Raw genomic sequence first — 144,179 nt, forward strand, 5'->3', positions numbered from 1 at the left:
TAATAATATTTAATTTGAGTTTGGCTGACCTTGAATTTGACGATTAGAACTTCAAATTAGATTTGTCACATGATAATTTTTCAATAATTTCAATTGAAAACGTCAAGTAAAAACAAGTTCAATACAACCTCTAACGTAGGTAGGCTACAAAGTTATCTTTTAAATTCCACCTCTCTTGATTAACTTAGTGGAAATATACATGAAATTGTAAGATGAAATTCACCGTGTATTGAACAAAACTGGAGCAAAACTGGTTCGATTAAATGAGAGCTTGGAATTTTCCAATCATTTTTCCTTCCCAACACATTCCCCTTTGCTGTTACTTTTCAGAAGAAGCTGTCGTCCGAAATTGTGGTGCAGTATTACCCGGGTGGGGCTTTTCATCAACTACTGCATTTTCAAAAAAAAAAAAAACAAACTGAATAAGTCACAGTTGTTGGAGGGAAAGTCTTTAGGAAAAAAGAGAATAAGACGACATGAAAAAATACCGAAAGCGATAAACATCTCCCCCTTCCCCAACTGTCACCGTTGATTCAGCTGCATGAACGGTGGGTGTGTGCCATTTTTTTTCTTTTTCTGTGGTTCTGAGTCGAAGGGGATTCTACGGTTGAATGGGTGCACAAGTCAACATGGGGAAAATCATAATCTAAAGAATTTTGCGAGAAATGAAGGAGAAATACATCACGTTTGGTATGAATCTGTCATGCAGCAGAGTGTTTGCGCCTTTGCGGTAGACGATTGTGTTACTCTCGGAAGGAAAATCAAAAAGTCACCGGATGACGAAACTAGGGGCAGAAAATTTTGGACGCTTTCAACCAGTAAACCAACATGTAACTTTAGGCACGCACAAACTTCTGGTGTGTTGTGTAGTATATTCTTTTTTTTTTTGGAAAATTGAACATTTGTGGCGAACCTCAAGTCGTACGAGACGACAACGGTGGAAATTACTTTCGGTGCATTTGCTCTTGACTTGAATCGGTATCGCATGGAAACCGTAATGAGATTTTTTTCTCCTACATCACGGCTTGCTTGCATCATTCATCTTAGCAGGAAGGAAACTCGGGCTGCAATAAATGGAAATTGGTTCGCATGACCTCAGAAAAAAATGTGTTGTAGTGATGCGATAAAAGCAAACTTGGCACATCTCATGTTCATCAGTCTAATACTGTAAAGTGAAAAAAAAACAATATATTTTTTTTTTTAATGAACATGAAATTTTCCACCATACGTGTAAATTTTTTTTCAGGAAATTTTTAGCCATCAAAGAAATGAATTTCATATCTTGCGTATCATCTGTCACCGGTAGATGAGATACCATCACAGTGTTTGTACATTTTCTTTCGGTCGTATTTACTACACACGAAAAAAAAGTCAAACTGGGTTGAAGCAATCTGCACTGAATATGGATCCCCTACTGCAACGATTGAAAAAAAAACTTGTTTTGATATATGAAAAGATAGGCAAGAAGCAGAGATGTTGATGAAGAAAATTTCTAGTCGACATTTTTTGTCCTTATGATTTGCGCCAGGAGGATTCCATCAGGTTGGCTGGCATCGAGAAACGACACCAAGATAAATGAAGAATGATTTATTCCTGTAAGGGTGGATAGGGTGGAAAAATGAGATAGAAGGCAAGCAGAAATGCGTGAAGCAGGTGATGAAGTTTTCCGTCCCAACTTGATATATCTCAATTTTCAAGGAGTTTTCTCCGTTGTTCGAAAATAGCAAGAAATATTGAAGCAGGAGATCAAACTTATTGAGGTTGAAATTTAGATATTTTGTTGTGTGTCGGTGCTTGAATAAAAAATTTAATTAAATTTTGCCAAGGCACATTTTTTCCTTCGACTCGTTGGATTTATGCTATGGTTATCGAGGGAAGAGCAAGCAAGCAGAAAATTTTTAAATGAAATTGGGTGGAATGAATAATTTAATAAAATTTGAAGAAAGGAAAATTTATTCAATTTTTGAAGGATGGATAAATTATGCAGAACTATACTTCATCGTGCCGCTGAGGCCCGGGTGTGTGTGCACATTGCGTATTTTTTTCTTTCAACTCGGACGAAATGTGTTTGTTTCTTTATTTTGTAGATCTTTTCATCATCGTTACGGATGATGAAATTTGCGATAGGCTCAGATGCCAGTTGTGTGCAACGAGAGTGAAAGCTGTCGCATGAAGTCGTTCTGCAAAATTGGATTGCACCGATTTTACTTTGGGAAATTGCGATTTGCACTTCTCTTTGTGATCAATGCAGGTTTGCTCCATCCGCAAGCTGGTTGTGCGGTACTTGTGTATGACAAGAAGAAAATATGACACATATTTGGACAAGAGTGGATCAGTTTAGATTATATTCATTATTTTGGCTGATGTAAGAGCTGGATTGTTTGTTACTTGAAACTATAATGGATATATTAAAAGCTGCAATGTTGAAACTGTGTAGTTCAGTTACAAAAAAAACCCAAAAGATAAGACAAGAAAAGTCCTAATAAATAAAACGAAGCATTTCTGTGCACATTAATGCGATCGTTCACCAGTTTCGAATAGATGCTCAACTTTGAATGCATGTTGTTATTGGTTTATGCAGTCTGAATGTAACACGACGAAGTAAACAGGTCGAGCGTAAAGATCACCGAAAGGGTCATTACACCGAAAGAGTTCTACAGTTGAAAAAAAATAACGTACAGAACGTTGATATCACTTAGCTTTTAAATATGATAAAACAACCGTAAATACAAAGCTATGTATTTTTGTGTTCTACTCTCGCGGTTTGCCTGGTACATACGCAAAAGCAAATGATTTGATGCTTAGTAAGCAATAAAGTCAACTTACTGAAAATTCCATTCCCGGGAAACATCAATCAATCTGCATTTCAGTCAAGAGATTAAACTTTCGAACACCAAAAAACAGAGGGGAATGATGTCATCAGTCATCTGTCGTTTTACTTTGCTTGGATTAACTTTCAATGCGATATTACATTATTTAACGAAATGACTCTTTCGGCAAAATGACCCTATCGGTAAAATGGCATTCGATGAAATGACCCATTCGGCGAAACAGCATTCGATGAACTTACGTTCGGTGAAATGACCTTCACCCTCATGATACGATGATAAATCCCGTGGGTTATGACAGGAAAGGTCCCGAAAAGCACACATCTTTGTGAGAAAAACATCATTTTAATTACATAGTAAAATGATCTGAAGGGAAACTAATATAGTTTCGAATTTCAATTCAACGACACCGAAGAAAATTACTTTTGCGTTTTGCAACAATGGCTGTTTTCCTAAGATTGTAAGTAGAACCTTAAATAACACGAATCGGTTTTAATTTTCAAATCATGACAACTCATTTTTATGGTGAAAATTAGTCGGGATTTCAATAATTCATACTGTTTGAAAGTGTTGTATTGCATATTGGTGGGCCAATTTCTCCAAAATACGTGTTTAATATGGAGTCCTTGCGAATTCGTTCGAAATTTACAATAAGAACGTATACAGATCCGATTCACTGTCACAACCCATGAAATTGCCCCTAATGGTAATCGTTAATCAAAAGTTTCTTCGACACCAATCACCAAAAATATTTAGAAAATCCTTAAGTTCAGATACCACTAAACAGAAGAACAAAACCTGTTTTAATCCACCTGATGTGATGCCTTTCTCATATCAATCATACTATCGTATATAATACTTTGGTATTCTTCAAAATAATTTTCTTCGATTCCTTAAAGAATAACCGAAATCGGTTTGTTTGACCGTCTGCTGATAAAAACTATCAATTGGAAAAAAATTGAGGTCGATTTAGAAAATTTTTTAAGGTTTTTCCCCATTTTCAGTGACGGTATACAATTTTCAACACACTTTACCCTATATTTTCGGATCCGGAAGTCGGATCCGCATGAAATTCAGGAATTACGCATGGGACCACAGGACCTTTCATTTGAACATAAGTTTGTGAAAATCGGTCGCGCCATCTATGAGAAAAGTTAGAGCACATATTTTCTTTTTTTGCACATTTTACCCCATAACTCCCGAACCGGAAGTCGAATCCAAAAAATATTCAGGAATTTTTTATGGGACCTCAAGACCTTTCATTTGAATCTAAGTTTGTGAAAATCGGTTCAGCCATCTCTGAGAAAAGTTAGTGCACTTATTTTCACAATTTTTTGCACATTTTATTCCATAATTCCGGAACCGGAAGTCGGATCCAAATAATATTCAGGAATTTTTTATGGGACCACAAGACCTTACATTTGAATCTAAGTTTGTGAAAATCGGTTCAGCCATCTCCGAGAAAAGTTAGTGCAAAAAAACGTTACATACACACATACGCACATACACACACAGACATTTTGCGTACTCAACGAACTGAGTCGAATGGTATATGACACTCGGCCTTCCGGGCCTCGGTTCAAAAGTCGGTTTTCACAGTGATTGCATAATCTTTCTATATGAGAAAGGCAAAAAGCCGCTAATAATGACCAATTGCAAGGTGAGCTGCTCAAATATGAAGCAGAGGCACCAGCTAGAGCGCTGGACTGCAGATTTCTAAGATTTGGGTGGAAGATTTTTTACCGTAGGAATAGATGGAAGGAGTTCAATGTCTCATCTATGAAAAGGATGATGAGCTGAGCTGTTACAACTACGGTGCAATCACATTGCTGAATGCTGCTTTTTCTCTCAAATATTTTACAATTGTCTATCACCTATAGCTAAGAAGTACCAAAAGAGATTCACGAATCACATATTCGCGATCCAAAAGTACTGCAGAAGTAATCATCGACATTAAAGCAGCAACGTGAAGACGGCGTATGAATCATGAATTGCAACAGCTAGCTGTCACACGCACTGCAAAAGTGGGAAAACAGCGATGGGCTGGGCATGTCTTGAGGAAGCTGTTCAGTTAGAATAGTTATTGAATCTGTTCCGGTAGGCAAAAGGAAAGGTAGAAATACAGCGAGCCAGGTGGATCGATCAAATGAAGAAGGGTGCCTTGAGTGGCAAGCGAAGAGCGGCCATGGACTGAGCTGTATGAAGGTATTTGCTAGAAAACAGCAACATTACAGGGCTAGGCCGATGGGTAAGGTAAGATAAGTAAGCTTATGAAAGAAAAATTACAACGAACAAACCGATTTTCTTAATACACTTTTTCTCGTGCATTCCATTCAAATTACTTCCGCACCATTGTCCGTGTAATTAGACTGACCCGGCTTCGGTGATCCAGTCAAGTTCGATTTGATTCGAGATTTCATTCAGATTCAGACTTCTGGAGTGATAATGAATCAATTGGATGTTCACAAAAAATCTTACTGTTTGTATTCCGAAGGTATTGAGTGATCATATTAAATCGTTTCATATACAAAAAATGACTTATCGTGAAAATGATAACCAGACGACCCCGTTGCACATGTTTTACTACACTTTTTTGTTTCCTGCATATCAGGTATCATGTCCATCCGATCCATGAATCAGCTTTTATTTCTATTATTAACATATGAAAGTGACTAAAATCATAAATAACAAATAGGAAAGATTACAGTTGAATAAAAAAAATGGTTAAGACTGTGTGAAAGATAGATTTGCTTACATCTGTAATGGAGTCTGCCGAAACCAAAGTTTCAGACGCAGACTCTTTTGATTTTACGCTCATTTGGTTTAAAAGGTACTTTGTATTATTATGTCTTCTCTTACGCTTACTAGGATTCATCTTCCTTTTATAACTAATCAATGGATTTATAATTATTACTATTCTCTAAATCTGATTTACTGATTAAATTACATTTACTTTTTTTTATTCTTTTCAGTTAATTTAAACACGGGGTTATCTTAGTACTGGTAGCCTTTGCATAGATTTATGAATAGTTTTCTCATTCATATTGTTCTTATTTCTTTTCGTTTGATGCAATATGTTCTGTATGTTCTCAATTGGTAATAGAATTAAATATTTCATTTAAAATGCATTCATATATAGATATTTTGTTCTATTTGTTACTGGTTTGATGTAGTTCTGAACGCCTGAATTTTCACTAAACAAGTACCTTTTGTTAATTTTGTACAATCGTTTGCTGTAGTACTTTTCGCCTATCTCATACGCCCTTGAGAAGGTATTTTTTCTGTTTTGTGTTGTGATGTCGATGTAATCATCTGCTCCTGTTTTATCTTTCCTTTGATGTTACTCAACCAATCCCTCCTCCAGTAGTCAGCAATTGTTATAGATTTCTGTGGCACACTTGAATTGGATTACGACTTTTACAGATTATGCATAAATGATTAATTTCCACCCAAATATCAAATATTGCACTGTTACTGATCGGGATTTGATTCGTTCTATGTGTTCTTATCTATCCCAGCTGGAGTACATGTCATGCACAATGATTCACAAAAGTTCGACCGATTTTCGCCTTCTCATCACTCTTAGAAGCATATAAAATTACGTATATGATCTAATTTCCGCGTTATGCAATTGGGTCATCCACGTAGAATTTTGCAGCCGGTGAACATTTTGATATCTATTCCGAAAAGTTACCAGCCAGTTTCATATGTTTCACTTTCGATTATTCATCCCTAGACGATATCTCGCACATGCTGTCCCTTCTTTAGTGACCATTCATTATTATGAGGGTGATGCAAATTAGGGATACTTTTTCAAATTTGAATTTTGTTCGCTCATGTGTGCAAAGACGACCGTGCCGAGAAAAAAAAACGGACCCTAGTTCGAATTTGACACTTATTGATTTTTGCTTAAAAATGGACCCAGATCGAATAAATTTGTTCTCCCTTCGCGATGTTGCATGCAAATTTTATTTCCGATCGAGTCGAGGGGTGATTTGGTCGCTCCGTTAGCAGGACGTTGGTCGGTAATGGGCCACGCTTGCACTGTGAAATTATGAGCCTTTCCAGAGAAATAATTATAATTTATACCTCTCAATGGGAGACCATTGAAATTCAGTCTGCGAATTCGAGCATGACAGGAGAAATATTTTTTTGTGGTTACGAAAAACGAACTTGAAGGACATACGATACGATGCATTCTCATGAAGTAATAGGTTTTTGCATACCAAAAATAAAATGCCTTTTTTTCGGATTTTTCAGCGAATATGAATTAAATAGCAAGTTACTAGAAATTTTAAAAACGGCATTCAATCATTCAACCAAGGTGTTCTTTGAACCAATTAAGCCAATTTACATTTTAAAAAGGCATGAAATGAAACTATGTTACTAGCAAAACGTGAAAATCAACTTTTCGTTCACGTTGACTCAAAATCAAACGTACGTGTTCATAGATGATTAATTATCGGCGACTGCAATAAATCATTCAAACGTTAAATTCGGCTCTAATTTGAACCCCAAAACCTCGTCACATATGTCGTTCCATTATCTCTATCGATTTTCCACATTCAAGCAGACTTTGCTATCTTGAGCTCATTATCGCTAAAGTTTTTATTTCATCATCGATTTTCGGAGCCCCTAATTCCCGAGGTGGCCACACACGAACGAACGATTTTTTTATTGGAAAATCTGTCACCCCTTTCCTGGGGAGTAACCGCATGAGGAGGTCATTAGCGCTATGGGGAAGAACGAGGAGAGGCCACCACATAAAACGACGTCCGCGGCTCATGCAGTAATTTGAAAGCTCCGAGTGTTTGCGCTTCCATTTTGAACTAGGGAACCCTTAGAAGGCCGAGCGATATAAATTTGATTAAATTTATGTATGCGCTCACCTAATGGCCACCCACATATTTTATTTGATTTTTTTCTGTCGGTTCTAGCGATGGGCGAAGAATGGCGGATCTCGGGAACGGGTTTCCATACACCCAATTTAATTTACCAACACCATTAGTCCATAGGCTACAGTACATCGTTTGTGTGTGCAGCACACGTCTGCGACAATTTCAAACAGTAGTCTGTCGAAAGAGACGATCTGATTCTAAAATTGACGTTATTCGGATTTTTAAGAAAGACGCCATAACTGTTAGACGACCTTCTTCCCTCGAAAGCGACCACCGCTCCCGAAACGTCAGGAAAATGTCCGAATAAATGAGGGTTCATTACAATCATTATCGTTTTCATTTTATGGATTTCCTATTCACAATGAAAATATTCAAGAAAAAGCCTAAACCGTACATGGAACGGAATAGCACAGCAGTAAATTGAATATTGATTTCAATTTATTGTTACATATTTTAATGTATTTTTTCGGGTTCCTCTTTTATGTTGATTTTTTTTTCTCATACACAAACGAAGCTCGAAAATTCAAACGGTAGCCCTGGGAAACACCTAAGTCATTGTGTTTGCCAGTTTTTGCCTTTCGGTGAGCATACAAAGCGAAGTAAAGTCCCCTTGTTTTGCATCCGTTGTGGCTGGTCGGAACCAACCCTCCTGAAATGAATGCAGATTGGAGTGGTTCCCAAATTGCACATGCTGCTATCCGTTAAAGTCTTAAATTTAATGGATTTATTTTGCAAGTCGAGTAGGAACTTAGCCAAACTTTTTTGTTTTAGCAACCGCAGCAGATGTAACTCAAAATGTGATAGCTCAAGGAAATTTTGCAAGCAGGATGACTTAGTGTAACGGTAACCAGCTGATTGTTTATGAGCTTTAACACTTTAAATTCAACAAATGTTGTGGAAAAACAGAAAGCTGTTCAAACAAACATACCATGAAGCAACTAAAGAAAATATCAACAAAAGCATGTATAAATGTACTAAATATACAGACGAAATTGAAATTTTTCGTAAAATATGGATGTTTTCAACTTTATTTTCTGTGTTATCATGTATATTTTACAATTGGTCGAGGTGGTCAGATATGATCGAAACTAAAATGGATTACACAGGTAACCTATGACAACCTGCCTGTTGAAATCTGCCTGCTGCAAAAGGTTCACGTAGACATCTCCGAAAAGCACGATGACATGGAACAGACGAACGAGAATTTCGCGTAGTTAGTGATACGCAACAGCCACGGATCATCAGCTGGAGGCAGATTGACGCACACGCGCCAACTTACGAAAAGCTCGATGATATGAAAAGTTAAGTCTATGAGCGTCTGGATAAGGCAAACGGTGAGTATCCAAAACATGATGTGAACATTATAATCGGAGTTGTGAACGCCCAAGTCGGATGGCAAGGATTATCCCGCTCAGTGTTTGGAATGGAGAACCTTAGGTAAAACGAACATTCATCAGCTTTCATGGTAGGCTATATGTTTACAGGGTGCTCAAAAAATTCAAATGCAACTTTTCATTGCTTTCTAGGTGCGCACCTTATGCATTCTGTGTGTTGGTATTGGTATCACCTTTAGTTTCATATACAGGTTAACCAACGCGCATGATGTCACTTGCTGGCGTTTGTTGTTTGATTACGGCGCATAATGCAGCAGCATAGTGACCGATGACATATGTCGGTGGTTGAATACCCCACCCCATTGTACGTCGATACCGAAAGACGAATTCTGCCAAGAATCGTGCAAGATCCGGGCGGCCGTGTTCGGCAAGTGTGTCTGTGGTCATCCATAGAAAATTGAACCACTCGATCCGGAAGACTGACCTAGATCAGTCGATCGCAACTGCCTATTCCATTACGACGACAGACCGTTGATACGAGCCATACATGATACGCGAGTTTCCCGGGTACCGGAGGGTACAACGAAGATGAGGCTGGACAGAACCTCGTGTTTGTTGAAGAGAAACTTTTTGTCGTGAGACTGCCACACAATGTCCAAAATGATCGGCTGTGGTCACCAACGAGAGCCAGCATCTTCCTGTCCCACATAAACATCCAATTGTTATGAAGTACTACGTCAGTGAAGGTTTGGGGGCCGTATGCAGACGTGGAAACCTTCCACTGGTATTTATCGAGAAAAACGTGAAAATCACCGCCGCGTACTATAAGATCACGGTTCTGGAGAAGGTTGTGGCCCGGGCACTTTGGAACCTTTACGGGATCATTACGTATTTCAGAAGGAGCGTTGTGGTAGGAGAGTTTGACTGACTTTCTCGATAAGATTTTGTGAACTCACAGCTGCCCGGACCGTCACCCTTTGGACTTTTTTGTACGTCGTAACAGATCGACTGAAAAGTTCGTATCGTTTCTATGAGAGGGCTCCACTAGAATTAAATCCATACCATTTTCAGTTAGTACCAACCTTGAAAAGATACGTGTATAAATTTGACAGCTGTCTAATTATTAGTTTGTGAGATATTGCATTTTGAGTGAAGCTACTTTTGTTATTGTGAAAAACATGGAATAAAAGGAATTTCGTGTGTTGATGAAACACTACTTTTTGATGAAAAAAGTGCCGCCGATACCAAAAATTGGCTTGATGAGTGTTATCCAGACTCTGCACCGGGCGAAGCAACAATTCGTTAGTGGTTTGCAAAATTTCGTACTGGTCATATGAGTACCGAAGACGATGAACGCAGTGCACGTCCAAAAGAGGCTGTTACCGATGAAAACGTGAAAAAAATCCACAAAATGATTTTCAATGACCGTAAAGTGAAGTTGATCGAGATAGCTGACACCCTAAAGATATCAAAGAAACGTGTTGGACATATTATTCACGAATATTTGGATATGAGAAAGCTTTGTCGATCAAAAACAACAACGAAAAACCATGCTGAAATTGAACGAATTGCTCCCTCATCCACCGTATTCTCTAGATTTGGCCCCCAGTGACTTTTTCCTGTTCTCAGACCTCAAGAGAATGCTCGCTGGTAAAAAATTTAGAAGCAATGAAGAGGTAGTCGCTGAAACTGAGGCCTATTTTGAGGCAAAGGACAAATCGTACTACAAAAATGGTATCGAAAAGTTGGAAGATCGCTATAATCGCTGTATCGCCTCTGATGGCAATTATGTTGAATAATAAAAACGAATTTTGGCAAAAAATGTGTGTTTCTATTAAACGATACGAATTTTTCAGCCGAACTGTTACATGCAGACCAAGCCGAGCAAAAATCAAGTAGGGACTTTGGACCAGTTTAACAAGCTGACTAGATGCGTGTCGCGTGAGTAGCGTCTTAAGCTCGTCATACAGCACGAAGCATATTTTTAAAGTGTATTCGAACTTATTGAACACCCTATAGAGAATACATCCAAAAACTTGAACAGCTTATCGAGCAACGACCCAACGAAGTTGACTTGAACTTGTACAAGAAACGATACAAGATGTTGAGAGTTGCACAGAAGAAATGTAATTGCAGTGTTGACAGACACAAATGTTAAATATTTATGCCTTTATAACGCAGTTTAGCGGAACATCTAGCAATATAATAACGCCATTCCGTTTCAAAATATGTTAAAATGTTTCAGCTAATTAGAATGAGGAATTGCGTCAGTGGAATAATTCTGTCATTATAATTTAAGATTTTTCTCTATCAGTGGGTAACATGCAGCTTAGTGCAAGATTTATTGCACTTTTGCCAGAAAAGGACAATACCTGAATTCACTCTGGTTCGAATATTTGATCTACAATTTGGGCAAATTTTGCTATAAAAAGGTTTTGCAGCGCCTTCCTGCTTAGCATTCGATTTGATTGTATCAATATTTAATCCAGATTGACGCTCCACATACTGACAGCAGGAATTGTCTTACGATATTCTAGATTGTAATGGTTAACTGTAAAAACTTCCTGTTTCAACAGACTACGCATCCGATTCGTAGCGTACAGAATCATCGCATGGCTAGTACTATGATCTTACGGATACTAAGAATCCTTTCGTGTCGGGGCTCGAACATACGACAACTGGCTTGTAAAACTAGCGCCCTATGTATAGAACCATCAATCCGGGCCAGGTACCTAACTCTAATTTTGAACGAAATTTCGAAAGCTTTCTTTGACAACCAATGTTAAGAACCGTTTGTTAATCTTTTAAAGTTCATTTAACATCCAGAAATTTCTCGCTGACTTCTAAAGCTAGCATGAGATATCATTTATTCAAACTATTATTAAGTCAGGTTCGATGATGCTCACTTGCGATATATGGGTAAGTTTAGATAACATAGTTCCATAGACAATCAAAATTTACATAAAGACATAAATCTCTATTTCCAAACTAATTAAATTGGCAGAACAGTTTCACAAATTAGATGAATTTAGCAAATTTGAATTCTACACTTGGGGTAAACAAGGTTTCATTTCTGTACTTTAGTGCATCTTATCTGTCATTCGAGGTGTATTAATGATTAGTCAAACAAAGTTCAATTAATGCTTTTTCATTCTATCAAATTAAACAGTTGATTATTTAAATTAGATTGGCTGGAGTTTGGAGTAAAATGACGTTTTAAATTTTAAATATAAGATGCCCTTTCCCGACTCAGCATTATGATAGCGGCTATCAATTTTGCTTAGTACACATTAATTAGTACATTTTTCTTCATTTACGTTCGCCTACGAATCATTAGGACATTAGCAGTGTATGTTGCGGAACGTAAAAACAATGAAATAGTCATGTGCACTAAACGCAAACCGGTAACGCACATGGCATCAAAAACCCCATAAATAACTACAATTTTTCGAAGGCCAGAAAATTACTTTGGTTAAGTACGCCAGTAAAGATGTTGCATTTCAGTACAAATGAAGTGTTTGGCCAACAGCATCAACTTTAATGCATTGATGAACCGAAGGCGAAACGTCATTGTCTTAGTTTTAATGTGAATCACAACGAAAATATGATATGAAAAATTAATTGCTTCACAGAACAAAGTTAAATCAATGTTCTTTGAATTGTATCGATCAAATCCGCTTCTTCGCAGCTCAAGGCGTTCTACATCATAAACTCTCATGGTGTTGTGCATTTTCGTTCCCATCGATGAAAGTTACTACTACTTTAGCCGACGCAACGTGATCTTGACTATCATTAGATATGTGCCACGCCACTCAATTCTGGAGAAGCACAGTCAATTCGCTAACACTATACAACTGTTCGAGGCGGGAAAGCGAAATCTCGACCAGCATAAGATTTTGGATGCGAGAACACCCAAACGGTATAAAACGTCGAACATACTGCACGAGGACGACTACGACTACAACCGACAGCTACGGTGATGACAATGGCGGTGTTAAATGGTTTGCCACTTCGTTCTACCAACAACATACAGAATCTTCTGGTTGGACGCAAACCAGCTGCGAACAACAATCCTTCGAACGAAGACGACGATGACGGCGGGGACGACAGCAGAGATGATAATGACGACGACGACGATAGTGCTATCGAATGATTGTTTGAATGACAAAGGAAGGAAAACAACACGAGACACAATAATCGCGCGGGAGAATCTGCTTTGCATACTTGATTTAATTAAATCATTTGTAGTAGCATAAGATAATGACTCTATTCGATGCGGTATTCACACAACGTTTGGATGAACTTCCCCCACCTCAGTTGTTCCGCTTCTTTGATGGTTGGAACAATTTGCATACGAATAAAGTGTCAATTGACACTGAGGCAACCTCCTCTTCCATAAGCACATGATGAAATCATCGTTATCTCTTCCCGACAAACTTACGAGGTGCAAGTGGAATCTATGCTTTGAATCTACTAAAACAAGACATTTTCCTAGTAATCAATGAAAATGGCAAATCAGCGAGAAAATTGGCACGATTTTTCAATAAGTGGGTGGTACCGGTAATGCGTGCGGCTCCACACCCCTTAGCAAATATTTTCAGTCTAAGCAACTAACACAACGCGGACTGCCGGCAACTGCTTTCGTCATTGTATGTATTACGTCCCTTTTCCTTTCTGAGCGACATGCCGTCGGTGCGAACCTGAAAAGTATCCTTTCACCATAATACGCGCGATGTTGAAATCACGCAATCTTCTCGTCTGGCCCATGCCAGGGTTATACTTCGGCCCATGCATGGGTTATACTCCGCCCAAAACCGAGCTTAAGTTCTACCCTAAACCCTCGATATTAGGTGACATAATTTTCCTCGCGCCTATAAATTATACACCCGATGATAGAGACTGGTAATGGAGAGGAGGACAAAATGTGAACCGTACAGCAAACCCGGTTGGATGGCGGTCGACACAATTGCTTAACGCGGTTATAATTGTTTATTATAAAAGGAACGCTTCTGATACGGGATGTCATCGACGATGTTTCTTCAGCTAGTTCTTTCGTTGTGACACAGTCAAGTTCTTGGTGGGTCCGCATGGTGGACTCCGTTGTTCAGTTCAATCAATCAAGCGCCAGAGATTGAGTTGTAGGTGTAATGTTAGTCCGGTTTAGTTTCTCAGGTTTCGTTTTGGTCTATCGTGACGATCGTTTATGTTTGCTTCTGTTTTCACCTGGTTCATAGATGTAATTCTAAATGAAACATTTTTATGTATGCATTTTCCTCGGTCTGTGTTTATTAACAGCTTTCCTAAGTTACCTGTTTCTTCAATATTTAATTATAACACTTCATATATCACCCGAATTCAATATTACAAATATATGAAATATCAATAATTAAAATTTACCAAATAACGAGGTTTCGGTTCGTTTACGGCTCAGTTGTTTTCTCTATCAGCGAGTATTTTAGAGTATTCACTCTCAAAATGTTAGTAGTTTTTGTTCATTTTTTCTATCTTGTCAGCAATTGCTAAAAGGCACACAGCGTTTTACAGTTTTATATTGTTCAATAGCAATCGCCGATTAGTCCTCGCTTACTTTTGGTTGTCCTTCTATAAAGTCGCATTTTTATGTTGTCTTTCTTTTTTTTTGTTTTTGTTTTGGAAATCTCCGATTTGGTGATCGCTTTGCGAAACCACTAGGGTTGTCCCATATCCGAAACAGAACAAAAACTCCAATGGTTGGAATGGTTTTCTCCAGTATTCTACCAATAACGTCTGAAGCAATAAAATGTAACAAAAATTATTTGATTTTATAGAGGGTAAAACTGTTGCTTAACTGACGCCTGCTTCTGACTAGTAATATTATAATGACTAGAAATGAACTACATTGGAATGTATAAAATAAAGTTTTTCCCCCGTTATTATATACATATACGTAAATCTAAAGTCCCCTTAGAAATGCATTTCCCGGCAACCAATAACTTATTATCTTGTCAAAGCGACGAGCTTCTATACGAATCTATAACTATTTGACGACACAACACTGTCTCGCGACTAGTTGGGTTCTTCTATTATCTGTGTAGTTTTATTACGTACTGAAGGATTTCTCTTTGTCTTAATCTGATTTTTTTTCTTGTAAATTAAATTCAATAGGTGCAGTAGTAGTAATGTGAGGTATTTGAATAGCTCTTTGTTAGTCGATTATTCAAATCGGGCTCTATCTGCTCGAAACATTCGTTTTTGTCTAAAATTGTACTTTAGGCATGCATTTTCAATTAAATTTATTTGGTAACATTCGTTTCATCGTGGTAAAATGAGGTATTAGATATTTCCAAATTTGACTAGTTCCGTGGGAGAATTAGCTCTCTCGCTATGTCTATAGTTTAAAACTGCTTGTACTTTGTATTACCCTGAGTTATGTTTTGGTTCCATTGATACTAGTTTACTGGTGTCGTTGTCGAAACCGAACATGCCGAATGTTTTACGAGTGAAATTTTGAGCAAAACCAACTATTTGGTGTAAGCAGATAACTGAACTAAAGTAATGTAAACCGTAAGCATCCGATGTTTATTTTTAACTTTCGCAAGCACTACGACACATCGATCATATTGTGTGATTTAATAATTTATCCTTACAAAATCTATCATGCCTGAAGAGATGTAATTTATTTTTGTTTTCTGTTAGCTTTATTTATAATAGGAACTTTGTTAGAACATCACCAAGATTTTCTTCCGCTGCCAATGTTTCTTATTCACTTACCTATTATATTATATTTAGCAGTTGCTAAATTTTCTACGCTTTTTTCTCTGCCCAGTCTGAATCTATTTAAACCATACCGAAACAATACGATTATAAATCATGAGAAAATCTTCCTCTAAAGTCGATTATATTTTCATCTCTGAAACGCAGAAGATTGACATAGAACAGCATTCGTAACGAAAATTTGTCGCTAATTTCTTCTTTCTACGGCACGGCATTTTGCTGAAACTCGCCCCGGTATGTTCTATGTTTCTTTGCTTACTTCGCGTCAATTTTGCAACTGCTGCACCGTCAAGGTTTTACCTGCTCTCGACATATTTGCACTATCTGTCTCTCTCTCTTACTTATTTTGCAATAGACACTACACAACGATACATCTATGTTGATCAAATATTTATACATTTTGATTTTCTCTCTTTGCTTCTTCCAAATAGAATAAATGTGATTTACTTTTTGCTCCGGGTATTCACTACCATCTCGGATTAATGGGTACGTATTTGCGGATTCTTCATTTTATTCATTTTACTTTGCTACGGATTTATTTTAGAACCGAGAGCTTGCTCCTGCAGATGCATCTCGGTTCCCTTCGGCGACAGATGAATAGAATCCGAAGGAACAAAAACCATTCATGCCGCAGTCCTGGTTTGTAAACCCTTTCACTAGGCAGGACTCAGCGTGAACGATATTGTCATCGGAGAGAGGATACGCTCTTTAACAGGTAGGAAAACAACAGCTGGTACAAACCTGTTTGCAGGTGGCTGGTCATCTGGATTCTTCGGGATCGCTGCAGCCGACTCCTCGAGCAAAAAAGACTGCATCAGTAAAGGTCCACTTTGTTGCGGCAAAGCATATATGGCTGGTCGTTGAGTAAAGTTCGCCATCTCCGAGAGCAAACCGTTTTGTTGTTCAGGTCGGGGTGTTGTAGACTTCGGGGAATCCTGTGGTGGAGCAGTTACAGTATCACGCTCGAAAGGTTGCTGTGCTAACGATGCTTGTGGTTGAAGTAACGGCTGCAAATTCATCGGTTCTTGCGATGATGACGGTACAGGTGTAGAAGCTGGTGTCAACGAAGGAGTTTCGCTCGACGGGATTGACGTTGGAATGGAGTGACTACTGGCTTCCTTTGCCAATGATACTGCCGACTCTGATTTGATGACTAGTGACTGCCCTGCAGATTCGTCAATCTGTTCTTTTTCTTCCTCCTGCAGTAGCTGCTGTTGTACAATACTTAAACTTGTATGGGTTCTTTCATGGATGAAGAGCAATGGAAGTAACGGAGTTGCAAATGGGCAATACGAGCACTGGTAACCTTTTGGACCGACGTTGGAATTTGTAGGATCCACTCCAAACAAACCGGTGAATGGATTTTTCACGAGAAATTTTGCATCCGGGGATTGGAATCCAAAATTAGATTTCGGATTGAATTTTTGCTCATTGCCTACTTGTAGCACTCCATTGGGTATCTTCAAGGATGGGCTAGTGGACTTACTTCCACTACCCAATTTATGCTCGATTTCTCGAAGTTTATCCACACCCACCGCACCATGATCACTTAAGAGATGAGCACGAAGCCATTTAGCGCTTCTAAATCTTCTACTACACAACGGGCATACCTCGGTAAAGTGTGAATAATACCGGTTACTAGCATTGGAGATTTCTCCTGGTTTCAACAAACTATCTGAAGGAAATGGACCTTCAGATTTTACACTTGTCGGTTCACCATTGCTTCGGGGTTGGGGCAAAGGAGATCCTTCTTCAATGATGCCATGCGTATTGTGCTTGTGCACACGAAGGAAGTACTTACTGCATAACTCTTTATTGCAAATGTTGCATACGACACCACCAATCTGCGCCCCATTCTCGATTTCGATTCCATGCATTCTTTGCATGTGAGTTTTCATGAAATATTTGTTACATAACTCTTTGTTACATATCTCACAATAACTGCTCGTAGGAGTCATTGAGAAAGCTGGCTTCCTATCAATATAACTCGGCCCCGGTGGCATATTCAATGTAGGAGTGGTGGTCGGACGATCCGGTGTGATAAAACCTTCCCGCTTCAGACTCCCATTTTCGATTCCGTGAACCTCCATCAAGTGCTGCTTCAGCATGTATGCATTCGAAAACTCTTTGTCACATTGCTTACACATTTCATACTCATTAGGCGACGTTGGTATGAGGGCGATTTCCGGAGGTGATTTTCCTCCATTATTGTTCTCATTCATATTATTGTGCTCCTGAATCATGTGGGCATGTAATAAGTACTGATTTTCAACCTCCTTACCACAAACACCGCACGTCATTTTTCGTTGATTGTTCAAATCATTCAATTGCATTATCATCGACTGCAGCTTCTGCAGGTCTACGCTGATAGCTTCTGCATCTTGTTCTGCGCTCGAGTCCCTCTGCTTTTCATCCGGCTCATCTCGATGATTCTGATCTTCGTCTGTAGCTTCATTCTGACCGCCGTCTTTCAGTATTTCTAATTTGTCCAGACTATTCTCAACATTCCCGGTTAGTTTTTTCAATGGAGGCGGAAGCCCAGGAGCATCATTACTACCAACTATCAGATTAAGTGGACTGGTCTGAACGAAACTCCACGGATTGCGCTCCTCTTTGATGTCATCCAACGGTGGAAAGATTCCATGACGTTTCAATTTATGAGTTCGCAGAAAATACTTATTACAATATTCTTTGCAACATATTTCACAAAATGCATCCGGATTGATCACACCAAGACGTTTTAGTTTATCTACAGAAAAGTTGGCCTCACGAGCAGCCTGAATCGAAAGGGGAGATAGTTTACGTGGTTGCGGCGTGAAAGATGCATCTTCCTGTTCAATGGTGTAATCTTCACGGAATCCGTCGGGGAGTCGCAACGGTGCTAAACTTGGCGTCGTTTGCTCGTGATTAGATGTTGGTTCCGTTTCCGATTTTGGATCGGCAATCGGTTGAGTCGGTTGATGCTGCAATTGTGACGGCTGTTGTTGATGCTGTTGATTCGATGACATATCATGAGCTTTGCTTCTGTGTTTACGCATTGCACTGAGGCTGCTAAACTTTTTGAAGCAAATGTCACAAAACACTGTTGGTTGAATCTGGTTCATTGGCAGTTTTGGGGTATTTGATTGGTGCAATTGCGACGGCTGTTGTGTGTTGGACTCCGCATTTTGGTTATGATTTTGATGACTTGATTTATCCTGCTGCTCCTGAAGAGCTGCTTGTTGTTGCTGTAGTTGGAATACTTGTGAAAACTGATGAAGCGGATTAAATGAACCAATGTTGGGAATGTTTTCATTGGTACCGCTCTGCGGTTCGTAGATTCCATGCTTGTTGGCCTTGTGCGTTTTCAGGAAGTACTTGTTGCAGAATTCCTTATTACAAAGACCACAGTACGCCTCAGGATTGAAAATTCTTAACGGTGGTACATTGGTACGATTTGCATTTTCGCTCGATCCGAAAGATGACACGGACGACATGCCTAGTAGGGGCATCTGTGGAAGATATCCGGAAGCAGAGAGAGATGCTGCTGCCTCCGGTGAAAACGGAAACGGCAATCCAGGAATTGGCAGCCAATCATCCGATTTGAAGTCATTCGGCATCAGCGAACTGCGAATTTCACCGTCCCATTCCGTGTTTTGTAGTATTTCCTTTTTGAATGTAAATCCACGATTTGATTGTTCTTCCAATTGGCAATCATTTGATAATTCCATTCGCACTTCCTCGGTATGATTCAAGGAATCAACATTACCGTTATTCGTTCGTTCCACTATTTCGTTCTCATTGCGGTCAAAACTGGTTTCTCCACTGCCGTTCACTTTTACTTGTAAATCATCACCACTTTTTGAATTTTTAGATTCCATTTTCATACTTTCGTGGTCTCCCAATGCAGTAGATGTACTGAGCAAACTTTCCCTGGTTTTTAAAGAAATTATAGGGTTTGTGCCCTTTAGAAGTTGCTCTTCACTTGCAACATCATCCGGCTCATTCAAATGTTGCTGGAGAAGGTGCTGCTTCTGTAATTGACTAAGGTTGGAAAGAAATATCTTCTGGAAGTTGTTTTGCTGCTCTGCAAACGCGTTGGCAATCGTTTCGATCGCATAAGTCTCTGATTTTTCTGTTTCATTCTTTTCGCTCTCGTGATCACCGTGATCACCGGCGTCCACAGTAATACTGCTTTCTTGTCCATTGGCTGATATCCGACTGGGCATCGATTGTTTCCGCCGTTTCTTCGACAAATCCGGTAAACTGTCCGAGCTCAGCTGCGTGATAGTGTTGATGGCGTGTGGTGAATTCAGGAAAGCAGAGGACAGTGACCGTTTCGAAGCTTTCATTGCTGAATTGTTGGAACTATTCGTTTGCGACGAGTTGGAGATGTCACTGAGCGTAGCTTCTTCGCCACTGAAATCGGGAGGTGGAGTTGCATAAACTGACGTGGCCATTTTGATAGTTTCTGAAACAAAAAGAAAAAAAACTAATTAAGACCACTGCAGCAGAAGCATTCCAAATCGATTATCTGAATGTTTGCTTCCAAATTTTTCACAATTTTTCGAATGATATAAACTTCTCATATAAAGCGTAAATGGATGAATATCAGATTACAATATATATAGCATTTTTCCATAGAAATAATAAAGGTATTAAAGGCATATGTAGGAAAGCAATAAACTTTCGAATATCATGTTTCATCGAACTAGCAGTCCTTCTCGAAAATTTCAAAACAAACATGCGAGTCGTGTCCAATTTCTAACCTCAAGGTAAAGCATTCTATCAACGACCAATTTGTAGCGCGACCATCGATTATTTGTCTTGCCAAACTATAAAATACTTAATTTAATTAAAAACGTGGAGAACGACTTGGTGAAAATATTTCCTTTTCGGGACTTTTTCCTTTTTCCGAGGCTTATATTTTTTTATGGCCACTCCTATTTCATTTGACCAAGAGCACCTATAAAATTGTCAAAAGGAAAAGTCAACGCAGAGATAGCAGTAAAATAAACATTTTTTTCGATTTCCATTTAAGTTTCGTTTCGGTGCAGATAAAAATACTACCACTAAAGCAGCGTAAACTGGCAATCCAATTGCTACATGCCGATTGTTCCATATTACTATTTGAGGGGGCGATTAGACGACTGTCCTGAGCTTCTTCGAAATGCTCGTTCGATCGCAGGTGACATGTTTCGTTGAGCATGATTGCCCACCTCTCTGTTTAATTATAGTCATAAATATTTGAAACACGCTGAAGGTACACAACCAAAAATCATACGCGTAATCGTTGCAACCCTACTGCCATCGGTAATTGTAATTACCGACTGTTTGAACTTTGTAGCCCGAAAAAATATCTCACCCCTTTTTTGGTTTTCTTCATCAGGAAACAGTGGGGATAGCGACACTATCGGTACATATATTAGATTAGTGAAACCTGTTGGAGCCCGGAAAGCATGCTAAGCATGTAGGTTATAATTGAAATAACCATGGTGTGTCGTAGCAAACTATATGTTGAAAAATACCAGTAACTTCATTTGAACAATTTATGTAACATAACTTTTTTTTAGCAAATAGATAACGAGCATTAAATATTACTTTATTTTGTTTTTGCTAGAGGCATAGAATTATGCAATCTTTTTTAAAAAAAACCGAAATTCGAAAGTATAACAAGAATTCCCATTCCAACTAGTCCCTGGAATGCAAATGCGTCAACTCTGAAATTTCATAGCATAACCGATTGATTTTTACCTTTCAAAGACAACACCAATCTTTCATCATTCTAGCACTGTTTGTAGTCAAAACTGAAAATTTACCCACCTAGATGTTTGTTTGAATAATACGCAGAGGATCGATTACAACGGTTATCCGAACCAAAAGCGCCAATAGGCAAATAACTCACAACACCAACATCCAAAATTTTTGCCTATAGAGTCTCACTCAACACTCATACGATCACTGATAACAAACACACTGTAATCGCAATGAGCTCTTATCTAGTACTCCTTAACTTACATTATGTTTATAAAGCACTAGTTATCAGTCGACTTGTTGACTTTTGAAAATTTCGCACCCGATCAAATTGTAATTTCAATTTCAATCGACACATCCTTCTCGAACTGTTTTGACAACGATCTAAACTGGTACTGAGAGAATTTTGAAAAATCTAATCTATAAAAATCTGAACACCATAGTTGCATTTTTGCTGTCCTCTTTTCTCACCCAAAATTTTTGGAAAAATCCCTTCCCCTCCCGTTTTCGATATAACTTTTTTTTTTCAAAAATCCTATTATAAACCTTTATGCCTGCTGCCGTTCGTTGCTTGTGTTGATGCTTGCTAGGGTCGCGTGCCTTACTTCGTCGAAGCGTAATGAGTCTCGCACACATTCGCGCACCCAGCCGATATAAAAATCGAAAATTTTGGAACACAAAAAATCACCCCTACGAAAGAGGACGGAACGGAGGAGAAAACTTTTTGGACATTATGGTAATTTATTTTTTCCAATCTTGTAGTGAATGGGTGATCAGTAAGAATTGCTGTGACTGTGGGTCTGCATTAGGTACAATTTTATTCGGATCCTCCCTCTCCTATACATGTGAGTTCTACAGTTGAAGAACTATAATAATTGATACAGAAAACTATTCAGGCTATATCGTCATTCTGAGTTGAATGTTCCCCTATTATACAGGCCGTCTTTATAGTTCGTATGTAAATCGGAAACGTACACTTCTGGCCTGATCTAGTAGCCAAATCAAACTGATATAAAAAAAATCTAAAGATGTCTTTTTAATTTTTGGTTGTGAATTCAATTCAGTACAATTTTCACTGTCATAAAATTTATGTGCAGCTGAATAAAAAATATTTGACCGATTGCCGAACTGTTTTGTTGTTGTTGTTTTTTTTGTAACATTTGAAGCTACTTTCCACAACTGAGAATACACTCAATGTGACAACACCTAGCAAATTATGGTCACTAGGGTGGTATTAAATTATTATTTCATTTCCACCAAACTTTTCGAGCTGTTTTTGGGTCCTATATGGACTATGCTAAATTTCAGCGAGATCGGTGAAACTATGTTTTCGCATCCGAGTGTTAAAGTTTCGCATAGGATTATGTATGGCAACACTGACTTATTACAAAAACTAATCGTCTACAGAAATAGAAATCGGCGAATATGTTATTTTCGTAGGAAATTTAACAAGAAAGAAAACTATAGAAGACTGCAAAACGATCCGGCGTTTGTGAGAAAAGTGATTAAAGGAAAACCGATATAAGGTTCTAACCATGGCTCATTCCTTTGTATATCTAGCACCACTGCTGCCAGGGTTGGCGGTTCAATATATAGGACGCTGGTCTTACAAAACAGTTGTCGTTTGTTCGAGCCCCGACCTGGAAGGATTCATAGTGAAAGTAGAATTGTTGCACCAGCCATGAAATGTCAAAGGGAGTGAAATACCGAGACTTTGTTTTTACCTCTACTACCAGTGGTCATAATATGATTTGAAATTCATTTATTGTGCTATAACGGTTGATCTGAGTTGTTTGATGTCTTCACGATAGTTACTCAGCATACTACGCTAAAATTCTTGTAAAATGACAAACCATGTTTCGAAACTCACTGTAAAACCTGTATTAATCCACCTAGTGCTGTAATGATACCTTTCTCATATCTCTCATATATATGTGTAGTATTCTTCAATCGAAGCTGGCTCGATAAAAGTAAGTTCCATTTTTGAATATATGGCTACAATCTCCGGTCGTTAATCGAAAACCGGGAAAACATATTATAACAATCTTTACTCTGTAATTCCGGAACCGGATATTATTTACAAACTCTACTCCATAATTTCAGAACCGGAAGACGGATCCAGATGAAATTCAGGAATTCCGTATGGCTCCTCAAGACCTTTCATCTCAACTTAAGGCCATCGTCCAGGTACCATGCGCGCGGGTGGTTTTAGGAAATCTTCGATGGAAATTTTAAAAAATTTGCCAAAACCAAAAACATACAGACCTTTGAAATACTTTTATCTATCTGCAGGGCAAAAATGGCTGAAAAATTCGGAGGATTTTCCGAGTCTTATCAAAAATAGCACTGAAAAATTGAGCTTTTTTGTGATCTTTCACAATTATTTGAAAAAATAATTCGATGGTATGAAAATTTTTTTTCAAAAAAACCTTATGCTGACAACAAGGATCACATTCGGACACATTTTTGGAAAACATTTTCATGCTTTTCATGAAAAATCAACGAATTTACATTCCTTTTGTGGAGTTTGATCTTATGTTTGAACAGACTTCACAGCCGATTTATAGCGTACAGAACCAATTGCATGGCTGGTGCTACGATCCTACTGACAGTGTACGCCCTACGCATTGAACCGCCAACCCAGGTATCAGGTGTACAACTTTGCTTTTTTTCGGTGGCTGTGCCTTTAAAGTGAGTGTGTACAGTGTCTAACGAATTGTCATCGCCATTTCAGTGACAGTTGTTCTTGTTTTCGTATTATTCACGCTCGAAAATGTCTGTTTATGTGCCTAATTCTCACCATTTGCGGGAAGTTTTACTTTTCTGTTACAATTCGATAAAAATGCGGTTGAAGCGCTCTGAGTAAAAGAACGTGTCGGGAGTGGTTTCAACGTTTTAAAAATGGTGATTTCGATGTCGAAGACAAACATGGTGGTGGGAGAGAAAAAAAAGCCTTCAAAGATGAATAACTAGAAGCATTGCTTGATGAAGATTCGTGCCAAACCCAAGAAGAGCTTGCCGAATCGTTGGGAGTTAGTCAGCAAGCCATTTCAAAACGTCTCAAGGCCCTGGGCATGATTCAGAAAGAAGGAAACTGGGTGCCGTACAAGTTGAAGCCGAGAGACATCGTGCGCCGTATGTGAGCATCTGCTTCAAAGAAAAAATCGTAAGGGGTTTTTACATCAAATCGTAACCGGTGATAAAAAGTAGGTTTGATACGATAATCCTAAATGCAGAAAATCACGGGGAATGCCCGGGCATGCTACTTCGTCGAAGACAAAACCGAATATTCTCCTGTGATGGTTTCACCCGGTTTCAAGAACTCGTAGTAAATCACACCGGGTTGATCCCACCAAATACAAATCATAACCTTGGATTTGTATTTGGTGGGATCAACCCGGTGTGATTTACTACGAGTTCTTGAAACCGGGTGAAACCATCACAGGAGATCGCTACCGAACGCAACTGATGCGTCATAGTCGCACACTAAAAGTAAAGCGGCCACAATATCAAGAGCGACAAGACAAAGTCATCCTCCAACACGACAATGCTCGGCCTCACGTCGCAAAAGTGGTCAAAAAGTACCTAGAAACGCTGAAATGGGAAGTCTTACCCCACCCGCCGTATTCCCCAGATGTCGCCCCTTCTGACTTCCACCTATTCCGTTCGATGGCACATGGTCTGGCAGATCAACATTTTCAATCCTTCCAAGAGTTGGAAAAATTGATTGCTTCATGGATAGCGTCAAAAGAGGACTCCTTTTTTCGAGCCGGGATCCGAAAATTGACGGAAAGATGGGAGAAAATTGTCGCTAGCGACGGACTATACTTTGAATAATGTAAGTACTTTTTCGCAATAAAGCTTTTAATTTTGAAAAAAAAACGGCAGAACCAAAGTTGTACACCTCATAAATTTTTGCTAACCGATTTTTCATTTTATTTGAAAAAAGGCAAACATGTTCCATTCCGAATCTTGATTATAGAGACAATGATTTTGTTTTAATTCGAGCTGGTTGATTTGCATCTTATACACTATTTCGATTAAACAAAGCAAACGAACGAAAAGCTCATGGTATTTTTGTATATGCAATTATTTAGGGTAATGGATTTGAATCAGCAATATAAAATATGTATTGTGATTGGATTTTTATTTTTACTATTACCATTTTAATTGTACCGGCAAAAAAATTACGAAACATGCAAGTCCGTCGCATGTCTTTTTGAATAAACTTCAATCCATTGTAACATATCCGAAAATCTGCTGCGCATCAGCCACACTTCCTGTAAAAAGGCTATGATTTGTCTTAATTTCAGGTAACGCGGTCAAATACTCATTTGTGTTCGATGCCGATGGACTCGTTTGTGTTTTTAACCCCGAGCTTCGGTGTCGGTTTTCGTTTTCTTTACCGCGTGTACGGTGTTGTGTTTTCATCTTCCGTGCCAACGCGTGTACGCTTTATATGAATGTTCGAAATTTTTGACACTCATAACCCTGTAATTTTGGAACCGAAATCATCAATCATATGGAGGTTGGGATTTTCAACTCCCATCATCCTACAACTTACAAAACCAGCATTTCGAAAAAGATCCAAGATCAGATTTGAAAATTTCGTTACTTTTTAAAGTCGTCGCTTATGTGACTTTTAAATCTCATCACATTGAGATTCAGGAACCGGAAATCGGATCTGGATGAAATTCAGAAATTCCGTATGGGACCATAAGACCTTTAATTTGAATTTAACTCTCTTCATAACCACTGTTCATACCATATCAGGTACGATGAGAAAATGCGAGAGATGAACCTAATAATGATTTCCACTAAAAATAGTTTTATCGCTGTTGGATTTCTACATCAATGGGCCACCACTAAAAAGCTTTCACCCTATGAAGTATGTGAACTCATGATTAATTAAAAATCATCATTCTGCCAGGGACCTGAACAGTGAAGTTCATAATTGCAAAAAGATTTATGAGCAAAATTTAGTGTAAACAAACATTACTATTTTATAACATTAAAACGTAAATAAAGTAAAGTTATGCTATTATTTAAATAAAGACATGCTATTATTTGCTAACAATAAGTAACAATTGAAACCAGAAATGACTTCAATATTTTCGTTGCGGAGGGGTACAAAATATTATGCACTAGCGTGCCCCTAAGAGAGAAGCGACAAAAAAAAGCCCTGTTTATAACTAAATCGATTATAACTACTACTACAACTTCCGATTAAACGAAATTTTCACATCACTCATATATATTCGATTGTCCTATTTATTTCAATTTTTCTTTTGTTTTATTTATTTCAATAAAGCAATCGGTCACCATACTTCCTAGTCTCAAGTTTTGAAAGACAAACGAATATTGATGCAGTAAAAAAGTGCATCGGTAAAAAAATTATCGGTATCACATCACGTTTCACGATAAAATCATAAGCGACATTCATTTTTTGCGACCATGGTGCCCTTAGTCGAGTCCCCATCGAAACTCGATCATACAAGCATAGGTTCAAAACCGTGCACGCGAAAATAGCTGCACTGCGCATCATAACTTGATGAATGAGATACCGTGCGATGGCGTTGCTGAACTAAAGACTGATTTCGATTTTATAACAATTTGTTAATTGGAAGTCGAGTCGCCTGCAAAAAAACATAGTGACTGTACTAATGAGATGTTTATTGGTACAATAGGCCTATTCTTAATGATCTCGATTTCATCAAACATTTTCCCAAGTAAAAACACAGATCGTAACCCAAAAAGCTTATGAATGGCAGCTAAAACCCTGTTAATCCTGATCCTAATACCCAAACGACATATTCTACTATAACAAACTGGATGACAAATCTTCTTCGGTGGGTTCGATAAGTTTTGAAATAAACAATTAAAATTAGGAATTGTTGCTTTCCAAAGTATTTTGAATGCAATCTAATTAGTTCCTGCAGCTGATTTCAGAATGAGAATGCTTAAAAACGCAAAATCAACACCGGCCTCTCTATTATTTTCCAACACGAGCAAAATTCCGATTCTAGAAATGAGCAAAACGGGTCATGATTTGGGGAAAATAGTATATTTTCATGTTATGATAATACACCATTATCAAAAGTTCTCGGATCATGATCCATTTGGACTGATTTCGCTGAAATTAAGGCGTAACGCACTTGACGTTGTTGGGTATAACTTCAAGCGTTTTTCTGCTACGATGGTGATATTTGCAACATAAATTCAGGCGTTATGTTTTAAAATATTTCAAATATGAATTAAATAGAATGGTGTGATAAACATATTTTTTACGCGATTTTAACTAATGTCTCAAATGATGTACATTTGAATAGCAAAACAGTGAAAAGCACGATGAATTTGTTTTAATCTGAATCATTAACAATTGAAACAGTATGTTTTTGACAAACGATGACACCTAACATAACGTGCTGTAGGTTGTATGCAAGACACGACCGATCACGATAACATTAAAAATTAAATAATTCTTAGGTACCCATAATAAACACAAAAATAAAGATGATGGTGGATGCACCTAAAAGTCACAAAATACAAACTTGCTAGACTTTTAGTGTTTACATTTTTAGCGAATGATCAAAATGACCATTAGATTCTATCAGAACAATTGATTCTACTCTATTTTCATGCCTTCAACAAATATTTACATTTGACAATTTTTGGAAAATATCCTTTAAATGAAAGTACATTATGTTGATTTCAAAGTTACTTGAAAGATTTTGGATACGAACAACCTCAAGATATAAATCTGGACAAAAGAAACGATTTTATATCAGAATAATTTTCAAGACAGAGAACGTATAAACTCAATCATTTTATAAACAGTGATTAGAGAAGGTTTAAATATTTTGATCGAAAAATGGGGATGTGAAAAATTTGAATAACCGTCAACCAATAAACTTAGTAATAGTGTAATTTTAATGATCCTTCGTTAAAAAGCGTCGATAATCTTCGGAAAGTGAATAAAATGGCAGCAATACAAGCAAGAAAATATGTGACACAGTCCGTAGAACATATTTTGTTACTTTAATTGATTTTCACTTTTGCATATTAAGGAACTAATGCATAAGTAAACAAAATTCCTTAGTTTTGTCCATATTGTAACTTGATTTGATTAATACATGAACGAATTTGTCATTTTTTCAACGCATGTAGTGATAAGACACTTAGTGTTTTGATGTAAATGATAATTTAATTGAAACAGGCGGTAACCCGAGTTTAGTAAGGATTTAAATGACACATGTAAAATCGCAGAGCAGTTTGTCTTGAATTTATCTCTAATACTGTATTTTATTGCATCTGATGATTTTATATATGTGAGTCTGTGCAACTTATTTGTACTAAGTTCCGAATCTTTTGAAGCGTTTTACTCCTGGTGGGACAACAGCTTGTTCAAATCGATACTGCATAACGATTTGTATTGCGTAATTTTGCCGCACTTAGTCTGGATCCCTTCTATAAGATTCTGGGAAGCAAGATTAGACCAAAATATTATGCTTTATACGACTAAATCAATTTCTAACTATTCAATTAGGTTATACGATTATTGTTTGGTTTAATAATAGGGTCTGAGGGATTATGCTGAGAGATAGTTCTTTGTATTTAGCCACATTTAATGAAAAAGAATTATCTATGATTATCATCATCACATCATCGTATGTAAATGGAGATTTCAGTATGAAAACTACCAGTTGACAAATTAAAACATTTTTAAACTTTTTCGAATCAAGTTAGATCGGACGAGAGTTTGACATCATTCACTGAGACTGTCATTGGCTCGTGAAAGCATAGGTCAATTCAATCCAATATTTTAATGGTATGCAATTGAAATACCCAAATGACGTTACCGCAAAGGCTTAAGTTAAATGTTTTCGAATCGATTGATAGTTAAATTATCTAAATTCATCATCAAATGACTGAGTTCTAAGCGTTCAAAATTATGACAGAAAAAAGTTACGCGGTTGTTTTTGCATTTTTATTAAATTGACATACAAGCCTCGTACAGTGAAGATTTAGCAAAAGCGACAATCCAACGAGCGAACAATCTAGTCATCACCTCACTGGACGAGCTACTTGTTTCATTCACAGTCAAGCATCAACTGAATTCGAGAAATGATTTGCAGCATATATGTATTTATAGATTCCTCTTCCTCCTATGCCGAACAAGAAAATGACGTTAATTTGGTCAGCTGATGAAAACATAGGTCAATTTTAACCATTTTTTCAATAGTATGCTATTGAAATACTGAAACGACGTTGCCATACGACGTTGCCATACATCAATAAATGACTGAGTTATTAACATTCAAAATTATGACGCAAAAAGGTTACGCGGCTATTTTTGAAACTTTTAATTGACCCCCGACCCCGTATAGTGAAGAGTAACGCATTTTTAATGCTAAAAACCGACCCATAGAAACCAGAACTTTTTTCAGTGATTGAGCGTTGTGGGCTTACCTCTCGTTATGTTGGCTTGTAAAAAAGACTTGGATTTTTGAATCCTTCACACTTTGAATATATGCTGATTCAATCGTTATTGTTAGTAATTTCTCTTACACTAGAGCTATGAATCATGAATAATTATGAATGGCTAACATGAGGTTATATGTATATGTATTGACTTACTTGCTAATTATGTATATGCCTGAGTTTAGTAGCAAGCATGGATTCTTCTTCAAAAGAACGATTGAAGACAAGAGAACATTCAAATATTTCCGATATCTTTGCCAGTAGTTCACCAGGCCACATTGTTTGTATCACAGGTTAAATAAATATAAGTTATATTTTCAAATATTCTACATGAACGATAATACTTGGCTTATATTCATTTCATTCAGTAGCCTGTCATGGTTGAAGTTTTAGTTTCGCTATAAAAATTGCTACAATCTAAAATAATACCTATTATATGATATTACACAGCCAAGCATTATTGCTTCAGCAACATCGATGCATTGAGCTGAACAGAGTTGCACATTTTTAGCATTATAAATGACAGTTACTTAGAAAATGAACGATTTCTTACAATACCCATTTTATTGCATTCAACTCGTTTTCATTTCAACACAAAACCCAATGCTGCATAAATTCGGGTCATTATTTGATATGTAATTCTTGCTCACGATATAATGTCACCGAGTACACCGTGCATTTCTCACACCACCTCAATACGAAACAGCAACGCGTAAGCAATACAAAAAATGCGGAAAAATTTATGTAAACTTTTTTCAAATTTCGGTTGTTTTGGCTAAAATTTTATAATTTTGAGTTGCATTTTCAGCTTTTTTGTGAAATTCTGCTACAAACACTACTTTTCAGTTCTAAAACCATCCCCGGCACAGTAACTGTTTATACATTTCATAAACCAATTACGGCTCGTCAAAGCAAAATTTCAAAATTCTAATAATACTTAGTTGTGATGAATTTGATTTCGAAAACTTAAGTGCTTTTGGGTTTTCGAAAATCGGTCTAGTTTTTGATATCCGTGTAGAAAATTGGAGTTACGAGTTTTGAAAGAAATACATTCCTCAAGTAACGCATTTTCGGACCATGAATAATTTTCATGGGAGAAGACTTTTTGCTCATGGTTTTATGAGAAGTTGAAATTATTGGTTTCATGATTTTATAATCATGACAGCAGTAACGAATTTCTTTCCGTGAAAGAATCATTTTTCTGTGAGTTTACATTCATTCAACTTCTCAATCTATTTACATTTTTTTATAAAGGGTGATTTTTTAAGAGCTTGAGAATTTTTTAAACAATAAAACGCATAAAATTTGCAAAATCTCATCGGTTCTTTATTTTAAACGTTAGATTGGTACATGACATTTACTTTTTGAAGATAATTTCATTTAAATGTTGACCGCGGCTGCGTCTTAGGTGGTCCATTCGGAAAATCCGCTTTTTTATCGACAAATTTTGTTCAGCGATGAGGCTCATTTCTGGTTGAATGGCTACGTAAATAAGCAAAATTGCCGCATTTGGAGTGAAGAGCAACCAGAAGCCGTTCAAGAACTGCCCATGCATCCCGAAAAATGCACTGTTTGGTGTGGTTTGTACGCTGGTGGAATCATTGGACCGTATTTTTTCAAAGATGCTGTTGGACGCAACGTTACAGTGAATGGCGATCGCTATCGTTCGATGCTAACAAACTTTTTGTTGCCAAAAATGGAAGAACTGAACTTGGTTGACATGTGGTTTCAACAAGATGGCGCTACATGCCACACAGCTCGCGATTCTATGGCCATTTTGAGGGAAAACTTCGGAGAACAATTCATCTCAAGAAATGGACCGGTAAGTTGGCCACCAAGATCATGCGATTTGAAGCCTTTAGACTATTTTTTGTGGGGCTACGTCAAGTCTAAAGTCTACAGAAATAAGCCAGTAACTATTCCAGCTTTGGAAGACAACATTTCCGAAGAAATTCGGGCTATTCCGGCCGAAATGCTCGAAAAAGTTGCCCAAAATTGGACTTTCCGAATGGACCACCTAAGACGCAGCCGCGGTCAACATTTAAATGAAATTATCTTCAAAAAGTAAATGTCATGTACCAATCTAACGTTTAAAATAAAGAACCGATGAGATTTTGCAAATTTTATGCGTTTTATTGTTTAAAAAAGTTCTCAAGCTCATAAAAAATCACCCTATATATATAAAAAATAGGTATAGAATTTGCTCAAACTTTAGAAAATTTTTCCGAGGCCCGGAGGGCCGAATGTCATATACCAATCGATTCAGCTCGACGAACTGAACAAATGCTCGTGTGTGTATGTGTGTTGTCAACTAAGAGGTCGAGATCTCAGAGATGGCTGGACCGATTTTGATCAAACTAGTCGCAAATGAAAGGTCTCCCCGTCACCCAGAACGCTATTGAATGGTTTTGAGATTGGATGTTAACTTTTGGAGTTATCCGAAGTTTTTATGTCAAAATTTTCAGTTTTTTGACAGTATCTGTCACATTTGACTTTGAAAACAGAAAATGTTTCTATACTTAGATTCCACACGGTAATAGCTATCCAACAAGCCATAGATTGTTAAAATCCGTCCATTTTCAACGGAGATATAGACATTTTTGTATAAGCGACTTTTCTCCCTATTCCAGCAGTAGCAGTTTTGAGCGCTGTATGACAAAGCAATGCTTGAGAGCAACGTGAAACACGATTTTTTATACTGTTAAATATAATTGTTTCTAACTACCAAAAAGACTGTGACAGCATCCTTTTTCATGACAATTTGCTCGCACCAATTTTAGCACGGTTCGTTTTTGGCAACATAATCGTTCGAATATGTAAACCAGATGATGGCAGAATTTTCGAGTTGAAAGCAATTCCATAATTATATTGTTTCAAACTAATTATAGCAATGTATGCTGGTAAAAACATAACACCCATATACCTTTCGAATCAGTTCGTCGAGATCAGCAAATGCGTGTGTGACAAATAATTTCACTCAATTTTCTCGGAGATGGCTAAACTACAAACTCTACAAACTCAGATTCATATGAAAAGTCGTATACTCCCAAACAAGGTTCCAGAATTACGTTTGGATCCGACTTCTGATTGCGGAACCACAGGATGATATGTGAAACGAAATTAAAATAATGCAATTCATTTTTCTCGTAGATGGCTGAACCGATCTAAGATTCAAATGAAATCTAAGAATCAACTATGATTCAAATGAGAGGTCTCAAAATCCTATAAAACATCTTACTTTTTAGTCAGATCCGACTTCTGGTTTAGGGGATACATGGTGATTAGTATAAAAATGTTCATTTCACATAAATTAATCAGGTTTATCGGGTTGGCAGATTTGGATAGTCGATTACCAAATAAATTTATTTCAGTTTAAGCGGTATTCGTTGTTGGATTCGGAATGTACCCCCAAATTTTAATTCGCACTACAATTTGTCAAAGATGTCCTCAGGTGAATTTAACTGATTTTGGCTACACCGATTCTAGAATTCCGGTTCCTGCATCGAATCGTTTCTCAAAGCTCAATAATTTCAATCGTTTCTCAAAGCTCAAAATTTCTCCATCATTTTCGCCAAATTGAACTTCAAAAACAAAGGTCCCATACAAAATTGGTGAATTTTATCCGATTCTGGAATTACAGATGATGAGTTTTTAAAATTAATACCGATATAGAAGATGTAAATTGTTTGGCGTATTAATTTAAGGTCATTCGAATCATTTTGGGTTATGCTAGTTTCTGAATACCAGCTCTGGAAGTACCATAAATGATGACGAAAAATGTGGAACTTACTTCGACATCTCATGGAATGTTCAATCAATTGTCCCACGTTAAGATTGAAATTCGATACGATTTGCAGTTTCGGCATTACAGGGTAATGAGTGATTATAATCTCAATTTGCCGTTTAAAACGACGATAATTAAAATAATGGCATGAGAACTAAAACACCTAAGAATATCCATAAAAAAAACACATGCGGATTGATAAAAAAAAGTACCATCTCACTTCATGGAGGATTAATCACGGTTTTTATTCAGTCATTGCAAAAACTTAAAACTTATTGCAAATAAATGGCTATGTGTTATTTAGAATTGATGGTTATACGTTGCTCGATTGGAACGCTGGCGATATGTTTTCCTAAGAAACAGACAATCATTTGCTTCGAGCTGTTCCGTGCGCGAACTGTTGATGTATTTGCCACACCACAAAACACTTATACAGCCGACATTATACAGGTCTTTTGAAGCACTGAGCAGAAATTTGCTCAACATTTCCGCTCATCAACCGACACGAGCCGTTCTAAATCGCTTGTCAAATTATACTGTATTTTTACAAGAATCTTACGATAAGTCACAAAACAATCTTTCGAAATTAGATCACGCACAGCATCAATGTTTTCTGTCTCTAATTCTGATTTTCGACGAGCTTCACAAAATTCGTCATGAAGCGCATGACAACAGCGATTGAGTTCGGAAAATCATCGAAACACACTGACCTGCGATGATTCTTCCTCGCCAAAAGTTGAACGAGTTCATGTAGTTGAAATAAATAACGGCCAAAATCGCAATAAGTTATCGAATTTTCACCGTACCAAGGTTTGCTACTCGCAAAGATGTGAAGCAACTATACTTGAATGACAAAGTGCTCTGAGCACGCAGACTGTTTAAAATACTATACTATGCGATGCTGAGTATTCTTTAACATATCAATATTAAACTTTTAGATCATTACACGTAATTATTGTCGTGATTTCAATAAAATAATTAATCATAATACAAATGGCATTTTACGAACGATCAGTAATATTCAGTTTTAGCGGTACATAACATTCAGTAGTTTTTGACATATTTATAAAAATTTCATTCCCGAACATTTTGTGATCAAATCAATTACCGAACTGATTACTGGACAAGTTGCTGTTCAATATTTGGTAAACAAAAACGGAACGCAACATAACTCGGAAAACAACCTTATTAAACTTTCCGCACATATTCATTTTTGTACGATCAGTTCGTAACTCAATTTTTAGTCTAACCCCGTAGTGTTATCCCAAAAGAAGACACACCACACGTAATCACCAATCTAAATTACCATTCGTTCTCCAAGCTACGTGAAATTTCAATGTGTCCCTTTTGCAACATGAGTACACGAGTTACATTTATGTAATTCTTCTCTGTTTTTTCTAGTTGTTCTTTCCTTTTTTGATTTTATTAGTTTAAGGAAAAGAGGATGAATGATCGGCCCTTTTTTTCCTATTATCAAAAATTTCCGAAATTTCTAAATTTACAGCATTTACAGCAATATACAACAGTATCTTGATGAGGTATTTTTGAGTAGGTTTAAATTTCATCAAGAAATTTTCAAGTTTGCCACCAATCATTTTAAAGTAATGAGACCACATTCTATAAAACGGCTCATTGGACTCACTGAATTTTTTCGACGCACCACCTTTCAACCCACAAGCTTCACTGGTAGTGACTCGAAAATACTCCTCCTTTCCAGAAAAAATCATAAATATTTATTACTACCATGTTCACAGCTATAAAATGTGCTAGCTAGCTTTCCCATCGATTTATTTACAATTTCAAGAAAGAGTGAAGCGAAAAAAATAAAGCCAAGTATTGTTGGATCCAAGGGCGCAAGGACGAAAAATACGCTACACAGTGGCAATAACAATAAACTTATATTTTAATGCACTCATCGTTTCAGTAGTTCCCGTTGTCGTTCGGTTTTCCAACAACATAACGTCCTTAGTTTTCTTTTCTGTTTTGCAATGATAGTCAAAAAACACTATCAAATTTTAATAAAAATAGCTCCAAACAAAAATCCTATGTGTCGCCGTAAGTACGGGACGACTATAACTTTTTTTTCTTGCATATCGTGCGCCTCCATTAGGCTTCTCAATCGTTGTACTACGCTGCCGGGTTCGTGGTCGTGTGTTTTTAAATAAATCACTATGGGAGGTTAATTTTATTACATATTTGGATGCCCGAAAACCATCGCAAAGCGGACTTTGCCGGAACCAACAATACTAAATCCACCGGAGCACTACGTTTTTTCTTATTCTCTGCTCGGCTTCCAAATTAATTTTACGATCGGCATTCAGTTTTATTGTAAAAATATTTTTAAATAGTTATGCTGATTCCTAATGAATATGTATTAGATGACGCGTCTCGACTCAATGACGAGGCAAAGCACAGGATAGAAATGGTAAATAAGTAGAACAAGTAGTGGGCCAAGTGCCGCGTATTACCGAATTGCCGCATGGTTGGTAGTTTGAAAATTCAGTGCACCATGCCTTGAATAATCATGTCATCAAGAAAACTACCCACTGCTGGAAACAGTAATAGTACAGACTGTAAATGTGTGAATAAAATTAACAAATGAGGCGACTAATCGCAAGTAAGAGTACTTATGGTAAATGATACCGCATTTTTGTTCGCTGTACTTTGAACCCTTCAGGCTAGGCGTTAAACATAATGTCAACTGACATGCAGCGGGTTACAATATTTATTCTAATTATTTTATCATTAGTATATAAGACTGTCAACGGTTAGGAATAGAAATTTTAAATGCCTCTTTTGCTATCCAGAGGGAAAAGGAAGTGTCCCTCAAGTCGAAATAGTTTTGGTTCTAACGAGATCTAATTTGAACCTACACTACACACTGGTCCTGTAGTTTCGGCGTAGCGATTATTACTTTATTTCATGATAGAACGATTTCCACTTTTCAGATAAAATTAATTTCATATTTTACACTTCTTATTTTGAGGTCTACGAACTACACCATCAATTTTTGTTTTCGCTTGCATGGGACGAAAAGATAATCGTCCTTATCACACACGTAAAATATATAGATAAAGACTTGGACACGATTCTTGTAAGAGACTCATTAATTAAAACATTGTCAAATAGTCCCACGAGAAATGCATCCTTGTTTCAGATAGAACGTTTATATTATTCTAAATCTTTCTAAAATAACATCAATTGAATTTAATACTTTGAGATATGTTAACGAGAATGTACAAGATCCGGCACTCGAAGTGTAACCAATTTAAAAGGCCATAAATTCAGTTTGGAAAATTACTTTTACTTAATTCAAAGTACAAAATGTGTAAAAATAATACAAAATTCAGAATCAATTCACTTTTGCTCGATATGACCACCTTTTGCCTTGACTATGGCCTTGAGACGGTCAAAAAACGAATCGCTAGCTGCCCGAATGAGACTTGCAGGTATTTTGGCCCACTCGCGGACAATAACTTTTTTCAGCGCCTCGAGACTGGTGTATCTTTTAGTTCGGACTTTGCTCTCCGAAATGGCCAAAGAGAATAATCCATTGGATTCGCATCTGGTGAATTCGAGAGCCATTGTGTGGACGTGATGAAGTTCGGAACGTTGTTTTTCAGCCATTCTTGGTTCACTCGAGCTTTGTGAGACGGTGCCGAGTCCTGCTGAAACGTCCATGGTCTGCCACCGAGATGTTTGTCTGCCCACGGCTTCAAAGCAACCTCCAGAATACTTTCCCGATAATATGTCGCATTTACCTTGACGCCAGGCTCGATGAAAACGATTGGAGAGCGCCCATCTGCGGTTACAGCGGCCCAAACCATTATCTGTTGCGGGTGCTGCCTCATGGTGGCCAATCGATGACTCAAATTCTCGTATGAACGGTCGGTCAAGTAAACCCTATCGTTTTGAGAGTTTACGAATTACTCAATTGGAAAAATTTTCTCGTCAGAAAATACAATGTTCGGGAATTGACCGCTTTCGGCCAAACGAAGCAACTCTTTCGCTCTCTCAAGTCTAACTTGTTGCTGCTTCGGTGTGAGATCATGCGCCTTTTGGATCTTGAAAGGCTTGACCTTCAGATCATTTTTCAGTATGCGGCGGATGCTACGGTCGGATATTTTCAGTTCTTTTGCCATTTGATTGGCACTTCGTCGAGGATTTCGTTCAAGTCGCTTCTTCACTTTTTGAACCATCTCACGTGACGTTGCAGTCTTTTGATGACCACCTCCATGACGTTTTGCGATGCTACCAGTATTATTATAACGAGTTATGGTGCGATAAACAAAAACTTTATTCACTTTAAGGTGTTTGAGCTCACGAACAATCGCTGGTTGTGATTTTCCATCTAAATATAAAGCAATCACACTATTACGTTTTAAATCCATCACTGATTTTTTTTTTGCGTTCACTTTTGGCAAAATGCTTTCTTGCGCTTGTAAACAATACAACTCCGAACTGTCATTTAGCAAATTTCTAGAGAGCTGATGCCCGTGCGTCAGCTGCGCGAGCGGTCTGAAGTTGGTTACACTTCGAGTGCCGTACCCTGTATAGAAAATATTGCCCCATGACTGGTTTATTTCGAACAAATCCGTATATGTTCATAGTAAATACAATTTCTGACTTTTAAACCGTGTACTGTTCAAATAAATTAGTCGAGATCAAGCTGTATGTTTTGTAACCTTATGTTTCTATTCCAAACTATCCCTTTCTCTCGTAGTTTAGAGAAAGTATGCTGGTGATGCTCTCAGGGTCGCTCACACCGCAAGTAGCATCGCTTCTCACCTCCTCTCACCCACACACTAATACTTCGATCAGGAACGATGAAGGTCTCACCCGATCAGGTCAACTATGTTTACACCGGACAGCGACCAAACAATCCCACCAACTTTGGGATGCTCAAAAGCAAAACGAATCGATCACTTTTCGGCGGACAATCCTCCAAATGAGTCCTGTTTGGCTCTTTACAACCCGGAATTCGAACAAATTATGAAGTCATGTAAATAATTCAGTTTAACCTTGTTTAATTTTCCTTCTCCTACTCCTAACATACCTATCCTATTTACTATCCAAAATTAACAATTTTTCACATTTACTCTTAATGTATACTGACGTCACATGTTACCTTATGTGCTTGCCGCTTTTCCTTCGCTTCCTTTCCTTCCGTGCTCTTGAACGAAACAGCTTTCATACATATGCAATCCTTGTATTAGCTTTATATATGCATATGGCAATGCAACACCAGTGTAACAGCCAACACTACAAGCTGACGAACCTCCATATCTCCCATGGTCTTAATTGTTTTAAAGATGAAGCGATGTTGGGACACCATGAATTTCGGCTACGCTGACAGCTTTCGGTATTCGTAGGCTTGGGAAAATGGCTTCCTACGCCCTCACTATCGGGAACGGCCCACAGATTGTTGGGGATGGCCTAACGTGGGAAATCGTGTAAATGTTTCGCCAGAATTCCGTCCAACCTTCCCGGAATGCTTCGTACTTCCTGGTGGAGTTATATTTCCGCCGTAGTAGCGGTGACCTCGAGCGAAGATCCGGGTTCTATGGATGAAAAATCGGAACTTGTTCCGATACCAATATAAAAGAAAAAGGCCCGCTAGCGTGCGAACCTGCACACATCATTAGTACATGTGACGTCTCCTAACCTTACGAGTGGTTCTATAAATCAAATAAATTACCTTTTTCTCTTGTTTTACACTATTCTTAGCACTCTGTGCCCGTGGGATTTTTAATACACAATTCTCAAATAGTAATTCTGCAAAATATAAATAATTTTTCTACCGCGCTTACACTATTTTAATATACTATTTAACCTACAATTACTGAATTATTTACACCACGTGGACAATTCCTTTTTAATTCTCTTAAAGTTATCCACCGACGCGCACTACTGCTTTGGTTGAAAGTCACGGACAAAAGAGAACGATTCCCTCTATGCCAAGCGTATTTATCTCGAATTATTGGTGGGAAAACGACTTTTGCCGAAATACAACGAACGTTTCCGACAAAAAAGCATATTTTTGACAGGTCATTATTGTTTGGCAACACTATCTCTAGTGTCTCCACCTCTGAGCGACCAGCTAACCCTCCGGGCTCAAACCGATCTAATATCAATCCATGGAAGAAAAGGTGTAAGAATACGGTGCAACTGAAACACGCCGATACATTTTGCTCAGAGAGTTTAATATTCATCCGAGGCTGTCAGATTCACCAGCATACATGAGAGGTTCACTCGCGTACGAGTCTCGTAAGGAAGTTTATATACTTGTGGTGGAGCCTACAAGTTATCATTCTGAAACCTATTGGTTACATTACCCTGTCACCTGGGTTTAAAATGAATTGTATTCATTTTGCCGAGCCGTGACCAGTAAATTTTTATTTTTTTTTGATCCTATTCTATTTCGGTAAAGAAACCGTAGGGAACTCATAAATCGCTGTTCTCTTTCTTCTCCCTCTCTATCGCTGTTATGTATGGAGCGAGAGAAATTTTCAATCCTATGCTAAAGGTGAGTATCTATGGGCTAGTTGTAGTTCATCCTTTTGTTTACATTTTATTTAGTTTCAGGTTTTTGTTAAGATGGATTTGTTTCACGTGCTAGTGATTCTGCTAAACCGATCAACTTATCGAACGTTTCTACTTACAAAGGCGCGCGCGAATAGCAAAATCGTTATAATAGTTCAGTTGGCTAGCTCTGGCTATGATTCAGGATAGATTTTGCTGGAAAAAGGTTCGAAAAGTTAAGCTGTTTGCCCTTGTATGGTCGTATGTATTGTGTTGATTTTTTTTTTTTTGGATTGTGTACTACTACATTAGTTTGCTATCGGATCAAAATTGGAGTCTTTCCGTGTAACTTCGGCCGCAGCTACACTTGGAAAATCTGGAAGATGAGTTGTTGATTTTCTTTTACTAAATATACTATATGTGATCAATTATTTATTTCTCTTTCTAGCTTTCTTGGTTTCGCTGTCTGCTGGTTTCATGTCTGCAGCTGAAAATATACCTAAGGCTTTCCCCGTATCATCTACTAGCTGATAAGAATTAGTTCCTACTTTAGCCGCCACTGTACATGGGAGGTAAAGAGGACCTAATTTTGCATTATAGTTTTCTGAAGCTGAGGATTGTCGAAAATTTCTTTTATAAACTTTCTGTCCCACCGTGTAACAAGGAGCTTCTGTAGAGCTGCGCAAGTTATAATATTTTCTATTTTTCTCGTAATTTTTTTGTAAGTTTTTATAAACAATGTCTCTAATAAATTTGTCGATATTTTCCTTTCTTCCTATCCTCTCCTCCTCAGAAACTTCCTCCTTATCCCTATCCATACGATGTTCATCCCCTTTTCCTATAATCTCGTGACCAAATAATATCCTATAGGGGGTAAACCCTGTAGCCATGTGGGGTGAATTATTGAGCAGATATTCTATCTCCGATACCCTGGTGTCCCATAACCTCTGATCTTTTTGTACATATGTCCGAATACACGCGTTTATTGTTCGGTTTAGTCTTTCTACCGGGTTGGACTGTGAGTGATGACGGGCATTTGTCCAATGTTGGACTCGATATTTTTCTAAAAGTGCTTGGAAGTTTTTGGAGAGGAAAGTGGTAGCATTATCTGTTATTATATACTCCGGAGTGGAGTACCTTCGGAACCAATTTTCTTCTAAAATTTGGCCTACTTGGGAATTTGATATTTTCCGCAGAGGGAATAGAAGGCAAAACTTTGAAAACAAGTCCATAATCACTAGTAGATGAGAATGACCATTTTTGCTTCTTGGAAGCGATTGAATAAAGTCCAGAGCCACTATTTGAAAGGGTTTTGTGGTTATACGTTGTAAGCCCATCGGAGGTTTCTGTGAGTTGTTTGCAGGTTTATTTTGCTTGCATATGGAGCATTTTCGAATATGGGATCTTACATTCTCTGATAATTTAGGCCAGTAATATTTCTTTTTGACTAGGGCAAGAGTCTTATCGAACCCTAGATGAAGGGCGTTGTCATGCTCTTCTTTTAGTATTTGTTCTCTCATATCAAATGGCACACATGTTTTCCATTCAAAATGATAATCAATAGTGTTGTTTTTAGAGGCAACTAGCTTTTTCAAAATGCCCTGATCTATCGAAAAGTCTTTAAATTTTTCCGGTTCCTTCTGGACATTTTTAATCAGGCGACTATACCATTCGTCGGGCTTTATATTCACCGACAACGTTTCGACTGCGCGTGATAACGCGTCTGGTATGATGTTATCTACCCCTCGGCGGTGTTTAAGGACCATGTCGTGACGTTGAAGTTCTATACTCCATCGACATAATCTTGAAGAGGTCTTCCAACTGCTATGTAAAATGTATGTAAGCGCGGAGGCGTCTGTGAACACAGTAAACTTAGACCCTTCAACATAACATCGAAACTTTTGTATTGAGTTAATCACCGCCAGTGCCTCCTTTTCGGTGGCAAAGTACCGTTGTTGCGCACCACTCAATTTTTGAGAATAATACGCTATTGGCTTTTCGATACCGTCATAAGTTTGCGTTATCACTCCTGCTATCGCAGTGTCACTAGCGTCACAATGGATACAAAAAGGTCTACTAAAGTCTGGGTTCGTCAAAATCGGCGCACTGATTAATAGCTCTTTGATTTTAACGAAAGCCTTTTCTGCTTGATCGTTCCACCTTACTGATTTGGGTTTATTTTTCAGCAAGTCGGTTAAAGGATAAACTACTTCACTAAAGCTAGCGATGAATCTCCTGTAGTAATTACTCATCCCTAGAAATCTTCGCAAAGCTCGAAGAGTATTGGGTCGTTCATAATTTACTATTGATTCTACGCGATCTGGATTTGCTCTTAGTCCTGTAGTCGTTAACAGGTATCCTAAGTAGGGGACTTCCGCCACGCAGAAATGGGACTTGTCTAAATTTATTGAAAGATTGGCTCCTTTTAATCTAGCGGCCACTTCTCGAAGAAGTTCTAAGTGTTCTTCGAATGTTTGACTAACGACGATTATATCGTCGAGGTATATGAAGACATTTGGTTCAAGTTCCCCAGCCCCTAGAACCCTATCCATAAGCCTGGATAAAGTCGCCGGGCTATTCACCAACCCGAAAGGCATTCGGGTGAATTGAAATAACCCTCGGCCTAAAACTGCGAATGCTGTTAACTTCTTGGATTTGGGGTGAAGCGGTATTTGAAGAAATGCTTTAGAAAGATCAATAGTCGATATGTATTTGCATGGACCAAGCCTGCTCAAGATTCTATCTGCGTGTGGTAATGGGTACGAGTCTCTGATGGTTCGTTCATTCAGTTTGCGTGCGTCTAAACACAATCGAACGGAATGATCGGGTTTGTCAACAGGGACCAATCTTAGTGCCCATTCGCTGTACGATCTCTCTATGATACCGGCTTCTAGCATATTATCTAATTCATTATTAATTTGCTCTTGACGTTTGGGTGACACAGGGAATGGATTTATTCGAACTGGAGATAATTTTTTAGCTTCCTCTGTAAATTCAATTCGGTGACTGATTATTGACGTGTGGTCTAATTTGCCTTTTGTGGCAACTTTAAATTGGGCCTTTACGATTTCTAGTTCTTCTATCTGGGATTTTGATAAGTCATTCGCCGGAGGTGTTATTTCAATAGTCTCTATCTTTTCCGGTTGTACCGTTGGAACTATTTGGAATGATTTCCAAAAATCGGTGCCTAAAATTAATGTACGCTTTAGCTCTGGTACTACCAATGTGGGTATCATTTTAGTAATACCATTAAAGGTCATTGGTAAGTCCACGCATCCTTCGGTATGTAGTTTTTGTCCGCTTGCGGTTATTAATTCTATATTAGAGGGATATATTTTTAATTTACATTGTTTAATTAACACATGGGCTCCTATCCCTAAAATGCTGCGGTGAGCACCGCTGTCTAGAAGCCCAATTACAGGAATATCAAAAATCGTGACCTTTGTAAATGGCCTCTCATCGTCATTTAAATGAATGAAAAGCTCTTCGATTTGAGATTCCGAGTGGTAATCATATTCAAAATTTTCAATACGACGATACCCATATTGTTTCAACTCATTTTCATGAATTTCTTGATGGGGTATTTGAGAACCGTTCTGACTAACTTGCCCCCTCAAGCAGTCTGTTGAACGTTTTTTGCACACCAAGGGCAATTTTTGGTGTCCACCTGGTGGAATCCACACTTGTGACAATATTTATGTTTCGGTCGATTACACTCAGTTTGATGATGACCCTTCAACCGACAGTTAAGACAAACTCCATCTTCTGGCGGAACATATTTTTCTAACAAGATCTTCAGCCCCTTTGAATCGTCTGCCTTATTTTTTTCTGTTCTTCGATCGTCCGGTGCTACATTCATATATTGCTTGGCTACCCGTTCCTCTTCCGAGGTGTTATCTTTTATCGAGCGGTAAAATTTACGTGCTTTGAAAATCTTTTTCGAATTTTCTTCTGTTGGAATTTGTTTCTGTTGTTGACGAACGTTTATTTCATTAACCTGAACACGGTTACGTACCAAACCCGTATCATTTGCGTTATTTGAATATTTAAACCAATAAGTCGAATCAAGTTGTCTTCCTAACTTCTTGAGATCGGCGAGATTATTTATACTAGACGCGACCGCGTGACCTTTGTAATCTGCTCGTAAATTTCGATAAATTATTTCGAACTTTTTACTTTCCGAGACAGACGTTGTTAAGGAATTGAAAATTTTTTGCATTTCTGAGAGATAATCCCCAAAGCGTTCCTTTGGGCCCTACTTTCGCGAGATAGCACGAATTTCGTTCGCGTGATCGTGATCTGGGCTAAGAAATTCTCGTTTCAGTTCGCGTATGAGTTCTTTCCAGTTAGAAAAGTCCTCGTTTTCAACACCCGTCATATACCACGTTTTAGCCTGATCCTTAAAAAGATGGATCGCGGATCGGAAAAGTTCTTTATCAGAAACCTGTTCTGATCTCGCATAGAAATCCACTTCCTTTATATATCTCATTAGACCTTGCCCGCTGTCTCTACCGTCATATCTTAAATTCCATTCCGACACCGGTCGCCGTCGCTGTTGTGATCGACACCGTTTCCCTAAGCTGCTTCTAATTGGAATTTTTATATTGCCCTCGCTCGATTCGCTTGTCACGGTTTCCGATGTTTCTAATTGTGGTAAGATTTTCCTTTTCTTTTTGGAATCCAGAGGTATTATGCGCACTAATTTTTCTTCAGTTTTACTGTCTGTCTGAGGGTAATTAAATAAAGGTCCCGGTATATATGGAGCGTACGCGAATGGTGTATACGCGTATGGTGGATATGCGTATGGAAACCATCCTCTATGTAACGTAAGGTGTCTACTTTCCTGATTCCGTTTGTTTATCGATTTGAGTTTTCGACGATTCAAAGTTTCAGAAGACCTCATAGATCGTTCATTTTTTTCTGAACTGACCGGTTCCGAGCCCGATTCGTGATCACTCCCGGGAGAAGCTTGTTTCGAAAAATTCGATTGATTGTCTTTACCCGGAAGAGAGGATGCTGTATTCAAATTCGCAAGGGTGTTAGTAATTTGTTGCATCATTTCTTCCCGAATTTCTTGTATTGGAGAAAATGGGGAAAAATATGTGTTCATTAATTCCCTAATCGTACCGATTATTTTATCTAAATCTAGCAGATCTTCTTCTTTATCTGCCATTTCCTGAACTCTTCTTGATCTGTGAAAATAGTGAATTAACCGCGTTTTTAAACTATCTTTCAAGCCTTCATATCGAACACTACCTTCTAAATATTTCATAATAGCTTCCAGATTTGTGTCTATTGTTTTAATTTCCTCATCTATAGTTTTATCGCATCTAATGAAATCTGTATCCGTGATATTTCCCCTTCTTTCTTCTTTAATACGGTCCCTTAATCTTCTTTGCAAAACCGAACTCCTATCTGTACTTTCAAATTGAACTGCTCGTATTTGTAGTTCATATTCGATTTCTGATCGTTCTAGGTGATGAACTAACAAGTTTTTATATAGCGCGTGAATTTCCAAATCCATCTCACTGCTTGTAATATTATATTATATACAAAAAATATTAACGTTGACGTGCGTTAGGAGAACGACGAAAAATTTGAAATCGGAAATGATTTTCCTTCCCTCTCCTGGGGAAATGAGGAGCTTAATAACGATATTACTTTTAAATTTTAGTTGGGCGCCAATTGTAACCTTATGTTTCTATTCCAAACTATCCCTTTCTCTCGTAGTTTAGAGAAAGTATGCTGGTGATGCTCTCAGGGTCGCTCACACCGCAAGTAGCATCGCTTCTCACCTCCTCTCACCCACACACTAATACTTCGATCAGGAACGATGAAGGTCTCACCCGATCAGGTCAACTATGTTTACACCGGACAGCGACCAAACAATCCCACCAACTTTGGGATGCTCAAAAGCAAAACGAATCGATCACTTTTCGGCGGACAATCCTCCAAATGAGTCCTGTTTGGCTCTTTACAACCCGGAATTCGAACAAATTATGAAGTCATGTAAATAATTCAGTTTAACCTTGTTTAATTTTCCTTCTCCTACTCCTAACATACCTATCCTATTTACTATCCAAAATTAACAATTTTTCACATTTACTCTTAATGTATACTGACGTCACATGTTACCTTATGTGCTTGCCGCTTTTCCTTCGCTTCCTTTCCTTCCGTGCTCTTGAACGAAACAGCTTTCATACATATGCAATCCTTGTATTAGCTTTATATATGCATATGGCAATGCAACACCAGTGTAACAGCCAACACTACAAGCTGACGAACCTCCATATCTCCCATGGTCTTAATTGTTTTAAAGATGAAGCGATGTTGGGACACCATGAATTTCGGCTACGCTGACAGCTTTCGGTATTCGTAGGCTTGGGAAAATGGCTTCCTACGCCCTCACTATCGGGAACGGCCCACAGATTGTTGGGGATGGCCTAACGTGGGAAATCGTGTAAATGTTTCGCCAGAATTCCGTCCAACCTTCCCGGAATGCTTCGTACTTCCTGGTGGAGTTATATTTCCGCCGTAGTAGCGGTGACCTCGAGCGAAGATCCGGGTTCTATGGATGAAAAATCGGAACTTGTTCCGATACCAATATAAAAGAAAAAGGCCCGCTAGCGTGCGAACCTGCACACATCATTAGTACATGTGACGTCTCCTAACCTTACGAGTGGTTCTATAAATCAAATAAATTACCTTTTTCTCTTGTTTTACACTATTCTTAGCACTCTGTGCCCGTGGGATTTTTAATACACAATTCTCAAATAGTAATTCTGCAAAATATAAATAATTTTTCTACCGCGCTTACACTATTTTAATATACTATTTAACCTACAATTACTGAATTATTTACACCACGTGGACAATTCCTTTTTAATTCTCTTAAAGTTATCCACCGACGCGCACTACTGCTTTGGTTGAAAGTCACGGACAAAAGAGAACGATTCCCTCTATGCCAAGCGTATTTATCTCGAATTATTGGTGGGAAAACGACTTTTGCCGAAATACAACGAACGTTTCCGACAAAAAAGCATATTTTTGACAGGTCATTATTGTTTGGCAACACTATCTCTAGTGTCTCCACCTCTGAGCGACCAGCTAACCCTCCGGGCTCAAACCGATCTAATATCAATCCATGGAAGAAAAGGTGTAAGAATACGGTGCAACTGAAACACGCCGATACATTTTGCTCAGAGAGTTTAATATTCATCCGAGGCTGTCAGATTCACCAGCATACATGAGAGGTTCACTCGCGTACGAGTCTCGTAAGGAAGTTTATATACTTGTGGTGGAGCCTACAAGTTATCATTCTGAAACCTATTGGTTACAGTTTCTTTACAAAGAAAATGCACTGTGCTAGTTCCGGTGTTCCAGAAATTGTCAACCTGTGAACCGAAGTGTACTAATACTACTCAGTATAAACCTTAGATCCTTTGCCTAGAGATGTTTAATACTTCGGGGGAGTATGATTGTAGGATGCCTTCTTGTTCACGGAGGGCACGAAGATCCTAACCACTTCTACTTCGCGATCTATTCGTCTAGTCCCCGATGGATGGATAATCTAGAGTACATCGAGTGTGAGTTCCACGATAGAGGAAGTTCTTTCGACACAGTTACTCTTTCTGCAATACCAAAGACACCCGGATGAGTGCGAAAGTCAGTCTGGCGTTCCTGGTCGAAGCATCCCAGGTACAAATGATTTGCAAACCAATAGCCAACCAATTTTATTTATTAAAATGAAATTCCTCAATGATTGAAATCAACATTATTTTGTTCGAAATAAGAGTTAAAAATCAAAAATCATAACAAAGTCAGCATAGTAATATTAAATCAAGAACAAAATATTCATAGAAGACGTATTTTCCAGTAATTTGATATTCTAGCATTAAGAATAGAAAAATATCATAAACATTTCTCTCATCTGATTCTGATGCAGTTAATTTTATTCGATTGTCCTCAATGAAATTAAACTACCTTATCAATAACGAAATAAGATGTAATAAATAATATGTATGCTGAACAGATGTTGTACTATTTCTCAATTTCTTTGATGAAATATAAAAAAAATATAATTTTTCGCCATGACAGAACAGAAACACAAAGACAAAAAAATGTGGTGAAATTTGGTATTATTTTTAGGAGTTTTAGTTACAAAACCAATTGTTTGCATAAAATTGGAGTAAAAATGGGTAAAGTTTTATGTGAAACTAGTTTGGAGTGTAATGCTTACATGTACAAAATTTTGACACCATTCGTCAAATCGAGATAGCTTTCAACAGAAAAATTAAAGGCGCGGTCGTGGAAAATCCTACTGGTGGATCGTGATACAGTTGAAAATCGAACATTCGACCGTGTCTCGTGTGATAAAATCGTTCAAGTCAACCATCTGACGATTCAGTGGAAAGCTGGCAGAGAAATAAAAGCGAAGAAACGCAAACCGAACGTAAGGAAGGTGAGGGATTACTTCAAGTGCAATCCGATTATTTCGATTCGATACGAGGCCAAGAAAGTCAATTCTTACGACTGGTTCGTCCAGCACACAACGAACCGGATAAGACGTCATATCCTTAATGAAATGAAGGTCCTAACTACACCGGTAAACAGAATACGATTGCCAAATCTGGTACCAGGAAGCTGCACATACATTGAGGTGTTACCCCTACCTGGACTTTTTCGTAGACTAGCTCCGTTTGGATTTTCCGGAAAAAGTTTCGGAAAAAGAAGATCGAAAAATGCACCATAAAATACTTGGTGACGATTTGTGGATGCGCCAAATTCAGCAAGTCTTATATGGCATTCGCTACCATGAACGACCACGGATATGAAGAAGAATGCTTTCGGAAGTGCCTGCTGTCTTCACTCCGATCCCACAAAGGTGTCACTATGTTTTGACCGAGTCGGGTATCGCCTCAGTACGCGAAATTACTGATGGAGTGGTACGAAGATGCAAATTCATCAAACTCGACTGAATAGAAACATTATGAAGGACAAACTTCGGAAAACAGGAAAGATTTTGGACAGGGATTTGAGGAAAAAAACAATGAAAGTGTGTAAGAAAGATGTCACTAATGTAGCAAAGAATTTCATGGGTAGCGTTAACTTGATTCAGACCCTGTCAGCTTGGAGCGAAATCAATCTTCAGTTCAGCAACGCCATCGCGCGGCATCACATTCAACCTATCATGTCAATTGTATGGATGCGCAGTGCTGTTATTTTGGCGCGCACGAATTTGACATTTCTCTCCCTTACTTCTATGTACGAGATTCGATACGGACTCGCCTGAGGGCAACATGCTCGCAAAAAAGGATGTCGCCAATGTTTTGTTCGGGAAATGTGAGAGCTGGATATCTTGTTAATATGATGTCTTTGCTTTAAGGTACGGACATTTAGTCGAGGAGAGAAGGTTGAATAAACCAACATTTCTAAAACATTGCTAATATGTGCTTATTTAGTCCTATAGAGTTTCAAAAATATCCGAACCCAAATGATATTTGGTGATTATGATTGTGATTTGCATTTTTCTCGAATACTGTCTTTAATAGTGAGGATTGTGTTTCAATAGGGATCAATAATAACAACGAAGTGTTGAGATAATCGCCACTTCGACGGACACAAATGAATGATTTACAGTAATTCCGAGATTACTCCGTTATTTTGCGTCCTATGTTATAGAACATCTATTCCAATGACCAGTACAGACATATGAAGTAATAAATAATATTGGAACATGTCAACCTATTCAGTTTGAATCCACCAGATTTTCATTAAACATTTTGAACAGCAACGCAAAAACTGTCGGCCAATATGTTTGTGAATATCGAAATACGTAATGACACACACTTACAAATACGCAAGCACTCATGTGCTACCAATCTATGCTCTTCGATAACTTTATTATTATCCCAGATTTTATTTTACGAAATAGTTTTGTAATTGGACGTGCTCACGTCTGTGCTGTTTTGAAGTTGAATTTTGAAAATCATAGACTTCAAATTCTCGGAATACAAACCAGCATTTAGTATATCCTCCAAGTTCAGTTTTTTCATACGTAGGAAATGTCATGAAAAATCCCTTTGTCTTAAGAATCCAAACGGAGATAACATAAATCGTGCGTTTCTGCATTCGCATGATTTGAATACCTAATCACGAATTGTTTGTCATGTGCATTAAGCCGATAAAGTTTAGTTGAATAATATACCAACTCTACAGCTGAAAAGATCACAATTTGTTTCGTCAGCGATTACTACTTATGTAGGGGAAATACATACAATGTCTGTATACTTGTATTTCGTACCACAACAAAAGTGTGGTTTTATACGCAATATATTCGGTTGAAAATTATTCACTAAGATTAGAAACGTTATGTTGAATAATGATCAACTCGTCCAAACTAATATCTGCTGTCGGAAATCAGAAACATTTTTTCTACCAAGCGTTGCATTTCAGTCCGATCGTATCAGGAACTTTTTATTTTCTCCAAGATGGATTCCAATTTTTCTCGAGTCACACTCTAATTAAGGAGCGAAAAAATCGAATTGAATTGTTCATCGATAACTCAGAAACATAAATTACATTTTTCACAAAAAGAAGGAAACGAAATCGGCAAAAAGGAAACGATGCTCACGCTCACATAAATCTTGCTAGCGCGCATTGGTTTGCGTTCCTCACCGATATACATATGAAAGCTCATAGTCAGTCTCACAGTTGGGATGTAAGTATAATACTGCTTTCCAGTATTGTTTTTTTTCTCGGACACTCACTAACACTAGTATTGATTGCACATTTCCCTCCGCGCCGAGTTTGCTCATTCATCGTAGTACCGGAAAGGCGACTTCCAGTACCACCCGAACTTGCCCGCATGTAAGCGTAGTTGTAGGTATTTGGTGCACAAAACATAGACCGGTTAACTTCTCATTAGAGAGGGGCCGATACTTTCACTCTCCCTAGGAAAGAAGAAAACATAAACAGAGAGCATTAGAGTATTTGAAGAGACGAAAGTCCTTTCGTGAGATCTCGGTTCATACGAAGCAAACATGTGATTGCCGAAGTTCGTATACCTAAGCTACAAATGCTGTAACAACTACATACGAACATATCCGTCACAAGACACGTGGATAAAAGTGAAACCGAAAGGTCGGTACCTAACTACAAACCAGAGGGTGGTAAAAAGTTGAGTAGAGTTGTTTCTGGCTGCCGAAGACGTTTGAAAGATTCGCCAAGTCTGACTTTGAAGTGCGATGACATGGGGGAGAGGGTGACTGTGAGGGTTATGGACATCGTCCACATCTCGTTGGTAACTTGGGAGTAGAGTTGTTTCGCTGACATTTTCACAAACAACAGATTCTATTGTATCCTGCAAAACTTGTACGTTACTTAATGTTCAAACTCATTGCAAGTTAAACAAAATTAAACTTCCTACAACTATTAGATTACTTTGTAGTATCGCTGTATGGATGACTAAAGCCGCTCACAGTCCATCTTGAAGTGAAATATTAGTTCTAGGAAGATTTATTTATTCTAAGTTAATCTTCAATTTCGTGGACATAACTCTCCATGTATGTGAAACTTTGCACGTTAGAATCGCTACATTTAGAGTCGAATATCCGGCTCGAAAAGTTTTAAGAAAACGAATTATTTGTGTCGTATTTTCATTTAACAGTCTAACTTTTCTTTGAACCGAAGCAAAAATTATGACACTGATTACTACGCAATTCGTTGATTGTAAACAAAACCTCCTCCACATATTTCAGATTGTATTTTTCAGTTGTAGGTTTATTGCATGTTTTGACGCTCTGTTTAAAGTTCTCCGTAATAAAACTAACGTTTAAGTACTGCAAATAGATTTTTCAGCTGCAAAGCGATCCTAAATCTCAACCACGTTGAGTTGTCGATGCTAATACGTAAGATTAGCGCTCTTCGAAAAGGTAGAATGATGAGTATTATAGTACAGTTACAGAAAAAGGACCGGAAAATTTCGTTTCAAATAGCTGTAGATGTAAATGTAAGGATAAGAAGAACAAATTTACAAATTAAAATAAAGTCAAAATGCCGGATCGTCTCCCAAGGCTGGTTGTAAAAGAGACGTCTTCCCGTTCACACGGTGTTTAGACACTACAAAGACGACGAGTAAACTCAGAAAACCATATATTCGAAAGTATTTCAACATCGATTTTCCAACTTTCCAATAATGTTCGCAAATAGCATATCCATCGATTAAAGTAATGTCAGATTCTTTAAAACCGTTTCATAGAGTGCCAACAACTTTCAATTGCTTTAACTGATAGCAACATATTTAGAGGTAGTAACTTAGCTTCGACACTGACATATTACTCATCAGAATTAGTATGACATATGCAATACTACTGCTAAACAATGCTGAAACATGTAGTTTTCTGTTATCATGGAAAAGAAAACGGTAATTTTCTTCAGCAGAATAGTTGGACAAAATTCAAATATAGTTCAAATATATTCTATACTCAACGCATCTGTTTATGGATCAAACTTTGACATAACTTGTGGCATCCTGACACGTCACTTATCTGTCAGATGTCCAGCGTTAAATCTGTCAGACAGATGACTAGCGTTAAATCGGCCTCCTGCCTCGACGCCATCTTGATGAGATCAAAATCGGAACTTCAAAATCAGCGGTTTGTAACGTAAACAAACAAACAGTAATACATTTGTTTTATGCGTTTACCTTGTTTAGTGCACGAAAATTAGTGAATTTTGGGTCGACTCTCTCACAATAACTTGTCGGTTTACCTAAAATACAGCAGACAGTGTTTTGAGACATCAAGTGGATATAATTTTCACAATTTGAGTGTCGCGATGAGTATCAAAACATCGCAGTGTTTGGGGCTCGAAACGCGAGGGGCTCAACGTAATCGGTATACTTTCAAATGGCTGGTGCTCATATACCGGTGTCAGATGGGTGCGTTAAATAGAGAAACCGTCTGTCAAAATTTCATGACATTCGATTCATCAGTGTATTAGTTAGCATACTTTCACTTTTGAAAAATGATAAACAATTGAGAAAACAAAATTTCATGTGTTGATAAAACACCGTTTCTCCATAAAAAAAATTGTGCCAACAAAGAAATGGTTTGATAACCATTATCCGGTTATGGTGTAAAATCGTCCGTTCTTTACGAATAATCGAAAAGTTAAATTGCATGAGATAGCTGACATCGCTGAGATATCAACAGGAAGTGTGTTCACAATTTTGCATGAGCTCTTTAATATAAAAAAATGTTCTCAAAGTAGATTTCTCATTTTCTAATAGTCGATAAAAATTTTTTATTTTAAAGTATTATTTTCTAAATATTTAATTTAAAACTAAAATTTCAGATCAATGTGCAGTTTTAGTTTATATTACTAAATTACATTACATTACATTGAAATGGATTACAATAAATAATATGCAAACTAACAATATAATTCACCATATTCGCCCGTTTTAGTTCCCAGCGACTATTTCATGTTTTCATATTTCTCAGCTTTGTGGAAAGAGATTTGCATCGAATGATGGAGTCATCGCTGAGAGTGAAGCGATTTTTTGAGACTAAGGAAAAATCGTAGTATGAAAGAGATGTAAAAATGTTGAAACGACGACGTGCATAAAATCCAAATAATGTTGTTTTCTTAGCCAAATCAGGAACTTTTTGACCGACATATTATAAAATAAAATTTTCACAAATGAGTTTTACGCATTGATCAATGTTTTTTTTTTGAAAAAATACAGAGTTATCTATAAGACACGATCGATCACAATGGACTTAAAAATAAAATAATTTTCACGTTTGTATATGAACTCATATACATTTTAGAAATTTTCGAAAATCATTTAAATGATTTTCGAGTGAGAACATAGTGAATTAAATCATTGATAATTATTGATTTCTTGTATAGCTTATTTTTATTTCTCTTTTGATTCCTTCAGCGATTTTCCAACTTTATGATTATACCCGAAAAGTAGTTTCTCGGAAGGACAACAAAGTCCTACTTGGCGTAAATCATCTCTTCTCACGGGCTGAGTTCATGAGTCAAGAGGTAGGAAAGAAATTGGAGCCGTAAATTAGCAGTTTTTAGCCATGATTACGATGCCTGTCATGTACAAATGTAAAATTCAGTGAGGTCTATGTATCTAATAACTAGACAACCATCTCTGGTATTTGCACACGAAATCCGACCCGAACCCGACGGGTACTAGTTGGGTTCAGGCTCTGAAAAAAATATGTTTTTCGGGCTTTTTTCAGTTTTAGCGGATACGGGTCGGGTTCGAGTTAAAAACTTTGGTCGGCTTTCGAGTATTTCAACCCGAATATTCATTTTTTTTTAGGTTCGGTTCAGGTACGGGAATAGATTTTTATTTTTTATCGGGTACAGGTCGGGTTCGGATTTGGAAGAGAAATTATTCTCTAATTCGGGATAGATACGAGTAGAAGTCTTTTATTTTCGATCGGGTACGGTTCTGGTTCGGGTTTAAAAATTACTTTCTCTACTAATGACTCTTGGTTTAAGTCGCGTTTGCTACTGATTTCAAATCGCATGTTTATATATGGAATTGAATGTAAATTTGCGTGAACTACGACGTGCATCTTATAAGATGTAAAATCACAATTTTATTTTAGCTGGTAACACTGAAAGTAATTATTCGGAATGCTTGTTGCAAATGTCATACAAGGATCTCCAATTTCTCTAAAACTTCAGAAGCATTCATTGTTTTATGGTATAGCAAAACAGAAACCGAAACCGATTGCAGAAGGACACAGGAAATCTGACTGCTCTAAACTTTAATCAGCATGAATTACATTGTAAAATTCTCTGATCATCATTTGACCTAATAACCTTGCCCTTGACATTTATCACACACCGGAATGCCATACATTCCAGCAACAGCAGAGACGACGGCTGTCGTTTTTCGATATAATGGACCTGCCACCACCACTTCGACCTAAAAAACCACAACCCGTCCCTGAAAAGTATCAATGAACGATTCAACAGGTTGCTCAATAGAGTATCTTTTCATTTTAAAATGATTCCACCCCACTTTATGTTTTATGTATTTTAAATCCTATGTATAACAAACGTCCTCATCGGGCAGGATGGAATTACCCTTCGGTAGACATAAAAAACGTCGACAGCCCTTCTCGATGTGCTCCTGATGTTGCTGTTTTCCACCGGTTTAGTCATTCTGGTTCATCAGGAGTAACGCATACACTTTTATCATGAGCCTAGGAATAAAATCTGAGACAGTCTCAAAGAATTAGATAGTCTGGATGAAGCTAGATAGAATCTTGTTCTTGGTCTATTTATTTTATAGAATTATTGCTAAGCGGAACCAGTCAATGAAAAAAAAAACTGATGACACCTTTTGAGAATTCTTTAGTTTCTTTATCTGAAAACAAAGTTTTTGTTTCGAACAACAGTACCTAATGCTTGCCTTTTCTGATCTGTTTGTGTAGGTTGTCTGAAATGAATTAAATATAAATTTATTCCTATTAAGCACCAGAGAACATTGCTCTGCTGGTTAGTAGTGAGCATCGTTCTCGGTAGCAAACTGTCATCATCATCATCCTTTAGTCTTGCTGGCTTAGTAACGTTTCTGTTAGGAACACGATTTTCTCGGTTATGTTGGCTATGTAGGAAACCATTGCTATACTGTACGTGTTTATATTTAAAACCAAGGAGTGGAGGAATGTAACGTTGGCCTCGTGTCCATCGACCAACGACCAACGACGACGGTCGTGCGCTGATATCCTTATGACAACGAAGCACTGGAATGGGTGGAAAGTATAGAAAGTGAAAATTAATCCAAGTTTTCTTTTCACAGCAACGGAAGGCAATTGGGTGGCAGCGAGCTCTGCTTTATTAGCGAATTACGACAGTGGTGAATTTCACATTACACCGAAACAGGGCTCGCCTGTGGTGGGCAGGTTGCTGGAAAAGGTGCGATGCTCGAGAAAAACAAAACTATGAAACAGGCATCGGAACGATAGTGGGAAGTTGTTCCATCGCCAGAGCAAGAGAATGTAAAGGAGAGAGCTGTACATTAAATTAATATTTATGTAATTTCTTATTAGGCTCTTATGTGTTTAGCTTAATGTATCCCGTACACATTTCGGAAAACATAAAACTGAATGTGCGCTGTCTAATGCAAATCAAGTAGGAAGTCAGCATTCACACTGATTTCGTTGTATTACCATTCTAGGCACGACTTTCGTTCGAATATCGGCCAGTCGCACAAAGTTTGGATTTATAATTGTAGCGCTCCTTTTTCTCGTGATTATAATCGATTATGAGAAACAAGCTATTTTTATATTTCAGCCAGTTGATGACATTAGGCCCATATTTCGGATTTATGTATCAAGAAATGTTCCCCAACTATGAGTGATATTGCAACTGTTTCGCACTCGCAGTAAAATAGTCTAAAAGAATTTGATCTGAATTCCGGTTCCGGAGTTACAGGGTGATATGTGCAGCTTTTTGAAAATATGCGCACCTAATTTTCTCAGAAATTTCTTAAACGATTTTTACAAACTAAGATGCAAATAAAACGTCTTAGGTGTCATTCACAAATTACGTCACGCTTCAGTGGGGGAAGGGGTTTCAAATCCATCAAATACAATAAGAAAAGACATTGAGTAATACTAATACTACTTAACACATCTCTTTGTTGTTGTAACTCAAACTCATCTTCTATTAATCATCATGATGAAAGCTTCAGGTCAGAATAGTCTTTAAAGGGTGTAGCCGGGTTTTCACATAAAAACTGCCCCCAAACAGAACAAAAATTGATATACGCTATATGAAAGGGTTTATATCGGAGATGATTTTACCAAAATTTTAACCCTTTGACTGCCATATTGGTGAAGTTAGGGTGGTTCTTCTAATTATGATTTTATTAAAATTTTTCAAAAACCTCTTTAGCAAAAAATTTTTAAAAAATCAGGACTATTTTATGAATTATGGGAAACCATTCTGATTTTTTTCTGAATTTTTCAAAATGTATTTCATGTGAAAAAAAATGTTCAAAATTTTCGAGTTTTTTTTAATCGCACTTACAATTTTGGTACCACTCTAGATTTTCCATCAAAAATAAATCATTTATGAGTACATTACGCTGTATTTTTTCAGATTTTGAAAAAATGTGGACGGGTATAATATCAGAATTAAAAAAATAAACCATTCGGTAAAGCATGCGTCTCCATCAAATTGTCATCATCCGATGGGGACGCATGGTATTTAGTTCTAAAATCATATATCGCATGCCCTTAGAACTAAATACCATGCGTTTCCATCTGCAACTTGAGTTCAGGGCTTAAGAAAAAATTTTCAAAAGGAAGGGTCGGTAAGAGAAACATGAATCAGAACTAATGAATTGACAAATATTTAGGTTTTAATATACGGTTTAAAGTAACGGTTAATTTACGAATAATGAAACTGAGATCGGACTGACAGTAAATCCGTCGAAACAAAATGTATGAGAGGGAAAAGCTTTGAAATATAACATCTTCCCACTCGAATAATGGTGCGTGGCGACGATATCGTGGAGGTTCATGAATTCGTGTATTCATTCATTTTTGACCGCGGATAAAGATACAAGAAAAGCAATACGTCACCATAAGATATTAATCAACGGCGTATAAACCAAGGTTTCCAACAGGTGCTTGGAGATCCACCTATCATACGTACAGCTGAAATTGGACAGCTACGATCGGCAGGACATGTTATCAGAATAACAGACGGCAATCATTTGAAAATGGTTATTGAATGTGATTCGGAAGGCTTAAGAAAAAGAGAAGCATAGCGAGCAAGGTGGATCGATCAAATGGAGGCAAACAGTAGTCATAGTCTGAGCTGTATGGAGACGACTTCTAGATACATAATAAACGGGCTTGAGCTGATACGAGAGAAAAGTACTCCACGAAACACCAGAAAAAGATCACTAAGTGCAAGTAAATTCGATTGACTATATTTGCAAAAGCGTTTGAAATTCCATTTTTACACATAGCTTAGTTTCTCATTCATTCATAGTTACTACATATTTCGATTGAAGCAATAAAACAATACGATTTTCCGAAACTGAAAATATTAAGTTTAAACGAACATGTTGTTTGTCTTTGGGACTTGCTGCAGGTGCTTCGACTTGATTTCTATCTGGTTTATAGTATTTCTTAGAACTGCTAATAGCTAACCTCGAAACCTCCAGACCAAGATGTTGAAGTTAGAAACGAATTACAACGTCCGCTGGCACACATGTTCACTAATGCATTCCCTAGATCATTGCTTGGTAAATCGACCCAGGCGTGCGGGCGTGTGTAAATAACATAAGGAATAAAATTCTTTTATCATTATTAATTACGTCAATACTCAAGCCCTGAACTCAAGTTGTAGTTGGAAACGCATGGTATTTAGTTCTAAGGGTATGTGATATATGATTTTAGAACTAAATACCATGCGTCTCCATCGGATGATGACAATTTCATGGAGACGCATGCTTTTCCGAATGGTTTGTTTTTTTAAAGTTTGATATTATACCCGTCCACATTTTTTAAAAATCTGAAAAAATACAGCGTAATGTAATCATAAATGATATATTTTTGATGTAAAATCTAGAGTCGTACCAAAATTGTAAGGGCGACTAAAAAAAATTCGAAAATTTTGAACATTTTTTTTTCACATGAAATACATTTTGAAAAATTCCGAAAAAAAAATCAGAAAGGTTTCCCATAATTCCTAAAATATTCCTGATTTTTTCCATCTTTTTTTGCTAAAGAGGTTTTTGAAAAATTTTAATAAAATCATAATCAGAAGAACCACCTCAGCTCCACCAATATGGCAGTTAAAGGGTTAAAATTTTGAGAAAATCATCTCCAATATAAACCCTTTCAAACAGCGTATATCAATTTTTGTTCTGTTTGGGGGCAGTTTTTATATGGAAACCCGGTTACACACTTCAGTGTCACACTAAACGTAATTCATTCCAACAAAATAGTTGTTTACAGTTAATAATAAGAGTTTTTTTCCACAATATATGTAAATGAGCGTTTGTATTTGTGGTATTTTTTAGCATTCTCTAAAATGGACCAAACAACATATCGTTAAACATTTTGACTATAAATGATAGATTTTAGTAAGCTGGTTAAGTTTTTGTTAATGTAACACAATAAAATTTCCAGTTTTCCTTGAAAACAACCTTCACCAAAGACCGAAAGTTTCTGAAACGTTACCAAAATTATTGCATCATTAACTTAACCCCCTGGTTAGAATGACGGTGTGAAATTCAATAGCAACCTATGGAACTTCGAGATTCCTTTGGGCCAATTTCCACTAGTCAATTTTTCAAGTGATTGTATAAACTTTCTATATGAGAAATATCATGATCTTGTAATAACACTAACAAGTAGGTACAAATTGATTAAAAGAATTAGAAATTTACATATTTTTCACCCGAAAAATATAAATTTTAATGTGTCAATCCTGCATGATATACGAAATTAAACAAAGCACGCTGCGAACGGAGCAAAGCTGCACATACCGACGCGTACCAGTTTTGCATCATCATTTTGAATTTGAGTGTTTTGAACCGGAGTGTTCGGAACCGGAAGTCGGATCAGGATGAAATTGCATAGTATATTTAAAGATAATGAGAGCAATTCGAATCATGAATCGTGAAAAACGGCTTAACCGTTGCTGAGAAATAGACGGGAGTTCCGTTTTGGGAGATTTTCTTCACTATTATCAGTGCTGGTAGAAGCGGAAACCAGGGACTAGTAGTCCCAACGTATTTTCATATATTCACTAAATAACAATATCTGTCAACTAGATCAATTTAGCAGTAATTTCTATAAAAATATGCACCTCGTTTCGCCGTCACTTCTGAAAAAACACTCATGAAATTGAAAATTTTCACTAATCGCACTGTAATACCGGAACCGGAAGTTGGATCTGGATCAACTTTTCGGGGACTTTTTATAGAATTTTAAGACCTTTTATTTGCTTCTTTGTTTGTGAAAATCGGTTAAGAAATATCCGAGAAAATTTATTGCGCATTTTTTCATACATTTTCACATATTTCCTTGTAATTCCGGAATCGGAAGTCGGATCCAAATAAAACTCAGGAAAATTGTATGAGGTCATAAGACATTTCATTTGAATCTAAGTTTGTGAAAATCGAATTTGAATCTAAGTTTGTGAAAATATACCTATCAATATTCCTTGGCTCAGTTTATACAACTTTAACAAGTTTTGAACGAAATGAAATTGGGAAAGTAAAATTTAACTACAAGGGAATAGCCTAGCCGATATTTACAATTTGTTAATGCGAATGAAAAATCTAAAACATAAAACCAGATCGGTCACAACCTTTATTCTCGAGAAGAATATGCACCACCGAACATGAGCGCATAAAAGCCTCATCAATATGAATGAAAAGGGAATACAAGAAAGCAAATTTAAATAAATTTAATACAATTTCACATCTGGTGGTGGGCGTAACCGATGGAGTCTCCATATCATGAATACAGTTTTCGACCGATTCAAATATAAACTAACAATTTCGTCAAATTGCTGAATATTTTATCGCTTCCGTCGGTTTTTTAAAATGCCATGCGATTCAAAAATGTTCAATTTGGACAAATTGTGATAAAAGTTTACTTTTGCAGAAATTCTTAGAAATGCTATGCCAATTGATGAAAAATCGAGCGGATCTAGGAAAAAAATATTATATTCTAAATTACCATGGATGTTCATTGCGGGTAATCGAAAAGTACTCGAAAATACTCCTGGTTTAGCAAGTAACCATTTTTATTATGGTAGCTTATTTGTGATCAGTTTGCAACAACAAAATTTATTGATTATTATTAACACCTAACCACATGCATAACTCAGAAAGCGCTGTTTCAAATAGTGACTAGCGACATGTTGAAGATCAGTTAAAAATAAGTTGTCGTTACGTTGCAAGGACATGTTGAAAAAAAACTTTCTTTCCATAACATGAAAATAACTTGTTTTCAAATAACTATTTAAAACTTAGTCACCAACGACAATGTAAACATTAAATTAATGCAGAATGCTTTTCTATTAACAATAAACGAGCAGTATGTTATTTGAAATTGACAAATCAAACTATGAACTGTCAAGCGAAATTCAATTTTAATATGGTGTTTGTGATGCGTCTTCGATAAAAATCTGTACATAAAAATATGTAAAACTAGTAGTTTTACATATCTTTTTAAGGCTCCCAAGCACATTATTTTGTCATATCGAACTAATTATCATTTATAAGCTATCGTTACTTACTTCAAACATATATTAATTCACAGCTATGTTTTTATCTAATAGTTAAAAGCAAATTTATTTGATGTTGTGAAACTATTAATTATATAGTAAATTGATATAGCGGCATCATAGATATTACCAGATTATAACAATGACTCAGAAAGCTATAGATTGGTTTTCGCATTGTAATGTTAACGAAAATATATCGTAAACAAAACATTTTGGTGAATGAAAGTGTATGAAACTCAAATAATTAAGAATTATTCTTTTTTTGGCAAACATAATAAGTGACTGAGTTGTCATTTTTTTCTAAATGTCATATTATAAACAGAAATAGGACAACATATGGATTGAACATCAATAACGGCAATATTATAATTCTCCTTGTAGAAAATTTAAAACAATAACAAATGAGAATTTAGTGTGAATGGAATAATTTTGAGCATTTGGAATACCAAAATGCACCCCTGGAATCCTGAATAATTTTTTCGTAGTCCATTAGATTTTCATAAACCACAGTACCATGATTAAAAAATTATGAAAATAATGAAACATGTCTTCTTATGAAGTCATGCCTTTTACTGATGATTCTATGAGCAAAATGATGAGTTATTGCTCATGATATGAATCATTTTGCTCATAAAATCATCAGTAATAGGCGTGATCCCGTAAGAAGATATATTTCATTATGTTCATAATTTCTGAATCATGGTACCGGCAATGGATTTGTATCCGTGTAAATCAGCGATGAGTTTGCTTCTTAAATTATGAGCTGATGAATAGAAGAAAACAACTACAACTACTTCAGAGTGTGATGTTTTCATGTACTAAACTCTGTCACAATCGGTCAAATGTTTATCGAGATGGCTTCCAAGCACGAAATGTTTCGACAAAAAATTATAGGTTCGTTCGTGGAAAATCCAGACCAGAACCACAGGTACATCCCGTACGGTAAAATCGTTCAAGCTGGTAGCGGTTAAAAGCGAAGAAACGCAACCCTGTGACCGAAAGGAAGGTGAAAGATTACTTCAAGTCCGAAACCTTTGGATTCGGGATGTGACCAAAAAAAACAATTCTTCCGTCTGCTTCGACAATGAAGCGATTCGGATTTTAGGTTTTCAAGGTTTGTAAGGCGCCTAACCGAACCGATAAACCTAATACGGAGGACAAATCCTGCACCAGGAAGTTGTAGTGTGGCAGCCACGAGTGGTTGGTGCAGCCGAAATGCATCATAATGGTTGACGAGATGTACACTAAAACGGCCACCAAGCTGATCTCGGGCCAGAAGTATTCCAGTGCGAAGTTCCGGGAATCAAATAAAGTCTTCAAAAACGACACGGATTTGAAGCAAGAGTGGATGAACGTGTTTAAGAGAGATCAAAGGTCCGGCCATTCAGTCTAGGACTTCAACTTTCCCTCAGAGTTTCAAAAATACTCTTTTTTTCGAGTACTGTCTTTATAATTTGTGTTTTGCTTTTTTGTTTACCAAATACCGTTTCTATTGATATCACACAGTAATTAATAAAATCAAACAAACATTTTTACGTTAAGAATATTTGTACGGTGTCCACAAAAGATTGAAAATACAAAAAAAAACAGCTTACGATTGTCTACATTTTCGGTTATTTTAACTAACATTAAACTATCGGAGTATGAAAATTATAAATCGATAGTGCTCAAGTAAGAGTAAAGATGTGAAGATAAAATACTGGGGTGAGATGTGACAAAGTAAATGCTTAGTTACGAGAAGCCTTCTGCTAACTTGAATACTGTGGCTCTATAGTTTTCACATTCTTTCTCGTCTTATAATCTCTAGTTCGTTAAAACCTCGAAAAACTTTACAATTTTCATAAACGTGAGAAATTAACTTTAAACTTAACCTCATATCCTGTATCCGTAAGTTCGTCGTCGTCAGGTGAATAAAGGTCCATTCGTTCTAATTCTGTTTTTGTTCGACTACTCTTCCGCTTTCTGCGATTGCACCACATCCAATCAATTTCGTTCAGATGCTTCATAGCTAGATATGTGGATTTATACCTAAACAATATCGTTTCCGAACAAAAAATTGATATTTTTTCTATTTTATATTGAATTTTTTACACCAACTCGTAGTTGCTAGCCAAAAAGGAAGGCGTCATTCTTGGGTTGATATAGATCTGAAACTTATTCACACGAAGTGGAAGGAACAAGGATGAAAAACAAAAATTTTGATTAAATGTTTTCCAGTTTACAGCGCACTTTGTCACGAAAATGAAATAGCACGTCTTATTTTTTTTCTTCATAGCCTCTGGGTTTGTACAATCATACCATATACAAAGCGAAGAAAAAATTGAAGCAGTGAGGCATGATGAAATTGTATGCATATTTTTCAAGAAAAAAACGAAAGGCGAAAAAACGAGCGTTTTTAATATTTCACCCCAGCACACGCGCCCATAGCCTTCGATCCTGCCAAAGCAGCCTGGCGTCGACGAAAGAACATTCTCCGCAATTCGGTATATCCATCATCATTTCTGAGCTGATGGTTTATTCCGAAGGGGTTTGGGTTTCGGCTTCTTCGAATCGTTCAAAATATTGGATCCTGTGCCCCTGATAAAATGTAGCGTAAATTCTTCCATTTCGTGATGTGAAAAATGTGGCCATTGAAAAATATGTATGCAAATAGACGCAGAACAATTCGCAAATGTTATTCCAATATAAAATTCAGTTTGGACTGGTTTCTAGCGTGATTGTTAAGCTTGTACCATCAACTAGGTACGTGCGTATTGATTTTGCAACTCTCGTTTGTATAGCCAACTGCAATCTATAAATGTTCTGTACATATTTCCAAATAATGTTGTGTATTGTTCGATTGATGTTCTTTTTTCATAGGATTTCCAGCAACCATAGATCGAATGTTGTTAGAACATAAAGTCGATTGGAACAGTGATGTAATATTTTTGAAAGTTTTATCAATCAGTAAGATGGGCAAATCGAAATAATCTAGTGCATATTTCTTAGATCATCGTTATGACCCAAACAGCCAAATCGACATGCGTTTTTGACATTGTTGGACATTCGAAGCCGGTAATTGTAAACCTTTAAGACTTCCGTGGTCTTCCATCGGTCAAGATTTGCTAACCAAAGCTACATAGTGTTTCTGCATCATAAGTTTTTTAACGGATACTCTCATCAATCCGTATCTCCAGAACCGGTCAGAGTAAAGCAATCAAATTGGCTGGAAATCACATTTACAAAAAAAAATTAGTTATCTCCATCCTCATACAATGTAAAGCTTGTTTCATTTAGAATTGGAACAAACTTTTGCTCATATTGTGGCGCCTGGTAGACAGATTTGGAAGTTCTTGGCGCCCACGTGTCTGGAATTTTGTCAGCTTCACGTATGGTTTTTGATATTCCTCAAATCGACTGTTCTTAGTAAACAATCAACATGGAAGCCGAAATAAGGGAAAAAATTGTGCACAGTTATTTGGAAAATCCATTGTGGTCTGCATCTAGGCTAGCTAAACCGCTGAAATTGCCAGAAATACCGTATGGCGCGTTATCGAACGGTATAAGGAAACATTGACGACGATTCGGAAGCCTCAAGCCAATCGTCGGAGTGGAACTGTCGACCGGAAACTGCGTGGTAAGATTTAGAAGACGATTAAGAGCAATCCTAATCTGTCTGACCGTGATTTGGCCAGAAAATTCGGTGCTGCCCATAGTACCGTGAGGAAAACTCGACTCCGGGAAGGAATCAAGTCGTATCGAGCTAGCAAACAGCCAAATCGGACCATAAAACAGAATAGTGTGGTCAAAATTCGTGCTCGAAAACTATATGACCAGGTACTGACCAAGTTACGTCAAGGCTGACTTCGGGTAAATCCCAGGTCAAAAATTTTACTTGGCAAACGGCTCGGGGGGATGTTCAAGCCAAATTTGAATTTGTTTTTGCCGACAAATTGGCAAGAAAATTTATGATTTTGCAGGGCATTTGCAGCTGTGGCAAAAAAAAAACGAAAGTTTTCGTTACAAATAAAACAATGACATCGGAACTATACCAAAAAGAGTGTCTCCAAAAACGAATTTTGTCGTTCATTGGATCCCATGAGCATCCCGTAATGTTTTGGCCAGATTTGGCAAGCTGTCATTACATCAAAGTCGTTCAAAAATGGTATGCAGAGAAAGGGGTCCAGTTTGTTCCGAAAAACCTCAACCCACCCAACTGCCCCCAGTTCCACCCTATTGAGAAATACTGGGCAATCATGAAGAGGAGACTCAAGGCAAAGGGAAAGGTTGTCAAAGACATCAATCAGATAACGACCTGGTGAAATAAGATAGCTAAAACGATGGACGAAGAAGGTGTGCGCCGCCTAATGAGCCGTGGTACAGGAAAAATTCGAGAATTCCTTCGAAACCGTGACGAATAATTTTATCCGTATTTTTTCTTAAAAGTATGAAGAAAACGCAACATTTGTATAATTTATTTATTTATTTGTCGTCAATCAAAAGTAGACCATAAGGATAATTACAATAATCGTTTTAAATTAGTAAACTATTCTAAATAGATCACTAAATAATGTATAATTTATTATGAGTTAAATAATTATAATTGGCTTACCGAATAGAACTGAAATATTGCTTTAGTTTGTTTTTTGACATAGTGAAATCGACTGCTTCTGAATGCTTGTTGTATACAGCCATCAATTGATTTATTGGCCCATTTTTTGCATAGTTTGTTCGCTGGTGGTTTGTAATAAAAATATTTCGATTTCTTAAAGGCCGAGATGGTATGTAAAAATTTAGTTTGGACAGGAGTTGACTGGAATCTACGCGATTCGAGACAATGTCATTTACAAATGAGACCATTGGAAATTCTCTGCGTTCTTTTAATGTTTGAATACTGATCAGCATACAGCGAGCTTTATAGGATGGAAGAGGAAGTCTTGTCCAACCTAATTTACGAAGTGCAAATAACAAAAATTGTTTTTGAACTGATTCAATTCGATCTTCCCATGTGATTAAGCAAGGTGACCAAACTAAGCTACAGTATTCTAGTACTGACCGAACATAGGCAATGTATAATGTTCTAATTGTATACGGATCGTGGAAACAGTAACAAAATCGTTTTATGAATCCTAGCATGTTATTAACTCTGTTTATGATTGTATTATAATGGTCAACAAAAGTCATTTTAGAATCTAGTATTATTCCTAAGTCCCTAATTCTTTCGCATTTTTGAACTGTTTGACTTCCAAGAGTAAGTATCAAGCAGGTGTATTTCGTTTTTTACTGAATGTTATTCTACTGCATTTTTTCACATTTAGTTGAAGAAGACTTTTGTTACACCATGTATAAAAAGAAAGAATTTCTTCTTGATAAACCTTGGCATCCTCACTTTTCTCTATTTCTAAAAATAGTTTTATATCGTCTGCGTATATTAGAATTTTTATTTTTTTTAAAAGAAAGGAAATGTCGTTTACAAACAAGATAAATAAAAGAGGACCTAAATGAGATCCCTGGGGGACCCCAGAACTGACGTGAATGGGGTTCGACTTTTTACCCTTAAATTTTACAATTTGTTGACGATTTGTTAGATAAGATTCCAACCATTTAAGAAGACCTGGTAAGATTCCCAATTTCTGTAATTTGAACATAAGCATGGGTATGTCAACACGATCGAATGCTTTGCTGAAATCTGTATAAAGAGCTTCAATGTAATTTCCCTTGTCCATAGCGGTCAGGGTATAGTGGACGAATTCAAGCAAATTAGTAGTAGTGGAACGTCCTTTGAAAAATCCATGTTGCATGTGAGTAATTCTATTTTTTATTTGACTAAACAGTTTGTCATTAACGATCGCTTCAAGGAGCTTCGGAATGCAAGAAAGAATAGCAATCCCGCGATAGTTGCATATGTCTGCTTTTTTCCCATTTTTGAAAATTGGTATAACGAAAGAGTTTTTCCACGTATCTGGAAAAACTCCAGACTGAAGCGAATTATTAAAAAGCCAGCACAAAGGGGTTGCAAGATCTAATGCTAATTTTTTCATAAATAACGTCTAGCACTTCGATTTGATTTACATTAATATCTTCAGTAAACTCTGGAAAGAAATTAAAATATTCACGATCGCGGTCATCTTCAGAAAACTTCGTATAGATTTGTTGAAAAAATTTAGCGAAAAGATTACAAATTTCTTGTGAGTTATTACCAATGTTTTCCTGTAAATACATTCTTGACGGAAAGTTTTCTGATTTCAATTTGTTTCTAACATAACTAAAGAATTTTTTTGGGCAAGACTTTATTTCCTGTTCAGTTCTTGAGTTATACTCTTTGAATGCAGTATCAATTGCTAAACTTAGTTGGTCACAGATGTGTATGTAACTCGATAAATTGTCACTATTATTTTCTCTTTTGTACTTTTTATGAGCTTTTTGTTTTCGATTTCTTAAATTTCTAATATGCTCGTTATACCAAACAGGATACTTTGAATTATTTTGTCGCCTAATTTTCTTTAATGGGACATGTTCATTTATTATGTCGTACAGCCGTGCGTAGAAAATATCGACTGAAATTTCGACATTTCCTTCGTTTCTAAGGAGTTCTTGCCAATCTATTTCTCGTAGCTTACGACTAATACTATCATAATTTGCTGAGTGGTAATCGAAAATCTCCTCATACTCGTAGTCGTCGGGTCTATTAATCTGATGTATAAATATTGAGAATTCGATTGCTGTATGAAAAACTTCATTTTTCCACAATGGAGTTGGTGATTCTATTACACAAAAATCATCGTGAATATTAGTAAATAAAAAATCTAAATAACAGTTTTGCTGATTTTTTACATGATTAATTTGATTAAGACCTAAACCAGATATTTTGCCGAATAAGTAATGAAGTGTTTCATTCTCCCCAACGAGAGGTAGTAAAATGCTATCATTTTCAGCGTCTTGAATAAAGTCGATATTGCGCTGATTAAAGTCTCCATATATATGAACTTTAACTTCCGATGGAAGCTTAGTAATTATTTCATCAGCAACATGCAAAAACTTTCATATGTGGCTTTTTGGGCATTGTTAGGAGGAAAATATACTGAAACAAAAATATGTGTTTCACCTGCTAAATGAATTCTTACCCATACGTGTTCAAATTCTTTAAATTTCGTAGTGGTTATCATTTCGGCGTCAAATTCTGCTAAAACAGAAATGAGAACACCTCCCCCCGATTTTTTATCAGATGTATGGAGCTCACGATCGTTTCTAAAAACGTTGTAAATGTTTCCGAAGACTTCCGTGCTGTTAACGTTATCATCCCAACTAGTTTCGGTTGCTAGAATAATTCCATACGAACACCCTAAAATATTTTTATGGATTTCATTAATTTTAAGTGCGCTCTTCATACGGTTAAAATTTTGACAATATGCTACGATTTCTGTCGACGACGCTAGATGAGGAGATCTTATTGAACATGATTGTTGACTTGTGATAATATGGTCATTATTCTCTTCTTCTGGGTAATGCGTCAAAATTGTCGAAAACACGAATGTTGAGCACGACACGCCACGCACGTATCAGTTGACGAACATTCAGCAGTCATTTGATTCGGCATCGTTAGTTGCAGGCTGTGCTCTCGATAAGGATTAATCGTCGGTCCTCTTTGAAAATTAATTGTAAGTCTGTAATTTGTTGGTGGTCCCGAAAATCGATCCTTAGCTGTTTTAATCCATCTAGTGATGCCTTTCTCATGTATATAATATTGTGGTAAGAAAACGAAGTGGGTTCACTATCATATGCAGTTCCGGCACCGGAACCCGAAAACCGGTATAATCAAAGTCGGTTCGTACGGCCACCAACTAACATGACATACAAACTCTACTAGTACGCACTTTAAATTACGATTTAAATGTTGACCCTAAGATTGGGAATAACGGTTTGGAGTCCAGTTTATAATTTTTTTACGGTTTCTGTTCCGCCAGTTTAAGTGAAGGTGTACTATATTGAACACACTTTACCCTATAACTCCGGAACCGGAAGTCGAATCCTTATAAAATTCAGCAATTCCGTATGGGACCGTAAGACCTTTCATTTGAATCTAAGTTTGTGGAAATCGGTTAAACCATCGCTGAGAAAAGTGAGTGAGATTAATTTTGGTATATATGACTACTATTTCCGGTACTTCCGGAGCCGGATACCGGGAACCAGGATAGCCGGAATCCATTTGTTTAGTTGCCTACTGATAATGACTATCGATTTGTGTAGTTTTAAGACCAGTTTAGAAATTTTTTTACGTATTTTGTTTCGCCGGTTTAAGTGACGGTGTACAATATTACTTTACTCACACTTTACTCTATAACTCCGAAACCGGAAGTCGGATCCGGATGAAGTTCAGGAATTCCGTATGGGACCACGACATCTTTCATTTGAATCTAAGTTTGTGGAAATCGGTTCAGCCATCTCCGAGAAAACCTAGTGAGATTATTTGACACATACACACACACACACACACACACACACACACACACACACACACACACACACACACACACACACACACACACACACACACACACACACACACACACACACACACACACACACACACACACACACACACACACACACACACACACACACACACACACACACATTGCTCTGCTCGATGAACTGAGTCGAATGGTATATGACACACAATTTTCACTAGTCGGTTTTTCAAGTGATTGCATAACCTTTCTATATGAGAAAGGCAAAAGGATCTTGAATTCAATAATAAATAACCGAAATACAAGCAATTGTCTTTGTTCCAATTCTATCTGAAGCAAGCTTTACTTAATATCTAAGTTCTTACAAAAAACCAGTGAGTCACAACATGTATTAAACAATTTCAATATTTTCTTTTTTTTTTTCAATATTATAATATAATTTTTAGGCACACTGCTTAGGCTCTAAGATGCCAAGGGTAATTACTAATCTTAATTACAACTAACTTAAAATTAGAATAGTATCATTATGTAATGTAGTATCGAGGTAGCGGATTCTCGAGTATTCAGCTTTCAGCAGGCGACTATCCATGTTGGCCGCATCCTTCGGTCCGTGTGGATTTCAATATTTTCGTTGTATTCTCGTCACCAGAGCTTTTCTCTACTTGTTAGGTGTATAACTGCAAAGATGTCATTCAGTAATAGCCGTTCAACCGAGAAGGTTGTGTATAGAAGCGTACAGTTTAATAACGCTGGTTGGTTTACACGCGTTAAATACGACAACGGTTGAACTACAGGTAGAAACCTGTTGGCAGCAGCCGTTAAAACGTATAGTCGTGCTGCATAAGAGAGCCCTAGTGCTGGGCCAAGCTGGTGAAGGAAACAACAAAGGGCGTTTCCCAAACTCTACCCAGGCCGCAATATACAGCCACAAGTGCTGAGCAGGAGAGTGCAAAGGCACATCGAAGAGGAAGAGTGCAAAGGCACATAGAAGCAGGAGAGTGCAAAGGCACACCGGTGCGAAGGCACTTCGGTGCAGAAGCATATCGGTGCGGAGCACTAGGAAGAAGGAGACAAGACAACTCGGTCTTTCCACTGCCATACAACACGCAGGTATACACCGGTGACCTGCGCTGGTTGCAGCTGGCGAAGACGAAAGCAAATCGGAATTCGAGTGGTGCTGGATGTCAGGTAGCAGTAGCATCACATCATATTCTATCGCTACAGTGAGCTTCAGCATTGTATCAACGTCCAGATACATCCAACAAGAACATCTAGAGCAACGAGGATCTACACGGCAGTGCAACGGAGATAGACAACAATTTCAAGGTAGAAGTTTTTTCTTTTCCTTTTGATTGAGTACTGTGTAGTGTTGGTTTCAAATTTTATTTTAAAGTTTAGTTAAAAATTTTAATGTAATGGATGAATCCATGGACGTAAATCCTAGCATGAATCCGATACCCCCACGAACGAATAAATATCAGGAGAGCTCTTCTGGGCCTTGGATAGTCTTTTTTAGACGTATATCAAAGCCATTAAACATTTTTCAAATTAATAAAGGTTTGACATCACGATACTCTTCAATCAAAGAGATCATCAAAGTAAATAACGATAAAATTCGTGTTGTGGTAAATAATTTGAAACACGCGAATGATATTGTCTCTTCGGAACATTTCAATAAAGAGTATAAAGTTTACATACCCTCCAAAGATGTCGAAATTGACGGTGTTGTTACCGAAGCGAGTCTTTCGGTAGATGATTTACTCAAGCATGGTGTTGGTCGTTTCAAGAACTCTATGCTCGAGGGTGTGAAAATACTGGAGTGCAAACAACTGTACTCAGTAGTTCATGAAGAGGAAAAAAAAGTTTATCGCCCATCAGACTCGTTTCGAGTGACATTTGCCGGGTCTGCGTTGCCGTCCCATGTCTATGTCGATAAAATTCGCCTCCCTGTTCGGCTTTTTGTTCCAAATGTAATGAATTGTACGAACTGCAAAAAATTCGGCCACACAGCTACTTACTGTAGTAATAAACCAAAATGTATTAAGTGTGAAGGGCCTCATAAAGATAATGATTGCAACAAGGAAATTGAAAAATGTATTTATTGTGGGAATAGTCCTCATGATGATATTTCAGTATGCACTGCATTTAAAGTGCACAAAGACAAAATTAAGCTTTCTTTAAAAGCACGGTCTAAGCGCACATATGCAGAAATGCTTAAAACGGTCATTGATGTCCCCCCTTTGGAAACCGAAAACGGGTTTTCAAATCTAGAGGAACCAGAGGACTCTGACTCTGACGAAAATAGTGGAGGTAATTCGTTTATCACTACCCAAGGGTCAGTTAAGAGAAAGAAGTCTTCCTCCAAATTACCAAAAAAGACACCTAAAATTTCATCTTCAAAAAAAGATCCCCGTGTTAAACAAAAAAAGTCAAAACCAAAGACTGTGCCTCCTGGTTTGTCAAATTCACAAACCAATCCAGGATCTAGTACAGAAAAAGATAATAATCCAGTGGGCTCCATTTCACAGCCACCAACAGGATTACTGAAGTTTTCGGAAATTGTTGAATGGATTTTCTCAGCATTCAATATATCTGAACCCTTAAAGACCCTCATAATGGCATTCCTTCCAATAGCTAGAACCTTTTTGAAGCAGTTATCAGCTCAATGGCCAATTGTCTCAGGTTTTGTATCTTTTGATGGATAAATTATCACCCGTCGCAAATGATACAATCACTGTCCTGCAGTGGAATTGTCGAAGCATCATGCCAAAACTTGATTCATTTAAAATATTATTGCATAGTCAAAAATGTGATGTATTTGCTTTATGCGAAACATGGCTTACTTCAAACATAGCTTTAAATTTTAATGATTTTAACATTATACGTCTCGATAGAGACTCTCCGTATGGTGGAGTGCTTTTGGGAATTAAGAAATGCTATTCCTTTTATAGATTAAACATCCCTTCAACTTCTAGTATAGAAGTTGTTGCTTGCCAAATAAACATTGAAGGCAAAGATATTTGCATAGCTTCGGTTTATATTCCTCCAAAAGCACAAGTTGGACAGCAACAGCTTAATGAAATGGTTGAAGCCCTTCCTGCACCACGATTGATTCTGGGGGATTTAAATTCGCACGGAATGATGTGGGGTTCCGTTTACAATGATAGCAGATCATCTTTAATACAAAACATTTGTGACAATTTTAGCATGACGGTATTAAATATGGGTAGCATGACACGGATCCCAAGACCTCCGGCACGCCCAAGTGCATTAGATCTATCTCTTTGCTCAACATCAATTCGACTAGATTGCACCTGGAAAATACTGCCTGATTTACACGGTAGCGATCATTTACCAATCATCATCTCAATTAGCAGTAGCAATTGCATTGCTACTTCCGCTAGTATTCCATATGATTTGACAAAAAATATCGACTGGATTAAATACCAAAGTAGTATCTCTAGTATTTTGAATTCAATGGAAGAGCTCCCTCCACTTGAAGAATATGACTTCCTCATTTGTTCGATTCTGGAGGCAGCAGAACAATCCCAAACTAAACGCTTTCCTGGGCCAACGACTAACAGAAGGCCTCCCAACCCCTGGTGGGACAAAGAGTGCTCAGAGGCTAAACTCGCAAAACAAAATGCTTGCAAGACGTTTCTAAAACGGGGAGGAGGAACTCCTCAGAATTTTGAAAAACTTATGGTTTTAGAAACCAAGTACAAGAGCATACTTCGAGCCAAAAAATGTAGCTATTGGAGACATTTTGTCGAAGGTTTGTCAAGAGATACCTCAATGAGCACTCTTTGGAACACGGCCAGACGAATGAGGAATCGTACCGTGGGCAATGAGAGTGATGAATACTCGAACCGATGGATATTTGACTTTGCTAGGAAAGTTTGCCCAGATTCTGTTCCTACGCAGAGCATTATACGGGAATCTCCTCCAAATAATGGTTTTATTAATAACCCATTTTCAATGATGGAATTTTCTATAGCACTCTTGTCTTGTAACAATAACGCTCCAGGGTTGGACAGAATTAAATTCAACTTGGTGAAGAATCTGCCCAACCTCGCAAAAAGACGTTTGTTGGAATTGTTCAACAAGTTTCTTGAGCAAAATATTGTTCCACCTGACTGGAGACAAGTGAAAGTTATCGCCATTCAAAAACCGGGGAAACCAGCTTCCAATCACAACTCATATAGACCCATTGCGATGTTGTCCTGCATCAGAAAATTGTTCGAAAAAATTATTCTACGACGTCTCGACACTTGGGTCGAGACGAACGGTTTGTTGTCAGATACTCAGTTTGGCTTCCGTAGAAATAAAGGGACGAATGATTGCCTTGCATTACTTTCGTCTGACATCCAAATCGCCTTCGCTCAAAAGCAACAAATGGCATCTGTATTTTTAGACATTAAAGGAGCATTTGATTCAGTTTCCATTGATGTTCTTTCAGACAAGCTTCACCAAAATGGACTCCCAGCGGTTATAAATAATTATTTGCACAACCTTTTGTCAGAGAAACACATGCATTTTTCACATGGCGATTTGGCAACACTCAGAAATAGTTACATGGGTCTCCCGCAAGGCTCATGCCTCAGTCCGCTCCTCTATAATTTTTACGTAAATGACATTGACAGCTGTCTAGTAACCCCATGTACACTAAGACAATTGGCAGATGATGGCGTGGTTTCAGTTACTGGACCCAAAGCTATTGATCTGCATAAACCATTGCAAGATACCCTAGATAACTTGTCCGATTGGGCTGTTCATCTTGGTATCGAATTCTCTGCGGAGAAAACAGAGTTAGTCGTCTTTTCAAGAAAGCATGATCCCGCGCAGCTTCAGCTCCATATGATGGGAAGAATGATCCAACAGGTTTTAACTTTTAAATACCTCGGGGTGTGGTTCGATTCCAAATGCACGTGGGGAGGACACATTAGGTTTCTGATAACAAAATGCCAACAAAGAGTAAATTTTCTTCGAACAATAACAGGATCTTGGTGGGGTGCTCATCCGGAAGATCTAATAAAATTGTATCAGACAACGATACTTTCAGTGATGGAATATGGATGCGTTTGCTTTCGTTCCGCTGCAAACTCTCATATTATCAAACTGGAGCGAATTCAGTATCGTTGTTTGCGAATTGCTTTAGGGTGCATGCATTCGACACATACAATGAGTCTTGAAGTTCTGGCGGGAGTTCTTCCATTAAAAGATCGATTTTGGGAGCTTTCATCACGCCTGCTAATAAGATGTGAGGTGCTGAATCCCATGGTAATTAATAATTTCGAACGACTAGTCGAGCTTCGATCTCAAACAAAATTCATGACAGTATATTTTAACCATATGTCACAGGAAATCAACCCTTCAAGATATATTCCTATCCGTGTCAGCCTCCTAAATGTCCCTGACTCAACTTTATTTTTCGATACATCCATGCAGCGCGAAGTGCGTGGAATCCCGGATCATCTACGTTCGACGGAAATCCCAAAAATATTTTCAAGTAAGTTCAGGCATATTGACTCTGAGAAAATGTTTTACACGGACGGATCGCGAATTGAAGAAGCGACAGGGTTTGGTATGTTCAACAATAATGTTTCGGCCTCATTTAGGCTTCAAGAACCTGCATCTGTTTATATAGCAGAGCTAGCAGCAGTTCAATATAGTTTGAGTGTAATCGTCACATTAATTCCAAACCATTATTTCCTCTTCACAGATAGTCTGAGTGCAATTGAACCCATTCGCTCAAACATGACTGGCAAGACTGAACCGTTTTTCCTGGGCAAAATAAAACAGTGCCTGAACGACATATTGAACAATAATTATCTAATCACTATAGTCTGGGTCCCGGCTCATTGCTCCATTCCTGGCAATGAAAGAGCCGATATTTTAGCCAAACGTGGTGCTATTGAGGGTGAAATTTATGAGAGACCAATTGCTTTCAACGAATTCTATAGCTCGTCTCGCCAAAGAACACTTGCCAGCTGGCAAGCTTCTTGGGATAAAGATGATCTGGGTCGGTGGATGCACTCAATTATTCCGAAAATATCGACAAAGGCATGGTTCAGGGGACTGGATGTGAGTAGAGATTTCATTCGTGTGATGTCTAGACTCATGTCCAATCACTACACGTTAGATGCACATCTCCTTCGAATTGGGCTCTCCGAGACTAATCATTGTGCTTGTGGCGAAGGTTATCGAGATATTGATCATGTCGTTTGGACATGCGTGGAGTATCGTGATGTCAGATCTCAACTAATAAATTCTTTGCGTACCCAAGGTAGACTATCCAATATCCCAGTTCGAGACATTCTTGCTTGTCGTGACCTTTCATACATGAAACTTATTTATCATTTCATAAAGAAAACTGGAGTTTCAATTTAATAAAGGCCCCTTTCAAGACTTAGTTCTGATCCCAGCTGCGTCCATGAGTTCAACCAATAGCTAAATTAGAATAAAAATAATGTAATGATACAAACAAACTCGAAACAGTTTATGAAATTATTAACAAAATGTCTGAAAATAACAGCTTATTTTATAATTTATAGAAGTTAATCGTTTGGTTCAAATAATATTTCCGAGTAGATTTCATAATTAATGACGAGTTACCTAAGATGATATTTAAGTAATAAGAGAATATGTTTTAATAAATGCAAAACGTTGTGACTATGTTAGAATTAAATTAGGATAAGAATATTATGTAAAAGTGATGCTACGGCGAAGAAAAACTTATGTAAACTGCCTTAAGAAATAAACGTTTTTATGAAAAAAAAAAACTGCAAAGATGTTATCAACACGCCTGTGTAAACACCTAGTTTTGAAAATGGAGTCAAAAGAACAACAAATACCTGTTTTAATCCAACTCTCCCCTTTTCATATTACCCATACCTCATAAGAACCTGACACATTTTGTTCTCCGGTTACACTAGAATTAAGAAAAGAGGGAGAAACCGAACACGGTATCGAAATGTAGAAGGAATTAAAATTTTTCCATCATGGAGCACTGGAGTGTCGCTCACCGAGTTCTTATTTATAACTCGTTTTTGAAGAATAAGTCGTAAAAACATATTCGGTGATCAAATTAAAAACTCATTCATTTCTAGTGACAGTTTCTTGTGCGGTCGCGGAGTAAAGAATTATCAGTCTCTACTTCTTCGACGGCACAGTTTATTCAGCGCGCTTTACTCACATGTTTTACCCGAATTGAAACGAAAATGTCGTCTCAGACGTACGTGGTCTCAGCAGGATGAAGCCATGCACCATACCTAGCGAAAAACGTTGACAGAGTTGAAAAAAATCTTTCGCTACACACTTAAAAAAACTCTGTGATTTTACATCTTATTAGATGGATGGATAAATGGAGCGTCGCAGTTAACTCAAATTTACGTCGAAGAACATTTAAATATTGTGTCTAAGACTCCATGACTTGAAATTCATTGAATTAAAACAAAAATACTGATAGCAACCGCCGCGACTTGAACCGAGAATCATTGGATCGCAAGTACGTCTGTTAATCGACTGAGCCACAGGAGCATGCATCTGCTTGGTAAAAGATGCATTTAAATTTATACAGTCGCACCAGCTAGCAGAACGCAATTTACAGTCGAATACAGTAAAATTCAAGCTCATCTAACATCTAACAATAAGTCATTACAAATAAAATATTCAGTCATTTGACAAATTAGGTCTTTATGAATTACATCGTATGAGGGATTAAGTCACCTGTAAAATTCAAATTTTTTTGAAGTGTAGATAATCATTTCCAAAAGCACTGATTTTCCTTGGTCGCCGAGATCGCCTGACTTATTGAGCTGTGACCTCTGTTTATAGGGTTATTTAAAAAGTAAAGTTTACATCAGCAAACCTAAAACCATGCACGATCTGCGGGACATTCGCCGTGAAATTACCGAAACCAATATTCAATATTTTGTCAATTTAAGTAATAAATGTTTCGGATTCCTTTCGGCAACCCTGTATTATGATGAATATTACGGTAAAATTCTTAAAAAAACTATTCATGAAACAGAAACAGGAAACTTTCTCGGACGTTAAGTAGCATAACCTACGATCCGAAGCACCCTGTTGTTTCGAAACCGGAATTCGGCTCCGGGAAAGCATATGAAGTAATTATTCCTTTCACTTGAACCTAAACTTTTGAAAATCGATCGACTCCGGAGAATAATTAGTGAAATCCACTTTATCCGGTACTTCCGGAACCGAATTCAACTCCAATTACCTGGAAAAAATATATCCTAATAATTAAACCAACCCAATTAAGAAGACTTTTTCCTTTTTTTGTATCGTCGCTCTTAACGACGGTTCGAAATTTCAAGCACTCATCACCCTGTAATTTCGAAGCCAGAAGTCGGATCAGGAATTTTGGAAATAAGAAAAATTAAAAAATTTAAAATGGCACTGTACATCTAAGTTGGTGAGTTCCAGAAAAGCGTGTGAGTTCCATTTGGGACTATATGACCATTGGTGCTTTCGGAATCGAAAAGCGAGATCCTGATAAAATTTTTAAATTCCGTGTGAGAAAAGTGAGTGAGTTCCATTTCTGAGTTTGAGATCACTTTCCGATGCCTTCGGAACCGGATGCCGGGAATTTGTATAGCCGAAGTCGGTTCTTTTAGCTATCAACTTGTAAGGCCAATCGATTCGATTTGGTTGGAGCCTAGCTTTGAAAACTTTTTCCGTGTTTTGCATCACAGCTCTATACAACGATTGGAAATTTTTAAAACTCTTCATCCTAGCATTCCAATATCGGAAGTCGGATCCGTATGCAATTTAAGAGTTTTGTATGAGGCAATAAGACCTTTTGTTTGAACCTATCTCTGAGGAAAGTTATACGAAATTAAATCTTCTACACTCATCACCAATTCCGAAACAAAAAGTCTGATCCTGATAAAATTCAGGAATTTTTCATGGGACTCTAATACCTTCCATTTGAATCTAAGTTTGTACAAATCTAAGTTTGTTAATTTATTTTTGCACATTTTGCCCCATAATTCCAAGTCGGACCCGGTTTGAATTCTGGAATTTTGTATGGGATCAGAAGACTTTTTTTTTAATCTAATCTTGTGAAAAACGGTCCAGCCATCTACGAGAAAAGTTAGTGCACGAAAACGACGAACTGAGCCGAATGGTATATGACGCTCGGTCTCCCGGGCATTGACATTGATCTTTCTATATGAGAAAAGTTAAAAGTATGAGAAATCCATCTATGTCGCATCATGACACACTAACATCACTAAGACTCCCTCGTTTAACAGCAAGTAACGTTTTGAAATGCTTCCGAAATTGTTTGACTCTCGATCAGAAACACGGATCAGGCGGCAAGCGTAGCGATAATTTAAAATCCCAGCGAAATTCAGACTAACAACGTCAAAACGTCGTATTCTTTCATTCAAACTGCGAAGAAACCGGCAGATCGTACAAAGCAATAAGAATCACCAACAGGAACGAAGAGGCGGAAGCCGACGCAATCTGACAGCTTGGATATGGATGATGAAACAAATGTCAATGAAAACTTTCTCTAAAAAGTTTTAAGAGGAAAATCTCCAGCAACTACTAGTACAATTAACCACCAAGCTTACGCCACAAGTTCTGTGTTATTTTGATATGATTTGGCGTTTTATCACTATGATAAAACGATGGAAGACTTTGCTGCAAAGTGGAAAAAGGTTTCCAGGCATGTAACTGTAGACATCTTTCCGAACTCAATGAGTATTTCAACGTTAGTAGAAGTTGAAGTTAGAGCATACCAATAAAAGTTCGAATAATATTATTTTGATGTATATGAGTTGTAATTTTTTTTTTCTGAATTCAAAAATAAGTACCTAGTAGTAATGTTATTCTGCGAGTTTTTCTTTGATTAGTTTTCACCGAAAAATTTCGCATAAAAAGTTATTACAGGTTTATCTGAAAGCATGAAAATCGTAACGAGACGAAGTATTAGATACCAAAGGCGATAATCATGCTATTTCTCGGACGTCAGCTAGAAACGAAAGAAAGAAAACCGAAAATTTTCCTCATTCCCTGGAACCGTGAATAGAAAAAAAAAGATGATGTGCGAACAAACACACAACCAACATTCGGCCGCTCCTCATACTGGCGGTTTTTCCTAAAGCCGACCCATCATTGTCGCCGAGCGACGACCTCAAGGGCCCCTGCAATAGAAGTGGGATGCAAGAAAACGGCAAGAATAAACATTATCAGCAGCCTGTGGTGAAAAAGAATTTATATTTCCGAAATATGAAGTTGAAATAAGACGAAAGCACCAGCGCACGCACATACGAGCAGCATCTTTTTGTAGGATCCTATGCGTGATACGTACACACAGCACACCCACCCACACATGTGTGGTTATAATTAATTAAAAATATAATATTTATATAGGACATTAATAAAAACATAAAGAAAAACTTGCGCTCTCTGGATTCTGCTTCTTTTTCCAACCAAATGAACGGACGAAGGGTTCCTTCGTATTTCCGTCCGTTCACTCAACAAACAGCGTTTCGTTTCGTAAATATGCCACGCACTCCTGCCAGCCCTCAGCAAATTATTGGGTAACTCCACCAGCCAATAAGAGTATGTGTTTTCCCGTAAGATTGTCGATTTCAGGAAGCCGAAGCGAAAATTAGGACTACTATCGATTAGAGCCCACGCAATGGCAATTTTTAGATCAAAATATTCTATTTGAACAGCATTTAAGTTATTGTTGCTTCAGTCATAATTGCCACTAGATATGCATTAGGGAATGCGAAGAAAATGAAAAACTGCGAAATAATATCTCAAATATGGAACGTCAGCATACTGGAAGACGATAAAAAATCTGAAACATAGTAACGAACCTAATATCGATACGTGATCAGATTAGTAATATTATCCTGCAACAAGCTGGAAAGATGAACTCATTCTTCATCGGCAATGCAAACAGCTCTTTCTTTCTATGAACGGAATAGTTGGAAGGAAAAAATATAGTCAATCGACATCTCACTTTAGGTATTAGTTCAGTAGGTCGAAATAAATTCTTAATCAAGGTTTTATCAATCTAAAAGATACACTGAAATATGTAAGCATCCTATTTAGCCCCTCAAAGGACACTTTTGAGATTTTCTCATCCATAGCATACAAATGTCAATTCCTTCATTGAATTATAATCTACTATCCTGTTTGCCATTCAGTATGTATGACAGAGGGGTGAGTACACCAGTAAAAATAATTCCATCGTACGTGTTGCTTTTGTAGTTTTCTGTTTAGGTTATGATATTAATCTAGCCCAGGGTTTCATGCTTTCGAATAGTTAATAGAAAAAACTTGTCAAATTAGAACGATTTGTTAGTTAAATATTTTGAGAATATGGATTACGAAAATCGAGAATTTGATTGAAAATCTCTGTCAGTGTAAAATGAATTGATACGCGTTGATTTTGAAATCATTGTAACTCTAACTGCACTTCAACGAAACTCTGTTAAAATTTATTTTATATGCAATTTCATGCTTAGAAAGAGCATGGAAATAAATCTTATAATATTCGTTTACTTTATCACAGAATAAAAAGCTATAACTGGCCTAGATTAACCACATCAAGCCCAGTTTCTCTTTAGAGTACACCCGATGCAGTAATGTAGTTATCAGTGAGATTCCACGTGAAATGAAAGAAAATCAACAAACCGTCTACGAAAGAATTTTGTTCACTCAAAAAATCCTTCGTATTTGCATCACAACATCGTATGCAACATTCAACCATCTAAATGGTCATCCGAAGGTATCTGGAAGGATGATAACTCCATCAGTATGTGAACGAGGAACTGGATTCTAACATAACGTTTCACAAAGTCTCGCCAAAGAGACCAAATAACAATTCGGATTGAAAAACGGCCATATCTATTTGAGACAGGCGAAGTGAACCATTGCACAGTGGTTCAAAAACGCAATTTCACGCTCTTAATTGATAACTCATTAAAAATGTAGTTTTTGAGGTACAATATCTTCAGAAAAGTTGCTCAGAATGATAGACGCCATCTTTTGGCAAATTATATTTATGTAATTAATCCCCCTGAAAGTGAGATAAAATAATTAATTTTTTAGCTCAGGGCCAACATAGGGGCTAATTTACTTCGACAAAGTTGTGCAGAAAGTTATTTCAAACAAGTTTGCTGAAGGAACTCTTCCCGTAACTTGATTGCAATTCATGGTAAAATATATTTTTTGAAAAGGGTGTCCAAAAACCAGTTTTTGTAAGAAAATAGATATATTTTCAGTTTATATGAGTTTTTCATGTTAAACAAAGTTTTTCATCTTCAAAAATTACACAACTTTCTGAAACATACTATGCTGCTATCATTTCAGTTTAATGAAATAAAGCAATTTTTCATGTTGTTTAAATAAAATTCTAACTCGTCTATTATCAAAAGGCGCCAAATAAATAAAATTTGCCAAAAGATGGCGTCTATCATTCTGAGCAACTTTTCTGAAGATACTGTACCTCAAAAACCACGATCCTATGAGTTATCAATTAGGAGCGTGAAATTGCGCTTTTGAACCACTGTGCAGTGGCGTCTCGTCCTCATGTGCACCTCGTTCACTCCTCAACAAGTCAAATTGAAGGAATTAACTCCATTCCCATCTGCATTCAATTATGTTTTAGATTCTCTATTTATTCGAAGTCAAGTCTCGATTTTTATCCACAGCACGATATGCACACATTTTTTCTGAATTCGAGTACTTTGACTTTTGACACTGAAGCTGCGTGTATTTACATAGATTTCATATACATCATACTTAAAATTAGTATCTCTTGTCGCAGTGTTAGTGTCTTTCCTTGCACATAAGTTACTGCACAGAAGAAAATGAATCACTCAGCTCATCTCTAAGATTATACCACAAAATCGGTGCATAACCCGTGAATTTTGTCACGAGACGCCACTGAATTTCACACAGCGAAAAGTGCACAAATCTAATCAAACAGTTCTAGATTTGCACTAAACTGAGGATTTTTACCTTCGATTTGCGAAGAAGAAACCCTAATAGTTCAGTAGAAAACTTTTAGAGCCATTAGAACGGCTGATTTTGTGTGATGGCTTCCCACCGTTGTCCTCTATTCGTTGTTTTTTCACGAATGCAAACGACTAGCAGCTTCTTGTGGGAAGCGAAACTAGTTTGTAAACGACACACAATACATCTGCTCACAGTGGCGATAGAATCCAAACTAATCCAATTTTTGTTAAGAGGTTTCTTATTAGGATGCTGTACGGGATTCATTCCTGCCTTTCAGAAGGACCAAATTGTGGAACTCACTACGATATTAAGCCCTGTTCGGAACATTTTTCTCGAACGACAAACAAAAATGACACAGGTTTTTCAATAGTGTACTATTGAAATACTCTAATGCTGTTACTATACAAGTTTAAGTTGAAAAATTTCGATTCTATTGGTAGTTAGATTATATAAATCCTTTCACAGATCACTTAGCTATGAGCTTTAAAAAAAACGAGGAAGGCAAACGCGCCTTATGAGTTATCCTCTTTGATACTCGTTTATACCAAACATTTCAGAAAAGTTTAATTTTGAATTATTTAAGATTATGTCACACAACTGAAAATTTTATCATGAAATTGTGATCATATTTCCGATGGCGTGTAGCAAAAATTATGTTGATTCGTTAGATACAACAAGAGATATTCACGATCAAAAACTTATCACTCTCTCAGAGTGTACATTTTGAAAAGGCGTCCCATAGTAAAGTAAGTCGTATTCACGACAAAAGATACTGCTTTACTTAAATTTATTGAAAGGAACAGTGTTTGTATGCAAAGTTATTGAATTTACTTCTTCTTTCATCCGATACCGATGAGTATCTTTGAAAAACAATGTCGCAGTACAGAGAAATTCTTATCGAAAACGAAATGTAGAAGAATTTTTCTTCGGTGTTTTGAATATCGTTCATGTGCTACGTATGTGTTTAAAGACTCTCGTTCCAGAATCAAGAATTACATGTAAATCACTTGTCTCCTACGTCCATCAACTGGTCCCGTGTACAACAAGGTATGTCCGCTTTAGCTAACAACGAACTCAACGCATGTAAAAATTAACAATAAGAACAGTAAAACCTCACAACGATGTATTCAACAACAATAACGACAAATTTCACGAATTAATATGTGTAATGATTTGAATCAATCGCTTTACTGGAAGTATGAGAAAATTTTTAAGTCATTTTCATTTTTTTCTCAAAAGTAGCTAAGCAACAATGAATCATTCACCATAAAATCATATGATCACACACCATTCATATTAACCACAAGACCAACACCAAAAAAACCCTAATTTGAGGGAAAATTTAATAATGCTAAAGAAAAAAAAGTATAACGGAAAAAAGAAAATGCAACTTATTGTTAAAGAAAATATCCCAACACAACCTGAACATGCCCGAGCATAACAGAGTAATACGAATATTTCTCCAAAGGACACAATCAGCCCCAGTAACGAGCCCAGCAAAAACCAGAGGTGATGTAATGTAATAAAATATTGATTGATTTTATTTTTCGTTATTCTCCCTTCTCCCCTGTCTAAAGACACGAGGTACTCTGAATATACCCAGACCTGTGAGTGTGTATGTAATAAGTTTCAAGATTGCAACTGATAATAGAATTGGTTAGGAGATTACCTAGCCTAGGGAGATCAAAAGCGACATATTTGGATTTTCGAACGTAATTCTTTCATGGACACTAACTAAGTCTTGAAATGCGTTTTGGCATAGTTCGAAAATAACGCTAGAAATAATATCATAAAACATGCATTTCTATTCAGGTTGTCATAGTCTATACAAGACTATTCACAACCTACACAAATTTAATCAATTTGAATCACACAGCGGGCTATATAGTAACCAACTAAAAGTGTGAAGCATGATAAAAACACCCATTTCTTTCACTCTAGCTCATGCAACTTTCCCAAAGCAAAACTCGTAATCATCATCATTAATATTATCATCATGTTAATGATTACTGGGCTAATGAAAAACTAAAAACGAGGAAAAAATAACTTTAACAGCGCTTCGTTTTAAAGGAGCGTGGAAACATTAGTAGCGTAATAATTCGTAAACACGCGATGGAGGAATACCCGAAACTTTAAATCCCAATGGTACATTTTTTCGTGCTTGCTTTGCAGACATTCTACGAAAACCTAAATCAGTTATAGAACCCAGTTCGTTTGGTAACGATTTATTCAAATGAAGACCGTAGCTGGCATCCAAAGTACCTACGGTGCTTCTCCATCGGTCCCTTCACTAATGTTGCCGTTCATTGATGTCGATCTTGACAGGATACAAACTATTGTTGTTGAGGGTGACATATTGAAGATATATGAATTTTGGCAAAAATCATGTTAGTATTTGATTACCCGAAAGTTAGCATTTACTTGCTTCGAAAATGGTACGAGGCATATTTGAAAAGTAAGGGACGTTTTGTTATAATAAATTTATCAGATGATCTGATAGTCCACCAGACATCATCGTCTAACCTTTCTTTCATCCTTTACAGTAGCTCTATAAACTAGACACTTCAGTAGCTGTAGATCTTTTTGCTCTCAAAAATCGTATTATAGCGCGAACTTCACAGCTGGTGGGAGCAACGATTATGGCAGACATTGTTAGCTATACGCACAGATAGGCATGATTACTGAATCAAAACAACATCTGAACTGCACGGTGATGCACAAGTTTAAACAAGTTACGGATTGTCGATTTCCAAATACAAGCGAACGGCACTATACTTTTCAAATATTTAAAGTAGATAAATAAAAAAAAAGTTTCAAACCCACGAGAATCTAACGAATATTATTAGGTGTTCTGTCCTACAGTTTACATAAAAGAACAAACTTATTTTTTCACTCAAATATTTGCTCTTATTTGAATTTCTCTATGCTTTTTTATTGAAATGTCTTATCTTTGTGTCGAAAAACATGAATTCATCCATAATTAAAGCACAGAGAATAGACATCCGAGTAGAGATCTCTATGTATGTAAAAAAATTAACGGTTGTTTGGCAAAGTAGTAATTCGCCTACAGAGGCGCTTGGAGCGCCCAAGCAATCGCTCATGGGCTCTTGCGTTCGAGTTTGCCTACGATGGTAATTCAAGCGTGCAAAATCGTACGCAACTTGTTAACTTGTTTGCTTTGCATAAGTTTTTTTAATACTTGTATGAGGTTGGATGTCTGTTCTCTGTGATTAAAGTTAATATTAAGTATCGTAAGAAAGCAATTTAATTTTTTGAAATTATAGGATGTCATTTCATTGTATCATTTCAAGACGATTTAACTTAAAATGTTCGCTCAACATAGAATCACAGAGAACAGACATCCAAGCTAGTACAGACTGTTTCAAAAAAGCTGTGTAAAGCATACAAGTAAAAATCCGTTAGAAATCACCATTGCGCACGACTTTGCACGCATGAATTACCGTTGTATAAAAACCCTAACGCAAGAGCCCATAAGGGATTACTGGGCTGCTCGAAGCGCCTCTACAGGAGAATTGCTACTTGGTGAATGCTTTTTAAAACAATCGTTAAATTTCTTACACGCATTGAAATCTCTACTTGGATGTCTGTTCCCTGTGATAGAATACCCATGGTAGCAAACATTGTTCTTATATTATCTTACTTAACTCTTCTCGTATCTATTGTGTTCGCTCTGCTTGTGTGGTGTACAACAAGATCCTTGTTTTGAAAATGACTCCAGTATAAACTGTGTATCTTATCGAACATCATGGCAAGTTTTCTATGTTGTTAGGAAACTCGATTTGGTACATAACTAATTAAGGATTTTCAAACCAAGGTTTCACAAGCAGAAAAAATGCCGCATTTCGCATTTGTTGCCTGTGAAATTACTTATATAACGATAATATCCGTTCTGTAACAATGATGAAACATGCAATTTTTTGCAAGATACAATTATTACCAAAGTAAACGAAATCTTGTTTTAAAAATTCAAGTACTTGACCACATATAGTAGATATCTATGATATGATAGATATCAATAGATAGACAATTTCGTGAGATTTGCTTGTGTTTTGCGTGCAAGTAGTAACTATAAATACCAAACATTGTTACGAACAGATACAATTGGAAGGCTTTTTTGATTATCTGGAAACTTTTTCTGTAACAATCGTAATACTTGTAGAAGATTGTTTGAATGAACCGCTTAGGATATCCGCAGAGCTCATGATTTTCACAAATAAACGATTTCTCTTCAATTTCATGAATGAGTAGTTTCTCCTTAATTTAAGCAGAGTTCTCAAATTAAACTGATACTAAACTCGAGTAAATCGAGTATAACTATCACAATGTTTCATGTTCTAAATCCTTAGTGTATAAACTTTTGTAACCACAATGAAATTCCATCCAACATTTCAAAGTAAATTTAAAATGAGACCATTTAAATACAATTCAGTTTTCAAGCTCTAACGATTGTTTCCTATAGCGCTGAACTGGTGGTAAAAATAATTCTATTTTGTATAGCTTACAAAAATTCCATTCAATACTCGAAACATCCCCCACTAAGTGAAAACCAGGTCATGATCCAACAGGAAGATTAAATCATCCAAGTCCAAAAATATAAAATCGATTCTACTCTATCCCTCCCGAGTCAGACGTAACTCAACAATGATTTATTGATTCCGCAACCTTTACCCTCTTTAATGGTTACCCAGACATGGCCTTGTCTAAACTTTAAAAATATCGACTTAATTTCGTCCTTTAAACTCATCCATCTGGTCGTTAACGACGGACCATTCAGCATATTTATTCTGCTGATAGAAAGCAGCTCCAACACATCTACACAAAGACCCATGTACGCACTATATACGATAAGAAGCAGACAGTCTTGAGTGAAATATCCTTCCGTCAACGTTCGTCCATCCATCATTCCATGGAAACAATTTCGATCAGCTTAAAGGAAAACATACAAACGTCTTCGTTTTTCATTCTACTATCCCACCGCATCGCCGTGGTCGAAGGGACGAAGATTTGAAAGCAACGAAAAATCCTGGCTGGGAGTGAGGCGTGATGGAAAGCTGAAAAGAAAACTCCAACCATTGCGTTGAAAAGATAGGAACGAGATACGGCTTGGTCCGAGCAGAGGAATGAGACTACAAGTGCTGGAAAATGGACAGTACAAAATCATCCCACACACGCACAAGGCGGGAGAAAAGCAGCATAACAACTTCTTGCGAAACCTTACACAGAGGGGTGAGAAAGCCAGGAACATCAGCACGAGAAACTATAACTCATCCTATTCACCCTCGATTCGGTCGCGCCTGAGTGTTAAAGCAAAAAATCAGCCGACGCTTTTACTGTACATAATCCACAACTACATATGAGTGGACACAAAGACGTGCAAGGTTTTGGGAGCAAATCGTCACGGTCTTGAATGAAAAAAGAAATGAGAATTTCATTCCATCACTCCCGTCTGCCACCGAACCACCCACCAGTCGAACTTAGTATTGGTGTGTGAAATCGAAAATAAAAACTTTTCCCATTTTTACATTTTCCGCCTTAAGTCTGCTCTTCTTGTCCGTGTTCTTGTTATTCCCTTTATCACGTTATTAATTCCATCTGGTTGCTTGCTCCTTCGCGCCCCATTGCTCGTATTTTTGGTCATACGACTCATGGCTACAAAGCACGAGGAAAGTTTTTTTCGTTTTTGTTTTAAATCTAATAAATTTAAAGGAATGATAGTGAAAATACCGAAAACAAAATAAAACAATGTATCTCATCAGAGCCATAATCGTACTGTTTTCAATCTTTACGTCAAGAAAATTATCCGATCGTTTTCAGTCTTATGCATATTATTTCAGAGTAGTACAATTATTCATTGTCAATCCTTAAATTCACAACTTTAAAATACGAATGTGCATAGATTCAAACGAATGCAATAAGTATCATATCTAGGTAACACGTGCGTTAAATTTACACAATTTTATCTATGTATGAACACAAAAAACAAAACGCTGCGATTTTGATAATATTTGTCACTCATGCAAAATTAATGATTAGTTAGATTGTTGTTTCCTGATTTCTGCTTAAATTCTTTACAAGATTGGTTTGGTGGTATAAAACGTTAACAAAAGTTTTTAGAGGGTCCAGTGTTAAGAGTTAATTTCTTATGACTTCTTCTTGGATACCATTTTCGATCTGATGATATCGTTTGAGTCATTTACAACTTTATGAAAAGAGCCATTGAACAGTGGTTCAAAAGCGCAATTTCACGCTCTTAATTGATAACTCATAGGATCGTGGTTTTTGAGGTACAGTATCTTCAGCAAAGTTGCTCAGAATGATAGACGCCATCTTTTGGTAAATTTTATTTATGTGATTAATCCCCCTAAAAGTGAGATAAAAATTTTATTTTAGCTCAGGACCAACATAGGGGCTATGTTACTTCGACAAAGTTGTGCAGAAAGTTATTTCAACATGTTTGCTGAAGGTACTATTCCCGTAACTTGAGTGTAATTCAAGATATAATGTATTTTCTGAAAAGGGTGTCCAAAAACCAGTTTTTGTAAGAAAACATATATATTTTCAATTTATATGAGTTTTTCATATTATACAAAGTTTTTCATCTTTAAAAACTACACAACTTTCTCGAACATACTATGCTGCTATCATCTCAGTTTAATGAAATAGGGCAATTTTTCATGTTTTTTGAATAAAATTCTAACTTGTCTGTTATCAAAAGGCGCAGGAAGGTGCAGATGAAACTACTTACATATTAAACTACTTCAAAAGAGCTTTCATACCGTGGTTGAATTACTCGTCGGCGATCGTCTGCAGGCGAGATATGTTCTTTTCAAATATCCTTGTCCTTGACATTTGCAATGATAAGGTTCATTGTATGTCAGATCAGATCTCAGTATACATTCGTTATAATGGTAACTCTCACAATAAATGATTTTTATGGACATCGAAGTCTAAAATAGAAAAGTTTAGTAATCATTATAGACGTTTTTCGAAAGTAACTGTCATACGTTTTTTAAAAGTGAGATAAGAAGCCACGACTTTGAAAAAAAAAAGCAATCATCATGTCGAATTACGTTATGTCATTTTTTGGTAAGTTTTTCTATAGAAAAGCTCAGCGGATCAGATAAACGCTTGCTATATTGTACTCTTCATAATGATTAAGAAGTACAGATTTCGAGAGTATTATACACGCAAGCAATACAGATTAGTTTCATCGGATCCTTTGGTGACAAATATTCGTGAATGGCCAAAACAGAAGATTCTGTCGGACGATGCTAAGAGTCTTTTAGCTGGTTAAGAACATTGTCAGCTATCATAAAATAAACACAAATAACTAAAAAATGAATTTTGATCATACTTTTCTCTACCAGAAGATGACATAACCTCGTTTGATTTGATGATTGCTTTTTTTAAAAGTCGTGACAAAACAGTTACTAAACTATTCAGTTTATAGACTTCAATGTGCACAAAAAAATAATATTTTGTGGCAAGTACCATAGTAATGAATGTATACTGAAATCTGATCTGACATACAATGAACCTTATCATTGCAAATGTCAAGGACAAGGATATTTGAAAAGAACATATCTCGCCTGCAGACGATCGCCTACGAGTAATTCAACCACGGTATGAAAGCTCTTTTGAAGTAGTTTAATATGTAAGTAGTTTCATCTGCACCTTCCTGCGCCTTTTGATAACAGACAAGTTAGAATTTTATTCAAAAAAACATGAAAAATTGCCCTATTTCATTAAACTGAAATTATAGCAGCATAGTATGTTCGAGAAAGTTGTGTAGTTTTTAAAGATGAAAAACTTTGTATAATATGAAAAACTCATATAAATTGAAAATATATATGTTTTCTTACAAAAACTGGTTTTTGGACACCCTTTTCAGAAAATACATTATATCTTGAATTACACTCAAGTTACGGGAATAGTACCTTCAGCAAACATGTTTGAAATAACTTTCTGCACAACTTTGTCGAAGTAACATAGCCCCTATGTTGGTCCTGAGCTAAAATAAAATTTTTATCTCACTTTTAGGGGGATTAATCATTCATTCTGAGCAACTTTGCTGAAGATACTGTACCTCAAAAACCACGATCCTATGAGTTATCAATTAAGAGCGTGAAATTACGCTTTTGAACCACTGTGCATTGTTGCAAAACGCAACGGTTTTCTTCGCTTTCGTTAAGCGAAAATTCAAAAGAGATATCAGTTTGTTAGGAACATTTTTCTAAATAAACTAATGTTTTATTTTCTTGAAGATTTGTAGCGGAGAAAACTGCTTTTACGTTTTTCAACAATACCATGGCTGTTTTTCTAAGATTGTAAGTACAACCTTAATATCTGAACGCAAATAAAAACTTATTAATCTCGAGACCATGTACACAAATCTTGTTTGTTACACATCACACATCCTTTCTGAGATGAAGAAGGATCATCAAACTGACTCTATCTATACCGGTTTATCAGCTGCTTTCGAGAAGATCAATCATGATATCGCTCTAGCGAAGCTCAACCGCATTGAATTACATGGTAGATTTTTAGACTGAATTAAGTAATATCTCGTTGACCGCAAAATGTCGGCAAAATTGGTGACATTATTTATAATTCGTTTACCATTACCTCTGGTGTGCCACAAGGTAGTCACGTTGGACCTCTCCTGTTCCTGCTTTACATCAACGAAGTTAATCTCTTCCTGAAGTGCTTGAAGCTCTCGTACGCAGACGACTTCAAAATGTTTTCTAATATTTATAGCCAAAACGATGCTAAATTTCTTCAACAACAACTTTATATTTTCGGAAATTGGTGTCAGGTAAACAGGGTGGTACTAAATGCTTCAAAGTGTTCTACCTATAATAACGTTCAGTCGCAATTCAGTGGCGATCATATATCATATATCGTTTCTAAGGCATCCAAACAACTCGGGTTTATCTTCGAAATGACGAAATCATTCCATTTTGACTTACTTCGGCTGCCTTGGAGAGACCCTTATAACCTGCCCAGATATGAACTTAGATGTAATATAAATGAATTTGAGTTTCTTAGTGATCGACGCAATGTTTCGAAACCAATGTTTGTTTCCGATTTGATTCGGGGAAACATCGACTGCTCCAGCCCTCTCGGACAACTCGATAAAAATGTCAGACGCAGAACTCTCCAGAATAACCCTTTACTTGTCCCCCAGTTTGCTAGAACGAATCATGCAAAAAACGTGTATCAAGTATGATCCGTATATTTAATCGTTGTTATACTTTATTTAATTTTAATCTGTCTCGTACTACTCTCAGGCGCTCATTAATTGCATTTTTTTAAATTCGACTTAAGAATGACATTATTTATACAGGGTGATTTTTTAAGAGCTTGAGAACTTTTTTAAACAATAAAACGCATAAAATTTGCAAAATCTCATCGGTTCTTTATTTTAAACGTTAGATTGGTACATGACATTTACTTTTTGAAGATAATTTCATTTAAATGTTGACCGCGGCTGCGTCTTAGGTGGTCCATTCGGAAAGTCCAATTTTGGGCAACTTTTTCGAGCATTTCGGCCGGAATAGCCCGAATTTCTTCGGAAATGTTGTCTTCCAAAACTGGAATAGTTACTGGCTTATTTCTGTAGACTTTAGACTTGACGTAGCCCCACAAAAAATAGTCTAAAGGCGTCAAATCGCATGATCTTGGTGGCCAACTTACCGGTCCATTTCTTGAGATGAATTGTTCTCCGAAGTTTTCCCTCAAAATGGCCACAGAATCGCGAGCTGTGTGGCATGTAGCGCCATCTTGTTGAAACCACATGTCAACCAAGTTCAGTTCTTCCATTTTTGGCAACAAAAAGTTTGTTAGCATCGAACGATAGCGATCGCCATTCACTGTAACGTTGCGTCCAACAGCATCTTTGAAAAAATACGGTCCAATGATTCCACCAGCGTACAAACCACACCAAACAGTGCATTTTTCGGGATGCATGGGCAGTTCTTGAACGGCTTCTGGTTGCTCTTCACTCCAAATGCGGCAATTTTGCTTATTTACGTAGCCATTCAACCAGAAATGAGCCTCATCGCTGAACAAAATTTGTCGATAAAAAAGCGGATTTTCCGAATGGACCACCTAAGACGCAGCCGCGGTCAACATTTAAATGAAATTATCTTCAAAAAGTAAATGTCATGTACCAATCTAACGTTTAAAATAAAGAACCGATGAGATTTTGCAAATTTTATGCGTTTTATTGTTTAAAAAAGTTCTCAAGCTCTTAAAAAATCACCCTGTAGTTCGTATATTTGTTCGTGTGACTGCTTGCAGTGCGAATAGTTCAGATTTTCACGACGCTCGAGGCAAATTTTTACGCATTGCTCCTCTTGATTCGACGCCATTTTTACAGCTGAAGAACAGTGGACATGATGGTAGACACATACACCTTTAAAATGAGGGAAGATCGAGATTTTTTAATACACGATGGAAAATATGCGTCAAGTTGAAGTTAAATAAGTTACGTATGATACATACGCACAATTTTTATTTTACTTTGAATATAATTTGTATTTTTATGCCACATAGGATTTTTTTAACTGTCGGTTGAAATTTTTCTCATCTACATTAAACCGAAATTGAAATAAGTATCCTATATTACTTTTTAGATCTTGAAAAATACGTGATAAAAACTTCGGATTCATTGCACTCCGTTTTCTCAGAACCAACTGAACCGGTTTTGACAAACTTAGATCCGAATAAAAGGTGGTTCCATTCAAGCTTCCTGAGTTTTATTTAAATCCGACTTCTAGTTTCAGAATTATAGGTTGATATGCGCAAAAAAATTCAAATGTTCAAAAAATCTCACTTCAGTTATATTGGGCCCAAATTTCCGGTTTCAGAAGCGATCCGGATCCAACTTCTGCTTCCAGAGTTACAAAGTAATGCATTTAATTGTCGTATTAAGGTTCTACTTACAATCTTAAGAGATCAGCCATAATCCACTAGCGCTAGATAAATTTTCGTGAAACATTTATCATTTTATTTAGAAAATTGAACTGAATAAACTGATATTTGGTTTTTGAATTTCAGCTCAACGACAGCGGAGATAACTGTTTCTGCGTTCTGTAACAATGGTTGTTATACTGGAAATGTAAATTGCCCCTTAAATGTATAGGTCGAGAAATAAGAAGACATATTTTTGACTAAATTTAAATTTTAATATACGTGTTTTCCTGACCACTATTGATTAACATGAACTTGTTTTCTTCCAGTGGTTAATGACAGTTAAAATCGGTTTAATTATAAAAATGTATAACTCATCACTTTGAATTAGAAGATAATGTTATATAATGTTTAGCAGTATATAGACAATATATACACCTTGATATTACGTTGCTAGAAACTATACACGGAACGACCGAAATTAGCTCTGCGCCTAATTCGTATTACTGTTATTGAATTAGTTGATTTTACCAACAAAATTTCCAAAATAACTATGAAATTAGTTAAAATTGAGAATTCACTTTGCTGAAAAAACTCTCATTTTTTAGAATGTGTTTAGTTGGCGAATATCCTGGACACAAATAAGAAATATTTCAATCCAACACGAAATCCTCATTGACAACTAATTTTGTTATTAAAATCAGAAAATTTGTTTCTACTTATCTATCACTATCATTGCTGAAGGACAGCACAAAGACAACAAAAATGAAATTGGTTTTATTAACAAGTTTATTAACCAAAAACTCATGAGAAGTGTCAAAGTAAAACAATCCACTAAAAAGCTAAAAAGGACAGTCTTATTGAAACTGCTTGCAAATTGTTTTGATGTTTTTCGCATGTGTTACGATATATTACGATATAATTTTCAAAAAGAAGTTTATGTTTCGTTCATGTCTTTTTCTCCAATACAACATCATATTTATACCTGCCAATATAGAAAAGACAACCGCGACTGAAAGTTTTTTCGGTAGTGTTGTGCCATCTAGTGGCTAGTAATCATTACGGTGTTAACGTTTTATCGGTGACAGAGCGCCATATAGCGGCAAATTGCAGAAGCCTATTCAACTATTTATGTTGGTTGAAAATAACGTTTTTTTCTCTAATTCAACTAAAAAATTAGTTGAATGGAAATAAAGTGTGCCTTAGATAAGAAATGACAGCACGTTTAATTGGTGAATTATTAAGGGAATGAGAATCAGAAAATCAACTAATTTTTTCGCCAAAATGCTGATTTCGGTCTTTCCGTGTACTACTGTGTCTGAAAAATACCCGGAATGTAGTTGTATGATGAAATTTGTCTTATAAATAATCTCATACCCTCCAGGGAAAATTCTCTCATGTCAACGTTTTTTTTTTCAGTCCTCAAAGCGTGTCAAACAGTCCTGCTGCGGTATGGCCGTCAGCACCTTCTTTGATTCCGGTTCTTATTTCTTCATTCGACTCAAAATGAGTTTGGAGAGCAATCAGAAGTCACACTGAGCCAAATCAGGCGATTACGGTGATTACGGTATATATATATATATATATATATATATATATATATATATATATATATATATATATATATATATATATATATATATATATATATATATATATATATATATATATATATATATATATTGATTTTTTTGCGAAAAACTCACGTAATATCAATACAGTGTGAGACGGCACATTATCGTAGTGCTGTCGTCTTGAGGCGTATAACTTACCGCATATGACACCTAACTCTTAAATAATATTCTTTCTTGACAGTTTGGACGAGCGGAAGGATTTTATAGTTCACAACACCACGATAATCGAAGATAACAGTCAACATGGAGATGGATGGTTTATCGGGACACAGTCGTCGTCTTCAACGCTCTGTCTGCCTTCTTTGGACATTTGTACTAATGAAATGTTATCATTTCTGACAGAGCTTGGTCCCCGTAAGGTTTCTACAGCATTCGAAATATTCCCGCAGCGGTGATTTCATTTAAAAAAAAACTTAATCGCACTGCTTTGCTGAACAATCTTCAAAATCAGACATCTTCAAAATCGTAAGATTCACTTATGGCGTCTCACAAATACATACGTGTCTCAAACACAAATGACTTTTTTGGCTTCAAATTTGTAAAAAAACACTGCTGACACCAGGCGCGAATACAGGGGGGTGTTTTAGGGGTTCAAACCCCCACCGAAACTCAAAAAAGTATGATATTATGTAAACTCTTTTTTTCAAATAAGTAAAAAATAAAATGAATAATTTTCAACAAACGACTCCACAATAAAAAAATTTCAAATAATTATATAAAAAGTTCCATTTGTATGGAAATTGATCAACATGTTCTGAAACACCCCCCGAAATTTTTTTCTGGGTACGCGCCTGGCTGACACCAAAAAAAGAACCGGTTGAAAATAATAACAAGCGCAGTTTCAATTTTATCGCTAAAGGTAACTGTGCGCAATCTAGTGAATATTTATTTCAAAATAGATTAAGCGACGTACATGGAATCGAAAGCTTGGACAAAAAAACACAACTTTGAAATAAGCTTAAAATTTAGTTCAGTGAATTAAAAATACGAATCGTACACACCGACCTAATTGAACCATTAATTTGGGATGAATGGAGAAACTGAAATAAAAGCGGGATCAATTACTCCGTCCAAGATACATAATTTCTCATAACTAAAATTTTAATACGAATATAAACAATTCTATACGTGCAAAAAGCATACATTTTTCAAAAAGCTCTACGAAAAAAAACTTTGTATTTGAAAATTTTCATTATTTTTTTCTTGTATATAAAATTTCAAGCTTTTGTACAAATGGAAGTGAAGCCATACAGTTTTATGTGATATAGTCAAAAATGGAATAGAATCATGAAATTGGTTGATAAAATATTCTGCATAGTAACACTTTTTTTTTGTTTGGTCCATACTTTCAGCATATAGTGTTTCCCCTTTTCCTAATTACAAATGAAAAAAAATGTCAATTATGTCTGCTCTCCTCGTCTCTTTTTGTGCTACCCATCCCACGTACACTTCAATACAATTTCCTTCTCATTTATTCAATGACTTGTCCATTTGATATTTTTCACATATCCGATCACTTTTTCTTCTTCTTCATACATCGAAAATATTTTCCACCAAAGTCTCATACGGTTCATACAGCGTTTCCAATTGCTTTTCCTCTTTGCCTATTTAGGCGCAAATAATCCACCCCAGGCCAAAATCTTCTAATAATGTATGAAAAGCCACCATCCGACTGGAGGCGACGTATAACCGCGACCGTATATAGAAGTATTGGCAAATGTCCTGGTCACAAGTGCTACAAATGAACCGACGGCGAATATACATGAGAACGTGCTTATACAAACACTGTCCATCAGGGCATAGCACCAACGGCAATCAGAACACCGTCGACAGTCCAATTGGTGGACTTTCCATATTTTCTATTTCCTAATTTCACAAAAAATAAATTGGAAGAAAATTATTAATATTTATTTATTGATGATACGATCAGAAATATTGATAAGTCTTGGGCGTACGAAGCTAGCAAAAGGGAAATGCTTGGGATTGACATCACCGTGACTTGCTTTACTCATATACATACATAAATGCGACGATGTATTTTATGTACTTCAGTGGATGACCAGAGAAAGATGAAGACATTGGAAATATGAACATTACTCAAGCAGACGATGCTGCAAGTGAAATCATCTCTGATAAGAATGTAGTGAAAGCGACAGCAATCAATGCGTCTTCCATTCTAGTCCGCCCATCAGTCCTTTTGGTGCTTAAGTCAAGAGGGTGAAAAATATACCTACTCCATAGAAGGAACAGTCACACAATGTTGCAAACAATTTGAAATGAAAAAAGAAGGTTTCGAGCTATACTAGAAGAAAGGTGTAAGGGCGCGTACATAAATTACGTTTTGGTTATTCAAGCTTTAGTTATACAGAAACAAAAAAGTGCTAAAGTAAATCAGTTGGCTCAAATACATATTAATGTAAAGTTTAAAATTTTTACATGATTTCGCAGATCCACACGGAAATGAAGCTGTTTTTCATCCACCTAGTGGTGTAACGATGCCTTTCTCATTAACATTGTGATATCATGATATGGTATATTTCGAAATTTTCGGGCTCACGATACTTTTGAAATTGTAAAACGAGGATAAACATAATGATTTTGTTTTGCCATCAAGTAACAAAAACAATCATTTATTCTTTTAAGTGTCGTCATTTACATGAAAGGTATTTTTAACACTCACGGGAGTAGGATCCTGTTAATATTCAAAGACGGCCCATGAGACCATTTATTTTAATCGAAGTAGATATGAGTTTTTCAACACCATTTAATTCTACTTTAGGTATTAAATAGTAGAATTCTTTTCCATTAATACGTTTATTTCATAGGTAATATACATAAGTTTTTCTTCGCCGTGGCATCCACAATACATAGTACTTTAAACCTAATACATTTCGAATATCATATTAGTATGTTGGTAATTATTAGTTTATCTAAACACTGTTTTTATCCAGCGATTTGCTATTATAAATTACATTAAATAAAATACATTTATTATGTACACGATCTTATAACTATTAAGGTTTTTTTTATATCAGTTCATCACTTTTATTCTGGCTATTGGTTGAACTCATGGAAGAGAAAGGGGTCTAACATAAAATAAAATTTAAATTGGAACTCCAATGGACTTAATGAAATGATAAAGAAGTTTCATGTATGTAAGGTCACGACGAGCAATAATGTCGCGAACTGGGTCATTGGATAGTCTACCTTGAGTACACAAGGAATTTATTAGTTGAGATCTGACATCACGATACTCCACGCATGTCCAAACGACATGCTGGCAAGTGTTCTTTGGCGAGACGCGCTATAGAATTCGTTAAAAGCAATCGGTCTCTCATAAATTTCACCCTCAATAGCACCACGTTTGGCTAAAATATCGGTTCTTTCATTGCCTGGAATGGACCAATGAGCCGGGACCCAAACTATTGAGATTTTATAATTATTATTCAAAATGTCGTTCAGACACTGTTTTATTTTGCCCAAGAATAACGGTTCATTTTTAACAGCAGCGTTTGCGCGGATGGCTTCAATTGCAATCAGACTATCTATGAAGAGAAAATAATGGTTTGGAGATAATGTGACGATTACACTATAATGAACTGCTGTTAACTCTGCTATATAAACAGATGCAGGTTCTTGAAGCCTAAATGAAGGCGAGACATTATTGTTAAATATACCAAACTCAGTAGCCCCTTCAATTCGTGATCCGTCCGTGTAAAATATTTTCTCAGAGTTAATATGCCTTGTAAATATTTTTTTGGGTTTCCATCGAGCGTAGGTGTTCCGGAATTCCACGCACTTCGCGCTGCATGGATGTGTCGAAAAATAAAGTTGTGTCAGGGACATTTAGGAGGCTGTCACGGATAGGAATATATTATGAAGGGTCGATTTCCTGTGACATATGGTTAAAATATACTGCCATGAATCTTGTTTGAGATTGAAGCTCAACTAGCCTTTCGTAGTTATTAATATCCAGGGAACTCAGTTCCTCACATCTTACAGGGTCCGGCACTCGAAGTGTAACCAACTTCAGACCGCTCGCGCAGCTGACGCACGGGCATCAGCTCTCTAGAAATTTGCTAAATGACAGTTCGGAGTTGTATTGTTTACAAGCGCAAGAAAGCATTTTGCCAAAAGTGAACACGTAAAAAAAATCAGTGATGGAGAGAGCGAAGGGGTTGCTTCGTTTGGCCGAAAACGGTCAATTTCCGAACATTGTATTTTCTGACGAGAAATTTTTTCCAATTGAGCAATTCGTAAACTCTCAAAACGATAGGGTTTACTTGACCGACCGTTCATACGAGAATTTGAGTCATCGAATGGCCACCAGGAGGCAGCACCCGCAACAGTTAATGGTTTGGGCCGCTGTATCCGCAGATGGGCGTTCTCCAATCGTTTTCATCGAGCCTGGCGTCAAGGTTAATGCGACATATTATCGGGAAAGTATTCTGGAGGTTGTTTTGAAGCCGTGGGCAGACAAACATTTTGGTGGCAGACCATGGACGTTTCAGCAGGACTCGGCACCGTCTCACAAAGCTCGAGTGAACCAAGAATGGCTGAAAAACAACGTTCCGAACTTCATCACGTCCACACAATGGCTCTCGAATTCACCAGATGCGAATCCAATGGATTATTCTCTTTGGGCCATTTTGGAGAGCAAAGTCCGAACTAAAAGATACACCAGTCTCGAGGCGCTGAAAAAAGTTATTGTCCGCGAGTGGGCCAAAATACCTGCAAGTCACATTCGGCAGCTTGCGATTCGTTTTTTGACCGTCTCAAGGCCATAGTCAAGGCAAAAGGTGGTCATATCGAGCAAAAGTGAATTGATTCTGAATTTTGTATTATTTTTACACATTTTGTACTTTGAATTAAGTAAAAGTAATTTTCCAAACTGAATTTATGGCCTTTTTAATTGGTTACACTTCGAGTGCCGGACCCTGTATTAGCAATCGTGATGAAAGCTCCCATGTGTCGAATGCATGCAGCCTAAAGCAATTCGCAAACAACGATACTGAATTCGCTCCAGTTTAATAATATGAGTATTTGCAGCGGAACGAAAGCAAACGCATCCATATTCCATCACTGAAAGTATCGTTGCCTGATACAATTTTATTAGATCTTCCGGATGAGCACCCCACCAAAGTCCTGTTATTGTTCGAAGAAAATTTACTCTTTGTTGGCATTTTATTATCAGATTGTCCTCCCCACGTGCATTTGGAATCAAACCACACCCCGAGGTATTTGAAAGTCAAAACCTATTGGTTCATATGAAGCTGAAGCTGCGCGGGATCATGCTTTCTTGAAAAGACGACCAGCTCTGTTGTCTCCGCAGAGAATTCGATACCCAAATGAACAGCCCAATCGGACAAGTTATCTAAGGTATCTTGCAATGGTTTTTGCAGATCAATAGCTTTGAATCCAGTAACGGAAACCACATCATCATCTGCCAATTGTCCTAGTGTTTATGGGGTTCACGTAAACATTATAAAGAAGCGGACTGAGGCATTAGCCTTGCGGTAGACCCATGTAGCTAATTCTGAATGTTGCCAAATTGCCGTGTGAAAAATGCATGCGTTTTTCTGACAAAAGGTTGTGCAAATAATTATTTATAACCGCTGGGAGTCCAAGTTGGTGGAGCTTGTCTGAAAGAACATCAATGGAAACTGAATCGAATGCTCTTTTAATGTATAAAAATACAGCTGCCATTTGTTGTTTTTGAGCGAAGGCAATTTGGATATCAGACGAAAGTAATGCAAGGAAATCATTCGTCCCTTTATTTCTACGGAAGCCAAACTGAGTATCTGATAACAAACCGTTCGTCTCGACTCAAGTGTCGAGACGTCGAAGAATAATTTTTTCGAACAATTTTTTTACGCAGGACAACATTGCAATGGGTCTATATGAGTTGTGATTGGAAGTTGGTTTCCCCGGCAACTTTCACTTGCCTCCAGTCAGGTGGGACAATATTTTGCTCAAGAAACCTGTTGAACAATTCCAACAAACGTCTTTTTGCAAGGTCGGGCAGAATGTTCACCAAGTTGAATTTAATTCTGTCCAACCCAGGAGCGTTATTGTTACAAGACATGAGTGCTATGGAAAATTCCATCATTGAAAAGGGGCTATCAATGGAACCATTATTTGGAGAAGACTCCCTAATAATGCTATGCGTAGAAACAGAATCAGGATAAACTTTCCTCGCAAAATCAAATATCCATCGGTTCGAGTATTCCTCGCTCTGATTTCCTACGTCATGATTCCTCATTCGTCTGGCCGTATTCCAAAGAGTGCTCATTGAGGTTTCTCTTTACAAACCTTCGACAAAATGTCTCCAATAGCTACATTTCTTGTACATGGTTTCTAAAATCAAGAATTTTTCAAAATTCTGAGGAGTTCCTCTTCCTCGTTTAAAAACTACAAGGATCAGCCCCATGGGGTTGTTCGGGCCATTAATGTGGAACAAGGCAACCAAAATATCTAATGATCGACATTTTCAATTAATCGTCACACTTTTGAATCTGCAAATGCACGAGAGTCTGCTTAGGGGCTGTCCATAAAAGACGTCACGCCGCAAGGGGGAGGGGGGTGTTTCATAAAACGTGACCTTTTGTGACAGGGGGGAGGGGGGGGGGAGGTTTTTGGAATGTGACGTCCAATATTTTCAATGAGCGCATTTTCGAAATACCTAATTATATTACTGCTTTGCCCTATTTCCTGAAAAAATCTCCACAATAAACGTTTGCATTCTATAGGAAAACGTGTATTTGTTGATGTAAAAGCTTCTTCTTGTAAATTTGGAAATGAGTGATGCAGGAAATCATTTCTGTTGTGATCAGCAAAAGTGCACGATTATCTGATTCTGATGCAGTTTATTCAATTGTGCTCCATTTTAAAAAGGGCGGGAGATCAACGATTTCAGACGTAGATCATGTCATGTCTTATCTTGATCATATGTGATTTTCCTCCACCAACATCAAAGCTTATCAAATCATCCAATGATTGAACTTACATAAATCAAGAATCATTTTAGCTCAAAATCACTACCCATTGTGTGAAGGAAGATCAGTACCGATATTGATCGATATGATTTGAAATTCACTGATCAACTGATCTTAAAAAGATTCTTCGGCAGTGATCTCGTTTTGATGAAGTCTTTATTTTCTTTATTTTCTCTGCCCTGTATGCTACACTAAGGAAATATTATTCTTTATCTAAAACAATAATATATCTTTATCGATTTTTCCCTCATATTTGTATGGTTTGTCATACATATTGAGAATGTATTGAGATGAATTTTATTTATTTTGAATTCGTGACATGTGACATAGGGTGGTGAGGGGTCTTTGCTTCTGTGACAAAGGGGGATGGGGAGTAAAAAATCGTCAAAAAAAGTGTGACGTCTTTTATGGACAGCCCCTTAGTCTTTATTATGAACCAACACCGAACACGCGAACCCAGAATATAGACTATATTTGTCATGATTTGTATTTGTGTTTTAGCCGACGAAATTACATCAATAGCCCAAATGTAGGCAATTATATGTTTGAACATGCTTGCGATACAGATATCGATATTTAAGCTTCTTTTCGCCAAGCCTGTGTTCAAGTTTTGTGTGCAAGTATTTATTTTTATAGCGTTTCTCTACCATTACTACCATTCTGTGATTTCGGTTGAAGCGATAAACTTTTTCTCATTATCAATCGAGTTCATCTCATATGAATAAGAAATTAATCTTATGCACTAAAAATTTACCCCGGGGGAAGTTGTCAATTTCTCAGGCGAAACGACATAACATGGGATTTCATCCAATCTTGCATGACACAAGATCAGAGCATAGCAATTAAAGCTTCAAATCGTTTTATGGCACTTTTTGTCTTGCTGTCTAGCAACAACCTACCTCTAGCAAGCTACGTGTAGGACTGAAACGTTAGCTATAATTTTGCTTATATTCATAGATTCGCGTGCTTCCAGCAGCAGCGCTTTAGCATCGATTGACCAATCAGAGCAATGTTTTCCCTTTGATATATCGCTTACTCCTTCAAAACTGTCGACTATGGCAGGGAAATCCAGTATGCCGGAGATTTTTTGCAGACAAAATAGGACACTGCTAGCTATTAATCAACATTTCAATGATACACAATTAAAAATACATGCCTATGAACATTCAAATCAATACGTAGAAATATTACCAATCAGATGGTAACATAATATTAATAATTTATATAAAATTGACTGAGCTGTAATTGTTCAAAACCTGACCACATTTCTGCGTGTATTTTTCCTGAGTTTCTAGTTTGCACGCCTATATAGAAAACAAAAATGTGTTCCACATTAAAAAACATCATGAAAGCATTTTGTTTCGCGTGTTTAGCATCTGAGCACTCTTTGTACCACCAAAGGTTTGGAGGGCTTCTGTTAGACGATGGACCAAGAAATCGTTTGGTTTGATATTGTTCTGCGGCCTCCAGAATCGAACAAACGATGAAGTCATATTCTTCAAGTGGGGGGAGCTCTTCTATTGAGTTCACGGTACTTGAGATACTACTTTGGTATTTAATCCTGTCAACATTTTTTGTCAAATCATATGGAATAATAACTGAATTAGCAATGCCTTTGTTACTGCTAATTGAGATGATGATTGGTAAATGATCACTACCGTGTAAATCAGGAAATACTTTCCAGGTGCAATCTAGTCGTATTGAAGTCGAGCAAAGAGATAAATCTAATGCAGGAGGTCTTGGGATTCGTGTCATGCTACCCATATTTAATACCGTCATGCTAAAATTGTCGCAAATATTATATATTAGAGATGATCTGCTATCATTGTAAACGAAACCCCACATCATTCCGTGCGAATTGAAATCTCTCAGAATCAAACGTGGAGCAGGGAGAGGTACGACCATTTCATTAAGCTGTCGTTGTTCAACTTAAGCTCTGGGAGGAATATATACCGAAGCAATGCAAAAGTCCTTTCCTTTAATGTTTATTTGACAAGCAACAACTTCTGTACTAGAAGTCGAAGGAATGTTTAATCGATAAAAGGAATAGCATTTTTTAATTCCCAAAAGCATTCCACCATATGGGGAGTCTCTATTGACATGTATAATGTTAAATTCATTAAAATTTCAGGCTATGTTTGATGTATGCCATGTTTCGCACTAATTAAATACATCACATTTTTGACTATGCAACAAAACTTTAAATAAATCAAGTTTTGGCATGATGCTTCGACAATTCCACTGCAGGACAGTAATTGAATCATTTGCGGCGGATGATAAATTATCCATCAAATGATACAAAGCCTGAGAGAACTGGCCATTGTGCTAATAACTGTTTCAAAAAAGTTCTAGCTATTGGAAGGAATGCCGTTATGATGGTCTTTAGGGTTCAGAAATATTGAATGCTGCGAAAATCTATTCTACAATTTCTGAAAACTTCGGTAATCCTGTTGGTGAATGTGAAACGGAGCCCACTGGATTATTGTCTTTTCTTGTGCTAGTTCATGGATTGGTTTTTGAATTTGACAAACCAGGAGGCACAGTTCTTGGTTTTGAAATTTAGCTTTTTAGATTTAACACGGGGATCTTTTTTTGAAGGTGTAATTTTAGATGCCTTTTTTGGTAATTTGTAGTTTGGTAATCTCCTCTTAACAGATCCTTGAGAAGTGACAAATGAGGTATCTTCACTATTTCCGTCAGAGTCACTATTTCCGTCAGAGTGACTATTTTCGTCAGAGTCAGGCTCGGCAACATTTGAAAAACAGTTTTCGGTTTCCAAAGGTGGGACATCAATGACCATTTTAAGCATTTCTGCATATGTGCACTCAGACCGTGCTTTTAAAGAAAGCTTAATTTTGTCTTTACGCAATTTAAATGCAGCGCATACTGAGTGATCATGAGGACTCTCCCCACAATAAATCCATTTTTCAATATCTTTATCGTTTATCCTTATGTGGCCCTTGACATTTTATACATTTAGACTTATTACTGCAATAAGTAGCTGTACACACTTAAATTTTTTAGCTGAGTCTCGGCAAAAAAATGCCGAGATTCGCACAGCCGAGTAATCAGCAATCATCTCGGCAAAAATAAAATTACTGAGCGTCTCGGCACCCTAAAATTTGGCAAACGTCAAATATTGCCGAAATCGTCAGCATAAGATTTACTGTTTGCTCAGTGAAACGTTCACTGAATATTCGGCAATCCAATAAAACGAAAAAATTAAAAAATAAAATTACCGAATCATCAGTAATTAAAAATCTAGTCAATTAAATTTGTTTGTAATTTCTCAACTTTATAAACACGCCATTCAGGATCAAAAATTTATTTTATTAACACTTGAAGGAGGCTTACAAATTTGTTGCCAGTAGTGCTTAAAGCCTCTACCTGAAAACATGTAGCATAACAAAAAGCGGCGTTTCCAGATGCGACCACCTTGAGTCGAGCTGGAAATATGAAAATAAAAATATATATTGATTTTTGGCTTACAAAAATGTTCAATATTTAATGATGCATATACGGTATTGTTTAAAAAATAAACTTACTTTGATCTATTGAATTATTCCATGCATTGGGTTATTTTTTCGCTTATCCCCCAAAGTTTTGTCTCGAGGACGCTTTGAGCCCCGTGTTGGGTGTTTTTGCCTTATAATCGCGAGTGCTCTGATAAAGTCGCTTTTTATAAAGCGAAACATGTCACAATATTTATTCAATATTTTTACTTGCAAGTGGTTCCACGCTTCTTCGAAGATTATTTATGTTTTCACTCGAGAATTTCATTAGAAAATAATCGCACAATGCGAAGCAAAAATGTAACGCGGCAATAAATGACAACTGTCGTGCTTAATCTCGGCAACAGCTAGCGCATATTCCGAAATCTCTGTTGTTTACTGTTGTTGTTTACTGATAAATTCAGCAAGCAATTATGCCAAATTTCGGCAAAGTGAAGCATTTTACAGAAATATCAGTGAATGCATTTAACGAAGTTCAGAAACATGCGTATTGATTACTGAGCAATCAGCAAATTTACGTGTTGCTGATCAGTTTCGGCATTTTATTATGCCGAGCTCAAGAAATGGTTTTAAGTGTGTATGTTCGAATTTTTTACAGTTCGTGCAATTCATAACATGCGGTACTGAGGGACGATAAGACTTATTTCCATCGACAATAGATGCTGAGTACAATTGCTTGCATTCGAGTATCTTAACTTTTTCAAGCATGGAGTTTTGAAACGACCAACTCCATTTTTAAGTAAATCATCGGTTGTCAGACTTACTTCATTGACAACACCGTCAATTTCCACCTCTATATTCAACAGCAAATAATTTACAAGTTACAATTTCGTTCGCCTGTTAACAACAACTCGAATTTTATCACTTTTACATTTAGAGATTTCTACAACTTTTGGAAAATGTGATGCCAATTCCATTGTAATTTGCATCAAATTTAATACCTTTTCTTTTTTTTTTCGAAAATAGACTATCCATGGCCCAATGGTACCCTCTGGATAATATTTAGCCCTTGGAGTATTTAAGATCGTACTAGTATACGGAATCGGATTCGGATGATCTTCCATGAGACTTCTTTTGTACCGTTGAAACAACCTTTTTCACGTCACTGTTTGGTTATCCATTAGTCTCTCGTTCAATTCATGCGGCGCCCGCTTCTTAATCTTGCCATAGCGTTTGGAGCAATTGTTTGCTGTTAGACTCCCATTGTCTCTATAAGCTGTCGTTGCGTCGTCTTCATCTTATAATGTTTGCAATTATTATAATAATCATAATAATAATTATAGTAATAATAATTATGATTATTATTGGAATTATTATTATTATTATTATTATTATTATTATTATTATTATTATTATTATTTTTATTATTATTATTATTATTATTATTATTATTATTATTATTATTATTATTATTATTATTATTATTATTATTATTTTTATGTTACTTCAGTTAGGCTTGGTTTTAATCTTGATCTCATTCGCCGATGTTATTATCGCAGTGTTAGAGCAAGTTCGCCATATACTTCCACAAACGTACGAACGCTGTTTTGCTTAAATGAACATAAAAAGCATATGCATTGTGCATATACTAAAAATTTAGTTCGCACGGTGTCATCCTTGTTGCGCTACAAAAACTGATTGAAAGAAACGTTTTAGAAAACGTCAACAACACAGCTACATGTGCTGCTCAGCCATAGCCGAAGCTGATAAAAATCAGTACTATAGAGGTAGAATCGGTCGGCTCGGCCTAATGTGGGGCAACCTGTAGTTTGGAAACCCGGCTAAGTATTTTAGAATATAAAAACCAGATATAAACGTTCAATGCAAAAAACCGGACTTGAAATTTGCAATGCAAAAATCGTTTGAAACATTTTTTACTGACATAACCGGATCAAAGCACTTCAAATGCAAAAACGGGATGAAAACTTAACCGATTCTTCTGGAACAAATGCTTTAATCAGATATATTCATTTAAAGTTGTTGGCAAAACTGTCGCATATCTTCATGAGAATCAGTTACAATATTACAAACACAACACTATTTCTTGGATGAAGTGAAAGTGGTAGATCAGTCACCAATGCAATGAGCTCATGTTAAAAATCCTCGCAGATTAAAAACTAGTGTGGGAGGTCTGTACTATAAAAACACATACACACTTACAAAAAAATCGTGTGAATTTACGCCTTTATAGATGCACATAAAAAGAGTGTGGTAATTCACTTGAATTTACTATTTAAAGCTTAAAGATAAGTCTTATTATTAACTTCACAATGACCTTAGCTAAAGTTTACATCGAAACAGACACACAAATTATTTTCACATTTCAATAGATGTAATATTGTGTCATCGCCGGAGAAATTACGGCATGCTTGCATTTATGTCAATGTTTTCAAAACTATAAATGGTTTGCTTCAAACAATATTATTTCATATGCGACAGATAACCAAAAATTCAACAAAGTAGAAGCAATTTTGTATAGTTCAAAAATTCGCCCTCTCATAATCTATATACTGATTTATATTTCAATATATATATGTACATATATGTGTTAAATTCAAATTACATTAACCAATGAACCAAACTCTCTCCCTTATGACATGTACTCGTGTATTAACCGTATGATAACATATTTCTTAAATCGCTAGTTTTAATTCATTGAAAGTCCCATCCAGCATCGAAAATTCTTCATTTTGCTGTAAAATTGTTCCACGTTCACCAAAGAACGATATCAACAAAGCGCATGCAAAATGAAATAGTACAAAACGCTTATCCAAAAGGACCCTTTCTCTCCCTCCGTTCAACGGGCAATCAAATGAGTTCAGTTCGGTTAGAGGGGAAGTTTTTGAAAAAATAAATACTATTTCGAACTGTGGGTGTCTCTATACCGAATCGAAGGGTAATTGACCTCTCGCGCTTTTTAATTTCTCTTTCGCTTTCCATAACGGTTTTCAGTAAACTTGAACGTAATCTAACTCGCCCGTTCAGCGTACTTAGTGATTTTCAGGATTGTTTTTTGTTTGGTAATGGTTAGACTGTTAATTTAGAAAAATGTTCATGGTACTTACTTGAGCTACAGTTGTTCTCCGCAAAATGACATTTGTTTGATGTATTATAATAACAACCCCAGTCCTCTGGGGTGCTTGTGTGGAGTGTTACCGTTTTACATAAGGCTGATTTCGCTTTGTTTGATTACCGAAGTTACGGGCATATCTGCTATTTTCGCACTAAACTACACAACGTGTTCCTATGGAATGAAGTATTGATTGTCTTTTAAGAGGTTTAATTTTCGAAAACAAATAGTTTTAATCAACAGAACCAAAATATTGGCAGCAAAGTTCACAGACAATCAACATAGAAATTATAAAAGTTCAAAGACTACGCACTTTTTCCCACAACCATTTCGCCAAAAGATAAATCGGTTTTTTTCATATTTGACATAATCAGTCAGGAGAAATTTTACTGTCTATCGCAATTCGGCAAAAGTAATTTCGGCTTGATCATTATTCACTGATGCGCTGTTGAGTTATGTTTAACAAATCGACAATAAGATGCAATTTTGCCGAAAATTCAGAAGATCCCTTAAACGATATTTGGAAACACAATATAATAATTTGAAAACCTTCGTGTTGTCGATCTGTTTCGGTATTTTATTATGCCGAACTCGAGAATCGGGTCTAAGGGGTTACATACCTTCTGGCGCGCGAAAACAAGCACATTTCTTTCGATTAATCTAGAAAATGTAAACTTTTTTTTGGTACATCCTTCGTCATGTGTGGGGAAAAAATATAGTAAAATGTGGAAACTTGTGGATTTTTTGACTTAACCCAAAATTACGATGTTAAAACGATGTTTTGTTAGAATTCTTTTGCAGTGACAACGATTTCACAAAAACTATTTTGTTATTTGGTTTATCGTAGTATGTGGAAAATAGTAGGCTGTGCTAATGCTATTTTCCAAAATCATTTTTTGGTGATTAGGGGAAACTGGGGCTAAACGTGACATTTTTAGGAAATCGAAAAAAGCATCCATTACTACTAGGTTTTTACCCAAGTTATCCATACCGTTGTGTAGCTTCGCCTTCAGCTACAATTCCCAATTTTTGGTTTGGAAAAATATTCATTAGTTAGTTTCCATGCAAAGTCGTGATGAAGTGACCAACCCAATATCCAAAATTTCAGAAACGGCGGGGCTAAAACGGACACCCTATGGGGTGAAACCGGAAATTGGAAATTGGAAAAAACCGATTAGACCTAGGTTTTTACCCAATTCATCTATAACGGTGTGTAACTTCAACCTTCAGCTACCATTCCTAATTTCTGATTTGGAAAAACATGCATTAGTTTTTGTACCAAATCACGATGAAGTGACCAACCCAAAATCCAATATTAAGGAACCGCGGGGCTAAACTAAACTCCCTACGGGGCTGAATCGGACTATAAAGTTTCACACAAAAATGAAGAACGAACATAGTAAGGCGCCAAATCTTAAGATAACTTAATGAGCGCAAAAGAAATGAAACCGTGTTTGAATGGATTGTCTGTTGGTTTCTACCTTGCGTGAGACATAATCTTGCTCGCTGGGAATCTAGGTATTGTCTCGAAACTTTACGCCTTGCAGTACCAAATAATTGACGTTAAAAAAAATCAGAAATTGTAAAAAAAAAGTTTCAGTCATATTTTTACACAAACACGATTCACGCCAAACTGAATGTACTTGGCGTCATTCAGCTAATTGACTTCTGTCTGTCAGATGAAAACGCGTTTGCGAATTAAATCCATAGATCAAAATAATTGCTTGTTTATAAGATATTTAAGCTGTCCGGTTTAACCCTGTGTCCGGACTAGCCCCGATCTTCCCTACGATTTCTCAAAAACCAAAGAGTTGAATAACTTCATCTTTGCAGGTCTTATTCGTAATTGCTACAGCTAGTTCGATTTTCCAAAACATTTTTTTGTTTGATCGGCATTTTTTTTCGACAAAATCAATGTTCAACATTGATTTTATTTTATTTTGAAAAAACAAACATTGCCATGAATCTTTGTTAGGAAATCCTTCGTTCGTTCATTCGTTGATCTTTTATTTCGCAACAGATTCTCGGCATGCAAAACCATTCAATGGCTAATACTACGGTTCTACTGACACTAAGAATCACTAAGAATACATACGACATTTTGGCTTATGGGATCAACGCATTATTCTCTGAGCCACTGATCCGGGAATTTGTTTTATTGTCTAAATGAAGTCTACTTTGAGTATAATAATTATATTTCGTAGATTTTAAACATCTGCTTTCGTTAAAATGCTACTTTAATTTGTATTTGTATTGGTATTTCGACGAAATATCACATAGATGTGAGATTCATAATGATGTAAAAATATTAACAAAATCAATTTTCTCAAAAATCAGCCTCGCTCAAACAAATATGTTTAATGTTTTTAAGGGAAAAAGCTCTTCTATGTCTCTTATAGTGTATATTTAGGAACCCGGGTAGAAGTGATTTGCAAACCAATAACAAATTCTGCTATTAAAACCAAACATCTCAATGGTAGAAATTAACATTATTTAGTTTGAAATAAGAGGTAAAATATCAAAAATCATAACAAAACTTGCATGAGAAAATAGCAACAAAATTTGAAATTCTGTCATTGCAATATGAAACCAAGAACAAAATATTTATAGAAGACGAATTTCTCAATTATTTTATATTCTATCATTCAGAATAGAGTAATATCATTAGTATTTTTGATATCTGATTCTGATGCAGTTTATTCAATAGTATTTTATTTTAAGATATAACTACTGGATCAATTTACTTAATGAAATTGGAATAGCTCATCAATAACGAAATAAGATATTATAACTAATTTTGATGTTAAACAGATATTGTTTAATTTCTTGATTCCTTGGATGCAATATCACGAAAATATCAAGTATCGCTGTCATAACACAGAAACATCAAACCAAGATATGATGGTAAAAGTTTTTATTATTTTGATCTTTGTTTGCTATTTACACCTACCCGGGAAACATTCTAAGCTTTTGTATACACTAATTATAAAACGTATTCTATATAGTTATGTGATCAAGCGATAAGCCAACATTACTTTTTCACATTACTCTCTGGTATTACGATCTTCATACTTAGTTTGGATAGATCGTCCCGCAAGGAGTCATGAATAAAAAAAACCTATTTTAATTCACCTAGTGGTGTAATGATGCCTTTCTCATATTACTCATTACATCATAAACATAACCGTGAAATTCGCAAAAACAACTGTTTATTGAATAGAAATAGGATAATTTGTTCGGATCTAACCTCACAAACTCTATAAATCCTGTTTGCCCTGTAGTTCCGGAACCGAGAGTTGTATCCACAACAAATTGAGGAATTCCGTATGAAACTGTAAGACTTTTCTTTTGAACCTATAAGTTTGTGAAAATCGATTTGGCCATCTCCAATATTTTTATTGATTCTTGATCATCATCAAGAATTGGTTTCCATTTAAAAAACCATAATCAATATGCCCAAAAGAATGATAAAATAACATGAGAAATGTTGACATATCTTTACAATAACTGTATATAGTAAACTGCAAGTGTAAGTTATATTTGATAGTTTTAATATCATTTTAATTTCTTGAATTAATCCCACTAGTCGTGTTGCTCGATTGCAAAATTTTCACCTGGGCTTCTGACAGCACCGTCGGCTCATTCCATGGGCTGAAATTGCAGTGGACAGTCCGGTGTAATCTTTTTCGTAATTTTAAGAAAACTTTTTCTTCGCCTACCAAATCCTTTTTAGATTATTAGAAAGACTCGTTCATTTGTAGTATTTTTAGCAGTACTTCTGATTTTAAAATCCTTCAGTATGTTTTATGTCAATTTCAAAACCAGACTTCAAAGTATTACTCTATGTGGAAGTGTTGTAATCCTGAATGCTGCCAGTATTTTGTTATATGAAAAAAGATTCAACATAAAATCAACTTCATATCACAATTCTATTTTCTCTTTCTTGTGTAATCGATATTCATGCGATTGGTACTAAATTCACAATTTTATTTATGAGAATTCACTAAACGTCAGGTAAATGAAAATTACACTCAAAAAACGAACATGTATGCCGAATTTATGATCACAAATTAATACATCCAGAACAATGAATAGTACAACTTCATTACAATCGTCAAACTTACAGAAACTTCACAACGACAAAACACCTAACTATTCATTCCGACATTAAAACGCGCGTAAAACAAGATCTTTGGTAGCCTTGCACGCCGTTCACCGAGGCTACCGCAGCGGACGCGACTTTTCGTAGACTAACCGAATTTTCCACAAGGAAAGCGCCAACAACCCACATCCGCCAACGCCATCCAGCCAAATCAAAACGACCACCGACGAAAAAAAAAGTACACGAATTCTTTTCTCTCTGCGTACGCTCAAATGGGCAAACACATACATATATTTTTATTTTTATCCATTTTCGTAAACTTTTTTTCCTCCACTCGGTCTGACCAGTCTGTTTTTCATCCTTACTTTTGTTCGAGTTTTCACATGAACATGTGTGCCTAACGCGCCACCTCGATTTCGTTCAAAGTTGTAGTGCAGCCTATACTGTTGAACCACCCCAATCCCGAGAACGCAGCAACAACAATTGCCACCAACCGACCACCGCCACCACCTCCGCCGCCGACACGGCCACCTTCACAACATCGGAGAACCATGACAGCAACGGTGGTGTCGGCAGTAGTGGCTGTTAGGGTGGAGGACATTACTTTCCTCGCTCCTAGCACCATCGTCCTCGTCGTCGTCATCATCATCACCATTTCAAAAAGGGTGGTGGGTGGCCTCCGAAGGTGCTGCTATATGCCCGTCCATTCCTGCATACACATATGCGAATTCTCGCAAGTTTGTTGTATGTACATGGCACTAGTGACCTGTCGAAAGCGAGAGTGAAGTAGATTGAATTTTTCAGGATAAGAGAAAGTTGAAAGTGAATCATGTACTTGCTGCTCATTGTGCGTGTTCGCTTCGTTTCATTCCATCCTAAGAGTATCAGAAGGAGCCGTTTGGGATCAGAGAGGTTCTTTCCAGAAAGCTCATACATCGCACAATGTCAAAAGGCAAGTGTGACTTCTATGTTTAGGCTTGCATAGATCATATCGCTGTAAGGCAACAGAATGAAAACCCCTACCAGTGTATGTAAATCTCAACATGCCGAGAAATTCAGCGAAAGAATTATACTAAATTTATAGAAGCGAAAAAATTTTACTAAATTTGTAGCCTGATTCGAGGTGCCAGTGTTGGTATACTTGTTTACTGCCGTATCTTTTATTTCAATTGATTAACACCTAAATTTAATTGTACCTGGAAGACTTATACTCATACTACAATATGTACTTGGAATGCGATAATGATTGAAAACATTTAGTGCTTTCAATTTGCTCGCTCGAAAACTGAAACCTAAATCACCTCATGTCTGGACAGACGGTTTATTCTACTGTAGCACCCCAAGTTGTTGTTAGAATGTTTTAACAGCAATTTGTTTTCAAATGTTTACTTTTCCAGTGCAAAATGTTTCGATGAAAGTCACGAATTAATTTTGAATTCCCATATATATAGTATAAAAATTTCTGATTCGCGATCATAATTCTGAAACTCATCGATTCAATTACAGGGTGTTACGTCAAAAAATAAATTGATCAAAAATTATTTCAAAAAATCAAATCATGTTTCTTTTTTAAGTACAATTTATACGCTTCGTTTTTAACGAAGACGAATTACCGGGTCATTTGATTTCATGGAGCCTTGCACAGACTCCTTTGTTAAGTTTCCTCGTAGCAGAGCACCAGTTTACCTTGAACTTCATCTCGCTATCATCTATCTTTCGCGTCCTCTTAAGGTTCCGCTTGGCGATGGCTCAATATTTTTCTTTTGGGCGTAGCTCTCAGGTGTAAGGGACCCTGGACGTTTTTCTCAACATATCACTCATTAGTCCTTTTCCGTAATGGATAGATGCTCAATCTGATCAAAACAGAACGGAAAAATTGTGTAGCTTGAGGGAAGGCAACTGACATTTTGCCAGGCACTCGCGAACATACATTTTATGGTTAATGGTCCCGGCCGCGATGTTATCTGGCCTGCTAACAAGATAATTCATCAAAAACTCTTCCTAATGCCGTACAATATCCCTGCTTAAAATCTGTTTAAAGTCTGTCTTGAAATAGGTTTCTTCATCCTGTACCAAACAATTAAATTCCTCCACCTCCTCCATCTTCATTTACAACTTCCGTTATTGTTGTTTGGTCGACTTGTTTTGCTCATTGTAACCCTTTGGAGTCATCACCATCTTGTAAGTCTATAGTCTTTGTTGCTCGAGGCACGGTCGTAGACGACACGCTCAGCCTACATGCAAGAATAAGGCTGGGGATCCACTTGAAACATTCGATTCTTTTCGACGTTTTGTCGAATTATTGAATTCTCCAGTTTCTTTAGTCACACTTGAATTGACAGTTGCTTTTGTCACATTCAAAATTTTCGACAATTCGAAGGGGTAAGTAGATGCTTGAGAAAAGTTTTGATGCATTGTTTCACTTGCTACGATGCCACTCGGGACTGAAGTGTAAATATCTAAATGAAACAGTTAGCAAAATACTTTTAAAATATAATCTAAGGTAATCTTTTATCGTACAATTTTATTTATTTATTCAATAACATCGTTCGTATAAGGTATAACTATAGAAGGTGTGACATTCTCGAGAGGGTTCCATTGCAAACTAAGCATTTCTTGAAATACTAGCCATTTAGACTGTGTACCATCTGGCGAATTATTTGAACTTTTAGTAAAAATTTAATAGTTCGATAATTATTTTCCGACACTGGAAAAAACATTGCAGAAAAAATCTAATGTCAGGCTTTTAGTTGAAGTTCCTTCTGAGTCATTTCTTTTTATACTATCCGTCAAAAACAAAACCCCAATAAAAAATGTTCAATACATTGTCAAACGAAGTAATTTTGTCTCAAAATTCTTCTTTAAATTAAATGTTTAAATGGACCGCAGTTTAAGTTGAATTTAACTACTCGATAAAAAATAACTGCCGAGTTAGTTTTGTTTTGTCCTGGCCCGAAAACTGGGCGATGGCGAAATTATTGCACCTCAGTTTAATCACTATAAAATCTTTATACAGTTTACATGCATTGAATCAATTATTTATTTATTTATCAATCAATCTTTTGCTCTAGCGATTTAAAATGAAAGCGTGAAGCTTTTTCAGGTTGATACGGTTGATGCAAATGGTGCAGAGTTGTCAAATGACGACCCAATTGAAGCGCTACGATCGGGCCGATATCGTGCTCAATTGGTCCGATAATCGGGATGATGATCGGACCGATTCGGGTCGACAAAATCCATCGAGTTGATGTATTTTAACGTGTCGAAACATGTAATTTTACGTACCTGTGTGAAATAATAGGTATTTTTATCACATTTCTAAGTAATTCTGGTAAAATCCAGTCATTTAACGATTTAAGTTCTTACGAATTGAGTCATATGGGAATTTACCTCTTTAGTAAATTTCATAATTTTTTGCTGTTGTATCTTTTTTAATTTTCATCCATTTCCTAAGAGCAAATTTAGCAGCTTAAGATTTTATCTGTAATCTGTAACAGAATGAATGTAATAATAGAAGCCGTTTCAGTCTTATTAGTCGAACAGTTCTACTATCAAGTTTAAAACTAATAAACGCTGCTGGGGCTGCCAGTTTATATTGTTGTAATTTCCAGATTTAAATTTTAAAACTGGCATGAAGTTTGTATATACGAATAGAACACTCCTGAACATGCCCTTACAATAGCATCCGATACCAGTTTAAAACGTCTATCTCACTGTAATTTCGGAACCAGAAGACGGATTCGAATAAAATTCAATAGCAGTCTTTGGGATTATAAGTTTTGAATTTGAATCTAAGCTTATGAAAATCGATGAGCAACTTTATTCCAGAATTGCACCCACAGGCATGCGCTACGCCTGCTCTCACATACATACACACATTGCTAAATTCGACGAACTGAATCAAACGATATATGGCATTCAACGCTTGCCACTAGTCGAACTTTCAAGTCTCAAAATCATCACTATAATTGTTTCAATATCTTTTGATATAGGATGTAAAAAACAATTGTACTCCAATTAGTCGTAGTCTGTTATATTTATTGCTCACTTTTGAGAAATGCAGTTACACATAGAACAGGTTTTAGTGTCTATCCTAAAACGTTACAAAAATCCAGAAAACAGGATATCAATCTTTCTCCTTGTGCAGGAAACAGTAAAAATACACTTTTTATTTTGTATGTGTGCCGTGCCGAAAACTAATAACACATTTCAATTTTTTCGCGGTATATTCCAGTGATAGCCGTAAGCACAAATGTCATATGATGGACATCTTACTTCTGCTCACTCAGTGGTGTGCGTGCGTATTTTTCTCTCTTCTACCTCAATCCAAAAATCCGACTTGCGCACGCACCACAATAAAAATCGAAACAACAAAAGGATTTTGGCTGACGCTCGTGAGAAAATTCGAAGCAACTCATTGCATTCATGAAACTACACCAAGAAAGACAGCGGAAAACGCCCTGCTCATGCTAGTACTACTAGAACTATGAGCGCGATATCTGATAAACTGAACACTACGGTACAATAAATCATCTGAAGTTGCACTATTTTCAAACACTCTATAGGGTAACGGTATCCCCATTCATCTCAGCTCTACTGGTCATCTTATATACGATAATGGTAAAAGTAAGATCTGTTGTCTCTGTTCGATAGATTGACTTCAAGAGTAAGAAGAAGATAGTAGCACTCGCTAATAGCATATCAGTATTGAATGATAAATAATAGCAGTATTGAATAATTTTCGAACTACTTTGTCTGCTGTATTTTCGAAGATATTGTACTCGATTTTATCACAATTCATTGATTAAAAGTCGAGTAATCGTTGAATTACTTACTATTGGTACAATAGCCCTATATGAACTGATTATCATTGGAATTGAATTAGCATATTGTACTTGATTTCGTATGTATTGGTTCTTAGTTCCCGGATCCATAAGTACCGAAAGTAGTGGTCAATAGCCCAAAACTGGAACTCACTTAACTTTCATAGAGATGATAGAACCGCTTTTCACAACTTTCAAATGAATGGTCGTATGGTTCCATAGATTGCTACTGATTTTCGTCCGGATCAGACTTTTGGTACCAGAACTACAGGAAAATACAAAAAAAACTCTTCCTAATCCACCTAGTGGTGTGATTATGTCTTTATCAGTAACATTTCATGAGAAATCGATGCAAGTATCATATTGGAGTTTCTGACTATCTGCTTCCCTAGTCGGAGCCCGGTGACCATCATAGTCGTAGTCAGTTATTAGGGTCATCAAATAATCAGACCTACAAGTTCAAATAGTTTTAAAATCGGTTTTGAAAATTTCGTACTTATTTGTTCCGTAAATTATAAGACGGATAGATTTATGTAACTTTCATCACTCTGTATTTTCAGAACTGGAAGTCGGATCCAGATAAAACACAACACAACAGTCAACAGATTTTTTTCCACTATCGTTTTCGAATCAACAATGCATAACGGTTTATGTTGAACTGTCGCTTACTCTTTTTTAGTTTACCGCTGAAGGCAACTGACTTGCGAACAAAAATGTGTTTCGGCATATATGGACCGATTCGGGTGATAGTCATTTAGGAATATATCAGTTTCTATGCATTTCTATCGTTTTATATACTTTATGTTTCGTCCTCGGCTCGTCAGTGCATAACAGTTTAAAGGTTTATGTTGCTTAGAGGAGTAACTGTTCAACATAAACTGCTACGCGCTGACAAATTGAAAATGAAATATGAAAATAGTTATGTACGCTATGCAATAAATTGGTTAACTCCTAAATGAGTTCATATATCTTGGAACACCACTTGCATTCGATAGAAATGTTAACCGTGAGATAAAAATAAAATCTCGAAAATTGTTACGACTAGCAAAAAAATGTAGAGATGCACATGTTTGCCTTTTTTTAGGAAACATATAGAATTGCTGAGAAAACCGATAGGAAACCCCCAGAGTTGTATACCATTCGGCTCAGCTCTGCGAGATCGAATAATATATGTAATGTGTGTAAATTTTTCAAAGATTTTACTTCTGGTTTCATATAAAACTCTTGAATTTCATCCGGATCCGACATACGGAATTACGTGAAGAATGTTAAAAATTTTGTACCGTCACTTAAAAGGTCGAAGCAAAACACGTACAAAATGCTAAACTGGGCTCAAAACTATTCTAATTGCAACCGCTCAAAACTATTCCAATTGCTAACCGATTCGAGAACAGTTTCATTTTGTAGGTTATACTAGTTAATGTACAAACTAACTTTTCTGCTTTTTTTCAAGAATCAAAGAAAACTATATGATAAAGGTATCATGTAAATTTGTAAATTTGTAAATTTTGTATTTTCGATGTGAAAAATACAACACATTTCGATTGAAAAAATACAGTACAGATAAGGACACAGTACATTTAATAAGAAAAACAGTACACTGTATTTAGGACGAAGATACAGTTCAATACTGTAGAATACAGTACGAATACGAGCCTTGGGTATAACCAAAAAAGGTTTTGCGTGCCAAAGGCTCTTCAAACTAAATATTTTCACATGGAAAATTTCACATCTATGAATAATATCATAATATTGAAAACCAAAAATTTTTAACATAAAGATTTCAAATGCATTTCAAGTACTCGACATTTGTGCACAATCTTCATATTCGAGTACTGAATCCAACCCTATTACATCGCATTATATTATATTATAGCAAAGAATTCTGCGATGTTGCCAAACTTGAATTGTCTCCATTGTTTCCTGTGTGGACAATAGCAGAAAGAAATTCTTGCCAGTACTATTAAGTTTTTCTTGCTTTAAAAGACAGCTCTTGACAATTGAAACTACTTCAATCGTTATCGTGCGTTTTGTTGTTAATTGATTAGTGTCAAAATGTTTAAAACACGTGGTAATACAATGCCTTGATATGTAGATTGGTTTATTACTAAACTACCGCATTATTTCAGCGGCGAATGTTGCTCCACAGCCTTCTCCAAAAATTTTCAAATATTCTCCAGAATCGCTGGCCGCTGTTGATATTTCATTCGAGTCCTACAAGCAAGCGAAGTATTCGAACACACGAAAACGTAGTTTTTCGCCAATTATCAACGAGCAAAATATGCGATCTCCTGACATCTCCCCAATTGCTATGAACAAAACCTTTCGAGTATCACCGCGGATGAACACTCCTAAAACCAAATCAACAAACGCGACGTATCCAATATCTAAACTGTGAGTTTTTTTTAATTTAAATCAACCATTTTTTACAAGAATTTAATTTATAATCATTATTGTGAAATTTGATTTGAATTAATTTATTGTGCATATCGAGTATTAAATTATTCAGCTCTGTGCCTGTGTACATGTATAATTATAAATACATTTATTTAAACGCTTGTAGCCCTTCGATCATGAGTGCCCACGAGAGACGAAAGACGATGTTTGTCATGACCACACCATTGGCAAAACGAGAGCTTGAACATAGAATCTCCGTATCCAACATCCTGAAAGACATGAACCTCTCCAAATACATTGGCATCTTCAGTGAGGAAGAAATCGATTTCGAAGTTTTTGTAACACTTTCTGAAAAAGATTTACATGACATTGGGATCGATTGCCAGAAAGATATCGAGCTAATTCTTGAAAAAGTTTCACAGTACAATGCCTTTGCGTGATTGTTGGTCATCTAGTAATGTACCGTATGTTAATGTTTTTATATCTAAATGTTTGTGTAATGACTGTGCATCTAATTATTTATCAATTAGTTTAAGCTTGTATTTAGGTTTTATTGCAAAGAAGATTGTGGAACGATCAGCAGAGTTTATCAAATTGTGATTTTTTTACGATTACTTCAGATTTGGAAGCGACTTGCACAAATTTTATAACAATCCTCAAATATGTGTATCAACCCAGAAAAGAAGAAAATCTTAATGTGATAACGTTAATCAATATATGCATATCTGACTGACATGACCGATTTTTATTCATATTAGGAGATCCATCACAAAAGTTCAATAATGCCTAAGCACCAACTAAATGAAAATAATTTCAGTGTTCTCAAAGATTACTTAGCCTATTTTCACGAAATTAAATTCAAATGAAAGGTATGTTCCAATAAAAGGTTCTTGCATTTCATCTGAAACCGTTTGCGAAATTACAGAGATATATGTATCAACAAATGAGAATAATGCCACTCACTTTACTCGAATATGGCTAAACCGATTTCCATCATCTTAGATTCAAATTAAAGGTTTGAAGGTCATAATAAATTCATGATTTTTATTCAGATCCAACTTTCGATTCTAAACAGTTCTTTTTTCGTAAGTGACCATGTGAGAGTAGCGAATTTCTAAAAATGTTCTAATAAGTGTCTCTAGTTTGCAGATCTTGATAGTCGATGACCCAACAAACTCCTATTAGCTGGTAAAAAACTCCAAAAAAGAACTCATTTCGTTTTCTCAGAGACGGCAAATCCCATTTTCAAAAACTCTAATTTAAATAAAAGAACTATAAAGTGTTATAAAAAAATTGCTGGATTTTGCCCGAGTCCGACTTCCGGTTCGAGAATTACAGAAAATCTTGTAAGTTGAGCTCAACTAATCCACTTAGTATTATTATGTTATTAGTATTATTATTTTTCCCCGCCTTCAACTGTTGTAGTCGTTCACCGAAGTTCCAATTTATAGGTCATATTAGTTGATGTCCATACGAACCGTTTTTGGTTATACTGATCCCTGGATTCCAGTTCCTGAAGTACCGGAAATAATGATAAAAAAAATTCCAAGCCAGATTTCTCTTAGAATACTTAAACGATGTTCATATACTTAGTTGGTTTTTAAGCACTCTCCCATAAATCTAAAACGTTTTTCTGTTGTTAAAATTATTTTTCCCTCAAATAACTATCAAAGTTCTCTCTGAAAATACGCACCGTTGCTAGAGGTGACTCCGACACTACTTTGTGTATTTCAAATATTTTGTCCAACAAGCTATCCTTGACGGAAGCTCTTCAACGCTTTAATGTCTTTAAGGCTCTTATCATTTCCGTTATTCATTAAAACCTTCGCTATTAGTCATGTGATATGTCCAAGGAAAAATTAACAACAAACAAACTTGGAATAATCAACTTATTCGACGAAAACGTCACTAGAATCAACCAGCAACAGTACGGCTTCTCAAAAAGCTGCTTCTTCCTAATATTACTATGTAATGACAAAAATCTCACATAACTTAGTGCGGTGTTGGAAATCTTTCCTCGTGAGTAAAGCCACCAGTAAGCGAATTTGCTAATTCAAGAGACGTGAGAAAAGTGATTTTTCGAATAGAATCCAACTATAAAATTACATTATATATCTTCCAACGATAACACATTTATTATACACAAATACACTATTATGCAAACTGCATACATAATATGTAGAGAGATTACAGATAATTGCAGCTTTCTTAAATTTTATAACGGTTTAGCGCTAGTTCAACCTGCATTTGAATTAAGGCCTTGTTTTCTTCAAAAATTTCTTTCGCAAGTATCTGTCGTTTCTGTTCCAGGAGTGCATTTTCTTTCGCATAATGTGCAACCAATCTTTCATAGTCCTCGTTATCACTAACAATACAGTCCAAACTACTCGGATCATTAGCGATACCATTATCTGAAATCAACAAACGCTTCATACGGACAATTTCGGCCCGCTCTGCGTTGATACGTGCCTGAAGTTGAGCCTTCCAATTCAATAGCTCTTGATTTTCAAGTTGCAACCTAATCAACATTAAGTAGTCGGGGTGGTTTTCTGGGAGTAACATAAATCCGTTGTCAGAAACAGTAACTTGGTCACTTATATTCGCTTGTTCTGAACTACCAGAGCTACGAGTATCCAACCGATCCTGAATCATAACTTGAACAGGAGATTCAACTGTATTTAATTTCTGCTCAACTAGACCTACATCTTCTGGTGTTTCTTGAGGAGTATTTTTTGCATCGGTGTTCGTGGCTGATTCAGTAGATACTCCCGTAACTGTTTTTATAGAAGATTCGTCATCGGAACAAGACAGTTTCGCCTTATTCAAATCGATCGAGATATCCCCGTCTACAGTATCATCCAAACCTTTATGTGGGCAATCTGATTTTTTCTCGAAGGACCTTAGTTTACGCTAAAAAATGATTGACAAAAATAAGTTGAAGTCAATATTAACTCCTAAACAATACCTTTAGTTGTGTAATAATACGTTGGACTTCCCACAGCTGTTCCTCGCGTTTTTTTGTCACGAATCCAGCATTCATCTCTGTGTGTATTTGTGCTAGTAAACTCTCTTGTTTCTTCAATTCAACAGAAATTTCCTCCGGAGTTTCTGGAAGATTGGGGCTTGATGCGGTAATTGGAGGTACATACCTATAAAATAATATACGAATTATTTTATTGCAGTAACACATAATAACAAATATTCTAAGCACTTCATGAAAATTCTCGATAGTAAAGACAGTTTGTGTTTCTTAACACGCTTCATTAGACGTAAACTGTATAAGAACGCAACGATTATACCACTGACAAACATAAGTGTAAGTTAGTATGAAAACAAAAAGAAAACAGAGCAGCTACGTTATCTTTATTTACACAAACGACAACGTATCTTTTCAATCGTGCCATTGAAACGATTTTATCTTTGCTGTTGCGGTGGGCAGCATCCTCAACGTTGTCCATATCAGAGTTCTTTTCTACATTTGAATTCAACTGCATACGTTATAAAATATCTCTAAGTTTGATTAACTTCTGGTAGACCTTAATCTGTTAAAAAAATTATTCAAGCACATAAAAATAAAGTAAAAGACATGCAACGCTTGCAAATAGAACAACATTACAAAATGTTTCAGGCATGAAAATATGAACTTATGATATGCGTGATAATTTCAGTATCTCGTAATTTTGATATTAATTTGATCTCTAACGTTTGCAATAAAAATGGATTTTTTTCGAATGGCTATGAAAATAAAGCTAAGATAGATATTTGTTTTGATAAATTTCCCATGGCAGGTAATCTTTTTAGCTTACTTGTAAAAAATTCTACACCATTGCAAGCGGCCTGCCGTCAGTTAGCGGAAACATTCGCCCTGGCGGACGAAAACATGCGTGTAGGCATGTTTTGAGTTCTTTCTTCGTTTTATTTATTCCTTCTTAGTTTTCGCGAAAAAATCGTTGGAGTAGATCTTACGCTTGAGGTTGGCACAGAAATTAATTAAAAGAGTTAACATAGATCGGTATATTGAATAAATAGTATGAAAATACTTGTTTGTTTGATAAATTAATATTCTTTTATCAGTAGCCGGCTGCCCAGAACAACCAATATAAGCAATTAACATTTTTTCCATAATGTGCAAATAATAAACAATGAAGAAGCGCCCTTTACCTGGTTAATGTTTAGCTTTATTTGGTGATTTAAAATGATTTGATATATTTTATAGATTATGTCTTTACAATGAATCAGTTGTTTTGTCTAAATCCTATTCACTCATTTATTTTGTAGCAGGCAATTCCATTTAGAAAAACCAGTTTTAATCCACCTAGTGGTGTAATAATGCCTTTCTCATTTTTATTTTCTCCTGTATATTACAGCAGAAATTCCACGAAATACTACAACTCAAAAAAGTTTAGAAAATAGTTTTGAAGATTTCTGTTGCATAATACTACTACATTGATACACTACATTTGAATTTAAGTTAATGGAAATCTATTCAATCATATATGAGAAAGTGAAGTGAGCTCCATTTTATCATATTTGATTATTATTGCCGGTACTCCCGGAACCGAAAACTGAATATCGGCATAGTGACATTCGGTTCATTCAACCATGCACTAATATGACCTACACATTTTTTACGATTCTCTATGACGATTCGAATTTTGGAAAAAAATGTACCGGTCGGACTTGGCTAAAATTCAGCAAACCTTTTGTGGGATTATCAATGTCAGAGTCTCATGGTCTGCAAACTCGGGAAAATCACTAGCCAATATAATGAGTTAGCTTATGAACAAAGTATTCCTGAAATTGATGTTTTCATACTGAGCACTCTATCTTCGGAACCAGGAGTTTTACCCGAATGAAAATTTAAATATTCTTATGGCATCTTAAGAACTTCCATCTCCGAGTAAAGTGAGTGACACTATATTCACATTTTTAATGCGCTATTTCCAGATTTTTGGTGCATATCACCTTACCAAGTTGGATACATATGAAATTCCGGAACCTTGTTTGGAACCATGAAACCTTTAGTTTCTGGTAGACCTTAATCTGTTAAAAAAATTATTCAAGCACATAAAAATAAAGTAAAAGACATGCAACGCTTGCAAATAGAACAACATTACAAAATGTTTCAGGCATGAAAATATGAACTTATGATATGCGTGATAATTTCAGTATCTCGTAATTTTGATATTAATTTGATCTCTAACGTTTGCAATAAAAATGGATTTTTTTCGAATGGCTATGAAAATAAAGCTAAGATAGATATTTGTTTTGATGAATTTCCCATGGCAGGTAATCTTTTTAGCTTACTTGTAAAAAATTCTACACCATTGCAAGCGGCCTGCCGGCAGTTAGCGGAAACATTCGCCCTGGCGGACGAAAACATGCGTGTAGGCATGTTTTGAGTTCTTTCTTCGTTTTATTTATTCCTTCTTAGTTTTCGCGAAAAAATCGTTGGAGTAGATCTTACGCTTGAGGTTGGCACAGAAATTAATTAAAAGAGTTAACATAGATCGGTATATTGAATAAATAGTATGAAAATACTTGTTTGTTTGATAAATTAATATTCTTTTATCAGTAGCCGGCTGCCCAGAACAACCAATATAAGCAATTAACATTTTTTCCATAATGTGCAAATAATAAACAATGAAGAAGCGCCCTTTACCTGGTTAATGTTTAGCTTTATTTGGTGATTTAAAATGATTTGATATATTTTATAGAATATGTCATTACAATGAATCAGTTGTTTTGTCTAAATCCTATTCACTCATTTATTTTGTAGCAGGCAATTCCATTTAGAAAAACCAGTTTTAATCCACCTAGTGGTGTAATAATGCCTTTCTCATTTTTATTTTCTCCTGTATATTACAGCAGAAATTCCACGAAATACTACAACTCAAAAAAGTTTAGAAAATAGTTTTGAAGATTTCTGTTGCATAATACTACTACATTGATACACTACATTTGAATTTAAGTTAATGGAAATCTATTCAATCATATATGAGAAAGTGAAGTGAGCTCCATTTTATCATATTTGATTATTATTGCCGGTACTCCCGGAACCGAAAACTGAATATCGGCATAGTGACATTCGGTTCATTCAACCATGCACTAATATGACCTACACATTTTTTACGATTCTCTATGACGATTCGAATTTTGGAAAAAAATGTACCGGTCGGACTTGGCTAAAATTCAGCAAACCTTTTGTGGGATTATCAATGTCAGAGTCTCATGGTCTGCAAACTCGGGAAAATCACTAGCCAATATAATGAGTTAGCTTATGAACAAAGTATTCCTGAAATTGATGTTTTCATACTGAGCACTCTATCTTCGGAACCAGAAGTTTTACCCGAATGAAAATTTGAATATTCTTATGGCATCTTAAGAACTTCCATCTCCGAGTAAAGTGAGTGACACTATATTCACATTTTTAATGCGCTATTTCCAGATTTTTGGTGCATATCACCTTACCAAGTTGGATACATATGAAATTCCGGAACCTTGTTTGGAACCATGAAACCTTTAGTTTAAATCAAAGTTTTCTAAACTCGGTTCAACCATCTTCGAGGAAATAAAGTGATATTAATTTCATATTTTTGGTGCATATCATCCTGTAATTCCAGATCCAGAAATCGGATCTAAATGATATTCAGGAACTTTGTATGAGACCTTAAGACCTTTCATTTGAATCTAAGCTTGTGAATTAAAAATGCGAGTGACATTATTTTCGCATTTTAAATTCATTATTTTCACATTTTTTATGTATATCATCCTGTAATTCCGAAACCGGAAGTCGGATTCAAATGAAATCCAGGAACTTGGTATGTGACCATAAGACGTTTCATTTGAATCTAAGATTGTAAAAATTGGTTCAGCCATCTCCGAGAAAAAAGAGTAATATTATTTTCACATTTTTTTGTGCATATCACCCTGTAATTTCGGAACCGGAAGTTTGATCGAAATGAAATTCAGGAACTTTGTATGGGACCATGAAACCTTTCATTTGAATCTAAGTTTGTAAAAATGGATTAAGCTATCTCCGAGAAAAGTGAGTGGCATTATTTTCACAATTTTAATGCATTTTTTCACATTTTTGGTGCATATCACCCTGTAATTCCGGAACCGGAAGTCGGATCGAAATAAAATTCAGGAATTTTGTATTGGATCGTGATATCTTTCATTTGAATGTAAGTTTGTAAAAATCGGTTCAGTCATCTTCGAGAAAAGTGAGTGACATTATTTTCACATTTTTAATGCATTATTTTCACATTTTTGGTGCATAGCACACTGTAATTCCGGAACCGGAAGTCGGATCCAAATTATATTCAGAAACTTTGTATATGAATATGAGACCTTTTATGACACACACACATACACACACACACACACACACACACACACACACACACACACACACACACACACACACACACACACACACACACGCACACACACAGACATTTGCTCAGCTTGTCAAGCTGAGTCGAATGGTATATAACATTCAGCTCTCCGAGCATCGGTTCAAAAGTCGGTTTTTGCAGTGATTGTATAGCCTTTCTATATGAGAAAGGCAAAAATAGGGAAGTTATTATTCGTTACGCGACAGTATTAAAATTCTTTCCTCAGTTTCCACGAGCAAGAACTGTAAATCAAGATTTCCCGGAACTTCAATGTTGGATATTGTTGAAACGTTCACTCGGGAAGTCTGTGAGTTTAGTGGTGCTTCCGAGAATCTTGAAACCGAAACATACGAAGTCGCGTGCGAATACTGCTATTACTGAAATTTATACTAACAAATATTCTTCTCAATATCTTCAACAAGTGTTGGACTAACATCCCTTCCCAGTCTTTTGTCAATCTACGTTCGGGCCTGGCCGGCACCGGTACTGATCAAAGAACTCTGTGGTTACCAGAAGATGTACATTGAAGGATGATTTGTCAGTCTCAGGCTTGAACGTCTAGGAATTCTATCCATATGTCATGTCGATGGAATGTCACACGCTGCGCTGAATGAATGCCGTGGCGACTCTCATGCTCGAGTTGGGTGATGAATGTAATGAAAGAATGATCGTCATCAACAGGAGGAGATCAATTTTGTTCCGGTGCGAATTTCATTGCTGGTAATAACTGTGGAGACATAGTTTTAAGCTTTTTTAATATGCGTAGGGTTGTCAACTAATTCTAAAAGACAATTTTTTGAAAAACTTTCAAATATAAGTAGGGAAATAAAAAAAATAAATATTTATAGGAAATTACAGGATTCTAGCATTTTCAAGTTGCATATGGTTGCCAACAAACAAAAATTCAGAAACTTTTAAATATTAACTGTATGGAAAAGGAAGTCAATGTTGATCGAAAATTACTTGATTAAAGTATTTTCAAGATGCATAGGGTTGTCTACCAACGAAAATTAAAACTACCCAGATAGACAAATTTTCAAAAATCAATTTAATGAAAAGGGTAGTCGATAGCGATCGTAAATTCCCCGATTTGAAATTTCTACCAATGAAGATTGAAAATTTTCGAAAAACTTTTATATCTTATATGGTTAAAAGTTATTTTCAGACTGCATAGGGTTATCAATTAACGAAAAATGGGTCATGGCCGCTTATTTCAATTAATATTTGTCATGTTATTTGAATAGTTGTGTGGTGGACGGAAACGGACACGCAATAAAACGGATTGACTTTCAATAATTTGTGTAAAACCGTTTGGCATAAAGTCATTTAGCACTAGAACGAAGTATGTAAATTTTAAATTTGATCCAAATAGTTTGATTGCATTAGGTGAAATAGCATTTTTTGTTGAAATTCTGTTTTAAATATCACACTATCATTCTATATAAGCAACTCACTTAGTGCTAGCACAATATTCTGTTCGTCATAGATGATTCAGGTCGAGACGGCGGCCACTGCGAGCGGCAGCGCCCGCGCAGAAACCACTTCTACCTAGTTGCAGGCGTTTGCCCGGATTACCCAAAGCTAGGGATATTCCTCAGTTAAGTTCGAACGAGCGGCAGCGAGGTCGGACAGCATGTCATCAAAAATGATGCGTTACACCCATCAAAAGTTATCATCCAAAACGATGCATTAGATCTATCATAATCTCAGTAAATTAGTACAAATAGTATTAAGCAGCATTTTTATCTGTAATTCCATTTAGTCTGCAATCATCGCAGTACCAAAGATTAGTTTTCGACAGTTGGCAACTAACACAGGCTTGGCCATATCTATTAATGTCTCGATTCATGGATAGCCGAGGAACTCTACTTCAGGCTGTTCAAATTTACTCTTTGCGACGTTTATGACTAGACCATTTTCCTTCAGTCGTTCGAAGACCATTCGCACGTGCTCTTTGTGCTTCTCTATGGTTTTTGATACAAATGTCGTCGATGAACGAGACTACAAAGTTTAGGACCCCCAGTATCTTGTTCAGGAAGTGTTGAAATGTCCGACTGGTGTTGCATAGACCCAAAAGTGATGGTGTGAACGTCAGATTTCGTGAATTCGCCACCAGATTGCATGTTCGTCTTGGCATCGATGAGATTTCGGTTTTATGGCATTTGGGCCAATTAGTTCATCCGATACCAAGAAGTTCCATGCGAAACGCCTTCTTAGTCCGAGATCCGTAGTAATTAGCTTGGTCGGCTGTAGTAGATATAGCAGCTTTTTATGGAGTTTCGACAATTTTTGTCAACCATTTTCGCTAACTTGACTAATGTTCCATCGGTCATGTTCAGAATGGGTCGAATGCGGGATGGAATCTGTTGTAGAAACAGCATTTCGAGGAGATCGTCGTTGACATTCAGTCCGTTTGCGAGCTCCAGCCGTGCTTGTGACGAGACAGCAAACCGAGCGTCTTATAGCGGTAAATTTGCAACCAACTCGACGATATGACAGATTACGGAATAATATACTTTCGCGATGATATGGTAAAATTTTCGTGACGATGCCCAAACTGCGCTTCCGCCTTTGCAAACCACATGTCTAGACCCGTCTTCCAGAGTTCTGGACCAGCTTTAGTGCGAGGAGTCTTATTTTCATCATCTGACAAGGTCGAGCGATGAAGGGTGGGTACCGGAACGCACCGATTGAAACGGAGATGAGCCTAAGTTACCGGACGGGGTCGAAGAAAACCGGTATCAAAATATTACGAAAATACGCAATCGTACCATACTTGCGAAATCACGTCGGCGTCTTCAACTGTGGTGGACGGAAACGGATACGGAATAAAACGAACCATTCACAGTAGTTCCAACTGATTATATATACTTTTTGGTTTGTGCCTTTTTGCCTTTCTCTATAGAAAGGTATTAGAATTGCTCGAAAAACCGACTTTCGAACGGAGCCTCGGAGACCCATAGTGTTATATACCATTCGACTCAGTTCGTCGAGACCGGAAAATGTATGTGTGTGTATGTATATGTGTGTGTATGTGTGTGCACTTCTCGAAGATATTTGAACGCGCTCAATTTTCTCAGAGATGGCTGAACCGATTTTAACAAACTTGGGCTCGTTTGAAAGCTACTATCGGACCATTGATCAAGTTCGAAGATCAAATGGTTGTGACTTTTGGTTCCGGAGATATGATTGTATAAGTGACGTAACCGACAAAACACGTTGATTTTTACCGCTCTTATATATATAAGGGTGCCAAAATTTTGGGATCACATCTATTTTCGTTAAGTTCTAGTGCTCAAAAGTTTAAGCACCTCGAAAAAAGCCTTCATGCAAAATTTGACCTAAATCGGACATGCTTAAGGGGTGCTGCCCGGTGGTAAAGGTTTGACAATTTTCGATCTTGAAAAAGCATCATAGGGGGGAATACATGAAATTTCTAAAATCGAATTTTTTTTTTGATGCCAAAACTCTTAAAACTGCATAAAACATCGAAATTTAGTGTCATCTAAAAAAAAAATTTTTTTTGAAAAAATCAACTTTCTTGAAAAATTTTCATATTTTTTCTAAGTCCCAAAAAGTCGATTTTTTCAAAAAAAATTTTTTTTGAGATGACACTAAATCTCGACGTTTCATGCAATTCTAAGCCTTTTGGCATCAAAATTTTTTTTTTCGATTTCGAAAATTTCATGTACTCCCCCCTATTTTTCAAGATATATGAAAATTCCGCTATGTGGACTAAGAAGACTTTTTTTAGATTACACACTTAGAAAATTTTGCAAAATTCGGTAATTTTTTACCGAATTTTCAACAGCTGAACGTTCGGTAATCAGTTCGGTAATTGAATTGATTACCGATCGTTCGGTAATTGCTGTCAAACAACTACCGTAAACTGTAAACTAAATGAATCTTACTGATTGTTCGGTAATTTTTTTGTTTTTCTATTTTCCTTTTGTTAAAATTCTTTTATTTTCGGATTTTAGAAAACTACACATATTTACAAAAATGATTGAAGAAAATTCCAACCTGCTATGGTTTTATTCCACGAAAAAAAGGGTCAAATGTTCCGGCTGACCGGAATTATGAGCACCTTCCAAAACACTGCACAATCCGTCGAGTCCACCAGAAATTACCCTCGAACGATTTGTGTAGGAAGCAATTGGACAAGTGATACAAAATTTAATTTTTTTTCTGCCTATAAGTAAACAAAAAGCTTTTAGTGGTTCAAATGTTTTAAAAATTTTAGCACCTGTATCTCAATCCATTCGATAAACTCTTCAAGATATTTTTCGTTTGGTTAATAAAAAGACACCGACAATTTTAATAACTGTTTGACAGTTAGTTTCACGACAATCAGTTTTCACAGAAGTTCGGTTATTGGAGGATAATTTTACCATACGGGAAGTATGGTTTTTACCGTACTCGGCGACTTTTCAGATTTACCGTATGAATTGTATATCTATTTACAGAATTCTGTAATGAAAACTTGCGTAAAACTGATCGTCCGGTAAAAATTTGCATAATTGTTGTAAAATGAAGTTTATGTACCGAAATGTCGGTAATTTATATTGATTACCGAAAGTTTTCGTCAAAAAAATTAACGAACAACGGAATCGAATCGTAGTGTGTATGAAACATATTTTCATGAGACTGCTATGAAAGAAGAGAAAGGCATTATCACACCACTAGGTGGATTAAGAAGGGTTTTTACACTAAAGGTTAAGATAACTGCGGTGTGTTGTTCTCCGTATCAGTGATTGTGTAACTGTCTACGATGAACTATCAACTCTGTAAGTGCGCACACAACTAGAAGAGCGCATTATAGGGATGATCATAAACTTTTCATTAGTTGGTTTTCGATAATTTCCTGTTTTATGAACCCCCAAAAGATGTTTAAACTTGGGATTGTTTATGCAATAATGATATGAAGTTCGATCATTTCATAGAACAGAATCTCGATAAAAACAATCACTAATGACGCCGTTGTGAATTTCTTCATGAAAACTTATTGCAAACAATTGAAATTGCTCCGAACAAAATGCAGTCCTTTCTTTTGACAACGATCATTATTTCGTAACATTCATCGCCCAAAACGAGTACGAGAGTAGCCGCTGCGTTCGTTCAGCGGTCGGTCATGACTGTCATATGTGACATTCTATCGTGTGATACGAGCGACATTCATGTGTGACTGCCCGGATAGCAGGCAACATGAAAGTTTCCAGCACACGACATTCAAAGCAAACATCTGCAGCTTTAGGTACCAATTTAGAAATTTCAATTAAAACTGTCACACGAAAGGAACGTTTCCAGTCCTGCCCCCATGTCAATAGCCTACTAAACCACATCAATTTATCTGTATATTTTCTTGTTGTGGTTCGTGTGTCCGTAAGGGCATATTCAGTAGTGTTTTAGTTCTAGATGCATAATTTATGCCAGTTACAAAATTTAAATCTGGATTTTAAAACAAGAAAAACTGGCAGCCCCAGCAGTGTTTTACTCGTGTTTCAAATATACAAAAAATAGAACGGCATCGTAGACCAGTTTTAAATTTGACAGTAGAACTGGTCGAATAAATAAAACTCAAACGGATTGCTGGGGACACGTTTGTTTCAGTTTCATTTACATTATAGACCACCCATATGAATCTTGCAGCTGCTGAATTTGCTCTAAGGGTTTTGTTTTATAATTTGACGGCATTGATCACAATTTATGAATTGGAAAACAGCGTAGGAAACATGACTGCTGTTTATATGGCGCCCATGATCTTTAAAGCATAATATCATTATCATAAAGCTAATAAACTGAATAATATTTAAAGCACATGAATCAAGCATGCTAATGAAATTTTCATGAAAAACATCTCGATGCGCGCCAGACGATTTCATTAATGATCTAGTATTCATATTTTACTCTCCAATGGAGAAGCAAACACTTATAAAAATTTTACAAGGATCAACTCCACGGGGTTGTTCGAGCCATTGATGTGGAACAAGGCAACCAAAATTTCTAATGATCTACAATCAACAAGCTCAATCAATCGTCACACTTTTGAATCCGCAATTGCACAAGTCTGCTTAGATTGATCTCAATTGGGAACCAACACCGAACAACGTTTGTCTTGATTTGTATTTGTTTTATAGCCGACGAAATTACACCAATATCCCAAATGTATGCAATTATATCTTTGTACATACTTGCGATTTCGATATTTGAGCTGAAACGTTAGCTTTAATTTCGCGTCTATTTATAGATTCGCGTGCTTTCCACAGCTTCGCTTTTGCATCAATCAATTTTAAATAAAGATGTGTTTATAAAATTTAGCATGCATTGTCGTAAAAAATTTCCAATTATTTACAAAAAGTCTTTTTTTCTGATGAATTTTCCTCATTATTTTTATGTATCATTCTGGAGGGAGTCGAAACGAACGACATAAAAATCATGTAAATCAAACCGTTATTAGCATTGAAACCAAAACCATCATCCCCAACATATAGAATATTTGTATAATACTTACTTTATAAGCTTCGTATCACCAAATAGGTTGTTGCAATGACAGAGAATTGCAACAAATAACCTGTGCGACATTTGCAATATAGGACTGAGTAACATAGCTATGTTCTGCGCATTCATCTTAGTGTGTATCTCGTTCTGTGTTACGGCATCCAAATGAAGGATTATCCATGCCAATAACGTCCTATGACAACTAGGTAGCTGCTCAACCAAACTGACCAGCTCTTGTTCTTGCTGGGATACCTGAGAATGCGAAGCTGCTTCTTCAAATCGCGTTGATAGATCCGTAGTTAGAATCGGCTCAGGTAATTCACGAAGAAATGATTTCAACAATCCACATGCCGTTGGAATATCAAATTCTTTGATGCAACTACCTTCTCGATTATTATATGATTTTTTCAACTGTTGTAGTTTTGTTTTGACAGCTTCGACTTTATAGATTTGGTCACTCTGTAATCCGTGCTCTTGTAGATAATCAATACAATCACGTACCACTAGAGGAAGATTTACGGTATCATGACATCTGCTTCGTTCGACAGCCAGTCCTAGCGATACTCCAAAAATGGGCTGTGCATCTCCCAGTTCCAAAACTTCTTCACTCACACTGGCTTGTTTTAATTTTTTGTTTTTGTCTTTAGATTTATCCTTCTTATCCTTATCTTTCTTATCTTTGTCTTTCTTTTTTTCTTTGTCTTTTTCTTTTTCGACTGACGGTTTCAAATCGTCTACTTTATTCACCTCCAGTTTTTCCTTGTCACGAGACTTTTCTCTTTTTTCTTTGCTTTTGGAAGGAAATTTGAAAGCTTTCGATTTTTTGGATTTTGAAGGACTTCTGAAAAATAAAAACAGAATTTTTCTAAGCCCTTTTGATTATACGGAGTATACTTACTTTGTTTCCAATTCCTCTTCTGGAGAACTTTCGCCCTCTAATGTTGCATATGCGCTTTTTTTGTCCTTTTTATCTTTTCTGCGTCCAATCAAGAGCTCTTTTTTACTTACTTTCTCCGCTTCAGTTTCAGTAACTTTTGAATTGAAATAAAAAAGAAATATTTTATCATGAAAACACGCTAGAAAATTGTTTGAAACTTGATAATAAACATCATTTAACTTTACCTTTGCTGCTGCCTTCTGAGGCATACAACCCTGGGAAATCTTTCTCCACATCCGGACTATCGAAATCCATACGGGAAACGGTTCCTAAATTCCGTTTTTACAATTTATATTGATAACTAGCCGACGATTGAAAATTTTGTGCAATTGCTGCGAAAAATTCTTTCCTGCGTAAATCGGTACTAACATGTGATTAGGGCATATCGTGCGATATGCCCTTTTGAAAGTTACGAAAATAATGCTCATTACTCAAGTTTTGAACATGGAATTGAAGCATATTACACACAGTTTTGTAGATTGGGCTTCTATCTAGGAGTTTATATCGATTATTGTGTAAATGAAGGTTGTAGAGCCGAACAATGAGCATTATATTTTGAACATTCGCAAGGGCCTACCGTGCGATATGCCCAAATCACATGTTACTGCCGAAATCAATAATGTTTACGATTCAAGATGTTTATGTATTCACTATAAAAAAAACTGCACTGAAATAAAACATGTTTGTTATATTCATTCGATTTGTCATATGAAACGTGTAGCATAAACACGCAGAAAAAAAATTTTTGGTTATTTTTTCAAATAGCCGCATGAGTAAGCAACAGTTTCTCTTTGTTTACTTTCTCTTTCCATTATTGTGACTCGATAATAAAGATTTTCGTGAATTTTACAATTCTGCTTGATAGTTGAAAATTTTTTGTATCATTTTAAACGAGGAGATGAGTGGTAAAGGCAAAGATAAACTCAAAATGGAGTGGTCGGCGCATTCTCATGGTCCATCAAAATAGGACCCCTCGATGGCTTCGGTTCACTGTCAAAACATTATGTTGAACTGTAACTTGTGATTTATTTGAAATGTTGCTAAGCAATATTTATATAGTTTGTTTAACGCAAAAATATATCTCAGATTGAAGTTGACACAAGTCGTTTGATAGACAATCTTTCTATACTCAGAACACTGTTGAGGTTTTCAGTTGAATTTCAAAATTTACGAAGTAGTGCTTTTTTCGGATGCATCACTACCACTTGATGCAGAGCTAGTCACATATATTAAACAGGATTTGGAAATCAGCCACATTTGTTATTTTATTCCAAAGCCACATTTTCCATTTTATTCCAGTATGTCGATTCAGCTTCAAGAGTATACAACAAGGCTGAACTAAATTTTCGTTATTGTCTGGAATATCAGTTTTGAATATTGGTTGATACCGTTGGTATAGCATTGGATGTGAGACAGAAATGAGGTTATCATTTTAACGCACGAAAAAAAACAAAAAAATGTTTTAAACCACCTAGTGGTGTAATGATGCATTTCTCATATCAATCATACTATCATATATAATACTGTGGCATTCTTTTAAATAGTTTTCTTCAATTCTTGAAAGAATAACCGAAATCGGTTTGTGTGACCGTCTCCCGCATAGCGTTTTGGCTACCTGTGCAGCCATGGCCACCAGACGGCTACCAAAATTGATTCAGTGACGGTTGTCAAATCCAATTTGACAAAACAAAGTCGCCTGTATCTAAGTTAGCCGAGCGTTTTCATCTTCTCACTTTCGCTGAAAATGTCAAAGATATCAATGTGGATAAATCCTGGTGGATACGGTTGTATCGACGACACGACCTGCCACTCGTCTATCTAAACTGTATCGAAAATTTAACTACCCCTCAGTAACTGGTAATGTCAAAACGAAGTTGCTTGAAAATCTATTGAAACTGGCAACAAAAGTCGAAAACTGTTGATTTTAGATAACAGTTACCAGAACCATGGCTACGAATGTATATTTTTCAATGGAGCGTACCATATAAATATTCTCAAAACAAAAACAAATTGTTTCTGTGAACCAGAAGAAATGCGGATTTCTGTGAACCAAAAAAAATAGGACGAGCTTAGCATTGACACCCCGAAAAGGCAGATATATAGCAGCTATTTGACTAGATGTGCGTAGCGCATGGTGAACTGGCGGTAGAAAATCGTACAAATCGTGTACACGTTCTACCCTGAATACCCGTCGTACCGGGACCTTCCCGAAATTTGAGCGCCATTCTACCGAACGAGAATTGTGGCACCTATGTTTGAATCAGGGCGCGGGCTGGCCTCGATACATTCATGAATTCAATCCAGACGATCGGGAACAAATTTATTTTTTATTTTTGTATCCGTATTCTACATCATTTTTTTAATTTTGTATCCGTATTCTACATCATTACCGTTAGAACATTAAAAAACGCTCGATCGATAAATTGTTTATATTTCTCGATCATGAATTTAATTTTTTACGAAACCATTTGCAATTCCTGTCTTTGCGAGTCCACCACCGCATGCAGCTAGAACATGTTGACTGGTTAGGTTTCACAGTAGAAGTCTCTGAAATATTGAACAAAATCTGTAGAAATGTGTACCATTCGCGTATCTTTTGCGTTTTTTTTAAATTGTTTGTTTATTTACTTTGGAGCTCCTTGGTAACTATTTCGTAGCAACCTAAACAGTGTTGCTCAAGAAGATTATTTTTATCATTATCAAGGGGTCGCTATATTTGCGGTAACTGGCGGTGAATCGTTAACAGACAATTTTATTGCCATTTTTTGTTCGGAGTGCCTGGTCGTGTCGTCGGTTGTATCGTTTGAGTTGTATATCTGGCAGCGGTGAGGCAATCGGTCACCAAAATGTCTGCCAGCCATATTTTTCCAGCTGGCAACGTTTAGTCAGCCATCTAGCAGCCATGCGTATGCGGACTACTGATAAACCTGTTTTAATCCACCTAGTGGTGTAATGATGCTTTTCTCATATCAATCATACTATCATATGTAATACTGTGGCATTCTTTAAAATAATTTTCTTCGATTCTTGAAAGAATAACCGAAATCGGTTTGTTTGACCGTCTACTGATAAATCTGTTTTAATCCACCTAGTAGTATAACGATGCCTTTCTCATATCAATCATACAATCATATATAATACTGTGGTATACTTCAAAACAATTTTCGATTCTTAAAATCATAACCGAAATCGGTTTGTTTTACCGTCTACTGATAAAAACTATCAATAAACAAAAAAGATTTGAGGTCGATTTAGAAAACTTTTTACGGTTTTTCGTCCTTTTCAGTAATGGTATAAAATTTGTAACACACTGTACCCTATATTTCCGGATCCGGATGAAATTCAGGAATTGCATATGAGACCACGGGACCTTTCATTTGATTTTGAGTTTGTGAAAATCGGTCGCGCCATCTATGAGAAAAGTTAGAACACACCTTTTCATTTTTTGCACAGTTTGTTTATAAAAAATGTAACTGGATTTGCCGCAATGCTCTAGATTGATTCAAATGGTTGTTAAGAGTGAGATTTGTCTCCAATTTGTCCTTTGAACTTTAACAAATCCAACTGACGCTCTTTCAAACCACTATGCTAACAAATGCCCTGTACAATGGCGTTTGGCTTGGTAGCTTCAGCTAGATCTCCGGGCAGGGTTTGCCGGTGATCGAACACGCACTGTTCACCGATGTAAGATCTAAAATCAGTAATTGTTTCAGGGTTGATACTGGGATTTTTTTCTTAAGCAACTTCATCAACCGTCGGATGCTGAACCAAATACCGATCTGATCCACTCTTTTATTTCTAATATGATTTATTTATAAATAATAAACAGTCTATCCATAGCGGCCCTTACACGTTCATTAAAACGATATTATTTTTTAGTAAGGACACTTTTAATGATCGTGTAAGCACAGACTAACAGACATGACAGTATGAGTAAATTCTTATAAAAATAATTTTTCGTGATGCACTAGTTCCACCTATATTGTACTGCGCGAACTATTTACTATCGGTACACCCCTTGTGTTATGTAAAAGTTAATTTACTAGTTGGTTCCCCCTCGTTTGTCAACACCGATCAGCTGCTTGCAGGGATGCCTGATTTCATCATAATATTTGGAAATGAATCGTCACAGTAAATTATTATATTACGTTAATAATATATTAAACTTTTTAGCGATGTTGGAAGGTAACCATTTATTTTTCTCAACATTGTTCATCTAGACTATTTTTTATTGTGTTGGTAATTTTCACCCGAAATTAAGTGGCGGCAGATCAGAAGCAAGTAAATATTGCCACTAAACGGGTTCGATTTTGTATTGCGTTGAAGGATGACAGGTAGGCACAATTTTGTATATAGTTTTGGCAATATGTATTAAATCTGTATCCTGCATGAAATTCGCATACAAATGCAAATACATATCAATACATTACATGTTACATTCTGTATAAATGGCAACTCTGTTGGTAAATGAAAAAAATAAACACAGTCTAGATGACAGACAGGATGTTTTTGATAGGGTAACGTGGCGCCATCATGACACATGTGAGTACTGTCCCAAATAAAGGAATATTCGAAATGACAGTTAAAATGATTGAAGAATCTAATTTGAGTGTCCTGTCTGTTAGTCTGTGGTGTAAGGTCCGCTCAAGAATACCATCATTAATTCATTACCATCGAACCATGAAATTGAGGGGTAAATCAATTGATATTATCGAACAGCTCATAGGTTCACGAACCGTAACCAAAAATTCTCCTTATGTTCATATGTTACCTTGTAATCTTGAGTTTATCTTTGTTAAAGGTATAAATCGCTTAGTAATTAATAGAAGAACATAACATTCAAAACATAAAGGGACTTTACACGAGGATCAGTAGTGTCATCATTACCACAGAGAATAGACATCCAAGTAGAGTTTTAAATGTGTGTAAGAAATTTAACGGTTGTGTGGTAAAGTGATCACCAAGTAGCAATGCGTTCGAGCTTTTATAGAATGGTAATTGATGCGTGCAAATCGTACGAGTCATTAAATGTCATTACTAAAAAATAATATCATTTTAATGAACGTGTAATGGTGCAGTAATGACGAGATTTCTATCAAATTTGCAATACATCATTACTTAGTCATCATCAAAATGACAAAAAAAATGCTCGTGTAATGGCCGCTATTACTTAGTCATCATTAAAAATGACAAAAATAATTCTCGTGTAAGGGTCCTTGGGGAATTCATCATTACTGCCCTTACACCAAATACAAATTATAATACGAAGTACTCCGACAAATTTTCAAGGACACATTTTGCATCGTGTGGTACATTGTCATGATACACTGTCAGAGTGACAATGTACTTGAACGAATTTCCTATAAAACTAGCAACACTGAAGGGTACGAACAAGTTCACTATAGTTACTATTTATTATAGTGAAAAATATGTAAACATATTACTTACATATTTTGATCCTTAGGAAAACTATGGAGCGAAATTTCGGACGACTCTGTTCGTGTGTCACATCCCTCTATCTCACCATTTCGAAAGCTTCTCGGTTTATTAGCCGGCGATATTTAGACTGATTGTTGCAGTTTAATACAGCAACGATAAACATAAACAAACAAGTTTGTTTTGCACCTAGCATAAAGCGTTGCCAGAAACGATCTCCTTTCACATTTTCACACTATCGCAACGAAAGGGAGATATTTGCTAGGCTTACTTGTTCATGCTGTGAACCAAACATTGGCGATTCGTTTATATGGGACTTAGGGGTATTATTATTTGTATTTGCTTACACATCCTTTTAAAAATGACATTACTTTTTAGTAATGACACTTTTAATGATCGTGTAAGGGCCGCTTATGAATACATCTTCCCACATTATCGATATGACGGAATGAGCAATGAATTTTTACTCGACTGCATGATTTTTTAGTGCTCGATCGGTTCAGTGCTAGAATTTTCGCCTGAGTTGGCTGCTCGATCAACCTGATTGACAGTGACATTATAAATGTCATTGAATATTCGCTCATTTTATGAATGTGTTAGTGTGAAATTTAAGCGACTTAAGCCATTTCACTACACTCCAGCTAGAGGAATGGATGATGCTGACTAAGGTAAGCCGTTTTGTTAATTTCCAGCGAATTTCAATAGTTTATGTTGGGATTCTAAGAAGAACTGGTTATTTACTAGTTCTGTATATCCGAAAAACATGAAGATTTAAATTTGTATATTCAGTTATATAATGTTTTCGTTTAAAAATAAACTGAAAATCAGCACGAAAACGTGCAAAATCAGGAAAGAAGAAGAAGAAAACGAATTGACAATTCAGTCCGCATCTTCTCACTTAATTCCGAATGATTTCCGAATCAACCGGTTGTAGGCGAACCGGTTCATTCGGAATCGGTTGTTGCACTGGAGTTGGAATTGATTCGGAATCCATTATGATTTCCACATGAAATTCCGAATGAAAATTTCTCGCCGATTCGGAATCCATTCGGATCTGATAATGTGGGTTGTACTCCACCAACCAACACGTTTTTCAGTGTGAAATTTCACAGTTGCTTGGAGATAAACTGTTAAATATGTGCAATGGCCTCTTCTCTCAATATTTTAATATTCATTTGCAATATTTAAAGCACCAAATACTTGAATTTCTCGAAAAACTCGGACTCATGTTATCAAACCAATAGCGCCCACATTATCAGATCCGAATGGATTCCGAATCAATTCCGAATCAATTCCGAATCGGCGAGAAATTTTCATTCGGAATTTCATGTGGAAATCATAATGGATTCCGAATCAATTCCAACTCCAGTGCAACAACCGATTCCGAATGAACCGGTTCTCCTACAACCGGTTGATTCGGAAATCATTCGGAATTGAGTGAGAAGATGCGGACTGAATTGTCAATTCGTCTTCTTCTTCTTCTTCTTCTTTCCTGATTTTGCACGTTTTCGTGCTGATTTTCAGTTTATTTTGGAACGAAAACATTATATAACTGAATATACAAATTTAAATCTTCATGTTTTTCGGATATACAGAACTAGTAAATAACCAGTTCTTCTTAGAATCCCAACATAAACTATTGAAATTTGCTGGAAATTAACAAAACGGCCTACCTTAGTCAGCATCATCCATTCCTCTAGCTGGAGTGTAGTGAAATGGCTTAAGTCGCTTAAATTTCACACTAACACATTCATAAAATGAGCGAATATTCAATGACATTTATAATGTCACTGTCAATCAGGTTGATCGAGCAGCTAACTCAGGCGAAAATTCTAGCACTGAACCGATCGAGCACTAAAAAATCATGCAGTCGAGTAAGAATTCATTGCTCATTCCGTCATTTCGATAATGTGGGCGGCCCTTACACGAGCATTAAAAATGTCATTTTAAATGATGTCATTTAAATGATGTAATTCAAATTTGTTAGAAATTTCGTCATTAGTGCACCACTACACGTTCATTAAAATGATATTTTTTTTTACTAATGACATTTTTAATGACTCGTGTAAGGGCCGCTAATTGGATTGATGGTATTGACAATACTTTGGATTGACAATAATATTGTCACGTGTAAGGGCAGCTTAAGGGCTGCTATATTCTCCACTTCGGGTGAAACCCTCGAGTGAACACGTTGTATCGTGTTAGTGCGGAGAAAATTTGAGTACTTTCATCTGTACTTTGGCGACTCCACGTAGTCACAAAGTGAGGTTTTTCACTTGTAGTCCAATGAAAAGAAAGTCCATTGGACTATACACGAAAATTAACAGGCAATATAAATAGTTGCTGTGCCATCAATCGGTGTTATCTCAAGTGAGGTGACGCCACCCAGACGTGAAGAAGATGGAGATATTCCCGGAGTACTCAGACGATGAATGACGGCTTAGAATGATTTTGAACAGATTAGTTGAACACGGATTGCGATTAAACGTGACGAAGTGTGAATTTTTCGCTGATTCGCATCGCAGCGACTGCAAACAACTCGACGTCAACATTTCATAAGGTCACATACACCAAAGAGAGTTTCTCTTTGTTTACTCTCTCTTTTGTTAATATCTCCTTAATTTTCACGTGTACTTTCAAAATATTCATATAGAATGAAAGACAATATTTCCATTTTTCTAACAGTACTAAATATATAACGAACATTCGTATAATAACGCAGATATAGTCAAAAAAGAAAGTAAACAAAAAGAATCTGTCAATTGTTTTTATGCCCTTTTGAAATGTTGACGTCGAACTATTATGCCAAAATGAAACAGTATGTCTTGTTATTCTATGCAAAATGACATTATGCCAAATAACGTACACCCAAACTGAAGGCTTTGAATTGTGGGCGGAGATAATCTATGTAGTTTACTATTATTATTGATATGTAGTACCTGTTGCATGTTCGTTAGTCATTTGCTGTGCATTCCGAACGATACATATGCAATGTTGTATAACGGCAATATCATAGAATCAATATTTGATTCAAGGATGGACAATTTTATTCAACGTCCAAGGATTTAAAGAACTACCATTCTTCAATAAAGAACTCCAGTTCACTCATTCTCTGAGAACTAGGTGTTTTGGATCGTTCGCGAACTGATTGCCCATCTTTATTTTTAAGATTATCGGATATTTGAAATAATTCAACATAAATCCATTTACCATCACAGTTTCATTTTCATACTTTCAGTACAGTTAATGTATAAACTGAATACAAGGGAATAAAACGTTTCATAGGTAAAATGTTTAACATCTACCATCCTTTACGATATAATTGTATTTTCACTAAGCGGGTGTTGTTGAT

General features: G+C 36.5%; 4 protein-coding genes across 4 annotated transcripts in view; 1 reads left to right on the top strand and 3 right to left on the bottom strand.

The window, feature by feature from the left end:
* Positions 1-16,000: 16,000 nt before the first annotated feature.
* On the bottom strand, positions 16,001-109,547 carry LOC131428590 (uncharacterized). Its single transcript, XM_058592636.1, has 2 exons — positions 109,230-109,547; positions 16,001-20,263 (listed from the first exon to the last, which is right to left on the bottom strand). The coding sequence occupies exon 2, from the start codon at positions 20,250-20,252 to the stop codon at positions 16,470-16,472; it is 3,783 nt and encodes a 1,260-aa protein (XP_058448619.1). The 5' UTR covers positions 20,253-20,263; positions 109,230-109,547; the 3' UTR covers positions 16,001-16,469.
* Positions 109,548-120,090: 10,543 nt separating this feature from the next.
* On the top strand, positions 120,091-121,280 carry LOC131432432 (ankyrin repeat and SAM domain-containing protein 6-like). Its single transcript, XM_058598696.1, has 3 exons — positions 120,091-120,230; positions 120,289-120,553; positions 120,723-121,280. Exons 1-3 carry the CDS (start codon positions 120,215-120,217, stop codon positions 120,994-120,996), a joined length of 555 nt encoding a protein of 184 aa, XP_058454679.1. The 5' UTR covers positions 120,091-120,214; the 3' UTR covers positions 120,997-121,280.
* A 1,383-nt stretch (positions 121,281-122,663) lies between these two features.
* Positions 122,664-135,773, bottom strand: LOC131429700 (ralA-binding protein 1). Its single transcript, XM_058594012.1, has 5 exons — positions 135,577-135,773; positions 135,353-135,485; positions 134,468-135,295; positions 123,522-123,705; positions 122,664-123,466 (listed from the first exon to the last, which is right to left on the bottom strand). The coding sequence occupies exons 1-5, from the start codon at positions 135,644-135,646 to the stop codon at positions 122,765-122,767; spliced, it is 1,917 nt and encodes a 638-aa protein (XP_058449995.1). The 5' UTR covers positions 135,647-135,773; the 3' UTR covers positions 122,664-122,764.
* An 8,255-nt stretch (positions 135,774-144,028) lies between these two features.
* LOC131431672 (golgin-84) overlaps positions 144,029-144,179 on the bottom strand; it is a 2,155-nt gene continuing 2,004 nt past the window's right edge. The window contains exon 4 of the mRNA XM_058597524.1: positions 144,029-144,179. This exon is cut by the window's right edge and continues 196 nt beyond it. Coding sequence (XP_058453507.1) covers positions 144,161-144,179 — 19 coding nt within the window. The 3' untranslated portion in view covers positions 144,029-144,160.

The sequence above is a fragment of the Malaya genurostris genome, chromosome 2, assembly GCF_030247185.1.
Source record: "Malaya genurostris strain Urasoe2022 chromosome 2, Malgen_1.1, whole genome shotgun sequence".
Lineage (NCBI taxonomy): Eukaryota > Metazoa > Arthropoda > Insecta > Diptera > Culicidae > Malaya > Malaya genurostris.

Excerpts from the sequence above, each read along its gene's own strand:
- LOC131429700 (XM_058594012.1), bottom strand. The coding sequence starts at position 135,646 with ATGGATTTCGATAGTCCGGATGTGGAGAAAGATTTCCCAGGGTTGTAT. Across the intron at positions 123,706-134,467 it reads GGTGATACGAAGCTTATAAA|GTATGTACCTCCAATTACCG; the intron begins GTAAGTATTATA and ends ATTATTTTATAG. Across the intron at positions 123,467-123,521 it reads GTATTATTACACAACTAAAG|CGTAAACTAAGGTCCTTCGA; the intron begins GTATTGTTTAGG and ends ATCATTTTTTAG.
- LOC131432432 (XM_058598696.1), top strand. Across the intron at positions 120,554-120,722 it reads ACGTATCCAATATCTAAACT|CCCTTCGATCATGAGTGCCC; the intron begins GTGAGTTTTTTT and ends AAACGCTTGTAG.
- LOC131428590 (XM_058592636.1), bottom strand. The coding sequence starts at position 20,252 with ATGGCCACGTCAGTTTATGCAACTCCACCTCCCGATTTCAGTGGCGAA.